The sequence below is a fragment of the Conger conger genome, chromosome 6 (genome assembly GCF_963514075.1).
Source record: "Conger conger chromosome 6, fConCon1.1, whole genome shotgun sequence".
Lineage (NCBI taxonomy): Eukaryota > Metazoa > Chordata > Actinopteri > Anguilliformes > Congridae > Conger > Conger conger.
In genome coordinates this window covers 11,050,801-11,194,979 of record NC_083765.1, presented here as the reverse complement: position 1 = coordinate 11,194,979, position 144,179 = coordinate 11,050,801, and the positions used below count along the sequence as shown (strand labels likewise).

Below are 144,179 nucleotides of genomic sequence, written 5' to 3'. Positions count from 1 at the left end.
GTTTACTCACTTTCCCTTTGTCTAATATTGCATTTTGTCTACATTACATTTACATTACAGGCATTTAGCAGATGCTCTTATCCAGAGCGACGTACAATGACGTCCAAAGATCTGAAACCATTAAAAAATGCTTTTTCACAGCAGTATATTTGCTTATTGTGCACATGCTTTGGCAACACATAACCAAGTTTTCCATGGCAACAAATCAAATTTAATGAATTCAGAGAGGGAAATGCAATTAGTGACATTTAAAAAGAAAATCATCATTATTTACTATCCCAGTTCACTGAGCACATCTTTAATTGAATCTGTCCATCATGTTCTGCCTGTTTTGTGGTGAGTGTAATAGAGGACTCAGGAAGGCTTGTGAGCTCCAGAAGAGCTCACATTTACTCTCATCACTGTTCTCTTCCCAGCTCCTTGGTGTATGAAGTGTTTTTAAAATGTGTGACCTGCTGCTTTCATGGGGCAGCCGGTCTGTTGGGATCTGAAAGCTAATCTGCGTTCATTATGTTATTTCACCACACTGAGGACCCTCTGCCATCCCACGCATCAGCATGTGATGCTGAGTAACTGCGCCAGCGGAGGGGGGTAGAGGGTAGAGGGTATTCTGGGAGAAAGGGTGGAAATTGAGCTGGCAGCTGAGTGCGAGAGTGCAAAAATAATTCTGCGTGTCAAAAGAGAAACAAGCAAACAAAAAAATAATTTAAAAAAACAAAACAAAAAAATGCTGTCCCAAAACAAGGGGAGAAGCACCTCTCAAAAATACATTCCCCCAGCCCTATGCCAAAAACACGGCAGTAAACCACACAAACAACCCCAGGGAGAAAACCTCCCTTTGTGACTCCACCAGATTCCTACGCTAGCTTACATCACATAGTGGTACGGCTGGAATCCGGATAGCCTTGTACTCTGTAGAAACTAAGAACACGTTGGAAGCAGATGGAGAGGTAGAGAAAGTAAACATGGCATCTGGAGATGACACGATGGAGAGTAATGTGTGCTGTGAGGAAAAGAGCTCCCCAGCACACTGCGTCAGGATGAGTAATCCCCACGATTGTGAGTTGGGAACCTGCACGCTAACGATACAATGCATGCTTTGTTTCCAAATGAATAATTATGAATTCATCGGCTTTAATTATTGCATTCATAATGGCTTTTAAAGATTAATATCCTCAGTGGAAATGGCCACATTTAATTTTAAGGGCCGATGTCATCATACTTATACATATGAATTGATATATTAATTGATGCCTATTAATTAAGTCAAATTGCCTACAGTTAACAGATATAGAGCAAGCAGTAAATATCACATTTAAGAAGTTAATTCATACACACATATATATATTAATGAATTATATTTTATTATATGGATATCTACAACAAGATTGTAATTTCCTGGCCAAGTGGTTCTTGGACCAACAATCACAATGCGAATCATGTTGCTTTTCATGTTTCTCACAGTATCTTATTTAATCCATTATCAGCACCTGATGGACTGGAAAAAATTGATGAAATAAGATATAGCTCTATTTACCGAAATGAAGTGAAATTCACCAATAGTTTAATCGGTTTAACATTAGCACACCAATAAATGGAAATTATTCCAATCCATAGTATGTGCAATATCTCAGGCCTGGATTGGTAATAGGCATTAATTGGCTGATATATAGCTGGCCATTATACATGGCCCAGGACTGCAATGTGAATAGGTTCTGGGTCGGTAATATTATGAGATAGAGGTTAGAGAGGAGTTTTAATCAATGGGTTTAATCTTTTCAACCTGGTCCCATGAGAGAAATAACATGAATATGTACACCCAGGCCAGTACGAATGGTGCTACAGCTCACAAATTGACACTGTCTTTGGAATAACACAACTACTATATTGACAATGATTGAACTATGACATTTTAACAGCTTCTAAATTTGGCTGAGGGTCAGAGTGGAGGGTAAGAGGGCAACAGTAAAGGGTCCTGCAGATAGTTTTTTGTGTTTAATTACTTATGAATCACGCCTTCAAAAGTCTACCCATTCGTATTGTGTATTGTATTCACAACATTCCCATCAGTCTTTACGCCCATCTATCTCCCTGGACCATTCATTATGTGTTCTGCTGCAGTTTCTAGGATATTGTCTGTGCTGACCATTATCAGAGGACACAACTGGGCAGACAAAACAAAAGGAATATCTACCAGCAAATTAATCCTGTGTGCGTGTCTGTATGTGATGTATGGGCTCATTAGCAGCCCAAAACACAACAACTTATTGTGAGTTGGAACACACATTATGAAACCAACTATCAACCTATCAGAAGTGGTTTTACTAGGAGGTGTTGTGCCCAGACATTTCAGGACCCATTTGTCTCTGTTCAAATTCAATCACAAAGTTCTAGCCACATTTATTAACATTAAGATAACATAATAACTAGAAGAGACTAGTCAGCCCAGCAATGCTCAACTTTTCCTTCCACTAAAGTGTACTTACTACTTATTTGCCTAAAAGCTCAATCATATCACCGTATCCAGCCTAGTCTTGTGGCCTAGTCTTGAAATACCCAGTGTTTCAACCTCCACATGTGAGAAAATACTTCCTAATATCCTCTGCCAACTTCCATTTATGCCCCCTCATTCTGCTAAACAAACGCACCCTGAAGAATTGGCTGTAGTTCACTTAACTTAGTGTTAATCCTTTTAATGAATTTAAAAGCCACATTCAAATCACCTCCTTTCAACTTTCCTTTTACTAAGCATAAAGAGATGGAACATCTTAAGTCTTTAACTTACATCTATAACTTTTCCCTTTTATATATGAGATCAATCTGGTTGCCCTTCTTTGAACCTTTTCCAGCACCTCTATATCTTTCTTGTAGTGCGGAACTGCACACATTATTGTACTGGTCTGACAAGGGTATTGTATAAGGTGAGTATAAGTTCCTTAGATTTATATTTTTATTTCTGTACTGTAACTGAAAAACGTGTCCAATACACATAACTCTTAACCAGTAATTAAGTGGCTGGCCCGCGTTTGGTAACATTAATTAGCTGCCACGTTATAAGCTAACTAAATTAAGTTTTGTATGTGAGCCGGCTAGCGTCCCACTGCACAGTACTGCTGCTTTTATTTTTGGGAGATTCTACTGTCTTATTTCCTCTCCTGGGCAGGGAGCTCCAAAAGACTCCAGGACTTTCAGAAGACTTGAGATGTCTGATAAAAAAAAATGCATTTGTGAGTGTGCATGCTTCCTTCCAGGCAGGCTAGAAAAGACTGACTATAGCTGCTAACTATAACTAAATACAAACATAAGTAACATCAGTTCAATAGCTAGCTAAATGGCTTTGGTAGATAGTGACCACTAAAGCAGATGTTTTACAAATCATATTAGTCTGCGGTTTCCTTAGCTCACCATGGCACACGGTAGTCTGCAACAGAGCTAGCTACAAAGCTACCAATGGCAAGCCAGAAAGAAGGGGAAGAATGATCTTGGTTGTGCAGGTGGGGTTGAGAACGAGGCTTTTTTTGTGTGTGCAAACACAGGAGTGAAGCAAGGAGAAAAGGAATCTTGTATAGTACGCCTTTAATTCAGTTTGGTTAGATAATTTTGGTGGTTGAAAAACACATCAAGCTGCGTTGGTGAAGACAAAAGGCAACGCTTTCAACGGGATTTCAACTGGAGTATCGACTCCAGATGCCAGATGGCTTAGCAATCTTAGCAAATCAGGCTCCTTTCTATAAAACCATTATGGATGGAGGGGGCTAAAAGTGACTTGGGTCTGGGATTGCCAAGCGCCTTGTGTCTGGGAAGGGAACTTGCTCAATGAAATGTTTTAGTATTTTCTTTGGGGAAGGGACAGTGGGAGCCTGAATAGACAGAACTCTGTGATGTGCACCCTGCCTAAACTTGTTCCCGCTGTTCCGCCCTCATGTGAAAGAATCTCTCTCGGCTAGCTGAGGCCATCATGAAACAGTCCCAGCATGCAGCAGGGGTTTGCATGTGGCTCAGCAAAGACTGTGTTTCAGAGTCCCCTGAAAGAACAAGAAGACCCAGCCTGAAAAAGACCAGTCCAAGGATCATTCCACCAATTCGCCATTACCATTGTAACTCTTCTTTATGGACCCAAGAACCCCAAGAGACTTCGTTACATGTGATTGGGCAGCATTAGTCAACTAAAACATCAATGTCTGCCCCGGTGTTGAGTATACACGAGACTCATTGCAGGCACATGGTGCAGGTGTATAAAAATGTGTACTTCTGTAACCTGGCTTCCTGTAATGCACAATAGATATAGGGAGACCATGGAGGTTCAACAGTATTGAGGGGTGAAATCACATCAGAGCGGCAAACAGCCCATAATCACACACACACACACACACACACACACACACACACACACACACACACACACACACACACACACACAGACAGCCTTGTATTCGACCACTTTCTCGCTTTTACTTCAAAGGAAAAGGATCCAGACTGTCCAGTTAATTTGCCGAATGCAATTTTATAGCCGTTTAATATATCATAAAGGCCAGGGAAAGCAAAGCAGAGTCTCCCACATCACTGAACAAATACTGGATTTCTCCTCCATGTGCAAAGGCTAGTGTCGAGCATTACATTATCAATGCCAAGAATGCATTTGGGATCTGTGCCATGAACACTTTGATTTGCTGCCTGCGCAAACACAGGTTGAGTGTGATTTCTGGGTCACAGTGTGTTTGTGTGCACTGTCCATTTGGCTTCAATACCAAAATTATACTTGCTTTTTTGTACCTTTGTGAATGTCTTCCTAATTTATGAAGTGTCTGTGTGTGTGCATATGCATGTAGATTTGTGTGCTCTTTATCTCTTGACGGTAATATTACCCTAGTGACTGGCATTACACTTAATGAAAATGTGGCTTTGTCCATGTAGCAACCGTGAATGCCATTATAAGCATGAGCGTTGAAAGAATGTTTGTGTGTGTGTGTGTGTGTGTGAGAGAGAGAGAGAGAGAGAGAGAGAGAGAGAAGCATCGCTTGATAAATGCCACTGCATGATTTTATCAAGAGAAAATGCCTTGATAAAAATCATCCAGTGACATTTAAATATTTTTCATCTGAACTAGATAAGTGACATAAAACAGGCTCTGTGTGTTTTCTTGTAATCAAACAGCCTTCTCGTCCTGTGAGATATCAGCAAGACTGGCGCCTCCTTGTGCTTTTAAAGGTTGTGATATTTACCGCAATTTGCTATTTCTACTTCATGTCAGCCTGTCTGCTGAATGACACCAGGGTGCAGTAATTAAATTGGATGACAGGCTGCTTTTGTCTGGGAAAGCAATGAGCTCTGATGACAGGCTATTACTAATGTTGCTGTTAAAAAACCCCCCCAGAAAAATAGTTTTAAGTGCTTCGGGAACAAATTGGGGTTTTAAGGAGCCCCCCATTATGTATGAGGTTTAATTCAGACAGGCGCTGTTTTAATCACACTGAACAGGGCTAATAACCTAACATGCTTGAGTAAGTAACTAGCTTTATAAATAGATGTTTTGCGCAACTTGAACTATCTACCTTGTCTTAGATGAGGAGTACAAATGAATTTTTAAATAACAAGATGAGATGAGATGTTTTAGGAGTTGATTTGTAATTAGTGTTCATGGTGTGAGTCATTGCACATTAAAACACCCCTGTAGACAGTGCATAAACGATGGCATGTGTTCAGCTGGAACCAGCTGATAAAAATCCTCATTGTAATATGCAGATATTTGTGACTTATGCAGCGTGCATTTCTACAAGGGTCTGCATCTGTCTGATAAAGTCTGCCTGTTCTTTCTTGTTTCTCGATGTAAAATTAAAATGTTCTGGGAGCATTGCAGTACCTCTGAATGGCCCTGCCCAGACTGCATGTAAGAAGGGTGCAGTGGGTATCATAAAAGCAAATACAATAACGGCAGCTTTTCATTAACAAGAACCATCCATCAGTCCTGTGATGGAAAATTGTGTTAAGGATTATTCTGGGAAACAATAGTTTTAAAGGGATCTGTATCTTCCCGGAATCTTTCACACTGAATATGACAATACAAAAACACTATTGAAAGAAATACTCACGATATATGGAAATACAGGAGCAGAAGAGTGAGGAAACCACCGTGCCTCATCTGCAAGTATAATAAGATTTAAAAAAACATTTATTGAACATAAAAACTGCTCTGATGTGCATGTAACATTAGATAGGCGCAGTGAGATTTCTTCCAGTGTTGAATTGGTCCACCTTGAGTTTATTCTTGCAGATGAAAGATTAAATTATCAGGAAAAATATAGTAGATTAACCAGTATTATCGCTCCCAATTCTCTATATTGACAGACAGAAACATGTACATGAGAGGTTTTTCCTGTTAACTCAGTTTGCCAACGCTGATAACAAACTGAGGGCCACATTTACGTAAAGGAAGCTTGCAGCGCCTGACCAGAGTGTACTCTTATATCCTGAGTCCATTATTCAGTTTGAACCACACTCAATGAACTCTCAAAGTGTCTCCCTGGAATGGTACATCATGAAAACATAGCATGAGCACAAGTCATGGGGCTCACTTTATTCCAGTGACACACTTCTACACTTGAGCAACACATAACCTGAATCGCTTCAGTGGAACATCCATCCACATAAAAGGATAGTATGTAAAAATACAATCTGTGAAAATCACTCTGGACAATGGCTCCTGCTAAACGCAATGTAATGCTGACCCCCCCCGGTCCCAAATTAAATCCTCATTTTAGCTATTACCAGAGTGCCAGTTAAACACTTAAATTAGTAGGAAGGGTGGTTTCGGATGATAGGATGCCCCCAACTGCATTGTACAAGAGCGCCTCCACCTGCGCCCTGCCTGTGCCCTGCCTACGCCCTGCCTGCACCCTGCCTGTGCCCTACCTGAGCCCTGCCTGTGCCCTACCTGTGCCCTGCCTGTGCCCTCCCTGTGCCCTGCCTGCGCCCTGCCTGTGCCCTACCTGAGCCCTGCCTGTGCCCTACCTGTGCCCTGCCTGTGCCCTCCCTGTGCCCTGCCTGCGCCCTGCCTGTGCCCTACCTGAGCCCTGCCTGTGCCCTCCCTGTGCCCTGCCTGCACCCTGCCTGTATTAGCTGTGCCCTGCCTGTGCCCTCCCTGTTCCCTGCCTGTGCCCTGCCTGCACCCTGCCTGTGTTAGCTGTGCCATGCCTGTGCCCTACCTGTGCCCTGCCTGCGTCCTACTTGTGCCCTACCTGTGCCCTGCCTGCTCCCTGCCTGTGCCCTGCCTGCACCCTGCCTGTGTTAGCTGTGCCCTGCCTGTGCCCTCCCTGTGCCCTGCCTGTGCCCTACCTGTGCCCTGCCTGCGTCCTACTTGTGCCCTACCTGTGCTCTGCCTGCTCCCTGCCTGTGCCCTGCCTGCGCCCTACTTGTGCCCTGCCTGCGCCCTGCCTGCGCCCTACTTGTGTCCTGCCTGCGCCCTACTTGTGCCCTGCCTGCGCCCTGCCTGTGCCCTCCCTGTGCCCTACCTGCGCCCTGCCTGTGCCCTGCCTGTGCCCTGCCTGTGCCCTCCCTGCATCCTGCCTGTGCCTTACCTGAGCCCTGCCTGTGCCCTACCTGTGCCCTGCCTGCATCCTACTTGTGCCCTACCTGCGCCCTGCCTGTGCCCTCCCTGTGCCCTGCCTGCATCCTACCTGTGCCCTGCCTGCGCCCTCCCTGTGCCCTACCTGTGCCCTGCCTGCGCTCTGCCTGTGTTAGCTGTGTAGGTGCAGCAGGACTCTTCAGCAGGCCACTCCAGAGGCATGTACTGCACTGACCTTCAGTGAGATGAGGTGAGGGCTGGATGTGACTGCCAGGCCAGGAGTCTACATATGCGCCTGGGCAATCAGAATAAAAATATGTTTCAGGAGAAAAAACATTCCTACAATACTTTCTTTTTGAAAGCGAGAGAGAGAGAGAGAGAGAGAGAGCAAAAGAGAGCGAGAGTAATTTAAATTAATTGCTATGTTAAATTATACTGTATTTCACTTCTTCGAAAGCTATACATCTTTGATGACTGTCCACGTGTCCCTATGGACTGTCAGACCGTTGCATTGGCATGTGGTGCTTTTTAAACTTTCCATATCCCTACTGACTGCATAAGCAGCTGAGGAGAAGTCTGTATAATTACTCTGTTCTGCACTCCATGCATTCAATGAAATCACCATCCAAATATATCAGAGTGTTACGAAACAGGCCATGAGCTCCCTCTCAAAAGCAACTCCACATTTCAACTCCCTCCACACCTACACGAAAACTCAGCGGTGCAGAAGCACGGATACATGGGACAATTATCACACACACACACACACACACACATATGCATGTGCATACTGCACGTACACACACACACACACACACACGTACACACAGTACTGATTATGAATGTACAATAAACACTGAACTGTGAAAGTGAGTTTGAGCCCTGCGCACTGAAGTGAGTAGCACCTCTTTCCATCCCAGAAGCGACACATTAACACTCAGCCGTGTGTCATGTAAAGGGCCTATATGTAGAAACCCTGCAGCCTTCAGAGCTGCATGTATTCCCGAAAGCACGGAGCAGGCGGTGTAAATGTGGGAAGGGACAGGGTGATGGCTATAATAGCTGTGTATTTACCGCAGGGATGAGCACTCCCCCAGACATCCGCTATCGAGGCGTGTGAATGCCGAGCCACATCAGGCGTCGTATAGCAGCGCGCTGTTACAGGGAAACGAGGCAGAGAGAAAGACAGATGAGACCAAAATCGCTGCCACTTTTCTTTGATGCTCCCTACATAAAATGAAGAACTACTTTCGCTCCTGCATTGCTGTATACGGGAACCATTGAGAGTGAGTGGCAGACACTGACAAGGTGAAAATTGCACCGCAGTCAAGGGCATTTTTCGCCGGGTCCCATTCATCTGTTGTCCTCTTCATAATCACAAAGTGATGTTCACCTCCTCTCTGATGCGCCAGCCCCCTGATACTCACACTTAAGTATTTTGTTCTTTTCATGAGATTGTCAGGAAGTCCTTGCAGTTATTTCTCTACCCTGTTATTTCTTTGTATTGCCCTGATGATGAGGTGGCTGTCCTTTGTTGTATGGCTGCTGTACACACACACACACACACACACACACACACACACACACTGCTGTAAATACTCTAACGTCAATGTGAATGACTGGGCAGAGTGTGGGTGTCTTTTTCTCGCATTGACATGCCCAGCAAAACTTTATAAGCATCATAAATATGTAGACACCAATCACCATCAAACAATCTAATGCAATACTGAATCAATCCTGCTTGAAGTCTTCCTTCTCCTAAGTGCACAAGGCATCCTGTTGGACTGGGTGAGGTACAGTGTTATGAATTAATTAATTAATTTGACAATTTCAAAAAACGAGATTCCATAAGACTGCCTCATCACAGCTGACAGCAATCCATTAAAAAATTGTCGAGGAAAAAGGACACAAGAAAGCCAACAGGCTCATTTCCATGTATTTATTTTCATTCTGGTCTAGTGCGGGAAAGTGCAATGCAGTTTGATCTTTTGAGCCTGCCAAAAGGAATAATTGATCTTCCTGGGCTCGTGGCACCCAGTGAGCTTTTACAAGCATTTTCTAAAATGATTACCTGATTTCCTTCACAATCAATATTTGCCACAGCATGCCAGAAGGAAGAATCAGTTGAGTCATTTCTGCCCTGCTACAAGATGTTCTAAACAAGTGAACTGTCAAACCAAACCCCACGATATGCGAAAAACACAAGGGATATTTGCTGAATATTTATAACCCTGCTCACTGCAATAAAGCATCGTTTACAATCCATTTAAATCCCCAGCAGTATCTGCATGAAAGGGAACAACTCCCGTGCTCAATGCGTTTTGTCTCGTGAACAGTAATCTTTGCGTTTTTCCTCGAATGTGACAATGCCATGCTTGACAGTCAGAAATGTGTTAAAGCATTCGCTGTTTTACACCAAGGACTCTTCATTATTCTGAATTATTGTTTCATTTTGAATGCGAGATTGGGAAGACATGTCTGCCTGTTCTTGTAAAAAATATTCTAAATGCAAATTAGTTCCAGGATTCTGTCGTCCCTGACAATAAAATGATCTGAAGAAAAGGGATGTCAGAAAGTGATAACTCTAACTCTGATTGTGTATACTCTTATTGGCCTCGGCTCCACTGCTAGTGTCTGCTTAAAAAAAAATAAAAAAAATAAAAACAGGAAGCAGGGAGAGGGAAAATGATAAAGGGAAGATAACCAGGCAGAAAATTTGATTTCCTTCTTCCAACCTGAAAAATGCAGGGAATAAATTGTCCATTTGAGGAATGAATCATGGGCTGTTGAGGTGATTGATGAAAGTTGGTTGGTTTTTCTAAAGGAACTCTATATTTCGCTTCAGCAGAAGATTTCATCTGTGATTTCCCATCGACTGTGAGGACACAGTAATTCTCTGCAGGTAAACTGCGGTGAACAGGGTCCTTTTTATCAGCCCTAACATCACTCCGGGGACGAAGATTAAAAGCTGTGGGGGCAGAAATGATGGAATTCTGCTTTTGATCTTCCTGCATGCTCTTTCTGATTCATCAGATAAATAGCGCACTAATGATGAACTGACATACAGTCATTGAGCATTAAGTGACATTAAGAGAACCATTCTAAACACCCCGCATTCTAAACACTTCATGTCTGTTTATTTAAAGTAGAATGTGTGTGTGTGTGTGTGAGTGTGTGTGTATGTGCATGTGTGAGCATGTGTGTGTGTGTGTGTGCATGTTTGTGCATGTGTGCACATGCATGTGTGTGTGCATGTGTGCGCATGCATGTGTGTGTGAGTGTGTGTGTGTTTGCATTGTGCATGAGGTCACCTTAACAGGAAAGGACGCACTCTTTGGGAGTGTCTGTTCCTATGGAGACTTCGCACTGTAACTGCCCTTCAGTCAAAAGCAACTTTCCAACAGAGACCCTGAATTACGGCAAAAATGGCAACTCATTTTCAGCTCCACTCTCTCACACAATGCCACACAAAGGCAGGGTGGGGGTTCAGGAATACGGAGGAGTCTTTTTGTTATATCTTTTATGCTTGTCATATGTGAACGTTTGGGGCTCATTAACTGCTTTTCCCCACCTCATTATCCCGCTCTATGAGCCCCTTCACAAGGCGCTGTTGGGGGAGGCGTTATAATTCACTCTTCCAACTGAATTTCAGGCAATTACCATCACATGTTAATTAAAACGGACTGTGAGTGGCCAATACTTCGTTTGGTCGCATGCTGGGAACACAGGGCCACCACACCTTAAGAGATTTGGAATGATCCCACAGTAGTCACACAAGTTATGTGTGAGACTCCTGGTGTACAACGCTGGGGGTTGTCAGCATGTCAGAAACATTGAGCAGGCTAAGCCTACCCCAAATCCATTGGTGACTGTAACCCAAACTTTCAATAAATCCTCTTATTCTTCTCAGCAATCACCCGGCTTGTTCAGACTAACAAAAGACTATTTTAACAAAACATTAACTAATATTTCCAAATGTTTATATAAGGTCAAGGAAGTAGTTTGCATACCTTCAGAAATATGACAGTTGTGCAATTCAATGTAGGATATGAACGGGCAACCATGGATTTACATAGTCAGTTCTGTAAAGATAACGCCACACTGCTGCTATGGTAGAAAAGTGGTGTGACACGTACATCCTCATGCATATCCAGATTAGTTTCTGATCCAGCAAACGCTCCGCTGCAGGGGTAAAGCAGGTACCTTTCTTTCTTGAGATAAGATGGAATGGGGATTCTATAATCCTGTCAGTTATGATATTGGTCTCTGATTAAGCAGCAGACCCACACTGTTTTTCCCTGCAGATTACATATTTTACATTATTCACACTATGTATTTGTTTAGACATGCTCAAAGTAATGAAACTTAAAAGGTTTACATATGTACATTAATGAAAATGTATTCACATCAGATAAACAATACAGATAATGTAGATTACCTTCCCCCATCAGGAAAAAAAGTCACCTTTTCAGACTACACCTAAATTAGTATTAAGTGGACAAAAAACAATCCTTCTCTCTCTCTTATTTCTCTGTTCGTGAGGCACTCATTGGATTGTAGCTTTGCTCTGGTCTCTAGCGCCAGTGGTGTTTGTTTACCATGTGAAATGTTCTTGTAAACTGCTTTGGCTAACAGTGTCTGCCAAAATAATACACTATACATTGTACTTGTAATCTGCTACCAGGTCAGCCTAAAAATTAAAGTAATTGTACTGGGCCTAAGTAAATAATAATTAAATTAGATGAATTGCAATTATGTTTTGGACATATGCCCTGGACCCCTGGGCTGATTGTTCATTGTAGCTTTCTCCTCACTCTTCGGAGAGGGATATGTTTCCTGTTTTCAATTAATCAACTTTCCTTTTTTTACAATGTGATGAGCGTCTTGGGAGTGTCATACATGAGAACATAAGATTTGTGCACCAGGATGAGCTTGTGAAAGGGGTTGTGTAGTCTAAAGGGCCAACAGGGGAACCCTAGAGTTCACCTTTCCCTCAATGCAAAAGGCTTAATAACTCCCTCTGAGAGTAACTGGCTTAATAACTCCCTCTGAGAGTAACAGGCTTAATAACTCCCTCTGAGAGTAACAGGCTTAATAACTCCATCTGAGAGTAACTGGCTTAATAACTGCACTCCTGCCACCACACCCTCAGCTTCATGTTCAGTGCCAAATGAACAGTGATGCAGTGTACTCAACTCTTACCGGGCACTTTCAATCTCTTTGACTCATAGACTAAGCACCAAGCAATTGATTGACTTAATTTAGGGGGGTGGGGGGTCATTGTATAGCTTCATATTGTTCATATTCAGAGATCAAGGTGTGATAAAATCCATTATTAAAGCATTATTATTTAGGAAAAACTGAAATAAGCCCTTGACAAAAATGAATAAATTAGAGGCACCTAAATGCCTAAAAATTAAATCTAATTTCCTCCACATGAGAAAGCATGTGATTAGATATACCAAGCATTTTTATGTCAGCCAAAGCACACCTGGCAATTATAACCAGCAACCTTTCCTGGAGCTCTACATCTGGCTTATTAAATTGTTCCGTTGAGCTTTTCAAAGCGTAATTTAAACTGTCACAATTCCTCAAGAGTTTTTGAATATGAATAGTTTCAGGTGCTAGTTGTACACTTCGGAAAACAACAACAGAAATCCATTTGATCCCAGCCTTACCCATGCTATATTTCAATACTACAGTTTGATACTATACTGTACCTCAGTCTTGACTTAAGCGTCCCGTGGAAGAAGACCATACGGCAGTCAGCTAAACTTGAGCAGGTATGATAAATAAATCTTTCCACTCCACAGCTTCCCTGCTGGATCAGGCAACAGAAACAATTCCCATCTAAATTACCGATGGAGTCATCACGAATAGGGGTCTATTTAGCTTTGGCCATGGGTGGGTAAACCACCTTTAAATATTTAATTTGGCGTAAGCTTTAGTACGATCTGACTTAAATATAAATAAATAAACAATAAAATAACAGCCGAAAGCTGTTGTTGTGTCCCTACATTAAAGACTTCACTTTGGCCTATTATGTTAATTAATCGATATTTGTGTGGGGGTGACATGGCTCAGGCAGTAAGAGCAGTCGTTTGGCAGTCGGAGGGTTGCCGGGTCGATCCCCTGCCCGGGCTGTGTCGAAGTGTCCCTGAGCAAGACACCTAACCCCCAAATGTTCTTGACGAGCTGGTCGGTACCTTGCATGGCAGCCTTGGGTAAACTCGCTATGTAAATGCCAACCATTTACCATTTGGTGTGGACAGCTAATTTGATTATTGAGCCATTGGTGGAAACAAAACCCTGCATATACTGACCACCCAGGAACATAGGTGCCTATCCCTGGGTTAGAAGCATGGGAGCAATCATGCTAAGGGTTTCCCCATCAACACATAATTTATTAATACAGCAACAGACATCACAACTCTCTCTGTGCCTACTCCACAGATATCGCAATCTCACCACCAGCACTTACATCGGGGCAACATTCTGCCATCTCTTATTGTCCTTAAGAATTAGTGCCCTTAAGGTGTAAATACATTACTCATTAAATTATGATACATGATATACTATAGTCCGATATCCTCAATATTTGCATTACACATGCCATCTTCCTGGATTCATCTGCTTTGACTTTCACTATCACTCCGGGGGCCAGAGCTTTATGCAACACCCTACATGAAGCATGGCATTCTCTGCCCTAAATAATACTCCTTTCCTGAACTTCTGCTTCCCAGCCTTGTAGGATGACTCACATCATTTCATGGAAATAAGTGGAAGGCAAAAACAAAAGAAAGCACGTCTACATCTGTGGTAGACACACATTTTGAATGAATTAACAATGGACCTTTCGCATGAGGGAGAGGCAGAAAAAGAAGAAAAAAATAGATGTCTTTCATAGTTGATATGATTAACAATATATATTTAAAAAACCCTGTGGGTAATCCAATTCAGACTGCGGAAGACAGGAAACAAACAGGGCTTTGTTAGTTCCTCTCCACCCACTGCTTCACAGTACAGGGCGGGGGGAAATGTATCAGTTCTGGCTCTCTTTTTGTCAGAGCAGTAGAGGTAAAAATCTAACAAGAATGTTTCCTGTGCAATTAATACACAATCTGAAGCTTTTATCCAAAGCAGACCTGGGTCAATAATGTAATTGTTTTCGATTCAAATACTTTTCTATGTTTCACTGAGCTTGTATGTTGTATTGAAAAGTACAGTTGGCCACTCTCAAAAATTCTCAAACTCCATCTTTTGCTCCACTGGGTTGCACCAGGTAAGATGAGTCGAGCACAGAAAAGTATTTGAATTCAAAACAATGGTGTATTTGACCATGGTCTGATCCATGAGTGATGCAGAAGTGGAGAACATACAGTGCATCCGGAAAGTATTCACAGCGCTTCACTTTTCCCACATTTTGTTATGTTACAGCCTTATTCCAAAATGGAATAAATTCTTTTTTTTCCTCAAAATTCTACACACAACACCCCATAATGACAACATGAAAGCAGTTTTTTTGAGATTTTTGCAAATTTATTAAAAATAAAACACTAAGAAATCACATGTACATAAGTATTCACAGCCTTTGCCATGAAGCTCAAAATTGAGCTCAGGTGCATCCTGTTTCCACTGATCAACCTTGAGATGTTTCTACAGCTTAATTGGAGTCCACCTGTGGTAAATTCAGTTGATTGGACATGATTTGGAAAGGCATGTCGGAGCACAAACCAAGCATGAAGTCAAAGGAATTGTCTGTAGACCTCCGAGACAGGATTGTCTCGAGGCACAAATCTGGGGAAGGGTACAGAAAAATTTCTGCTGCTTTGAAGGTCCCAATGAGCACAGTGGCCTCCATCATCCGTAAATCGAACTACCAGGACTCTTCCTAGAGCTGGCCGCCCATCTAAACTGTGCAATCGGGGGAGAAGGACCTTAGCCAGGGAGGTGACCAAGAACCCGATGGTCACGCTGTCAGAGCTCCAGCGTTCCTCTGTGGAGAGAGGAGAACCTTCCAGAAGGACAACCATCTCTGCAGCAATCCACCAATCAGGCCTGTATGGTAGAGTGGCCAGATGGAAGCGCTGTGAATACTTTCCGGATGCACTGTATCTATAAGCTTGTGCGTCACAATTTTTCCAGTTCAATCCCCTGTCCAGAGATTGTTAACCTATCCGAAACTGTCTCCCACCCAGACCCATCCATCCAAACATCCAGTTCCTCAGCCTCAAAAACATACAATAAACAAATAAAGAAATGATTGTACTGCTAACGAGACCACAAATGCATTAAATAAAAAGTCAATATTTCCAACTGCATTCATAGACTGGTTTTTAAGAGTGGAGCCGAGCTTATATAACCCCGGCACCACTCTTAGAGCTGTTTATTTTAATGTTGGAGAACACTGGTAGCCTGTGGGTACATCAGTGTCATGCTCTTCCACTTCATTCAATATCTATTGAGCATGCCAATGGCCTCATCATAAGAATATAAATGGCAGCTTGGCAGCATGGTACCCTACTTGACTGGAACAGAGAAAGGAACACAAAAACACCCACTAGCAGGCAAAAACAAACAGAAAACGATATATTTAAAAAGTAGTGGGTTTTTCTTGATGGATAGAATGGTCATCAGCAGAATGCTTGCTGGATTCCAGCTAGGATAACCAGGGTGACCAGGGATCCGCTACTGGTAGGGAGGTAAGCTCCTCTCTACCTGAGAGATGGTCCAGGAAACACACGGCTATAAGCGATTGACTTGGGACAACCATGGTACTCTCTCCTTCACCCTGGAATCAATCAACAAAATGTGTTATATTGACAGTGAGCCAATACCACTGTTTTTATCTTTAATAGGACGGTTTGAAATGTCTCGGCTAATTCAATGATTGTAAAGGTGAATGTGCTTGTGAATAAAATACTGCATTTAATTCATTCAAAGTTAAGAGAAATTAATACATTTTAAAAATCAACACACTGTGATTTGGCATTTTGGGGCAGTTAAACTTTTTAACATCCCCCAACTTAAAGAAACGGTACTGAGGGAGTATCTGCTCCAATACAATTTTGATTAGATTTTGACCTGAAAAAGTGGGAAATAAAAAATATATGTGCTACTGTTCCATAGTTGGGCGGCACGGATGGTGCAGCCCCCCTGCGACCCTGTTCAGGATAAGCGGGTTAGGATAATGAATGAATGAATGAATGAATGAATGAATGAATGTTCCATAGTTTAAGCACCAGGTAGTTTTTATGAAGTTTTTTTCATTTTGGTGCTCCTCCTACTCCTGACAAATCCCTCTCTCTGCCATTACAGCATTGTTGTTTGTCAGTAATAATGTATGTTAATTTAAAAATTAGGTTGTAACATTGATGGTCAATTATACAAATTACTACCACTTATGCACCTGTGCTGGCCTGCGCTAGCACCAATTATTATGTCATCCTCGCTGTAGCTGGTACCGGCACCACAGCTTACAATGTTCATCTCAAGACTTTAATGTGTTCTTCTGACTATATCCTCAATGCCCACAGCCATTTTACACATACATATATCAAAACACAGATAGACTGCTATCCACACTATAATTGCGGAATTAAAAAAACAATAAAAAATATGACTTAAAAAAGGTACATCTCCTTACTCTTAGGCTCAACAACTTCATACAAACAGTGAGGTGTTGGGAACCCCTGGTTTAAATATCTGTAACAATGAATCTGTACATGATCAAATGCATTACATTACATTATTGGCATTTGGCAGACGCTCTTATCCAGAGCAACATACAGTTGATTAGACTAAGCAGGAGACAATCCTCCCCTGGAGCAATGCAGGGTTAAGGGCCTTGCTCAAGGGCCCAACAGCTGTGTGGATCTTATTGTGGCTACACCGGGATTAGAACCACCAACCTTGTGTGTCCCAGTCATTTACCTTCACCACTACACTACAGGCCGCCCCTAAACTTGAACTAAACCTGAACTCGAAATGGTACAACATGATGGAGTTGGACATGAGACCTTTCTGCAAATTTTGAAGCAAGATTGCTTTTTATTTTCATTTTTTACTGTTTATAAATGATATAAAGGGCCCTGTGCAAAAGTTTGGGAACGACCAAGACCAGAATTTACCTGCCATACCCATTCACCTTTTTGAAGTGAAAATTAAAAATCTCTTTTACAAGAGAGACCTGGCCAAAAGCATAAAAGTAAACAAAAGTACAAAAACAAGTAGAATGTGCAAAACACGATGAAGCGCAAAAAACAATACATTTCCAGCTACAAACAATTGCAATTTCCAATAGATTCTATTCCCAAACTCTTGACAATGGCTTTTAAATTCACTAAGCGTGACCAAGTCCTGAAGTTTTAGCTCTTTCTGCAGGCTATTCCAGACAGAGGTTGCAGAATACATAGAGGCCTTCTTGCCAAACTCAGTGCGAGCTTTAGGAACAGCCACAGGCAGAAAAGCTTGAGACCGTAACATATTTTTATGACATATAACTACATAAATAGGAGGGTAGTTTTCCTAAAATTGCTTTGTAGATTAAAAAATATATAAATGACTACATTTACATTTTACATTTTAGTCATTTGGCAGACGCTTTTAATGCAAAATGACTTACAAGAGCGTAGGTTCTTCCACAGGTTAAAGCATCCAATCCATAACTAGTAAAATATACATGAAGGGCGGTTCTAAACACAAAGGCAGTCATCGTAAGTGCATTTAAAAAAAAGATTTTAAGGGTTAGGGTTAGACAAGAGGGATATCGGAAAGGGGGGGGGGGGGGGGGGGTCAGGAGGGAGGACTAAGGTATAGTTCTATAAAAGGTGTGTTGAAATATGGGGAGGGATTCTGCAGTCCTGACAGTGGTAGGTAAGTCATTCAACCACTGAGGAACCAGAACGGGAAACAGGCAAGAACGTGCAGCTCGACCGCCAGGTGCTCGTAGTGAGGGAACCACAAGGCGACCAGAGCTGGCAGACCGGAGTGGTCTTGCTGGGGTGTAGGGAGTAATTCAAGATTGTATGTAAAGTGGGGCAGTCCCCTTAGCACTAAGCCTTTGTATGGACGAAGATGGGCCAATTCAGTTTGGAATGTAATGTACAATGACAAGTGAATTTGTAATGAACGTCTAAGCCCCATGATAGACAGTACCCACATGTGAAGAGAATTCATTCATTCATTATCCTAACCCGCTTATCCTGAACAGGGTCGCAGGGGGGGGGGGGGCTGGAGCCTATCCCAGCATACATTGGGCGAAAGGCAGGAATACACCCTGGACAGGTCGCCAGTCCATCGCAGGGCACACACACCATTCACTCACACACTCATACCTACGGGCAATTTAGACTCCAATCAGCCTAACCAGCCTAACCAGCCTAACCTTGGGAGGAAACCCACACAGACACAGGGAGAACATGCAAACTATGCACAGAGAGGCCCCGGCTGACGGGGATTCGAACCCAGGACCTCCTGGCTGTGAGGCAGCAGTGCTACCCACTGCACCATCCGTGCCACCTGTGAAGAGAATGAGTTGAGGAATTCCATATTCCACTCCAGATCACCATAATCAAGAACAAACAGTCTCCGCCTGGCATCAAAAGAAAATCAAGACAAGTTGTTAAAATAAAACTTGAGCTTTTTCACCAGGTGCTGAATATGAGGCGTAAAAGAGATGCGATCATCAGTTAAAATCCCCAAATATTTGTAAGTGGTAACAGCTTCAATTTCTTTACCTTGAGAAGTTACAATACTATGATTTAATGACATCTTTCTGGAGTAAGAAAAGACCATGATTTCAGTTTACACTCTCAGTATACTGTCAACATCATAATAGTGTGGGTAGGGAGAGGAAACTATTTAATTTGTTGCTTACACATAATGCACATAAGTTGGCATGTGGGCACACATGTAATGTCCATGTTTCTGAGATAATATGTATATAATAATATCCTGTATACAACGCACCCTCCAGTGCACTGGCCAATTAAGATCTCTTTGCACTGTCAGCCTGAATGCTCTATATATGAATGAATTATTCATAGCAAAAAAAAACCTCTCAAATGGATTCATAGGCTAAAAGGCCATCAATAACACAGCTGCAATAAAATATAAGACCCTCCCCCCACCAACCACTCCAGCTACAAGCAAAATAAGATACTGCAGAAATAACAAACTCCCAATTTATCACACCAGAAAAGCAAAGCCAGGTCCCCTTCAGCAAATTCAGGCTACAATTCACATAGGGCATATCAGTCAATTCAATTGACTCAGTAATCCCAAATGATTTGCAATTTTCTCATGATTCATTTTCTTAAAATGGGTTATCTATAACACAAAATAGAAAGTTAGCATTCTCCCTTGAGCCAATCTGTCAGAACATCATTAATCTAAAAAAAATGCCCTTCAATTTTTCAATTTTGTAAAGCTATAGGCCTAATCAGAAAATATGTCCACAATTAGTTATACCGAGGCCAGTGGGGATCATTTCCAAATGAGGTAACAATCTTATAGTGACGTACAGAAAAAGAAAATTGGTTCTTGATACATCCGTGCAAAACAATTACGCTTTTTCATTGAATTTTCCCATTGAAATGTGTCCCATAGACATATATGCACCAAGGATAAAAAGGGCAAACAACGTAGCAGAGTCCAAAGTATGTGGCTGAGTATAATAACTATACTACATTGCACCTTAAAAACAAGCGAGAGAGATGTGTTTCCTTGGCTGGGACATTGTTTTCAGTCACAGCTGGGATACAAAAGGCACTTTTTTCATTCATGTGATGTTGTGAGGGAGCCAGCGGCAGAAGTAGGCGCGCTCTCCTGCAGAGCACTCCACAGGAGCCAGTGACTCCCTCATGCCCTGCTGGCCGCGCATACTGCACACCAGATCCGGCAGGACTCTGGAGAACAAGCCTGCAGCTTACCGACAACAAATGCTAGCCCGTGGGTGCATATTTTGGAAGGAAATAATGTAAATGTAGCGTATAGTAAGTAAATCATGTTGTGCATATATAAATCTGCAATGTCACTGGAACTCTGGCGTCCCGTTGCGCTAGACGACCAGACGTAGTCTTTTCCAGACATATTGGACGGGCGGCTGTAACTTGTGTGATTCATGCGGACTGCTTTTGGTCACACACACAGAGCCTGCAGTCATATTTTCCAGGCCCGATGTGAGCAATGTGAGTAATTTATAGCGTTTATTGTGTTATTGGGAGTCACAGGATCGCATGTTCTTTGATTAATTCAGGTCTACTGATTCTAATACATTCTGAATTCAAGACTGCGAATTACAGCATGATTGATTGTCTGTTGCCCTCCTTCTGATTTCTCTCCCTGATAACACCTTGCACAATTTCAAATTTTAACAACGTTATTTTTTTTGAAGTTCATTGAAATCATAAATCAAAGGTATTACTTTCTCTTCTCTCTCCCTACATTTTAAATACAAAATAAAACCTCATATGGTGGGGTTTTTTTTTTTACTAGAATTTCCCTTGAAAAGTTCCTTTCATTCAGGTAATTTGTCATTTGTATTTTGTAAAACACCGTATAGTCATATCATATTCACAGAAGGTGTTAGACTGTGTAGGCATTTTTAAAAATTATTACAACTTCAATGGTGTCACACTACACAGCCACTCTTTAAAAATACACTACCCTTTACGTCTATTCTCTGCCTTTACCGCAATGGGGGATATGCAGTGGTAATCCTGCAATGGCCTGTGTAATCCTGCAATGGCCACTGTAAATGTGGCCATTACACATGCCCTTAGAGACGTGTTGCTGCAGCTGCCATTTCCTTTCTCTCTGTGATCCACTGACTTCATTACTCTCGTGTTTTAACACTACTGAACCTCTCAGAAAATTAAAGACAGTGTAAACCGTACAGTATGAAACCATGGTAAGCAAAAAAGCACACAGACCATGACTTTATGAAAGAAATATGTTGACAATCAGGCGCCGGGTGCCTGGGGAGTAGATTGTGAGATTGTGATGGCAGTCCTTGTGGGGGGAGAGAATTGAAATCAAAAGGACAAGTGCTCTTTCCGATTTAAAAAAATGCTGCAGCCAAAAGGCTGGGGGGGGGGGGGCATGTTTCAGCATATGTTGATGACTATCTACACACAAGCCTGCCACAGAAGTACAGTGAAGTGTTTAAATAGACCAGGTGCTCATGCCCACATAGACCCACTAGCAGTGCAGTAGCCGCATGACCCTAGTAAACAAATCCAGAAAACAGGTCAAAGAAATGTAAGCGCCGAAGCCAACTCTTGCCATCAATCCTACAAGGAGGGTACTTGTCCGCAAACACAAAAACCGGGCTGGAAACACTGAGCAATGTGGCAGTGTCCACTCCTCCAAATCCGTGTTATGAGATGTGGAGTGCTTTTCAAATCGAAAGCGCAGCCCAGCTCGTTCTCGCTCCCCTCACACGATGAGACTTTGTATTAGTCACACCCCCCTCCCTCCCTCCTCCCGCTGCCTAAAGGACCATCACTCCTCGGTATGCGCGAAGAGTCGCTGTCCACTTCTGCCAAGCACAGAGAGGGAGGAGACTAATGTGCCGCAATCAATGTCAAGCTTTTTTACACTGCCGGAAATGTTCATGCATATACCACCCACCCACGGACACGTGCACCACCCACATAGAGTACACACAGCACTCAGATTCACAGACTTTACACACTCTGTCTGTTACTCCCTCCCTCTGACACACACTCTTTCACCACCCAAATACAGAACACACAGCGCTCAGATTTGACAGACTTTACACACTCTGTCTATTACTGAAACACACTCTTTCACCACCCACATAGAGTACACACAGCGCTCAGATTCACAGACTTTACACACTCTGTCTGTTACTCCCTCCCTCCGACACACACTCCTTCACCACCCACATACAGAACACACAGCGCTCGGATTCACAACCTTAACACACTCTGTCTATTACTGACACACACTCTTTCACCACACTCATACATGTACACACACAGGTGTACAAACACACACACACACACACACACACACACACACACAAGCATGCTGGAAAACTATAATAAATGACAAAAGAAATGTGCCCTGAGATTCTTTCCATATAAACCCTTTTTTTCTAATGCATTAATCTATTAATCTATGAAAAAAACAATACAAATCCATTGAATCTTACAACTGTTCTGACATAGCGTCCACTGGGATGTACAAAAACATAATAATTAAAGATTTTACAATGAAAAGGTTTTTTTGACTGAATCTCATTTCTGGATGCATAGTTGTATTTTTCCCATCCCTGGAACATAATTCAAGTCTGAAGGGGTTCATGATATTATGAGTGGCACACAGCCACAGAGAAAGGATCCATTTTAAATGGAAAGGTGTCTTTGTTCTTTGACTTCTAGGACTCACAGCAGAAGATGAGTGAAATAATAACACAATATGTTTTGAAAAAGCCTTGCTTCCACAAGATGTTTTAAAAGATGATTCAAGACATTGTATGTAAAGACAACTTCTAATTCTAACAGAAGTATAAGAATATTAATTCTGGAGGTTTTAGAAAGACATGTCAATATGGATATGTCATGAATTTCAGTTTGCAATTTCACATAACGATACATAAAAAATACCAGGATTAAACACTGCATGTTTGTAACTGAATGGTTTCTTCTTACAAACTGACAGCATGAATCCTATGCGCTGTAGTGAATTTAATTGTAGCAAATCTACCATAGGCACTGCAATAACTAGTGGGTGACATGTACTGAACAGGTCTGCTTTTCTAATGATCAGTCTGCTGGCAGGCTCACCCAGTTAAGGCAGTTCAAGTGTGTGGATTGGTCCCATCGTTTGCTGTCAGATATGTGCCAAAGCTAACTGTAGCTGGCAGCCCAGGAGGAATTGTATAATTGGATGTAGTGCTGCCCAGGGAGGAAGGGCGACATCAGCCAGGATGATCGTGATTTATGGCTCATCAGAGACCCCTGCTGGTTAACAGAGCACCCACAATCTGCTTGTCCAAGCTGTGTCTTCCTTTGACTAATGTCTGTGCAACCTCTACTTTCTGGATGGTGGTGTGACAATAAATAACTGCTTGAAACCATCATGTGTTTGGTAGGGGGCGGCGATGAGCATCCTGTCTTACAGGACAATTACACTCTCAGAAATAAAGGCACATCAGAGGTACACATTTGCCAAATGCACCATGAAAGTACAAAGATGTTCTATTTAGACAAATAAGTCACTTTTACAAGCAAAAAAGGTAAACATGAATTATGTAAAGATGAACAGGGGTACTTTCTTATGTACCTGTAGATTATCTTTATAGACCCTTTTTCCTGAGAGTGTATACACTCACTGATCATATTAGGAAGACCTGTACACCTACTAATTCATGGTATTATCTAGCCAATCGTGTGGTAGCAGCGCAATGCATATAATCAAGCAAATACAGGTCAGGAGCTTCAGTTAATGTTCATATCAACCATCAGAATGCGTGAAAAACGTGATGTAAGTGACTTTGCCCATGGAATGATTGTTGGTGCCAGACAGGGTGGTTTGAGTATCTCAGAAACTGCTGATCTCCTGGGATTTTCATGCTCATCTGTCTCTAGAGATTGTAGAGAATGGTGCAAAAAACTAAAAACATCCAGTGAGCAGCAGTTATGACTGCAGAAATGCCATGTTAATGAGAGAGGTCAGAGAAGGGCCAGACTGGTCAAAGCTGACAGGAAGGTGACAGTATCACAACAGTAATGAAACATTATGACTTGTTTACATTATCATTGTAGTACTAAACAGCATTTAAATCAAACTTCATCATTGTTCTAAAATAAAATATTTTGATCAAACTTCAACAAATCTCTGAACACACAACGCATCAAACCTCTAAGTGGACAGGCTACAGCAGCAGAAGTCTTATGTAACAAATAAGTCTAATAAATACCTAATAAAGTGCTCACTGAGTGTATATATCTGGATATTATACACTGCCAGTCAAACGTTTTCTCCTTGGATTTTTCTACTGATTCTGATTAATATTTTTGTAATCAAACAATTCACAGGAGGTAAAAGTGCAGATTATCGTGGCATTAGTATTCATATTGGTTTCACTAGGCAGTAAATAGAGCACACTTTATACATTTCAATAATTATGTTTCGTATTTGGTGGCACATGCTTTGATTGCCATTACTTCCTGAAGTCAGCATCATCAGTCATTATCAGAGTCTGGATATCTTATTTTCAGGTTGTCTGACAAGTGATACTAAAACTCCTTGCATTTGAATGGGAATTGGGGGTGGGACTTGTAAATTACTGTAAATTACACTGATAAAGTATGGAACACATCTAAATGGCTTTAAGTCATTAACGGTCCAATCCCTCCTCAAACCACCGTGTTAACACAGGAAATGCAGTCAACACTTCAAGGGTCGTTTCTCTTGAATTATTTTTCCAACATAAAACTTTGTGAGGAGAAACAATTATTGTAGTATCTCCTGCATATCTGGCAGCAGCACGATAGGTTAAAACTCATTTCATACCTTGGACCCTTGATCACTTAAAGCCATTTAGCCAACACATGTTTTGAATACTGGATCAGCGTAATTTACAGCCGAAACTATTCAACCCATAGAGATCCATTCAAATGCAAAGAGGTTTTAGTATCGCTTGTGACAGCCTGGCATTAAGATATCCAGACTCTGGTGAAAAAGCAGAAAAGGGCAACATTCCCCTGAAAACATAACCAGTGATGAATAAATAGGCCAAAAAAGCGTTTGGTGTTGAATGACAACGACATAATGGAAAACAACCAGTAACTCTCCTCGCCACACTTTTCTCTCCAAAGGCCTGTTTACGGTTTGGATCTGTCTTTTGTTTCACACAGAACTGGGCGTTGATTGGCCACATGTGAACATGAGGCATGATTTACAACAGGTGAGCTATTTAGTGCATCATATTGTATTCGCAGAAGGTTTGTCTGTCATGCTAATTTATCTTTGAAAGACACTTTGTATGTCCCTGGGTCTTGGGATTTCTGTTTTTTATTTTCTTCCTTTTTTCTTCCAGATAAGCACTGTTATCTTAAACATAGTGGCCCAACTTGGTCGACAAATGCGGACCTTTTTAAAAGGCAACTATGCTAAACGTCACGCTGTCAGGACAGGTTCCTTCCGATGGGAATTTGAATGTAAGCATTTTGGACAATCGACGGCTTTTGGAGTTGTCTCACCGACCCATAAAAATATGTATAATAACAGTGTTGGGGATTATGATCACGTTAGGAAACATGGCTGTCATATCGGTAATAGCTTCCTCGGTTGCCGGCTGGTCAAGAAACTCGCGGTACTTCCTGCTGTCCCTCACCGGGGCAGACGCCGCATTCGGACTGGTCGTCATGCCTCTGAATCTCTGTGTGAGTCTTGTGAAGGACTACAGCGAAGGGCCTGATCCATTCTGTCACATCGTGGCATTTTTCAACTCCGCGATTTATGCAACTTGCATGTACACCCTTGCCACAATAAGCTTGGAGAGATACGTGGCAGTGTTTAACCCGCTGAAATACTCAGCCATAATGACTAGAAAAAGGACGCTGATCATAATAGCGTTCGCCTGGCTGTTCCCACCTATGCTGCTATTACCAATCTCTTTACCCGACGGGATTATCAAAGTGCACTTCTCCACGGCCTCTCTGGTCTGCAACCCCTCTTATTCCAGCAACGTCATATATTCGTTAACTTTAACTGCCTTGATATTTTTCCCCTGTTCGACCATCATGACCTACGCAAATCTTCGACTTTGGTTTGCTGCAAAGAAACAGAGGTTAAAACTTCAAAAGCATAACATAAATGGCCGCAACAGACCTGACGTTGCCTCCCGTGTTCTCATTCCCGTTATGACCGTGTACTACACTTGCTGGACGCCTTGCATGGTGACCATCTTGTACAATGGTGAGTAGCCGAATGATGCAATAGTATTACTGAACTGAAGTGTTTTTGTTACCATGGTGATCTTTCTTAGAACTTAAGGTATATAGTGTATGTGTTGCATAATATGTTTTCCTGTATGTAACCTATCATTGGGTTCTCCCCAAAGTTGGCACCTGGATTTTAGTTTTAGTTGGTGAATTTTACTTTTTTGTGATCCAGTATTTGGTTATACTGTTGCAAATGCTTAACGTCCAACAGGCGACGACATGTATATCGATAAGCATTTAAACATATTTGACTGGATATTGTAACACTTCAAACGTCAGTTGACAACACTTATAGGCAAACTATTCAGTGCAAACCACCACCACTGTACACAGAAATATATTTAAAGGTGTGAGCAACTGAGTCAACTGTGCCTTTAAGTTTTTACCAATGGAACACATTTTAATTGATATTGAGTCACTTGGTAAATGTACTTAGTAAGCTTAGGATTTTGTAGTTTACCATGCCAATTGCGGAGGGTCTGCATTCGTGAATTATTGATGTAAAAGTTTTGTTGTTTTTGTTGTTAGTTTCAGTAAGATAGGGGGAAAAAGCCAAAATAATTGTCGACTGCAGTATTTTGTTGATGTACCAGAGGGGCTATGCTTTCCAAAAATAGCTAAGGGAGTTGCCAGTGATATTCGAAAAAGACCACAACAGGCTTTGTTTGTACAAACACACCGGTCCATTTGCCCCCCAGGAACGAGCCTGATCCTGTCTGCCTTCTCTAACTGCGGTTGTCATGTCTTGAATTTACCCCCCCCCCGACCCAGCCATCTCAGGTAACCGGGTCCCGGAGTGGGTGGAGTTTGTGGCCGTGTGGCTGCCCACGTCCAACGGCTTCCTCAACTGCATCTTCTACTTCTGGATCAACCGAAGCTTCCGCAGGAAGTTCCGGCTGCTGGTCCACCGGCTGTGCCTGGCGCTGTGTCCGGCGCTCGTCCGGAAGCTGGGCTGCCCGGCGCCGCTAGCCGTGCACGTGGTGGCGGGGGTCTGGGACAACAACAACTCCCTCCAGGAGCGATCCTCCAGCGTGTCGTCCACGTGCACCCTGCTCACCCTGGTCGCTGAGACCCACGTCTGAGCACCCGCTGTGGGACTAGACCATGCCCCCTGCCCGGCGGTGTCCCCCTCTTACGAGGCCCGGACGCTGAGGACGCAGAACAGAGCTGCGGTGAGGTCACTGTCCTGTCCGCTGGCTGGATGGATGAGATCTTCACAGGATGCTGCAGTGATCTGGACTTGGCTCTGTGTTCGAACTTCAGACATTTTGTTGTAATCAGGAAAGATGGGCAAAGTGTGCGCCCGTGTGTGTGTGTGCGCGCGCGTGTGTGCGCGTGTGTGCGCGTGTGTGGGTGTGTTTGTCTGTTTTTGGGAAGGAGGTATGGTGTGTTGTGAGGCTGTGCTGTCTTAAAGGCTGTGAAATCCTCTTCCCCCCCCCCCCCCCCCCCCCCACCCAACATACAAAATCATGGCTGCTTTTTTCATTTCCTTGTGCAATTTTTTAGTTGTTTTCATTTATTTTTTTCTTCATTTCTTTTAAGGGAATTGATCCTGTGTCCTGTTATCTCAGGGTAAACTACATCCAGTTCTAACTTGTGATCAAATTTCAGCATATATGCAGTGCAGGTATGATTATTTTATCCAATTTCAACCTCTGATTTGTGGTTCTGTGTATATGAATGGCCTTCATATGCCAGCAAAGAAGGCTTATTTATGTTACTTTTTACTTATTTTTTTATAGTTATTACAATCCAATCTGGTTCTGGTCATATTAATGGACCCAATATATCAGGGTCCATGAATATTTAGCCAACATGAAATGTATGTGCACTTTAAGGGATGTGGTCTTTATGCAGTTATAGGGCAGCTTGGGCCTGTAGAACAATCCCCATCCTAAGGCATTCTGCCCCCAAGTCTAAACATCAAACCTGCTTTGTAAAAATGTTTCGTCTTTGAACCTATATTTACACCAAATTACATGGGGGGCCCTTTGCAATGGTTTGCTATTCATCGCTGCATGCCATCTCCAGTCCTTTCTTTGTCTACCAAAGGGAACAGCGCTTGATCTGCAGGGTGTTGGATGGGAAAGCCTCTGTGAGCGGGTGTGTAGTTGGCCTGCTGCAGAATGGCAACAGTGGTACAGGGCTGGCCCAGCTTGCTGTACGGTCCACCTCTGCATGTAGCAGTTACGCTGTAGCTTATGCAGAGAGGAAAGGGGAACTGAGGCTTGGTATTGTGTGAAGGTCACTGCACCCCTTGTTTGGACAAGTGCATCATTTTAGAAATTACTGGCCCGGCAAATAAGCGGCAAGAGAACTAACATTCCTCCTTCTAGTTGCTTGCTGTTGTAGGGCTGGCAAGGCCTTTAACGTATGCACCCCTGCAGCATATTGCCAGTGAAAACAAATGCATCCATTGTTGTGCAGGCTTTCACTGCCTATTGTAAAGAAAAGTGTAAGTGGGTTAACTGAGAATTTGGTGGCGGATAGTGCTTTAAATGGAAACAAAATTGCCAGTAATGTTATTGAGCACGACTGTAGAATATAGCAGTTATTTCTGTCAGCTGAAGTCTGTATTATACCTGCTTATCAGAATTTTAACGTTTTTTAACCTTACAGTTGTCAGTTGCAGTGTATCAGCTATTATGGGATATAGGCAAATGAAGACTAGCATAATTCGAGCACCATCGGTACCTTGAAAGTTAACTGTCAGTATTAAAATGTGCCTCTTTTAACCAATTAATGAAGATGTGCATTTAATAAGTGCGGTTTCAAAGATAGTTGTGAAATATACTTTGTATATATTTAATAACTTTTATATTGTTTATAAAAAATATTGTCAAAACTTTTGAAAAAAATGCTGAAAATTCTTGTTTTGTTTTGATAGAAATGTAATATGCGAAAATAAAGCTTAATGCCATAGTTCATCACGTTGTGTCTTCCTTGGTGAAACCTTTGTTGTTCTAAAAGTAAGATTCTTATTCCTTCAGCACTGAATGTGTATGTACAAGTTGGCTCCCATAGTATGACAGTTTTATTTGAGAATTTGCAAATGCTTTTGTCAGACAAGGCTGAGAGGTACTACAAAAAAAGTATTTCCTTCAGATAAGTGGATACATTTTTTTATGGTGGTTTTGCCATGAACAATGTCTGCTGCAATTTGAATTAATTTAATTGTATAAAGCAATATCTTTTATTGCATGTTCACTTATATTTTGTAATGCTAGATCATGGATTGACCTATTTCTGTTGTTGACTCTTGAAAATTGTGTATGGTCAGGTCATTTGTGGCACCATGAACTTGGCAAGCAGATGAGCATAATGAAAAGGGAATGAGCAAAGTCTGTCTGATCAAAACGGTACTAGCTGCACACCACGCACCAAAGCCGTGCTGTTTTCATGATGAAACTACATGTTTTCATTGAGTCTGCCTGTTTTCAGCTTCTGAATGTCAGCCAGTGTTTTAATTAATCTGCTTAAAGGTGGAACGGGGTCTGCATAATCCACTGCTTTTAGTCTGAAAAACTCCACAAGGTAAGTTGCCTTTGCAAAGTTTATGAAAGCCTGTTAAAGCCCGGCACAGGACCCCACGTCTTTAAAAAGACACCCAGCAAACTGTTTCTCCCAAGCTTTTCATCCTGCGCCCTTTTCTCCCCCAAAGGGCTGGAGATGGTGATCTGTAACCCTGGGCCAAACTACCTCTGTCTAGCAAGAGATGTGGATTTCAAAGATCTAAAAGACCTGTCTTTTTTTCTTGGTTTTGGAATGAAGCATTTCTTTTGAATTCTTGGACGCAAGAATGTCTTTGAGTGCAAGGCAAATAAATCCTTGCTGTGTCACTCCAAGGAAGATTTTGTTTCTATTTAAGAGGATTTTGTGATGCATTGGCTACATATCATACATTCCTCCCAATAAACTGCCATACTGTGGCCCTGCCATGCCAATCATGATTGGTTTGACTGGTTAAGCCTTCGTGTCCTATGGAAATGTCCTTCTATTCTTCCGTATTTCATATAACCACAAACCAGCTCAATGCAGAAGGGAACTTGGATCTTGGTGGGGTTTTAAAAGGGGTTTTTGAAATTAATTTGTAATTAAAATGGGATTAAATGCAGGTGCTCAGTGTCTCACAGCTCTGAGCAATGGGTAATATCTGGAATGGGCTCATCTCAAAAAGAGAAATGGTCACCCGAAGCTGTGAAGCTGGGAAGCCATCAGAATGTTTATGATGACATTTGTCGTGTACTGTGCATGGCATGATCTGGACAGGGAGGGAAGAAACCCATGAGACTGTGAATTTCTCACTTTTTTGACTCATAATATCCTGACAAGTTGTGAGGTATCATAAAAATAGCTGAAGTATGTGAATTGAAGAGATCCTTAAATGCATTTTTAAACACCACTTGGAATCCTGGAAATTATCCAATGTTGAAAAATGTATTCTACTTTTACTTTTTACTCCACCATAAGCATTATGGAGCTCATGCAGTTCAGCACAAGGTTTGTAATCAATTCCACTGGGGCCATTTGTGAGAAGGAGAGTGCACTTTAGATTTGTGTACAATTTGAGTATGTCGAGGAATCTGTTCAAACATGAATCAGACAATTACCTTGTTTGGCAGTGTGGTGATTATTTACAGTAGGTTCCTCCTGCCTATGAGATTTTAGAGACTCTCAACATGCAATGTTTCTACAGTGTACAGTAGCAGCATAATAATATTGCTCCAATGTTGCATAAACATTGTGCAAATATTTTGAAATGTACAGGCTCAGTTAAAACCTATGAAAATGGATGCTTTATGTGGGGGTAAAACAGTTCAACCTTTAATTCATGACAGACAGATAGTTTTTTATCCTTAGAAATGTTGTTTAAAGGTCTTCCCTCTCTTTCCTAAATTCCCCAATCCCCCTTTGTTTCTTATTTTGAATACCCTGGAGTGCAGAGTGTGAAAAACAGAAGTTTCTAGTGTTTCTGAGCTGGAAGATTCCATCGATGTTCTATCTCTCAAAAGGTACTCTTTGGCAAAATGACATTTTGCAAAAGCCGGAGAAAGAATGCACCTCATCTGAACAACCATTCAATCTCTTTTCAGACATTTCCAAAAACAAAATGGCAAGTACAGGATTGGCAAACAGGCTTAAAGTTAATGATGGTCTCTGCTCAGCACTGCAGCATTGATCTGTTATAACAAGTCATGTTATTATTAACCTTTCTTTAAACAGGGTTAAAGTTGACTGAGCACGCATGCTGTCAATGCCCTCCAAAGTAACCTAACCTGCATGTCTTTGTACTTTGTCTTTATGTCTTCCAATGAATTAATGCGATTTCACTTTCTGTCCACACAAAATAATTTCCCTGACACAAGCATAGAATTGGCGGCACGGATGGTGCAGTGGGTAGCACAGCTGCCTCACAGCAAGGAGGTCCTGGGTTCGAATCCCCGTCGGCCGGGGCCTCTCTGTGCGGAGTTTGCATGTTCTCCCCGTGTCTGCGTGGGTTTCCTCCCACAGTCCAAAGACATGCATGTTAGGCTGATTGGAGAGTCTAAATTGCCCGTAGGTATGAGTGTATGAGTGTGTGAGTGAATGGTGTGTGTGCCCTGCGATGCACTGGCGACCTGTCCAGGGTGTATTCCTGCCTTTTGCCCAATGTATGCTGGGATAGGCTCCAGCCCCCCTGCGACCCTGATCAGGATAAGCGGGTTCAGATAATGGATGGATGGATGGATGGACAAGCGTAGAATTGCCCCTGCCATTAGCAGTGCTGGGACAGCCCATATCTGGTCACAAAAATGACTGCTGCACTAGCTGAAGCTTCTGGGGTTTGGGACGGGATGCTCCTGGTGTAGACCAGATGGTCTAATTCACTTCCTCTTCCAAAGGCTGAGCTCCAGGGGATTATCCCCAATGTCTGTGAAACACAGCCTCTCCATGCCAGTCTGCCCCTCCATTTTGAGTGCCGGGCAGGAGGGCAGGACAGGATGCCTTGAAAAGTAAATTGATTGGGGCTCTCCCCCTCTGCTAGGCCGCAGAGGGATAGGCAGTCATTATAAGCACAAACCTAAAGGGGCATGAAGTCATTTGCTGTGTCTCCGTACCTGGGAAGCAGAGTCAGGTTAACCACAGGTGACCTTCATTACTGGTGCTGCCATGTCTCTGACAGCTATTGACCGGAGAGAGAAAAATGCTAAGGTAAACAGTCAGATGCCGATGCAGGAACATCACCGTGACTTAATTGCTCAGCTATTGTTGGTTGATGAAATAAATTGGAGCTTATTACAGATTTTTGGTTTTGTGAGAGAATATGTTTTAGAGGATGTCTAATTTTATTTTATTTTTCCCTATGAAATCCAGATCTGGTTGTTTTTCTATAATGAATGTTCAAGTTTTGTTTTGTGCTATTTTAATCTTGTCTTTTCCAAGGCTGTGATTTTTAATGTGTTTACCTTGGTGCAGAACGCATTTAATTGTGAATGCTCACATCAAGTCTGATTCTCTTCGGCTGGGGGCACAGGGTAGATCATTTTGATTTATTCAATGCGATCATAGTCGTGACATTTATTTTTGATAATGTCTCAAATAAAGCTCCAAGTGTTCAATTCATGGTAATGTATGAGCTTTTCAAAGGGACAATTTCCAATTTCAACAGCATAATGAACATGTTTCGTGTCAGTCTAGAGGTCAAGATTGATTGTTCAAATGTGCAGTTGCCCATAATTTGTCTGTGCAGATGAATGTAATTTATGATTTAGGTAGTGCATTTGTGCTTTTTACCAAACAAGGAAAATTGAACGTGCTGCCTATTTCCTCTCTGTGCAATGGCCTCATTTCATTTCAGTTTTGCTTGGCCATCATTCTGAAAAGCTTCTCTTTTGACAGAAAGGAGTGATTTCTGTCTTCTACCCAGCTTTTCTGTCTATACTGTGTCATAAATAACATGCTGTTCCCAATCCTTATAATGATTTTATGTGATTCAGGACCAATAATAACAAGAATATCATTTTCAAATGGATAAACTACTAATAATGCTGTTCCTCATATACAGTACATCTTTTTCTGACTTTGTGTTGTCACATATTTCACTCAGAAATATGACTGACTCAGTTTGAAAAGGTTTTTCCCCTACAAACATGGCCTGATTTAGCTGGAACCTTTAAAGAGTAGAGCAAGAGTTATTTTTTTCTGGTGTGAGTTCACGCACTTCAACTTTTGCTGTACTACCACCACGCAATATTCCCAATGTTGGATGTATGCCTGTGGGAGATCCGTGTGGCTGATGAGCTCCACATGCAGAGCCAATCTGACATTACGAGAGTGCTGTGTTTTCAATAGTGTGTGACTGCCGACCAAACATTACCATTTCTACAATATGTATGGGTCTGCTGTGCTGCGGACACCCCTCTCTGTGTTTGGCCTCCTCCTAGACGTTCCTCCTAGACATGTATGTGTCCACAACACACCCTCCACTCCCTCTCCCCAAACACCTTGATTTTCATCTGACATTCCTAACTGCAATATTGCTACATTAGGGGAAGCCTTAACAATACACCAAGACAGCCAGATGACTCTGAGTTTTCCAAACCAATACAAATTTAGATAACTGAAATCTTTGTATTTAGGAATTAAGGCATGAGATGAGCAATGTTGTAAATGGTGCCTGTGGAGATGGGACTGTGTAAATTTGAGGATGTGATTGTAGATGTTTTAGATCTGTAGAATGGTTAGAATGATATATTTTCCCTTTTTAAAGTTTTTATTTGTTAAAATAAAGTAAAGTGCACATTTTAGCCTCTCAGATAAAAACCTTTCTGGCGTCCTCTTCCATGGGAATATTATTATCAGTATAATGATTAAGCATAGGTCACTGAATATCCACATCTTAAAGATTCATAACATGAAAGTAAAAATACAAACTTCCCAGTGCTGTGTGTTCTCCCTTCTGAATGCAATGCTCCCAATTTCCTGTGGAACCGCAACTGCCTTTTGGTCCTTGATAACCATCTTCTTCATATGGTGTATCAGTTGCATCTACAGCAAGGTCTCTTTTCATAAAGAGAGGCCTCTGAAGCCTCTGTGAAAAAGCACAGGAACAGACATACAGCTGGATGTATTTATACAATTTACCTGTTTTAAATATTTTATTTATTTATTTACTTGGGGCAGTGCACATTAATCAACATTCCACTCAGACACAGGGAGAACATGCAAACTCCACACAGAAAGGCTGGTGCTCAAGACCAGGACCTTTTAATTGATGTTGAAGCTGATTGGCAGCAAGAAAGTCACAATCATTTTTAAGTTATTGGTTTGTTTGTTTACTCCTTGGCTAATTCTCAAGACAATAGTAGGTTCACAATATCAAGTACCTGTCTGGAGATGTACCATGATTGTACAAAATTGAAATAATCATTGAGAATCAGGGAAATGGTCCTCAAACCTGACTTATTCTAATGGAATAATCTTGTTTTCTTCATGTTTTATGGAGCCACAAATAGCCACAATTTATTAATTAGTATGTTACATTTAGATAAACTTAGTCACAATCACATCTTTACATTAGTGCCATCTAGTGGTGAAAAGTATTGCTGGAAAAACGAATACTAAGCAGTCAGTGGAGTGATTAAGGGGGAGGAAGTCTCCTGTACTTCACACTAAGTAGAGCTTCTCCATCACTATGATGAAGAGCAAAGTCAGTAGAAACTCTGGACTAAATCAATCTGCAATGATTTTCCCCTTCCAATAACTAGGTTGTATGTTTTACTTTATTTATTTAGTGCTTATTGAACTTGTGCAAGCAAATAAGACTGGCAATGTTTAGATAAGGCACACTCCTGTTGGAATTGGAAATGTACCTTTGCCTCACTTAAAAAATGAAATTCAAACAAACACAAACTTGACTTTTTGTGGTTGTGTGGGTATGTGTGTGTGTGTGTGTCTGTGTGGATGTGTGTGCATCTGTGTGTGTGCTGTTGATTCTTAGAAATCTCTTAATCATGACCAGTATGTTGAATTTCAAGTGTTACAATCATAAGTGTAATTCATAATTGACCTCAGCAAAGTTGCTTCAGGAGTCATCAGTGGGATTGCTGTCTTTCCACCAGCCACTGGTGCTAGACCAACACCCTTTTGTGTTACTTAAATAAATGTGCGTGTTCTGCATCAAGGTGCAGACCTAAAGCTAAAAGTACTATTAATGTTCAAACTGTTTGCCACTTCTTCATTCATCAGCTCCGTCTTCATGGCCAAACTCACCTGCCTCTGACAACACCAGTTAAAAATACACTCCTATTCATTTATTAATCACATTTATTTATCCTTGTATTCTTAATATCTCATTTATTTCCCATACGCAGTGGCTGAGACTAATTGCCCCAGGACTAAATATATGCACTCTGAAATATCTATGGTATTGCTGCCGATTCGGTACTGGTGCTTGTGACGGCTCTTATTATTCGCCTTCGGTGCTGTTTGTCACAAGGACAAAAGCATCTGCCAGATGAATTGTAATGTAACCATAATGAGAACATTTCTGCCTTTCAGTGCTGTAGGAGGGGACAGATCTGTGGCGCGTGCATTCATTTCCCAGCATGTAGTTACTGGCTCAAAGCGCCCGGCTCCACTCCCATCTGCCCAGCCTGTTTGTCTGATTCCCGCCTGTTCTGTTGTCATGGCTTTTAAACTTTTTTTTATTTTTTATTGACTGAATACAGGATTGAACTATCCTGTTGTGCTGACTACCATGAGTCAGTGCCTTTTGATCAGAGCCCTGCATTGCATGCTGTGAGGCGCTGTGTTTTATATCTGTCATTACCCGATAGCAGGGGGGTGGGAGGTGGGCTTAGGTGTCAAGAGTCATTGTGTCACTCCATGTTTGTTTGTGCGTCGAACAGTTGTGCCATCGTGCATCAGTGCTGGAATTCATTAGCACCTTACCCAGCTGGCTCCCACAGAAAGAACAAATTGCTTTGGAAAGAGGAATTTCTTGCACATCTTATGTCAATGTGCTGCAGTGATTTGACTGAAAGCTGCCTTTTCAAATTATAAATGGGCTGTTGAGAAGGGTAATTTACCTGAACTGCTTCAATATAAAATCTCCAATTATAAAATTATTATAATAATATATTATTATAATTGTTATTAATGTACTTGTTCTTGCAAATTATGTTCACAGCCAAACAAACAAAAGCAAATGCACAGAGATGGCCTCTACTCCATCTAGTGGGGGAAGATATGAATGCAGGTGTACAGTACAATAATACAGTACTATTATAGACAAATGTCACATTGCACATAATAGCTAAATAGTTAGGTCTTTACTTCCAATTTTGTTACTTGATAAATGTAAGTTAACTATAATCTGTCAAATTGAATTTACATTTGAACTTCATGTAAACATTGCCCTGTGGTTTTACAAAGCCATCAATCATTTTGAAATAAAATGAACTAAAAGACACAGGCATGCACAAGACACAAAAGGAATCAAATGCCTTACTTTGCTAACGTTATTTAAAAATGACCCAGTCACAAGGACATGATTTCCATAGCATGGTTCCCCTGTTAGGATTATGAAGAAGGGGTGCTGATGATGGTAATGCAGCCTTGATTTCCTCTGTCACAGGTCCACACTGGCTGAGATAGTGTGGAAAAGTGCTGCTCTGAGCACAGCTGTGTTGTGCCATATTGTGAATACTCCTCTTGCCTTTGTGGGTTAACCTTTCTGTCACCTATTCCATTTTCCCACATATTTTCTTGCTGTTTGAAAACATTTTTTTTTGTGTTCCTCCAGGGTTGGCTCTTGATGCAGTTAATTAGGAGTGATTTAAAATCTATGTGGAATGTGTTTTCCTGCTGAAGATGATCATTTTAAAAGGCGACAACGTGCAATTGTGAATAATGGGAAATACTTTAGGATGCAATTAGTCACACACACACTTACAAAGAAAGGGTAATGAATGGGGCAATGTTCAGATTGTGTGTTGGAATGCACATTTTGGCTGTTCTCTCTGATTAATGGTGAATAGCTATCCCACAGTACAAAACAATAATATGAAAATGCAAAATTTTCTGCTCACGGTTATTGAATAAAGAGCTTCCAAGTACTATATAGATCTAAGGTGCTGCAGTTATGGTGGGATAATTCAAATACTTCTCAGTATGGTTAGGGTGTAGTTGTAGGCATCACGACCAGACTCATAGCTGGATTCTTTGATGTGATATACAAAACTGTATGTACAGCTTAAGCTTACAACTCAAAGAAGCAAAACCCAAATGCTTCAACCATATTTCAGATGTAATATTGTTACCTGTGAATAATTACTGTAGAAACAACAGAAGATATACCAGTTTCCCTCTAACACTCCTGTAATCAGCTTTCAGGAAACTGGTCAATCGGCATATGAGCTCTGGGCTACATGCTCACCGCGGCACTGGTTGGAAGCCTCATTGCACAGGTGATGGCCTTTGTTGCACAGTGATCTCTGGCTTCCCCAATGGGATCAATTAGTGGAGGCAAAGGGGTTACAAGTAATTTTAATGAATGCGTCTGTGCTTCACTCAATGTCCCATAAGCCATCTGTTTGTGTGTGTGTGTGTGACTCTGGATTTGGATGGTTGTAATTCAAATCCCCAGTGTGATGCCGGCTTTGTATAAGGCACTTGATGTTGAATAAGGCACTTACCTGGGATTGCGTCACGGAAATAGCCAGCTGCAAACATAAGCTGTGAAAGTGGTTCAGGATAAATGGGGGCCAGCTGAACAAGTTAATCTTAATGGTGCCGATATATGGCCAGGTACAGCATGTGAATCAGCACAATCCCTAAGTGCTTTAGGTGGTTTGAATTAATCAGAGCCACTGTTATAAATCTGGAAGAAGCAGTAAAATTAATCCTCAGCACTCAGAAAGGAATTAGCAGGCATGTGCAAGCCTCACCAGAGGAGAGTCCTGCAGTGCTCAATGGCCTGACTACCACACATGAGCCTACGATTAAACTTTAAGCTGGAGGGAGTTCAGTGGAAAGGCTGCATAGAATCTCACTTGCTAAAGGTGGGTAGAGTTTGTTGTTTTTGGAAGCCTCTGATTAATTCCTGTGAGATATCATCTGCCTTCTGATCACCTCTCAGCTATTTTATAGAGTCTTTTCAGTCTGAACCATACTATTCTATAGGCTAGAGATCATCAAATCAGTCCTCGAGAACTGCTGGCTTTCCACCCTCCCATTACCTGGGAGTCTGGTGTGAAGACAGTCTGGCCAATCATTCAATTCAATTTTATTTGTGTAGTGCTTTTCACAGCAGACTGTCCCAAAGGCGTTTTAGATAGTAACAGAAAGGAAGAAAAATGGGAAATATCACACCAAAGTCCCCAAATAGCATATGAGGTAAACTATTCCTAGTAGGAGAAAAACCCTCAAACAGTGGTGAGAAACAACTCATTAGCACTAATTGTTCAGCCAATTACCTTGGAAAAGAAACCCCCTACAGATCGCAGTCCCCCATTACCAGAAGGCGAGTAACTACAAGAAAGAGACTGAGAGCAAGCACATGGAGTAAACATGCATTTGTGCAGCTTGTTATTAAGTCCACCATTATGATTATGCAAGTTAGCTTACAAGGTTACATTCCAACACCACTGTGACACTTTGTTCATTGTGCACCTCAGAGTATTCAGAGCAAATGCATTTGTTTCCATGGCACTCAGCAAAAGAAGAGGCTGTATGAAAAGATGCCCACAGAGTTTTTCTAGCTCCCAAAAGTCTGTTCTTTACTGTTCTTTTTTTCTTTTCTTTTTTTTATACAACCTTAAGAAAACGCTTATAAGCACAAGAAAACGAGCATAAAAACCCACAGGAGCCTTGGAACCCACACAAGGCTGTAGTTAGGGTTTCTTGCATGTATTCAATTCTCAGGGCTTCCAACTGTTCAAATTCACACACACACACACACACACACACACACACACACACACACACACACACACACACACACACACACACACACTGTGTGTATCTGATTATGTGATTCCATTAATAATATACAATACTTGATCAGGCACAGAAACTGTTTCAGAATATAAAAACTAACAATAACAGTCCTGCTAATACCTAAACATGAAATATTACTGAAGCTCAAGCTCAACGAAGAACCCCCATGATCACTGCATAATATTTTTACTGCTTTAACAAATGGTAAATGGTTGGAATTTATATAGCACCTTTATCCAAAGCACTGTACAATTGATGCTTCTCATTCACCCATTCATACACACACTCACACACTCACACACTCACACACCAATGGTGACTGGCTGCCATGCAAGGCACCAACCAGCTTGTCAGGAGCATTTGGGGGTTATGTGTCTTGCTCAGGGACACTTCGACACGCCCAAGGTGGGAATTGAACCAGCAACCCGCCAACTGCCAGACAACTGCTCTTACCACCTGAGCCAATGTCACCCCCAAGTTTAGGCAATAGCAGGCCCACCTTTACCCTGGATCACAGCTTCTGAAACAAAATGCCATTTCATAAAGGCACACATGCACAAGCACATCATTCTGTAAATAAAGCATGACTGAAACGTTAGGAGCAATGTGGGGTTATGGGCCTTGCGAAATGGCCCAACTGCTGTGCAGATCTTATTGTGGCGACACCAGGGCTTGAGTCACCAACCTTCAAGTCATGTACCTTGGCCACTAGGCTACAGGAATATCATCTTCAAAACTATATGCACTTACTGCCACCAAGTGTTCAAATATTATATTAGCCTAAAGTACTAATGTACAAAATGACCTGTCACCCTTGGAAATGCACCCCCACAAAAGAGCAATTAATTCAAAATAAAATGAATACTCAATGCATAGATACATTTTTTGGTTATAAAATTATAAAATGATATACGTCATAACCATACTTTACTTTGGTAATCAAATTAGCAAGCAATCGAAGATAAACTTGATTAAACAACTCATCAAACACAAAGGCCATAATCTCCATAATTTAAGTAACAATATGAATACATTATATTTCATAAGCCCTGTAGATTCAATCACTGTAAGCACATAACTATGATTTTATTATTTATAAAACATAATGCACATTATGAAACCAGCAGTGAACTTTCTATTATAGTAACTGATATCACTGCCAGACAATAAAATGATTAAAAGGCTTAAGTAAGCATTTCAATGGAATAAGCTCAAGTGTGTGAAACAGACTTGATTTGTTTTCCACTTCATTCACAAAGAGGTTTGCCATTATATATTAGGCATACCACTCTTCTTTTAGTAGAAATACACTTTTAGAGATTCGTATTGCATGCATTACCACAAACACATGAATTGCATAATCTTTCCTGAATCTCACAAGAGTCATACACCATACAATAAAATTATGCTAACAAACTGCTACACAATTGGTAATATTATTTAAAAATATATACATATATATATATATATATTTTTTTTAAAAGCATTTAGGTTGTTGAATGGGAATAGATTGGAGAAAACGATGGTAGGACCATAACTACTAGACTATTTAACAAAATCCACCATTACGCCATGTGTAATCCATTAATGTTCAGAGGTGAAATCACCCTGAACTTTCGACAAATACGTGTTGAACTCAGGGTTGGGTTGAACTCTGGTGATCATCAACGAACGGTTACGATTGGTTATAACTTTGGACATTTGTTGCTTATTGGATTATATTAAACGCCCCTAAACGTTTATTGGTAGACCATAATACTGTGTTTTTATTTTTTTTCTTTCCTCCCCCTCACCTCTACATGTCAGCTGATGACGGCGGGCCGGGTGTGCGGAAAGGTGTGCATGTGCGGCAGCAAGAAACGCAAGCCTAGTGTGTGACTAGTATTTGAATGAATATCCACCAGTTCAGCTGAAAAGTTTGCCTGTCGGTTATTTAAACCACACACTTGGGGAAGTCTGACGAATAGCCACAGATATTCTTGGGATATCAAAATGGGAGAGGAAAACCACACACAGACTGCTAGTAACGGGGAGGTTGTTTCGGAAAGCAATGTGAAGTACTACACAATTGAAGAAATAAAATTGCACAACATGAGTAAGGACACTTGGCTTATTATCCACGATAAAGTTTACGACATCACAAGTTTCCTGGAGGAGGTAAGCAGACTAGAGATGGCTACAATATCTTGCTCAAATTAATGTTAGCTTACTAGTTGGTTAGCTTGCGTTGTCTAGTTAGCTTGGCTAACTAGTTTTCGCCACTTTAAGTGTAACCATAGAGTTACTTAGCCAGTTAACGATTAGCTAACGTTTGCGATCTTGGCTGGTTCTGGATAGAGACGTTTTACTACACCACAATGCTAATTGGCGTGCACCAGTCGAAGGTTTGGAATATAGCCTATAGCTAGCTAGCTAGCGCTTGCTCGCCTCAGTTTGGTTTTACAAATTCCAATATAAGGAAGTGACTTAATAAAATATAGAAAACGGGGTAACTGAACGTTAAGTACAAGACACCAAGCTTTCTTAAGTCATTATACGGATAGTATAGATAATACTAATCTTAGCTAACATTAATTAAATTGGGTAGCATCGTTCCATTGCCCCTCGTTTTTTTTTTTTTTTTTTTTTTTTGTGAGAACAAGTGGCTCTTTGGCTGTGTCATTGCACGGGCATTGTAACGCGGCTAACGTTAGACTCTAAACGATGATGATGCAAAAGTTAGGTACTGTGTCTTTCCCATTTCAACGTTAATTTCAACTAATTTGAGTAATTTCCCCACACTGTAGCTAACGTAGACTCACTGGTTTACAAAATGTTAAACTTTCTTGACGAATAAATAAGGAATTACTACCAGATCCGCTTTGGTTTTTGTGTATGTGTACAGTCAAATTCTTTCAGTTTTCATGAACTTGGTACAAGCCAAGTACGCGATCCGTTTCAGCGTACAGTGACAAGGTAATGGCGTGACAGTGTGCTGAACCTACGAACGAGAGACTACAAACCTGGCAGGCTTATACGGCTAGGTTTATACTTAGCCAGTTAGAAACCATAATCATAAACCACATTCCCCTGAAGAAAAACTATCATTGAACTGACGTTAAATTCTGGTGGAAGCGACCGCTTCCCCGTGTTCTGTTCGGAACACAGTGAGTCTACTATAAAATTAAATTGAGACGAGTCGAAATTGAATAATTTCACTTGCCTGTTTTTTAACCCATTTCGGATATTAAAAGTTAGCCTAGCTAGCTAGTTAGTTATCGGGTTACTTGGCATATATATGATGGACTGGCTAGGAAATTGAAAAATCTGTCAAACTTTCATTACATTACACTCTTGGCATTTGGTAGACGCTCAACTAGATGCATACCCATAACCACTTTCCCACCAAACCTCTAAACGTATAGGCTAACTTGTATGAACTATATGGAAATATTGTTTAGTTATAATGGCATGAATCTGAAGTCTAGGAGGTATGTCCGAGTATGTATGTATATTCATTCATTCATACAGGTCAAGGGTATTACAAAGCAGTAAATGAAAGTGCTTAAAGATACAAAGATTTTTTTATATTTTTCTTTTCTTTTCCTAAAGAAACTAGGCACGGGAGTTGGAAACTAGCAATAGCTATAAACTCTGTATGCAGAACATCAGGTACATGAACCTGGTGTAAACTGGCAGTAATGATTCTATGTCTCAAATAAACATTAAATAAATGAAGTGCAGCACAAATGTTTAATTCATAATAGTGATGGGGTCTATGTATTTTGCCAGTCTTACTAAGGAGCATGCCGTGTGAAGTTGGTCTGAGTGCGTAATGCTTAGTGAACATCCACCATCCCTTTGTACACACAGTCAACACAAAATGTGTTTTTGTTCAATTATTTGCACAATTCTCATGCGTGCCAATGAGTCTCCTGCTGCATCTCACAATTCATTCTGAATTCTCAAATATTTGAGAAGGAAATGCAGGGGAGAGTGTGTGTCTTGCCTCACCAGAAGCTTCCCCTGGTTTTAATCCCTGGATAACACATTCCTGATGTCTCCAGCACCCAGGTGGAGAGGAGGTCTTGCTGGAGCAAGCGGGTGCGGATGCCACAGAAAGCTTTGAAGATGTCGGCCATTCCACAGATGCCAGGGAGATGCTGGAGCAGTACCTGATCGGCGAGCTGCACATGGTACCTGCCCGTCTCTGCACTGTCTGTGCTGATCTGTCCAGAACAGGTCACAGGCAGCCTTTATGAGCCAAAATGGGAACTGCTGTACTTAAGGGTTTTCAGTTATTTATTTATTTATTTTTTACCAACAGTGGTTTTCTACTGAAGAGATCAAAGTGTTTTGATTAGTCCTTCAAAGATTGCAAGCCAAATGTTTTAGTCAGATATGCTGACGTATAACTGATCTTCAAAGATCAGTTTTTGTGTAGTAATTTTGCTCGTTGCTCTAGATAAGAACGTCTCCTAGGTAAATGAATGTAATGATATGAGTTTCCATCAGTTGACCGTTGGATCCTTTTTCTTTTTAGGATGATCGCAAACAGGAATGTAAAACGGTAAGGCTTAATTATTATTCATGTTTTTTTTTTTGCTGTTATGGAGTCAGCCAGATTATGTATGTTAACACTTTTTTTCCTCCTTCAGGATGTATTCAATTCAACTTCAGGAGGAGAGTCCAGGTATGTTTCGAAATGTACAATCTTTAGACGCCATCATATGACAAATGAATGGAGTGGTGTAATCACCCTAATCCCCATTTACGAATCTATTGCTTTAACACACAAAGAATGTCTGGGGGGGAGGGACAGATTCGACTTTCTTGCTTGTTTCACAGCCTGTGTTATTTACTGATAACCAGTGGCTGGCCTTCCCTCCCCCTCTGTTTGTAGCGTGTGGACCGCGTGGTTGGTGCCTGCCCTGGCCGCTGTCGTTGTAGGCCTGATGTACCGTTACTACACCCTGGAGCACCAGTCTTCCTAAAGGCTCCAAGGGCCTTAACATGACTGAAATCAACCGCAATGCTAACATCATCAGACCGCAGAGCTGCTGATCTTCTGATCCCTCACCGTGCTGGTGAGGGCTGGGGACAAGGACAAACTGGACATCCACCCACATCCCCCTCCCCCTTCCCCGCCCACCATGGGGGAGGTAGTGCGACCCGTCTCCTCTTCCTGCTTGGCCTGTTTGTTTCCATGGTGACCACCGTACTGAATCACATCGGGTGCGGTTGGTCCGGAAGCAGTCTCCGTGGGTATCCTGTTCCTAACGACCATTAGCATCTGCTGTGTTTCTGGAACTGGTTCATCAACTCAGGGCTGGAGTTGACAGACTTGTTGGTCTTCATTTCTGGAACTGGTTCAGCAAAACTCAGGGCTGGAGTTGTCAGACTTGTTGGTCTTAATTTCTGGATGGCCAGGAGGAGGACTAAATCTGGAATCGCAAGTTGTGTGCATAAAGGAAAATGCATATTTGTCAATGTGTTGATCTTTGTATTGTGAGGTGCATCATATATATTTTATTTCCACTCCCTCTTAATATAGCCCTTCATTGCAAGTTTTCAGTCTGCTAAGCACTTGGGCCTTGCATACAGCTGCTAGTGTGTTTCATGTTAAAATAATGACCTTGTTTTGCAATTAGAAATAAGGTGTGATAAAGTAAAAACTCTGCCATTCAGTCAAAATCTCGTTCCTGCCTTGGAATTTCAGCCAATCCAATACAACTTCTGATGTCTTGTTGAAATCATGTTTCACATTCCACAGACATGTATTATGTCTTGCATGTGTGTTGGAGGAGTCCTTTAAGTTTGTTTCTTGTATTGTTCAGGATGTTATGGTCTAAATGTTTAATTATGACAGTTTCCCCATTTCACTGTTGCGTATGCATTTTAACTTGACTTACAGAAAACATTACATTTGTACAGAGTCCCTGAGAGAACATACTGTTGCCTTGGGTTTGTATATTTCAGTGTGTGTGGGGTTAAAGGTGCATTAAAAGTATGTTTTACTTAACACTACAGAGTAAAGTTTGTAATCGAACAAAGCTAAAACTTTCCCTATTAGAAAAACAAATTTGATACCTTCTCACAATGGTGTGTCTGTGGCAGTAATGATTGAATGTGTTTGTAAATTTCTCATGCCTTTTTAAACTAGTCCAGGTTGGGTGCAACATTCCTGCCACATTCAGATTTGATGTGTAACAAGCAAGAGTAGTAGTGGCCCAGGGATGATGCACAACCAGAACGTTGCATTACGAATGTGGAAGAGCAAGCAGAAAATCCTAAAAGTGTCTTAAAAATTTGCCTTGATATGTTTGTAGTATATATTGCCATGTCATTGTTGTAGGACATTGTAGCTTGTCTCTAGGCCGTCTTTCTCCAAATATGCTACCCCTGGATTATCCTCTAATATGCTCCTACATGCATTAAATTAACTGCCTTTGAATGGAATTTTGAGTATGAAATCAAACTTTTGTGAAGGGCAGCGTCCAGAGATTTGGCTAAATCCCCCAAAAGTGAAAGAATACAGAGAGACTTTAAACTCCTTTAAGGCTCACTTTCTTGGTCATTGGACCTCATTTATCAAACGTGAGCTGAACAAAATTGACAGTAAATCCTTTGGAAATGCATTTGCACTTCACGAGTGGTCTCCGCTGTTCATATTGTGCATGTCAATGAAAGCGCACTGTTGTAACGCTTGTTTTGGGCTTTCATTAATCTATTAATTTTCATTTTGATTTAAAGTTATTAAGCCAATTGAATATTATAATTATATCATAAAAACGCATTCAACATTAAAATAGGTGATGCTTCATTCTGGTAATCCTGATTAAGCTTAAGTTTGAGTTTAATATTGATTCCATAAAACATGTAAACAAAGTTTGCTATAAATAGGGTGTACAAGTCATAGCTTAGACATCCGTTGTTGTGGTTGACCTCGCTTTACATTTGCATTTATTGCTTTACTCAAAGATTTAAGCAGGGCTTATTTTGGAGAGAGCGCATATTCAAAGACCGAGCAGATTTCTTTGAGGCTCACAAGTCGGCTCTGACGGCCCGGACCCTTCTCAGTTTGTGCGGCACACTGGAGCCAGAACTCAAGATCCCCACGCCAGAACATGGTCTGGTGCTTTCCTTCCTCCGCTTCTTGGGGGCTGGCACAGGACAGTGAAAATATATCGCTGTCGTCCTCCTTGCTAATTCCAGACAGAAACATCTCTCCTATAACATTTATGCACGTTTTTAGTGTACGATTTATTGGTATTTGATAAATGCCAAATCTGGCAGAATTTGTTAGTTTGCTTCCAGTCACACATAGATTTGTACACGGAGCTACAAACATTTTGATAGTTGAGGCCCATTGAGTGGCTGGGTGTGTGTGGTGGGTCTGGTAGCTGGCAGTGCAGTAACAGTGCAGCGCTGCTCTGATGGTTGATTAATAGAATCAGGTGTGTAACTGCTTGGCTGGAATAAAAGCCTGCACCCATAACGGCCCTTTCTGGGAAAGATAGAGTATCACTGATGTATGGTAACATGGGTCTATACCTTGACTCTTAGGGGTATTCCTTGGCAAAAAACACAATTTGAGGTTCAATGGCTTTCTGAAATCCTTCTCTTTAGGCTGAAAAAGGATCACCTGTTCCCGTTTTTCCTAAAACTAATGTGTTGTAGCTTATATTTTGTACTTTTGACTCAGATTAATGCAATGGATTTATTTTTTAATGTCTTTGGGTTGGAGGAACTATGTTCCCTAAAGGTAAAGCGGCACCAAACTGCAAAAAATGACATTGTTTTCTCAATAAATTATTTAATTAGTTACATTTGAATCAAATAACTTTTATTTGGATATTACATCTTTTACGATTACTTCTGAAAAGCTATCTGCAGAGAAAATATTTTTTCCTTCAAAAACGGAACTTTTTTTTTTTTTAACAAGTAAGGCAAAAATCTGAAAGACACCTGTGTATTAGCATTAACCTAAAGGTAATTGTAGCACTAATTCCTGGTTGTTTATCACTTAGTGTCAATATAGCACAAATTCCGATTTGTGCTTAAAGTGATTGAGAAGTTCACAGTAAAGCATGATACATATTTTGTTCCCTAGACCAGGTTGTGAAATTACTGCAGTGATAAATGTATATTCTCTGGAGGAGGGAGAGTGTCTAATTCACTTTGAAAGACAAAGACTCATTTTGTAAACTGGATGAATACCATCTAGAGGATTTCAGTGGAATCTGACACAAGCCTGGAGTAAACATTTCGAGGCACATCTTCCCTGCTTTCCTGTCTTACTCATCACTTGCATTGACAGTTAAAGCAGTTGAGTACACAGTTGACTTGTTTCACCTGAGTTATGGGCTCTGAACTGGGTGCTGGTGTGTGAAGAAAGGTCCAGGACAGCCCTGTGGTTCTTTGAGATCAGGGTTCATAACCCCTACGCTAATCTCAATGACCTCGGCCTGTGTGTTGTAAGACAAAAATAATATTACTTCTAGAATAAAAGCTAAAGATTGCACTTGTGCAGGAAGGAAGACTGTTGAAATATTCTTACTGTCGCTGTACGGATGAAGGCTACTGTGTTTTGAATGATTTCCTTTGTTGAATGAACGACTGTTCAGTTGCATTTTTATAGGAACTTAATGTAGTAATTTATGCAAAAACTATTTGGAATACATGTGTGCAGAGTATGTTGAATTGTTTCTTCTCCGAATAGAAATGAAATGGGTACCAGGTTGCTTCAATCAAATTAGTTTCAGTTTCCATGTCCCTGTGAATTCATATTTCTATTGAGAGCGAATTGTTCATTATCCATCTTTCTGTGATCAGCTGTGGCATTTAAACATAGCCTCACACTCCACTTTGTCTGTTTCCGATTCCGGTGTGTGCGTGCATGAATGTGGTAGATTTTAAACCATGGTATGCGCTTCTGTTTTTGACAGATATGATTCTGTTTTTGCAAAGTCAATATTTGTTAGTGCTATTTGCATATCACCACTTTTCTGTTATAACATTGTCACTTATGTTGATTTTGTAAAATGTTTGAGGTGACTGATGTAGTAAATTATATGAAAATAGTTTTTAGCTAATGTTACGTAAATTCTATCAATTATTTTCACCAAAATAATAAGGAATATCCTGCTTATCTACACACATTTTATTACACGCACGCACACACGCGCACACACACACACACACACACACACACACACAAAATGTGCATTTTAAGTCAGTAAAAACAAGACACGTCAACACTTAAGCAAAACACATGTATTTTTATTTTTTTGGTTGAGTATTAAACAAATGTTTACTCAAATACAAAAACTGAATCATTTAGTAATATTTACAAACTGTTTTTCTCTTGGCAAAGTACATGTGTACCAGAGACATGACAATAAAAACAATAAAGGTAGTGCACATTATTGAAGATGTACCTGTCATTGCAATTCTTTATGCACCATTTGTTTTTTTTCCCCCCGAAGGCAAAACATATAAAAATAAGATCACAACTTAACGGCAGTGGTGCAATTATACAGTATAATGTATCACATTAAAAACAATAATTTGAGTATTAGTCTGCATAGGTAAGATCATTTGCTTCGCATTGTAAAGCATTATTCTGTAACAGTACATACTTTTATATGAGGATAATGTTATTGAACACAAAATAAAACATTGTTCTACAATAAAAAGAACATTCCACTCGCACAACTATATACTGTACCTATTCTAAAACAGCAGAACAACTAAATTAGCTGAAAACTATATAGTCCTATAATTTACACTAGTAGCTTTTTGCAAATGGCGAGACATCAGATGCATCTTACAAACATGCTGCATGACTTTCATCAGTCATCGTAACCGAAGTACTGCGTAGTACATGCTACTTTTAAGCGAGTACTCAAAGTCTGAGGCATATGCGTTTTATTTTTCCTTGTTTTCTGTTTCAGTGACTTATGAATTGGATATGGATTTGTGCCATTATTAGCGCACTAAGGCTTAAAAAAAAAGTGCGCTGAATCACAGGTGGACCGTTAATGTCCATATCCAGAGGCACTCGGAAGGCTAGCTCAGGTGGTCAGGTGGACAGGAGGCATTCAGTAGTTATAGAAGCGCTGGCAGGGCTGTTTGAAGTAGCCGTAGCGTTTGACGGAGGGGCAGTAGCGTGTTTTGGCGAGGCTCTGCCTGCAGAGGGCGGTGCGGGTCAGCGTCCGGCGCTCCACGTGCGCCCTGGCCCTCTGGACTGCGCGGAAGTGGCGGCCCTGCTGCAGAACTCCGGCCCTGCAGGGGGCAGAATGCCTGACGGGCACGGGCCTGTGTGGGGGACAGAACGCCAGCACGCCATCAGACTCTTCCTCCGACTGCACTTCCCCCCTCAATAGCTCCTCGGTTTGGTCATGTGACGCAATCGGCACACTAAAAATCTCAAACCTCCGGCCGTTTACAAAAAGGCTGAGGTTGTTCAATCACATATGATATCAAATATCAAATATAGTGCCCGCTCACCTGGCAGAGTCCTCATCTTCCTCTTCCTCTTGGTCAGACCCGAGGTCGTCATCCTCGCCCCTCTGGTGTGTCAGTTGGTACACGGACATACTGGGATGCTCGATGAGGAGATTCTCCAGGGGGTCCACCTCGGGCAAGGACACGGCATTCCCCTCTGTGTACAGTGCATGCCCAGAGCAATGGTTACTACCTTGGTTTACCTTGATCCCACTACTCCGGCCCTTAATTATTTCCAGAAAAATATATTTTGGACTTAGAAAATTTGAATACTTTGCCCTCTCACCATGAACATTGATTATAACCCAGTCTCCGTCTTCATATTCGATCAGGTCTTCGCAGCTTTCGTTGTCCTCAACATCATTGACATTTATGTCATCCTCGTCGCCGGCTCCAAAAAGGGCAAGCACTTTTCTGATCATTGTCACAGCGGGTTTCTCCCACTACCTGTCACAGTAACAGCTCTATAGGCAGAGAACAGAGGAAACAGGTCGCCCCCTTGTGGTACATTATGGAAAAGTACATCACATAGCGTTCATATTTGTAAGGTACCCTATTATACATTATTATTATACACCGTACGTATGTAGAATTACACAAATGATATGTAAAATACTGAATAATGTGTAATTCATAGACATTAAAATGTAGGAGAAGTGGAGAAGGATCTAAAATGCTTCTCCACCACTGAAACTGGATCCAGCAGCAGCTTGTATAATACCCCTTGCAGCAGAATGTAACATGCTGTACTTTATTTTTGACCTGCTAGCCAACACTGGTCAAGAATAACATGACTTTTGGCACCCCTCAATACTTGGTCTCATTTTTCTCCCTGGAGTTATTTTTAAACATTAGGAATTCCTATCCTAATTTAGTCTTGTTAAAATGAATTAATAAGTAAATAAGTTCAAACATTACATCTCTCTCTCACGCACACAATCTCTCATGTTCTCTCTCTCTCTCTCTCCCTCCCTCCCCCCTGTGTGTGTGTGTGTGTGTGTGTGTGTGTGTGTGTGTGTGTGTATTTCTGTCTGTCTGTATGGGCTTGTGTGTCTGTCCAGTTGTAGTCTATATTTACAACAAATTGAAATTTGGCCACCCATTCAATATTTTGTGTTCATCCTGTTTTCAAGTGCAATTCGATTTTATATTTATCATGCATATTGCTATGACAAGTATGACCTTAAATGCATGAATGTTCACTATTGACATATGTCAAACAATAGAAAAAGATGCTTCTGGTTTTTATATTTGTTTTGCTCCCCTTTTAAAAGAATTATGAAAGAAGATGAATTGAGAAGTTGTCACTTTTTATTAGACATCAGTTTACTGGTGGCTTTCTATTTAATGACTGTGGCAGAATTATCATAATCAGGTCGACGTAAAATAAATAAATAAATAAATAAAATAAATAAATAAAACACCATCGCACCATGACCTTTCTGCAAAGGCCATGTCTATTACTTCATTGTCTGTTTTCCCAGACCTTCCGGATGTCTTAGCACTTGGGACTGTCAGAATGTTTAGTCAACAGCTGATAACCATATGATGTAGCATAACGGCGAGCCATTTTCAGGGAGGTAAATATTTCAAACGAACAACGACAATTATATGTCCAAGTTCATAAATACATAAAAAGAAAATATAGTTATAGAATAACCTCATAATATATAACCTCATCTCATAATGGAGAATCGGCAGTCTGTTTTGAAGACATTCACTCGCGTTTAAATCACAATTTAGCGGTTGGTAAAAATGTAGGCTAATATCCTGGTTCAACGTAATACATTTAGTTCAGAAAGCTAAATTAATCTTATATCGAATTTTATGAAATAAATATGTTTAAAAAACGTATTAACAATAATGGGATGTTCCAGTGCTGGCCCGGGCATGCACAGGGTACTTGGCACCTGTCCCATAATGGAAGAAAACAGAGTAGACGAAGGCTGTGACTGGCTCCGAACTTGGACAGGAAAGCGCGATCAGCTGTTGCATCGATGACCTTTCATAAAGTGATCTGTGGGCGCCCGAAAGAAGGATAACATCGGCGATAAGTAGACTATGTAGGCTTATGTTTTTGGATTCTCTGCATTGTGTCTACTATCATTTATAGTACCACTCGATGCGTATAATCAATATGCAGTTGCCACCAACAACATAATAAACTGACTGTCTTAAACAAACGTTTTCATGTTCGATATTTATGAAAAACTCAACTGTTGAAGACCCGGAAATTTGTTCTGGTCGTTTACATGAAGCTGAACGAAACAAAGAAAACAAGCACCGATACAACTGCTTTGATCATGTAGCTTACATACGGATACAGACAATAATGTGCACACTCCCAAACGTATGAAATGTAACGAATCAGTTACCTGAAAAGAACAAAGTCGATATTTTGTTGAGACGTTTTATCCGAACACTTACATTTCAGTTCTTTTTTTCCCATCGACAGTATTGAGCTTCAGGACTTGTTTGTGAACAGTGTTTTTATCGATGCTGTCGTCACTGGATTTTAAACATCGTCACTTAATCCCTCCTCTTTAGGCGGAGCATGTTCAGGAATTAAACTGCGGGGATGTCCCCAACTCCCTTCTCTTGCCCGCTCAGCTGATCTAGGATCAGAACAAAAATGGGGACGTTAAATTGCCAAGCAGTGGGTAAACTGATCTTAGATCCATGTTAAATGCTTAAAGTAGGCATGCTCGAAACAATTTCGTTGCGTCTGGACCTGCCCGTCCGTTAATTTCATGGAGTTTCCAACAGGCGAAAGTGCTTCGGTGTGGATAGTTTGGGAACCTTTTTGGTTGTTTACGTGAGCTGCAGTTATGTTTCCATACGGGTAATCAAATTCACCAGTCTATCTAGTGCTAGGAACACAACGTAATTTAAAAGGGCAAATTGGGCAATGCTCTGTAGTGGAATGGTTGGCCTTCTAGGTTATGGGGACTTAGGCCTTTTTATTTATTGTTTATTGACCTTTATTTAAACAGAGTTGAGAACCAAGTTCTCTTTTACATGTCTGCCCTGTGAGGCTGTTAACATAACAAAGCAGTAATTCATACAATGTATAATAGAAAAGAAGTGCAGTTCTTTATTTTTATTTTTTTAAATATAAAATGCATTTATGAAAAATAAAAATACAGAAAACTACAAGCAATAAATTAATACTGATTAAATAACACTTCTGACAAGTGTAAGACACAAATATAGGCTCTAGGGCTTTATTAAAGTTCTGACTATTAAAGTATCCAAACTGTTCAGTTTAAGATCTTGCTGCAATTTGTTTTAATATAATTGGTGCACAGCATGTTTTTACTTCATTCAGAATCAAAAGGACGAACCTCTGAGGTGAGGTATTCTTGGGATCTTGTATGGCAGTCTCTCACTCTGAACTGTATTAGTGATGAAAGATAAATGGAAATTTCCCTATCAAGGCCTTGTAAATGAAAAGCAATCTGAATGACATTTTTATAATCCTCCCAAAAACCAAGGTATGATACCCATACAACCTGAGATCCACATGAGGATCTTAATACCTGAGTCTATTGGATTCATACTTCTAGTGAATAGCATGTACTTTGTCTTGTCTGCTTTTAGTAAAAAAATTAAGATCTGTGAGAGCCAAATGTAAGACCTGGAAATCATGCATAAATGCATAAAACTGGGAGTTTGAGTGCTTTACCATTGAGCAAATATTATTTATATAAATAGCAGATATAAGTGGCCCCAGTACTGACCCTTGTGTCCTTTTTAGACATTAAGGTAATCTCATGGTCAGCCATCTGCTGCCACCACCTGTATTCTTTCAGAGAGATACTGTAGTTCCTAAACCATGTCAAAGCAGAGCAATCAAGACCAACATTACATTACATTACATTACATTATTGGCATTTGGCAGACGCTCTTATCCAGAGCGACGCACATCAAAGTGCATACCCATAACCAGGGAAAAGTTCGCTGAAAGACCCTAGAGGGAAGTACAATTTCAATTGCTACCTGTACAACAAAGATAAGGACGAGGGCCCTAAGGTTCACAGGGAGGTAGGGAGGGATGGGGAGAGGTGCTGCTTGAAGAGGTGTGTCTTCAGCTTGCGCTTGAAGGTGGGGAGAGATTCTACAGTTCTGACCTCAACGGGGAGTTCGTTCCACCACCGTGGAGCCAGAACAGACAGTAGTCGTGAGCGTGATGTGGAGGTTCGGAGAGGGGGAGGTGCCAAGCGGCCTGTGGAGGCTGAACGAAGAGGTCTGGCAGGGATGTAGGGTCTGATGATTTTTTGTAGATAAGCTGGGGAAGACCCTTTAACTGCTTGGAAGGCTAGCACCAATGTTTTGAATTTGATGCGAGCCATGACAGGCAGCCAGTGGGGGGGTGACGTGTGAGTATTTGGGAAGGTTGAAGACCAGACGAGCTGCTGCATTCTGGATGAGTTGGAGGGGTCTGATGGCAGACGCTGGGAGGCCAGCCAAGAGGGAATTGCAGTAGTCCAGGCGGGACAGAACCATCACTTGGACCAGGAGCTGGGTCGAGTAGGGGGTGAGAAAGGGGCGGATTCTCCGTATGTTGTATAGGAAGAACCTGCATGACCCGGTCACCGCCACAATGTTCTCGGAGAGGGACAGTCTGCTGTCCATCACCACGCCGAGGTTCCTTGCACTGGGTGACGGCGTGAGTGTGGTATCCCTGAGGGAAATGGAGAGATCCAGATGGGGAGAGGTTTTAGCAGGGATGAATATCATTTCAGTCTTGCCTGGGTTGAGCTTTAGATGGTGGTTGTCCATCCAGCTCTGGATGTCCCTCAGGCAAGCAGAGATACGGGCTGAAACCTGCGTATCAGACGGCGGGAACGAGATGAAGAGTTGGGTATCGTCCGCGTAGCAGTGGTAGGATAGCCCATGTGCAGTGATCACAGGGCCAAGGGAGCGAGTGTAAAGAGAAAAAAGAAGCGGGCCTAGGACTGAGCCCTGGGGAACTCCTGTGGCGAGGGGCCGAGGTGTCGATACCGAACCAGCCCAGGCAACCTGGAAGGAGCGACCAGAGAGGTAGGACTCAATCCAGTCCAGGGCTGTGCCACAGATGCCCGTTGCTGACAGGGCAGACAGGAGGATGGAGTGATCCACAGTGTTGAAGGCAGCAGAGAGATCTAGAAGAATGAGGACAGAGGAGAGGGAGGCTGCTCGTGCGGCATGGAGTGACTCACTGACGGAGAGGAGCGCAGTCTCTGTCGAGTGGCCCGATCTGAAGCCAGACTGATGGGGGTCTAGCAGGTTGTTGTTAGAAAAGAAAGAAGAAAGTTGAGTAGAAGCGGCTCGTTCTATAGTTTTAGACATCAAACTGTCAAGGAGGAGTGTACTGTATGATCAATTGTATCAAAGGCTTTACATATGTCAACCAATAAAGCTGCACAATGCTGTCTGCTGTCAAGAGACGTGATAATGTTATTTAAAACTAATGTTGCAGCAGAAACTGTGCTACAGTCGAGATTTGCCTGTGAACTGTTACTGAAAGTGTAATAGTTACCATGTAATTTGGCACAGACGGTCTATGAAGTGGAGTTGAGCTTTCATTGACTCTAAAGAGGTAGGTGAGGAGAAATAGCCCCACAGTTAGATAAGAGTGAAGTCTGAATCTGGACAGACTACAGTTGTGTCCAAATAAATGGCAGTGCAAAGTGCAAATATTTTGTAATAGCTTTTAGTTCCAGCATTAACACATTCTATCAAGTCTGCTTTATTCTTTTACAGGAAGCGAAGAAAATGAATATTAATCTGTTAAAGACATTTTTCAAGATTTAACTTCACTTTAAATGACTGAACTAATACTTAGGTGCATAACCATTGTTTTTGATAACTGCTGCGCATCTGTGTTGCATCAAATCAAGCAACTTCTGGCACCTAGAGACAACAGATATTTCAGCCCAGGATGAACAAACTGCATTCCACAATTTTTTATGTCACCCCACAAGTTTTTAATGGGGTTGAGGTTGGGGGATTGAGCGGGCCACTCCATTACCTCAATCCTTTTTGTCTGGAACCACTTGTTGTCTTGTTGAAACACCCATTTCCGGGGCATTTCCTCTTCGGGATAAGGCAACATAATCACTTCAAGTATTTTGATGTATTCAAACTGATCCATGATCCCTGGTATACGAACAATTTTACTCTCATCAGTCCACAGAATGTTACACCATTTCTCTTTGGGTCAATCAATGTGTTCCTTGGCATATTTTAACTGATTCTGAACATTTTTCTGCCATTTTTTTCAACAATGGTGGTTTATGGGGGCTTCTTACTGATAGCTTAGCTTCGATCAAATGTCTTCTGACTGTAACAGCACTTACAGGTAATTGTAGATCATCTTTGATCTTTCTGGAGCTGATGAATGGCTGAATCTTTGCCATTCTGACTATTCTTCTATCCGTTTTAGCAGTACTTGCTCATTTTCTTCTGCATGTTTTGGGTATTTGTTGCCATTTTAGTGCATTTGAGATCATTTTAGCTGAGCATCCTATAATTTGCTGCACTTATTTATACATTTTCCGCTTTCCAATCAACCTTTTAATGAAATGACGTTGTTCCTCCAAACAATATTTGGAACAGCCCATTTTACTTAGCAATTCAGAAGGAAATATATTTTATAGCAATGTGTGAAACTTGTGAAATTTGCTTCCCTTCCTCCTTAATAAAGGACAATTAATGACACATGTTTTTTTCACAGAATGAATTAATTCTCTGATTAAACTCCACACTACTATTATTTTTAACACGCCCCTTTCAATGAATGAGTCAATTACTCACAACAAGCAGCGTGCATGTCATGTAAGTTGGGTCTGTTGTTTTTCTATTACACTGCTAAATCTACAAGTAAATTATTTGCCATGCAGAAGAATTACTACTACCAATAACAGTGGTTCATCAGGTGTACTGCTATTTATTTGAACATAACTGTAAGTACTGCAGTAGAAACAAATTGTCTACAGAATAAAAAAGGGCATCTTGAGCTGCAATTAAAAAATGCCACTGAAATGGGGGTCCATTGATCTGTATCCGGACAAGGACAACACTACAACAGTATTTCGCAACAGGATACCAAGGTCCATCTGGATAGTACATTACATTACATTACATTATTGGCATTTGGCAGACGCTCTTATCCAGAGCAACGTACAACAAAGTGCATACCCATAAATAACCAGGGATAAGTTCGCTGAAAGACCCTAGAGGTAAGTACAATTTCAACTGCTACCTGTACAACAAAGATAAGAACAAGGGCCATTTTTTTTTTTTTTTTTTTTTTTTGAACAAACAAGCAAACAGAGCAAAAGTCACCAAAGTTAACTATCCAAACACTGCTTACCTAGCCAACTAAAATACCGATACACAAAGCAAGTCACAGAGACAACAATTAAGGTTCACAGGGAGGTAGGGAGGGATGGGGAGAGGTGCTGTTTGAAGAGGTGTGTCTTCAGCTTGCGCTTGAAGGTGGGGAGAGATTCTATAGTTCTGACCTCAACGGGGAGTTCGTTCCACCACCGTGGAGCCAGAACAGACAGTAGTCGTGAGCGTGAGGTGGAGGTTCTGAGAGGGGGAGGTGCCAAGCGGCCTGTGGAGGCTGAACGAAGAGGTCTGGCAGGGGTGTAGGGTCTGATGATTTTTTGCAGATAAGCTGGGGAAGACCCTTTAACTGCTTGGAAGGCTAGCACCAATGTTTTGAATTTGATGCGAGCCATGACAGGCAGCCAGTGGAGGGAAGTAAGCAGGGGGGTGACGTGTGAGTATTTGGGAAGGTTGAAGACCAGATGAGCTGCTGCATTCTGGATGAGTTGGAGGGGTCTGATGGTGGACGCTGGGAGGCCAGCCAAGAGGGAATTGCAGTAGTCCAGGCGGGACAGAACCATCGCTTGGACCAGGAGCTGGGTCGAGTAGGGGGTGAGAAAGGGGCGGATTCTCCGTATGTTGTATAGGAAGAACCTGCAAGACCGGGTCACCGCCGCAATGTTCTCGGAAAGGGACAGTCTGCTGTCCATCACCACGCCGAGGTTCCTTGCACTGGGTGACGGCGTGAGTGTGGTATCCCCGAGGGAAATGGAGAGATCCAGATGGGGAGAGGCATTAGCAGGGATGAATATCATTTCAGTTTTACCTGGGTTGAGCTTTAGATGGTGGTTGTCCATCCAGCTCTGGATGTCCCTCAGGCAAGCAGAGATACGGGCTGAAACCTGCGTATCAGACGGCGGGAACGAGACGAAGAGTTGGGTATCGTCCGCATAGCAGTGGTAGGATAGCCCATGTGCAGTGATCACAGGGCCAAGGGAGCGAGTGTAGAGAGAAAAAAGAAGCGGGCCAAGGACTGAGCCCTGGGGAACTCCTGTGGCGAGGGGCCGAGGTGCCGATACCGAACCAGCCCAGGCAACCTGGAAGGAGCGACCATAGAGGTAGGACTCAATCCAGTCCAGGGCTGTGCCACAGATGCCCGTTGCTGACAGGGCAGACAGGAGGATGGAGTGATCCACAGTGTCGAAGGCAGCAGAGAGATCTAGAAGAATGAGGACAGAGGAGAGGGAGGCTGCTCGTGCGGCATGAAGTGACTCACTGACGGAGAGGAGTGCAGTCTCTGTCGAGTGGCCCGATCTGAAGCCAGACTGATGGGGGTCTAGCAGGTTGTTGTTAGAAAAGAAGGAAGAAAGTTGAGTAGAAGCGGCTCGTTCTATAGTTTTAGAAAGGAAAGGAAGAAGAGATACCGGGCGGTAGTTCTGGATGATGGAGGGATCCAGGGTAGGCTTTTTTAGCAGCGGAGTGATGTGGGCCCTCTTGGAGGATGCCGGAAAACAGCCGGAAGACAGGGAGGAGTTGACAAGGGAGGTGATAAATGGGAGAATGTCAGGTGTGATAGTTTGGAGAAGAGAAGAGGGGATAGGGTCAAGGGCACAGGTTGTAGGGCGGTGGCAGAGCAGGAGTTGAGAAACATCAGAGTCTGTAAGGGGGGAGAAAGTGGAAAAGGAAGGGATGGGCCTAGAGGGGGGGAAGGGCACAGTGAGGGGGGCGGTGGTTGTAAAGGATCTGCGGATGACTGCGACCTTCTCATCGAAGAAATCAGCAAAGTCATCAGCAGCGAAGGAGGACTGAGGAGGAGGAGGCGGTGCGTTGAGGAGAGAGGAAAAAATGGAGAAAAGTTTCCGGGGGTTAGAAGCAGAGTTCTGAATTTGCGTTTCATAGTATTTTGCTTTGGCGGCAGTGACATCGGAAGAGAATGCCGCCAGGAGAGACTGGTAAGTCATGAGGTCGGAAGCGTCTCTGGATTTCCCCCACTTCCTCTCCGCTGCGCGGAGGCTGGCCCTGGAGGTACGGAGGGTGTCAGATATCCAAGGACTGGGAGGGGATGTGCGAGGTGGCTTTGAGACAGGGGGACAAAGAGAGTCAAAGGCGGAGGAGAGAGATGAAAGGAGGGTGGCAGATGCAGAGTCAGCGGGGAGTTTGGAGAAGGATTCGATCTACTGATAAATTCCACAGCTATTTAAGTTACTTAAGACAAATGTTCAATCACTCTACAGGTATGCAACCAGTAGAAGTGATTAACAGGTAATAGACATATATAGACATATAATAGTATATTATGATTTATGGTACAGTATGCAGGTAATGTATACCCTCTGCATTGCAGGCCGTTGGAAGTCATGACAACAAGCCAGAAGTGAAGAAGTATTGCACAATGAAGATCCAGAAGACTGAACCAGAGCACAAGAAGTCAGCTTACTAGCGGCAGCCTGTAGCCTAGTGCCTAGGACCCAGGAGGTCAGTGGTTCAAGCCCTGGTGTCGCCACGATATGCCCCGCACAGGATTATCGTCCCCTGCTTAGTCTAATCACTAAACTGTAAGTTGCTTTGGACAAAGTAAAAATTTGTCAGCTAAATAACAAATTTAAAAAAATAAAAAGTTTGGAGAAGGATTCGAGAGGGGGGAGTGAGGCGGTGACGGTGCTGGCAAAGGAAGAGGGTGAGAGGGAGCGGAGGTTACGGCGGCTGAGGAAGTGTGGGTGGGAGGAGGGGGAGGAGGATGGGGAGGAAGAGGGAGGGAGAATGAGATGAAGTGGTGATCAGATGTATGCAGAGGGGTAACCGTGAAATTGGAGCATGAGCAGTTCCTTACAAAGACAAGGTCTAGGACATTGCCCGCCTTGTGGGTTGGAGGAGAGTGTTGCAGGGAGAGGCCGAAGGAGTGGATTAGCGGTAGGAAGGCAGCAGACTGGGAGGCTTCTAGGTGGATGTTGAAGTCTCCAAGGAGAATCAGTGGGGTGCCATCCTCAGGGAAGGAGCTGAGAAGGGTGTCTAGCTCATCAAGGAAGTTTCCCAGGGGCCCGGGAGGACGGTAGATAACTGCAATGAAAAGGTTAGTAGGGTAGGATACTGCAACAGAATGGAATTCAAAAGTGGATATGGACAGGTCAGAGAGGGGGAGAACAGAGAATTTCCACGAGGGGGAAATTAAAAGACCAGTACCACCGCCACGGCCGGAAGGCCGGGGAGTGTGCGAGAAGGAGAAGGAGGATGAGAGGGCAGCGGGAGTGGCGGTGTTGTCAGGTGTGATCCAGGTCTCAGTTAGGGCAAGGAATTGTAGGGACTGGAGGGAGGCATACGCAGGGATGAAGTCAGCCTTCCGAGTGGCAGACTGGCAGTTCCATAGTCCCCCTGTGACAGCAAAGTCCTCACAGGGGGTCAGCGGGGGATAGCTGAGGTTTGAGGGGTTCCGACGCCGTGGAGGCCCACGTCGCAGGGGGGGTCTTCGAGGGAGAGAGCAGACTGGGATGGGGTGAAACATAACATCACAAACTGGGACGGAGCGACGCTAGCGTCGCTCTGACACGCCTATTTAAATGGCCTACAATTGCTCACAAGCAATACCAAATCAAAGCTAATCTACTGATAAATTCCACAGCTATTTAAGTTACTTAAGACAAATGTTCAATCACTCTACAGGTATGCAACCAGTAGAAGTGATTAACAGGTAATAGACATATATAGACATATAGTAGTATATTATGATTTATGGTACAGTATGCAGGTAATGTATACCCTCTGCATTGCAGGCCGTTGGAAGTCATGACAACAAGCCAGAAGTGAAGAAGTATTGCACAATGAAGATCCAGAAGACTGAACCAGAGCACAAGAAGTCAGCTTACTAGCGGCAGCCTGTAGCCTAGTGCCTAGGACCCAGGAGGTCAGTGGTTCAAGCCCTGGTGTCGCCACGATATGCCCCGCACAGGATTATCGTCCCCTGCTTAGTCTAATCACTAAACTGTAAGTTGCTTTGGACAAAGTAAAAATTTGTCAGCTAAATAACAAATTAAAAAAAATAAAAATACTTGGGTAAAAAAAACCTCTGACTCACACATATCACGCATATCTTGAAAAGCAGATGGAGGAAAATTAGGTAAGGACATGATCATAATTCACGGTAGGATGTTTTGTGAACTGATGTTTGGACAGGGTAATTTATCATCTCTTCCTGTGGTCTCCAGATAAGCGCTCATCTTGCTGAGCACACGCTGGCAGCTAAGAGGAAGGAGACTGCAAGCCTGAGGCAGAAGTGAGTTCATTTGCCAGTGTAGGCTCCTGGGGTTACTGATGAGCACTGGTTCAGACCATGCTATCTGATGTGAAGCCTTTCTTACCATTGGTTGAGGTCATAAAGTACATCCATTTTCACCAGTCTACCTGTTTAAATGCAGAATAAAACAGTGGTGTGGTTATTAGCACCCAATTGGCAGAAATAAATAATCATATCTTTGCACCACCTCTTGAGAAAGGTGAGTCCCTGCCCATTGGTGCTTTTACACTCTTGTCTAAGTCACATGCCAAGAAAAGCTGGCTGTGTGATGACAGGCTGTCTGGTTGGTGGTTGGTGGGGTTTGTCAGTGTTTCTGTGAATGTTGGAAAACATGGCTACTCCCACAAGCAAAGATTCTCAGTGATAAATGGAACTTAAACCAGATAAATGAAATCAGCGTGCCGTGGTTAAGCTCTATTCTAAAATAAATTGCCCTGGCTTTTCACAGCAAGATGTAAAAAATACCACAGTATCTTGCTTCAGTATGGAGCTAATTTACATTAGATTATTGGCATTTGGCAGACGCTCTTATCCAGAGCAACGTACAGTTGAATAGACTAAGCAGGAGACAATCCTCCCCTGGAGCAATGCGGGGTTAAGGGCCTTGCTCAAGGGCCCAACGGCTGTGCAGATCTTATTGTGGCTACACCAGGATTAGAACCACTGACCTTTGCGTGTCCCAATCATGTACCATAACCACTACACTACAGGCCACACTTTTATTCATATACTTTTATTTAATTTGACTTTATGCCGATGTCTTGTTGTGCACTGTTGAGTTTGCACTACTAACAGCTATAAAATTAACTTGGTTCAAATGGGTGGTGGAATGGCTGTAAATATTGGTAGAAGAAAGAATAATGCAAGTGGTATTGGAATAAATCACTTTTATTAACTTAAAATACAACCACAAGTTGACAAAACAATAAACAAGTTCTTTAACTGCCAAATATGTCATTACACATGATTAGTAAGACACTTTTAATTCAAGCTCTTTTTCTGACTGTGTGTGTGGTCTCTCTACCAGAATGCAGTGGTTCAGGGACATTGGTAATTTAGTACATCAGTAAATAGGCAGAGAAATTTTAGTGTGAAACAGATCTGAATTGATTCAATTTGGCCGGTCATTGTAATAAGATCAACTGCAGAGGGTCCTTCACAGTTCAAGTATTATAGACTGTAAGTAAACAGTTTGTTGTGTTTTATGACACTCTTGAAGAGGAAGGAAAGCTGTGCATGGAACAATTCCAGGAAGATAAAATTAAATTGAAGACAATTGGATGAAATCATAGACTGTACAAGGTGGCCCCTTTGTCTCATGAAAAATCTGGTATATACATGTGTTTATATATGTATGTTGTCCACGATCTATTTTTCTATATTAATAATGGCACAGTACCTACATAATGAATATAATGAATGAATAGTCTGTGCTTCCCTGTGCTATACAATGGAAAAGGGGAAAAAACCGCACGCTCAACCTTTGTTGCGGAACACAATTTCCCATAATGCATAGAGGCGACGACGCTTCTGCAAATGACTGGAGAGCAGTCAGATGGTTTCGCTTGGTTCTGATAGCACATGAATTCTGTGTTTGGTAAGTTAGCTAGCTAGATGTAGGCTATTCGAATTACACCATAGTAGTATAAAGCGGTACAAGCGGATTAATCAAAACGTGTGCGCTGCTAAGGTAGGCTACGCGTAATGTAAAATGTCATGCCTTTTATATATTCCAGTACTTTTTTTTGCTAAGTTTCTTTAAGTTAAGGGACGAGTCGTTTGGTATATGAGTGTAAAGGCCTTGCCCTTAGTGTTTTCATTGTATATATAGCCATAGCTGCATTTGCTGATCGAAATCTGATGGAACTAGCTTAACGTTACTGTAATAGGCTATTGGATAGCAGGTTACTGTTATGACTTGTAACGCGCGTTCTTAAAGTAAATTAAACCGGTTTATGTAAGCTAACGTTATAGGTATCAGTGGGTTGCTTTCGATTTTAGCTTTGTCACGTAGTGATATTATAAATTATAGATATGACTTTATTTCATCTCATAAAAAGTCATAATTCTTTTGATATTTTATAGGATACTTTTTATAGGCATATATTGTTTGAGGAATTGTTTGTTTCTCTATATAAACACTCCAATCATGAGTCATTCAATCAAATGTTAGTGTGATAGTGTAACCTCTTCACTGATTTTAAATTATTATAATTTTCTTATCGTACTAATGCGATATCAGATAAGTTATTATACAGTTTAATCACTAGCCTTGTCTTGTGTAACTAGCAGAAAGGTTGCTGGGAACGTGTTTGATTGCGTTATCGCTCGAGGGAGAAGTTCAAACAGCAAAGATGCCTCCAAGAATGGATGACGTCATGAGACTATGTTGCGAGCTGTCTACTAACCAGCAGATGAAGGCAGCTGTGAAGAATTCTGGGAAGGGTGCTATGCTGGCTGGGGCAGTAGCATTCGCAGGAGGACTGATGGGAGGTCCTCCGGGAATTGCAGTAGGTAAGCTGTTATTGGGTTAAAGGGTTAGTTGACTTTCTGGGTATTTTTGAATATGTAACAGCAGCTGAGCTGAAAAGTTAGGAGGAAGGAAAAAAATAAAAAAAAAGAATAATCATTTTCCTTGTTTGTCAAGAGGATTTATTTGCAAAGTACTCAATACTATCAAGTTGCCAGATCTCAATTAGGTAAGATGCAAAATAAAATTTTATTTGTGCACAAACTTGTGCACATTTCAATTAACATCATTGAGCATTTTTGATCCAAATAGCAACTCTTGGTTTTCCGAAGTAACACCCCTAAATGTAGTCATTTAAGCAATCTTGAAGTGCATGGTAGTTATCTTTTTTGTGTATACTGTAAATACAACGTTGTCCTGTACTTGAATTTTATTACATTTGGCTGATTTGAGGTGTTTTGAGGTGTTTATCTACCAATGGATTGTTCAGATCATTGGCAAACTTTTTAAGCAAAGAAAATGATTTGAAACCATTCAAGACCAATAATCAGTTTAAGGGGATATTTTCTGCCTCCTAAATTTTCAGCTCAGCAGCTGCAACTTTTCTGTCTTATGGGGCGACATGGCTCAGGCAGTAAGAGCAGTCGTCTGGTAGTCAGAAGGTTGCCGGTTCAATCCCCCACTCGGGCTGTGTCGAAGTGTCCCTGAGCAAGACACCTAACCCCCAAATGCTCCTGACGAACTGGTCGGTGCCTTGCATGGCAGCCAATCGCCGTTGGTGTGTGAATGTGTGTATGAATGGGTGAATGAGAAGCATCAATTGTACAGTGCTTTGTATAAAGGCGCTATATAAATGCCAACCATTAACCATTTACTGTGTATTTTCAGTTGTGCTTTTGACCATAAATGCTCCTATACGTGTCTTAACTATCTTTCATTGCACGTAAAATTAATCAATCCAAAACAAACTTACACAGAAATAATATTACATGGAGCTGTACAAAATTTGTAATAATAACATAAATACCTTTCTTTGTAACCTGTGTTGACAACAAAATGGAGCAATTTGCTAATGAAAATAAGGTTTGTTCAGTACTTTGCATGAGGGTGAAGAGTTCAACTGTGAGACATGTAACTGGCCTCCAGCTATTTTTCTGCTCCTGTTGAATGAAAGTAAGGCTTCTTAAAGGAACAGTTCACCCTCAAATTATTCACTCACTTTTTTTACCATGAGAATAGTTTTTTGATTCAACAATGACGGCTGTCTGCAATGTGTGTGCATATTTCATATGTCCGTCTCAAAGGCTTCTGCGTTAGTTCATAATTCACTGTGTGAAAGTGCGATTCACCTGTTAAAGATACAGCAAATTGTAAAGGAAGGCTGCGGAGTAATCAATTACTCTATGTAGTACCTTTTATAGTGAAATGGCTAATATGGAAGCGACCAATCCACTGCTGTACTTTTTTTTTTTTTTCTCATTCCCCAACCAAGTGTGACTGCTTAGCCCTTTAACCTGTTAGAAAGTTTCCAATAAAAAAGTTGTTTAAGAAGTTACATGTATCTGATTGTAACTGCAACTACAGCTTCCAAATGACTAAGCCATGGGATTTATTTATTTTGGATTTTCATCGCTAGATATCTAATTTTTAAAACGGGCTTTGTGGAACTCAGATGTTTGAATAAAATATTTTGAATATTGACAAATCACTAACAGAAGTGCGTGTGTGCGTGTGTGTGTGTGTGTCTATCTATGTCTATGTTGATTTACAAGCTCCTTGTTCTCCTCTAGTATTGTGAACATAGACTATTAAAAGCAGTGTCAGGTCTGTAATCCTTTGTCTAGGAAACATTCATTGGTAATGGGAGGTTCTGGCACAGTCTACTTGGCTAGATATGGATGTTTTCTTTAGCCGTGACCCCTTCAATGAACACGTTTCACTTTGACATCAGGAGAACCAAGAATTTTTGGAGGTAAATAATCTAGCGATTAAGTACAATATCTGTGACGTGGCTTGGCGTTTTATTCCTATTTCTTTTGGTGCAGGTGGTGCTGTGGGGGGGCTGCTGGGATGTTGGATGACCAGCGGGCAGTTCCGACCCCTCCCTCAGATCATCCTGGAGCTGCCGCCCCAGCAACAGCAGAAGCTGTACAACGACATTACGGGGGTGCTGGGCTCGCTCGACTGGACCGACGTGGCCCAGCTGGTCGCCCTGGTGATGGGGAACGCTACACTCAAGCAGCAAGTGACCGCGGCTCTCCTGAACTACGTCACCCGTGAGCTGAGGGCGGAGGTGCAGTACGGCGACTGATTCCACACCCTCCATCCACAGCTCCATAGTTTATCAAACTGTTCTGAAAGGGAGAACACATCCATATGATATACAGGAGGTCTGGCTTTTCCCCTCGATTGGGAAGAGTACTCCACCCAATAGGAAGAAGAACAGGAAAAAAAACTCATCAAAATCGAAAGCATGTCAGTTTGAGGAAAGCCTTATTCGTTTTGACTTGAATTTAAGAGTGGATGCATTATACCTGGACACTGGACAAGATGCCTCTGGTTTACTGTGGTACAATGTTTGCTTGTTACTTAAGTGACAAGGATGACTGTTATGAATGTGTTTTACTGCTGTGAAATTCGGGTGGGTTAAAATGAAGAAATGTATAGGTTGCTCTATGTGCATTCATAATAGCAATATTTCTTTCATGTGCTTCAAATGAATCTCGAGTGGGTCTTCTCCACAAGAAAATTATATTTTTAGATTTGTTTTATTTTTTGAATTGGAGAAAATCAATAAAATTTTGAAACTAGGCATATACTGTCCACCATAAAGGCTTAGCTTAAAATGGTTGAATAAATGTGCACTGCACATAACCATGCATTGATCAGTAATCGGATGCCTATAGGTACAGTAGCACCACTTGGACAACTGAATACTGATAAATCAGTGGCTTTTAAATTTTTATATGTGCCAAACAATTCCAATAGGCCATCGAATGGATTCAACATTCAGCGCAAGGGAATACTTTTTCCTATGCACAAACCAGCCAGATGTCAAGACACTACTTTTTATATTCACTCCTATTCATTTATGAGTTGTTGGCCTTGTACACTCGAGTGCCAGGAGTCTGTTTTCAGTCTCCATCTGATGATGATTATTATTATTGTTTGTTATAGTAGTATTATATCATATAATATAAACAATAAACAATGCAATTTATGTCTGTCAGCTGTTTCTTTGCATACGTTTTCTGCATGGACGTCTCAAGTGGTACCAAAATTGAGATGAGCTAACTTGATCCTGGGAATGACCAATCCTGCCTGTCCTTCAAGCAAGGCACATCATCATTTCATGGATAACTGATTACTGAACACTTATTAGAGGTAATGTGCTGTGTGTCAGTAAAAAAATCTGTAATATAATGCATCTCAAATGATGCATGAATGCACCCCCCCCCCAACCTAGTTTCCATATACATTGGGGAAGTGGGGAAGTACAGATGTCAATTCATGAAGGAAGCGAAACACATTTCTAAACACTTTCAACTTTCTTACTTTGAGAGCAGAGAGCATGGGGCTAAACCGCCACTGGGTTTGTAAGAGTTCAGCTTTTAAAATTGAATGGGTGTTATTTTAGCTTATCAGTATCAGCAAGTAATAGGCTATTGGTGTCAGCCATTGCTGATATGACCCAGAAATTACCAGTTCATTATTTAGTATTTGCGAATACATGCACAAAATTATTTTAAGACCAGACTGCTACATTATGCATATTGTAAAATAATAATTGAATAAACAAAGACTTGGAACTTGAATTGGATGCTTAAGCTAAATAAAATTAGATTAATTTATTAGCTGGTAAGTTGGCTGCTCATCTAGCTGGTCCTGTAGACTGTGACATTCTCCATAGTCTGAAATGGACTCCATTGACTGCCAACATGTAATTAGCCATTAAGGGTCAACATATGGTGGATGATAAAGCATTGCTTTTCAGTGGCTGAAGAGTTAACCTTTCTGGACTGCTCCTTCCTACTGATGTATGCCACAGGCTGCCGTGCCTCTTTTTCACCCTGCAACAAAGCTTCACATCGCCCCATATTTGTGGTGACTTTTCATACAATAAAGTGGTTTCTGAAAGGTTTTGAAGTGGTTAAGCCCTCCGCTGTCCACTGAGACTTTTGTCTTTTTCCACTTAGGTGTTTGTTAGGCAAGAGCTTGTACCACCCCAGTGAAGCCCTGCTTCATGGCATTCAGGTTTACAGGCCAGGTGCTTGTACAGTGGCTTTATTGCATCTTGTTAACATGGTGCTTCAGCAGACCATTTCCTGATGCATGTCAAGTTCACTCCTGCCATTGCCCTCGACCAAGGCACTTGCCTCGTACTGGAGTTGGTTGCCCATGGCTCCTAAGTAACTAGGATGGGTCAAATGAGGGGGAAAAATTAATGAAGTACATTTCACATAGAATAGCCCATCTATAGATCCCTCTGCACATGGATAAATATCTGCTAGACACTTTCCATTACTGTCTGGTAGGTGGCTAGGATCCAACTTTAGTACTAAGGGCAAAACACAGAACTGGTGAAGTCCAAACAAACTGCAGAATTGTATCCACGGACTTCAAGCTAGCAGCTGAGGAGTTTACTAATATAATTTAAGACTAGTGAGTTAGACTGCCTTCCCTAAACCTACAAATACTGCATAGATGGAGTTTGTGGAAAAACAGTTATTGCATCAATTTAGAAGATGCCAGAACAACTTATAATATACAGTGATGGGAAAAAAGCCTTTTACAATTAAGTGAACAGAAATGGTACAACCTCTAAATGGAACATTAAACACATTTCTTCAAATTTTGAAGCAAGATTACTTTTTATTTGATTTATTTACAGTTTCAAAATAATAAAAAAGGGAAAAAGGCCCTGTGCAAAGGTTTGGGAACCCTGTCAGTTAGTACTTTGTAACTCCTCCTCAGGCAAATATAATGGCCTCCTTGCATGTACAGCATGTTTGGGATCTCTCCACAGATTTGAAAGTCTAAGGGCTGTGGTGGCTATTCCAAAACCTTCATCCATAAAAAGCAATCTTGTTTAAAATTTGCGTAAAGGTCTCATGTTTAACTCTGTATTCAGGTTTGCTTTTGATCACGTTCAGATTAATTGTAAGAGACATTTAAACCAGGGGGGCCAAGATTTTTGCACCCAACTACAGGTGAATTTGACTGATTAAAATGAGCATTAGTGCCCGACTATTCCTGTAAGCATTTGGTAATGATGTGAACTACGTGATATTTGAACGTTAACATTATTCATATGAAGCTTTTCGCCAAAGCTTAAAAAAGGTATATCCAAAAAGGTATATTCAACTTTACTAATTTTGGTATTTACTGATTTTCCAAATGGGGGAAAGGGTATATTCAATATACAGTATGTATGGACCAGTTTCTGGATTACTCTTGAAGGAATATAATACCCCATCTCCCATGAGAAAATGAATTAACTCTTACAAACTGCCTGCTGATTTCTCTCACTGTGAATTCTCTAAATAAGTCTTCCCTCTTGGCACCATTAGAGGGCAGCATCAGGCAATACAATGTTCATTATGCATAAATACCTGAAAATACCTTAATGCTTCAACAGTTTTTTCTTGCTGGTATGTTTTATTTTATATGTTTTACTGTATATGTATATGTATATGTAAAATGGGAGAGGGGGATAAATAGACATTTCCATGGCTTTCATGAACCTTTACGGAGAGCTACTTTTATAACCAAAGGAGGAGACAGTTGTTTAATTTTGTACTAGGTCAGGAATATATGGCTTTCCACAAACCGGATAAAGCAGGATTGAAAACCCTAGAAGTCAGGATGTGTTGTTGGTGTTTGATATTTGATGAAGAACAGGAAGAGTTAATTTCTGTTTCTATTCCATATGGATCCAGTAGGTCTTGTTGCTGAAAACATGCCTGTCTTCGACAGCAAAATTACTCTGTGTTAACTCAATTTGGGTGTACGAGTGTGGTTTAAATGTAATTGCAGAAAGTATACTTTTTACCCTTACACTAGTAACCACACACGTAAATGGGAATGTGATTTGTGTATAGGTAATTTCACTTTCCTCAAACATGAATTTAGGAAATGGGCATAATAGTTAACTACACACCATTTTTTACTACTGATTTTTTTAAAGAGCCCTGCCATTTTGAATGCCTTATCTGTACTTATAAGCTTGGGAAAAATCAGACCCCTTGTGGCACACTGCACCCTAGTCAGTTTAATAACAGATTTTGTTTTTGGAAAATGCCAGCTCCCCTGGCCTTCCATGCCAGAGTGAGTGAGTGTGATTTGGCTAGGGTCTGTGTCCCAAGTGGCCAGACTGTGCGTCCATGTGGCCATGTCAGGAATGTGTGTGCGCTCACCAAGGGATGCCAAACCCCCATCTGTTTTTCCACCCGGAGATAAACTCCTTTTTCTCTGGCATCTGCCTTGACACCAAGCAGACTGTCCTCCAAAAAGTAGGCTAAAATTGATTTCCCAATGAAAGATTCTTGCTTATGTAGTCCCTTCTGGGTCAGTAAGGACTCATGCTATATGGGCATCTCCTATACAGATGGGTAGAGCTAATGCAGTATTAGCCTGACGAATCCTGATTTCTGACCTCATCAGTGGCTACTGTTGTTACTGTTGTTGAATAAATTCAAGCAGTATCCTGACATCATTCTGAGATTTTATTAGTCAAACATAATATTTGTTTAATCAGTGAAACTGACTCTCATTGAAGTATGACTTGGTGATAAATCTGCTCAGTGAAAAAGAGGGAGGGAGCGAGTTGGAGAAGGTTTGGAAGAAAGAAAGTTTCCTCTTGCATATTTACATGCACAAAGTGAATGGGACTGGGAGGAGGGTGTTCGTACCATTTTCAACTATTCGGTGATGCACTTGTAGTGAAGTGGCTGTGAAATGATTTGGTCTGGTAGGACAGCAACTATTTCCAATCCCTTTTCTACACAGTCTCACTTCACCATGTGATGTTGTGAAAGGGCAGCATCCTGAAGGCTGGGAGCTGACACTGGACACATTAATAACAGTAGTTCTCTCAGTAATATTCTCTTCATTTTTCAGTAGGTCCAAATCAAGGAGTATGTTTCCTATCGCAGAAATCAATTTTCTTTAAAAGGTCATGTTCCAATACAGACACACGCCAGTCCCTTTATCGAACGCACATGAGTAATGGCTTCATAAAGTCCCAGGAGGAACTGTCAACTTTCTCCATATGAATGTTTATTGGTTTCAGTGAGTCATGCAATAAAAAGTGCTGTGCATGTGCTAGTCCTGAAATATCAAACATCATTCAGTTTACAGACATAAAGTGTCTTAGTACAAACAGTTTCATCCTCATGATTATTGTCATAATCAGCGTCACCATCATCAGAGACATCTGTGTGTGTCACTGCTGACGCAGGGCTCATTCACAATGCCAACGGTCTATGGGAGTTGTGTGAAGTAAACTCACAGGCATGCGCCCTCTTGTACGTCCTCCTAGTCACCAGCCCCTGTCGACAGCACACCCAAAATACCCCGCAGCCCTGAAGCCAAAACAAAAACTTCATGCCCCCTGTATAAACATGGACACAATCCTGGAAACTGCCGGTGTTTTATTCTCTGTCTAGTAGGGAATACCTAGCTTGGGCCAAAAACATACTGTAGATGTAGCCCCATGGATCTACTGTAAAAATACTGATTCTGATTGAGGATCAGTTGCTGAAACATCTGCCAAGCAAACAGACATCCACCTTCCTTCCCCGTCAAAAACCACGTTTGAATTCATGGCCGGTGTCATAGCTAATTGTTTAATTGTCATGGTTGACCGTCGTACACTCACGTTGTTTGCTTGTTGAGTTGATAGCAGCCCTAACTGGTGGTTTCACCATGCTGATCGCAAATGTTACAGAAGGGGAGTACAACTCTGGTCCTGGAGGGCTGGTCTGCATGCTGGTTTTCTTTCCAACTGTACTTTTCTAGCAGCTCTGTACACTATGCTGGTTCACTCCTGTACTTGCACAGGACAATCTTTATTATCCACTTGCAATCTGTGGCTGTGGCTTGTGCATATACGACCATCATATGAAGATATTATTGAGCTGTGTTATAGGGTCAATCTCAATTTTGATAATCCCCCTCAAACAAGTGCAGGGTAAAAAAGGCACAGGGGAGGCCCCTGGAATCCCCAGCACTACCCATAACAGCACCATGGTAACAGCTGCAGCTGCACTGGGGGACACTACAGAAACAAGTGATGCATCAGCAGTGGCCAGATTCAAAGTTAACCTCCCACCCTCCCCAACGCCCTCAGACTCAAATAAAGCCGTGACCCATTTAATCTACAACCAGCTCCAGTCTTCCTCAGAGAGGCTATCATGGGGGGAGAGGGGATTGGCATAAGCTTCACTCAAATGATAATTGGGCAGCTGCCTATCTGGAGGGAGTGGGGTGGGGTGGGGGGGGCTTGTCTTGTGAACGGACCGAACACAAAACAGCAAATCTCCGTCCTATTAATAACCAGGACTCATATTTCCTGGCATACTTGGTATAATCTGAAACAGCTGTTATCTCTCCACAGGAAGTGGCCTGGCCACCCAGCTGGGCAGGCAGGACGACGTGGTGGCGGCGGGGGGGGGGGGGGCTGCAGTGATATCGCATCGACGAGGGTGGCGCAAAACATCCAGCGGATAGGCCGATAAGAGAGCCCCAGAGGTCCTGCAGTCCTTTCCAGAATGCTTCCCTTCTCCCAGGGCCTGGCGCCTCCTCCCTCTCCAGTCGTACCCTGGTGCATTCCAGGATGAAGGGCCTGAAGTCCTAGCACCGCGGGATAAGTGATGGGGACGTCTCTCTACAGGTCCCTTCTGCTCCGCACCGGGGGGTTCTCCGTGTCCGACTACGTCCAGAAGTTTACGGTAAGAGAACCCTGTCACATCCGCCAGCACAGTTCAGCTAGGAGGACCGTGTGCTCCTTTCATGTCCGCTTATAAATGCCCTCACATAAATGGGATATCCTGACAATATTGCGATAAAATGTATTATAAATAATTTGGCTCACTTCACAAATAAGGGCAGTCATATAGATTATTGCAAGTTTTCAGATAACAATATACTGTAGTAAAATGTATTACAGTATGTATGTAAAAAGACATTTTCTTATGTTTGCACCTGTATGTTGTTTGTGGGTCTGTATCTGTCAGTTATTATGTATGGATGTATGTCTGTCTGTGTACGCATGTCTATGTATATGAGCATGTACAGTATATGTTTATTTTTCTGTGTTTTCCCTATATGTGTATTTGTCCATGCCTGGGTTCATGCATTTGAGAGGTTAAAGGCTAAAGAGCCTAGTTTCACACAATATCATCTTTCATTGAGGATCAAAGAACAACAGTGGCATCTGGATTAACACCAGCTCTGAATATACTCCCCCTCAGTTCCATGTTGCTTACATTCTTTGCAGTCACATCTCCTCTTGAAACAGCTCAGAGTTCAAATGCATTCTCTCTTATTGTAGATTCTGATTATTTCCTTTTTAACAGAACAATTGTTTGAATATGATTTTTGCTTTTAGCGCTCTTCTATTCTTATCATTACTATTTGTAGTGTACTGGTCGCTCGGGGGGGCAGCACGGATGGTGCAGTGGGTAGCACTGCCGCCTCACAGCAAGGAGGTCCTGGGTTCGAATCCCCGTCGGCCGGGGCCTCTCTGTGCGGAGTTTGCATGTTCTCCCCGTGTCTGCGTGGGTTTCCTCCGGGTACTCCGGTTTCCTCCCACAGTCCAAAGACATGCAGGTTAGGCTGATTGGAGAGTCTAAATTGCCCGTAGGTATGAGTGTATGAGTGTATGAGTGTGTGAGTGAATGGTGTGTGTGCCCTGCGATGGACTGGCGACCTGTCCAGGGTGTATTCCTGCCTTTCGCCCAATGTATGCTGGGATAGGCTCCAGCCCCCCTGCGACCCTGTTGAGGATAAGCGGGTTCAGATAATGGATGGATGGATGGATGGTCGCTCGGGTGGCTGCACTGTAAAATGGCACAGTTCAGCTCCAGTTGAAAAGACATCTGAAATGTTAACTCACCTGCAGCTATAGAAAAGAACATTTGTCTGGAACACAAAGCATTTACTTTCCATTTAGCGGTTTCATAAGCCGGCCCTATTGACTCACTCCTCACCCCTTCCCCTTTACAGAATGCCAGTTACATATTCACTGCAAGATCTGCTGACCATATTGTTCAAGGCAAACTGAACAAAATGAATTGTTGCAGTAAAACAAAATAAAATGTAATACGTCCATAGGCGGCACGGATGGTGCAGTGGGTAGCACTGCCACCTCACAGCAAGGAGGTCCTGGGTTCGAATCCCGGTCGGTCGGGCCTCTCTGTGTGGAGTTTGCATGTTCTCCCCCAAGCACGGGAGGGCAGATAACAAGCCGAGGTGTTCATTTAAGTGGCCTCTGTCACATACAGTCCACAGGGGATAATACTGTCACCAATGAGGCCCATGTGAGAGGACGGTTTAGGAAATGGGCAAAGATTTATAGGGAGGAGGCCATTCCCTGGAGTCCACGAGCAAGCAAGCTTCTACTCTGGCCAGTGGACACCTATATCTCCAAGACATGAGGGGGCCAAACTGGACAATGCAGGACCATCATGGACGGGGTGTTTGGCCAGGAAGCCCAGCAACACTGTCCTCAAGAGGCTGAGCACTCCAGAGGCCAGGCTGGACCCTGCTGGAGACCACTGTGGGCCAGCAGCCAGGCGGAGGTGCTGAGAAGGTTGAAGGATGTCCTGTTATCAGTGCACAGGGGCTTTGGAGGTGGGTGTGGCCAGGTGAGGCAGGTGTGAGACCCGCAGGAAGAGGAAGGGGAAGGGGAGAAGATGTTCTGGAAGGTGCATGCTCTGTGCAGCGAACTGCTGGAGCTGGTGGATGGCATCAGGTACCGCAACGAGTGCCCCATGGCGCCATGGTGATGGAGCTCTGAGACTTTGTCATGAGCTCTGGACTCCACTCCCAAATGGCACATTTGGAACTTGGGCAATTAAATGTAGCACAGATGTTAGGTGCCCCTCCTGTAACAAATCATTATCCCATTACACTGTTCAAAAGGTCAGGCACTATTCCTCTCTGGTGAACACATGTGAAGGGTAAATGGTAGGTGGTTGGCAGCCTGGGCGGGGGATCAAACCGGCAACCCTCCGACTGCCAGACGACTGCTCTTACTGCCTGAGCCATGTCACCCCCTGTGTGTTCCCTTTCACTGTTAATTTGTTCTGAACAAGAGCATTTGCTTAATAAACAGAATGCATTGTAACACAGTAGGGGTGGTACATTTGTACCAGATACATTTGCTAATTAACATATGTTCTTGGTTTTATGGAATTTACTGATGCAATTTGCTAATTTGCTAATTTAACTGGTCCACTATGATACCACAATACTGATCCAGATTATTATGAAAATGTAACACAGATGCTTTTTACTGTATGTTTTCTGCGCATTCAAATGACTATTTACGTGTGAAGCCTCAAAACCCATCTATGTATTCCAAAGAAATGACTTTAAATTTGAATTCACCCAGCTGTCTATGCATAATATGTCAGTCCAGCTGCATATAAATCTATGTTTTCACATTGATTTGTGTAATAATGGTAATATCCCACCTGCTTTGGACCATAGGAGCAGGTGGCTATTTTAGTTTTGTACTTCGATTTTATGAACAGTACAATACAAAAAAAAAAAACACCTTCCCCGTCACTTTTATTAATCAGCCAGTTGGTGTTTTCATAGCAGGGACAGAACGTGAAGTTTGTTTGGAATGCCAAATGGTCAGATTGTTGCAACCAGTCCTCCCAGAGAAGCTTGTGCATTTAGATTTTACAGCTGAACCCTTCTCTCTCAGGGTGATTCTCAGGCCATATATCACTCTGCGAGACTCCTGGCCACAGGAGACATTGACATGGTCCGGATTAGATTCTGGGGCACTGAACAAGTAGCTGCACTCAGACTGAGTATTATAGCTGAAAGAAGCATCTGCAAACCCCAGGCAGAACTAACTTTCAGTGTAAAGCCTGATTTATACTTTGTTGCATGACATTTTCGACCAGTCGTTTTCTGATGTTTTGCATTTACACTTTGGCAAAAAGGTCAGTGATGAGGAGGGTTCTGTTGTTTCTATGGTAACAACATGCCCAACATCTGAAAACATAGCGGCCCCTGGCATAGCCTATCCAATGAATTTCAGTGTTCCATCTGGCTGTCCAATCAAAACTGCGCAACAAAGTGTGACTGTGTCACAACATAACAAGATTCTATAGGTGTGTGACACTGAAAATGTGTCATGTTTGTTATATGTCACCTGTACAAGGGTTATGCGATATATATCAGGCTTGAGAGAGCTCTGGCAGCGAATCTAAACAGGGGTGCCACCAAAGATTTTGGACCCCATAAAAAGATCTCTAATTGAGCCCCACCACTGCAGAAAATCTTGTGCTCTAATATTTTTTGAGGGCCCCAGTCAGTCAGGGCCCTTGAATCATCCTAACATTTCTCCCCCATATGGCACCCCTGCTCTACCAATACAATTACCTGGAGCTCAGGAACCAAACTGAGGATGTCTTAAAATAGGAATGGGCATGTGGACCATTTCACACATGCAATTAACATGTGGAGGAGTCATTAGCGAGGGCTGCTGTCATGTTAATGTCAGTCACATCAATTATGTTCTTTGCCACATGGTAGTAATTACAATTCTATTTAAGTACATTTCAAACAACATAAAATACTCATTATGACTTAAAAAAAATAGCACAAAAACAACAGGTGAAAGGGTGGAGGATGGAGGGATTTCAAAGACCCTGTCACATGAAAATGTTTTAATATATATATATAATGTTTGTATTAATGTAATAAATATGACCATGGTATACAGTACAGTAAAACAGTTGCTATTCTATAAAATATTTTTTTTGTCCTGAAAAAAGGGGGCAGAAAACGTTATTTTTCTTGCCACTGCTGGAAGATTGGCATTAAACCTTTTAGATGTGATCAACGAGATAACTTTCATAGAATCTTTTTTTTTTTCTTCACCAATCAGTCTTGATGAAAGTGTGCTAATGTGCCCGCTTATCACTTTGCCTACACTGATTATACCACTGGGACTGTGCAGGGATGGCTGCATAAGTAACTGCATGGGTATGCCAAACTGGAAGAATAATGGAAATGAAAAATATTCTTTGTTACTTTTTAAAAATATTATTACTAAGGCCCAGGTTATTTAGGGCCTCAATGAGTCAGGTGAGTATAATTCCAGGGCTGAACATTTTTGTAATCTTTCTTTATCATTTTAAGAAATGTGTCATGTTTAATGTTGTACTAGTCAGGTTCGCTTCTTTATTTGCACACTACTGTGGGACCCGAATAGCAATTTGAACAAAAGACACAGCAGTAGTGAAATATTGTCACCAAGGTAAAAAATGTGGACTTTATTACTGATAGTGGAAATAAAATGAACTAGCAATCTATCTAACTTGGTCAAATAGCGAGGAAATTAAATGAACTAACAAGCTATCAAACATGTTAAATAGCAAGGAAATTAAATTAACTTGCAAGATATCTAACTTGGGGCGGCATGGATGGTGCAGTGAGTAGCGCTGCCGCCTCACAGCAAGGAGGTCCTGGGTTCGAATCCTAGTCAGCTGGGGCCTCTCTGTGAGTTTGCATGTTCTCCCCGTGTCTGCGTGGGTTTCCTCCGGGTACTCTGGTTTCCTCCCACAGCCCAAAGACATGCAGGTTAGGCTGATTGGAGAGTCTAAATTGCCCATAGGTATGAGTGTGTGAGTGAATGGTGCGTGTGCCCTGCGATGGACTGGCGACCTGTCCAGGGTGTATTCCTGCCTTTCGCCCAATGTATGCTGGGATAGGCTCCAGCCCCCCTGCAACCCTGTTCAGGATAAGCGGTTTAGGATAATGAATGAATGAATGAATGAATGAATGATATCTAACTTGGTTAAATAGCAAGCTACCCAGATCCTCCCCATTTTGATTTGCCAAACTGACAGTTTCAGAACCCGCTCCAGAGGCACTGACATGTGGTGATGTTCTTCTGGCTGGGATTAACTAATGTAAGCTTGTGCATGTGCTGCTGAATTCCTGTTTTCGCAGATAACTGACAACTCGGATGATAAAACTGTGAGGCCTAAAGTGTCTGTACGACACCGAGGCGACCAAATCAGTCAGTCAGGTACTGCTAAAGGTAAGCTGGGATGTTATGGTATTTGGGGAGACTGTGTGTGGTTACAAATTGGATTTTGGTTGTGGAATTCACATTTCCCTGTCTGTGTCACCCTAGATATCAGCCTACAATTTTAGTCAGGACCGCAGTTGGAACACACGGATTGACTATATATCATGTAACACTGCGGCCCCCAGGTCCCAGTAGATCCGATGCTGGCCCTCCGGCCCCGGGCCCCGGCTACGTTCAGGTGGGCCGGCGGCCCTCCTGCCACGGATCCGGCGGAGACAGGGGAAACGGCGCCCCCCGGAGGCCCAGAGGGGTCACGCTCAGGAGCAGGGAGCCCACGCAAACCCAAACTTTTGACAGAGACGATGGGCTGGATGCCGGGGCCCCGGAGGAGGCGCCATCGGAGCCATTTCGGGAGGGAGGAGACCGCAGGGGCGTGGCCACTGGGAGGGCGGAGGGTGCTGTCCGGGTAACAGAGCCAGAGAGGTACGAAGGGGGCTGAGACGGAGGAGGGCAAACTGCCTGCGCTTGACATGGCACTGCGGCAGAGAGCCGGGCAGGCATATAATGTTCTTTTGCAGTAACCAATGAATCATCTCCAACTATTTTAAACGTCAACACGAGAGGCTTGTTTGTGCAATTTTGCAAAGCTGTGATGGTATAGTTTTGAATCACCGGCCATGATTACAGTGTTTTCCATGAAAAACTATTCTTGCTGTTCTAAAAAAAAAAAAAGGGAGTCTTTTCATATTTTAGATTGTACATATTATTATAATTACATATAAAGGATATAGGAATTACAGAGCCAGGCAATGAGAAGTGTCATTATTGCTATTAAAAAAAGAAGTAGAAACAGCAAAGGCCATGTGTGATCACATCCAGTTATTGGTAGCCAGCTTGGTTGCCTAAAACATGCAAGAATAGACGAGTATTTACACCAATCATACACTTTTGGTAAAGATAAACCAGACACATACTGTTACATGCTAAATAATGTGCTTTAACTGGATGAGCCAACCATCAGTGCCTGCTGGGGGTCTTGTGTTTATTTGGTCTGCACATGGTTGATTGGTTCTCAAGTCTCAATTCTCAACGTGGAGTTCTCTGGAACACACATGCTCGCTGTCTTTAGCCATGGGGATGTGGCTGTGCAGTGTGATTAGTGCAGTTTAATTGTGTGTTTAAATACGGTATTTTATCATTGATAATAATCTCAATGTAATAACAATTCCACATCTTTAGTGTTTCTGACAGGATTGAGATTGTACCATCCGACCGAAATCTTGTCACCAAGGAAACTCGACCAGGCACGTGTGGAGAGTTGCAGACGAAGGGAGAAGGACAAGTATCCCTTGCAAAGGATGAAGAGACCGGCTCTCGTGAGGACGTTGTCACAGCAACAGAGCAGAATAAGAACAGGGCCATGGAGGCTGGCTCTCTGGACTGTGACCCAAAACAGGAGGCCAAACTTGTTCCGGGTCTCTCTCAGAGTGAGCCGGTCCCATCCAGGCCTCTGGAGATGATCCAGTCCAAACCGGGAGGGCTTGGGGAAGTCTGTGAGGCAAGCAGAAGTATCGAAAGACAAACAGGCACTGCAAGGGGCACCTCAGCTGGCAGGAAGGCCTTAACCACAGGTGGCCTAGGGGGAAATCCAGAGGCACAGCTGCAGGTCATTGGTGAGTTTCTTATAACAATCCATGAACCTCTTGCTATTTGCCAGTACAATAAATCAATTAAATCAATAAATAAATAAAACAGTCAAGAGAAGCCATCCACAATTAGAGTTGTTTTATTAGCCTGGGTAGTTACCATGGCAATCAAACCATTCTGCACTATGCTCGCACTGGGGGTGCCCTGGTAACAGCTGCTGGGCTCCAGGGATCTACAGCACTGCCATTTCTTCTTCCTTGGTCATACGTCATTTGGCAATCAACAAATTCAATTTTTGTTTTCTTGGTTATTTTCTTCCCCTAGATGACTGTCCCCCTTTGCCTGCTCCCTTTGAGCACCGAATCGTTAGCGCAAAGCTGGTGCCCATGAGCACTTATTACACCATCAAGCCTGATGAAGTGCTGGGAGGGTAAGTGAGGCCAGCCGCACTAATGACACGCAGGCTCTCCACAGTTTCTCCTGCAACAGAGACACGCAGTGTCACCTGCTACTTTTAACTGTCCATCCGTTTAACACTGTTAATGAAGAGAGCAGTCAGGGCCAAGCGTTCTGACTTTATGGGGACTTTTATGACCTCTCGGATTGGCGGAATGGATATGAGGTAGGAATAGGTCTATACAGTATTTGGTGAGATTTCAGCAGTGAGATCAGCCACTTTGAAAAGCTATTTGAATATGGTGGGTGAGAACATAGCCTTCCAACAAGTGTGGCTATAAATGCAAGTATAAATAACATAATTTAAACAATCAATCAAAGATAATAGACACTGTGATATCAAACACATTTTCTTCTGTTGAGAGTTTCCCATTTACATCCATAAACCAGAAATGTTCTTGTACTGGCCAATACTGGGGGATTGGGTATTGGGCTCTGAAGATCTTGCTTATGATTTCCTCAACAAGGCTATTTACATAAAATGTTTTCTATTCCTTCACCACTCAGCAGAGATGAAAAATCAACTCATTGTATGAATGTGTTAATGTGCCTGCTTGTCACCAACACTGACAGTACATTAAGGCCGTGGGGGTATCATGGCTTGTTGGACAGGAGCTGCGTGGTCATGTCAAATTTTATATAAATATAGTCAAATCTAGCTGTGCAGGCAGGAACACTTTGTTGCATCATATAGATATAATAACTAGCTAAGATATTTGGCTAAAGCTACGCTGTAAAAGAGGAGCACTGAGCATTACCAAGTTTAAAACAAATGGCATGGTATGACCTCCTCGTTAGAGCTTTTAATGAGCTATCTAGCAACCTAGCAAATTCAATTTTTGAAATTGGAAACTTGGTGGGTTTGGCTTGATGGCAAACTGGCTGTTTAGCAACTAATGACCAATTTTCCAGATACCCTTAGCTTTTTCTTCTTGGTAGATAGCTACCCAGACAGCAAATTATGTTACATGATGATTTTTTTGACTGACTGTTCCAATTCTGGAAGGTGGCAGCACTGGCTATATTCTAATCATAGAGATTGACTAGCATTGTCTCATACATGTACTGCCAAATCTCTGCAATAAAATGTATTCAGTTAGTTTTGGTGTTAGAGCTGTAACTAGCTAATGGTTACTGTGAGTGTTTAGGCAGCTCTCTGTATCAAAATAATATATATATATATATATATAAATATGCATTACAGAAGAACACACCCATCTGTCCTGTTCAGAAATATTTTACTTTCCATCAAAGTGATAAAAAACTCAGAAAAGGCAAGTATACCCTATAGCTTAATGAACACTGATGAAGTTAATGAACTATCGTGACCCTCTTAAAAGCTATTTATATTTCTAATCCATGGAAATTAAAGAAAGTACACATGGATTGAAAGTCAAACAAGAATATTATTTAAGTGACTGAGTGCACCTGGTACATTGTTGCACAGTGTGTAATGTATCCATACACACAAAACAACCATAAATGAATAATTTCAGTAAACTCAACTAAGGATGGAGACCAACAATAAATGGGAATCATGTGTCAGTAGGGTGCAAGAATGCTTAAACAGCAAATAAATTTGATCCATGCGTTTTCCATACAAAAACTGTGTAAAGGCAAATTGTGCGCATTTCAATGGTGGGGCAAGTCCTTCTTCAGCCTAGACAGAATGGGCTGTGGGATCTGAGGCACATACAGATTTGTTTTTTTAAGTATCATTGTGTTTATATTCCCTCCATGTGGCAGATTGAGGCGACACTGCCTGCTGAACTCGTTAGTTATTAATGAGGACCCTGAGGCTCCTGAATCTATTACAGTAGTACTGTAGCTGTGAGATGTTGTGTTTTGTGCTTTGTTCTCTCCCTATTATATTTATGTGTGTGTGTGTGTGTGTGTGTGTATGCATATGTGCATAAACGTGTGTGTCTGAATGTGTGTGCGCGCCTGTACGTGTGTATGCACATGTGCGTGGGTATGCGCGTGTGCGTGTGTACGTGTATATGCGCGTGTGCGTGGGTATGTGTGCGTGTGCGCGTGTGCGTGTATATGCGCGTGTGCGCATGTACGTGTATATGCGCGTGTGTGTGTGTGCATGTGTATGCGCGTGTGCACATTTCTGCGTGTTTCCTCAGTGGGCGCTTTGGCCATGTCCACAAGTGTACTGAGCGAACGTCGGGGCTGACTCTGGCAGCAAAGGTGATTAAAGTGAAGGGGATGAAGGACAGGGTGAGTGCAGCTGGGCCTGCCTGTGCCCCTCTTTGCCTTTTCTGTCAACATTATTTATGAATGAGCATTTTCCACAACACCTCCCTGCCCCATTAGTCCCGCCCACAAGGCTGGTATGTTTCCCATTCCACTTCTTCCAGCACACATTCACAAAACTTGGTGAATGGCCCATACTCTAGGCCCATACTCCTCCCACATGGTAAAAGCAAAGGCTCTGGCAATGGTAAATGTTTCAATGGTAAATGGTTGGCATTTATATAGCGCCTTAATCCAAAGCGCGGTACAATTGATGCTTCATATTCACCCATTCATACACACACTCACACACCAACGGCGATTGGCTGCCATGCAAGGCACCAACCAGCTCATCAGGAGCATTTAGGGGTTAGGTGTCTTGCTCAGGGACACTTCAACACACCCAGTGCAGAATCGAACCGGCAACCCTCCAACTGCCAGACGACTGCTCTTACCGCCTGAGCCAATGTCCCCCTGATTCTGAGAAATAAACTGAAACTACAGTGTGATACATTGAAGGGCTAAACTCAATTTAGAATGTCCATTTCTGTGGCTTTCTTTCAAAAGATAACTCTAGGTCTTCCACTCATCACTATTCATCTAATCTCTGACAACATCAGTCTCTGTTTCAATAAAAGACCTTAAAAAAGGGTAATCACATTTGGGTAATAGGCTTTAGATTTTTTCTGCTCATGTTGTTCTTTGCCTCTTCTCTTTAATGCAGGATGAAGTCAAGAACGAGATCTGCGTCATGAACCAATTAGACCACGTCAACCTGATCCAGCTCTATGATGCCTTTGAGTCACGTACTAATCTGACACTTGTTATGGAGTAGTAAGTCCAAAGTTTTATTATTTACACTGGGAAAAAAAGTACAGTTGGGTGCAGAAATTTGGGCACCCCTTGTTACATTGAATCTGTATGTGATTGAAAGCAAACCTGAGACCCTCAAGATAGAAAATTTTGATTGAAAATGTATTTGGTGAAGATAAATATGAATATTTAACAAATATGTCACAAGACGGATATCCCCACTTGCTGGTTAATACCTTGGCAATGCATTGTACATAAGTTTGATGAAGAAAGGTTAGTTCTGGTAAAAAAAAGCAACATATGTATGTCCTTTGTCTTGGCTTGCTTTGCTGTGACACTGCTGCAGGGGATCTATATAGAGCACTCGAGTATGGCGTGTACAGTTTGAGACTGTACTATTTACTCCAACACCCCTATACACTGAAACCGATTTGACAACAAATCTTACAACACTGTTTTCTGTCCTGCAATGCTTGCATCTACATCTGCTTGCATCTGTAACTCTGCTTGTCCCAGCAACCATTGTTTTCATGTTCATTTTGGAAACTAGCAGGATTTGCTTGAGCGGTATAATTATGGCAAAATAGGGCTTGCAAAGAAAATTTCTTCAAGAAAATGGTCTACTTCAGCATCAGTTATTGTGACATGCAGCGTACAAACCCTTTCCCTCAGGACACATTACAAAGGAATGCTTCTCAGGGGAAGCCAATTAACATCTGAAAATTGAGCAAATTGCTCTGTCAAATGGCCTTTTCCGACAGATCACATTTGCATTCCCTTGGATCTTTCCTGTTTTCTGCTTATGACTCAGTGTAGTGTGATTGATCCCAACATTCCTACTTTGCAGTGTGGAAGGCGGTGAGCTGTTTGACCGGATTGTTGATGAGAATTACCAGCTGACAGAACTGGACACCATTGTGTTCATGCAACAGATCTGTGAGGGCATGTATTACCTCCACCAGCAGTACATTCTCCACCTAGACCTCAAGGTATGTCTCCACTGCCAGTATACAGTATTCTCTGCCTGCAGCTAAAAGTGGAGGAGAAACTCCCAATTTAATCTCCAAGGTTTACTTGCATGTGTTTCTTAAGAAAAACAGACTTAATCCTTGCCAATACCTCATCCGGCCGATTTAATATTTACAACAGGAAATTGCCCATGGCTTTAGCTCAAGAGATACCATTGGCTTTTTGGTTGTTCCATCGATCATTGTTTCGATTTCATTTTAGCAATTGTAAGAAATGCTCTTCATTCTACCCCTACCGCCTAGTCTGCCCTCCAAAATCACACCACCTGATAAAGATGAGCAAGAAAGGAAAAACAACACAATTAATAGGCTGTATTGTGTGTGGTAATTGTGTATTCTTCTGTGCTAATACAATTGCTCAGAGATTTTGTTTAGAGAGTAACTATAGATGTGCTGTATTGATTCACAGCCCTTTGCATCCCTTAGTGAGGGTAACGCTAGTCATATTTTATACTGCTTTATGAGATGAGGGAGTACACTGAGAGGGATCTTTAGCAATTCCTCCATAAGGAATCTTTCCACATACTATAGACTAAACATGTGGACTGCCTACTTTAATTCAAACCACACATTTTAAATTAGGTTCATGTCTGGCGACTGAGATGGCCATTGCATTTATAGTAAATTAACTATTTATTGATTGATTTTGAAGTATGCTTGATGTATGAAGATTCTTCAGGATCCATCTCTGGCCAAGTTTGAGCTTTTGGGTAGGGGAATGCCAGGTTTTCGGTTAAAAATCATCATACCTTCTGGGGGTCATGGTACTATTAACTTAAAAAAGAACCCCAGAACTATTAGATGCAAAACAAATCCATAACGTCAAAGAGCTTCCACCAAATGTATCCTTTGGTGTGATGTCCTTTAGTTCTGTACACGGCCAAAAAGTTCAAGTTTTGTCCAATCTGACCAATTTTCAATTACTGTAACATACCTTTTTTAATTAAACAAAATATCTTGAGCAATAGTATTTGTAAAAAAAAAAATCAAATAGCTCCCAATTTTTTAGCAGACAAGATACCTTATATTTATCCATTTATTGTTTTCCCAGCCAGAAAATATCCTGTGTGTAAGCACTACTGGCAACCAGATCAAGATAATTGACTTTGGACTGGCTAGAAAGTAAGTTTACTCTAAGCTCTGCCCCTCTCTGACCTCTGATTTCTGAACTGCTGTAACTGTGGCATCAGATGTAAAGGATCTGAAATGTTGCATAGTTTACTCTGCAACACGGTGCTTACACGGTGACTATTTGTGAAAAGTAAATTTAAGAGCACAGTATTTAATAACATGCTTCATAGGTTGAACATGACAAAGATCAGTTTGTCTTTTTGTGAGGTACCGGCCACGAGAGAAGCTGAAAGTGAACTTTGGGACCCCAGAATTTCTGGCTCCTGAAGTGGTCAACTATGAGTTTGTTTCATTCCCGACAGACATGTGGAGTGTAGGAGTTATTACATACATGCTGTGAGTATCATTTGCCTGGAATGCACATTAGCAGCTTTTGCCAAAATTACATGAAAGAAGCAATGATTTTGACTGATGATCTAACTATCAGACTGTACACTCACTGGGCACTTTATTTGGAACATTTTTACTTTATTACACCTACTTATTAATGTGATTATCTATTCAGCCAAGTGTGGGGCAGCAGTGCAATGCATGCAATCATGCAGATACAGGTCAGGAGCTTCAGTTAATGTTCTCATCAACCATCAGAATGGGGAAGAAATGTGATCTAAGTGACTTTGACCATGGAATGATTGTTGGTGGCAGACAGGGTGGTATGAGTATCTCAGAAACTGATCCCCTGGTATTTTCACGCACAAAAAAAATAATCCAGTGAGCAACAGTTTGTTCTACAGACACAAACGCCTTGTTAATGAGAGACGTCAGAGGAGAATGGCCAGACTGGTCAGAGCTGACAGGAAGGTGACAGTAACACAAATAAGCACACATTGCAACAGTGGTATGCAGAAGAGCATCTCTGAACACACAACGCATCATAACTCTAAGTGGATAGGCTACAGCAGTAGAAGTCTAAAAAATAAGTATAATAAATACCCAATAAAATTCTCACTGGTCACACAATTGCAATCTTGTGGAGGGAAGTGGAAAAATAAAATTGCGGATCAGAACATAACAAGTGGGCATCTGTCGTGTCAGCCGCGTTCTTTCTCAGAGCCACTGTGATTCAATTAAACTTAATCTAACAGCTGTTGCAGGAGATTTAAGACTCACAAAGAGGCACATATCTCATTCCATACCTAGTCAGTTGACCTGAATTGCTGGTGCTAGCCCACCATGCTCATTACAGCAATTATTATTATTTGTTTGTGTTCAGTTTACAACAGATGTGCACTTTCTTTAACACCTTAATTATCACCCCTTTTCTTAACAAAAGCTTGAAAATGACATGCCCAAAATAAAATGCCTACTATTCTTGAAAACCTCTTTGGGGTTTGTGCTCCAAGAGTCAGACTTACTCTCAGTATTACTCTAAGTTACAGAAGCTCAAAAACAGTGGAAGTGGAGGATTTCTTTCTCACTGAACAGGTTTTCTGTTTTTGAGTGGACAGATTATTGTGGTGGTGTCTGGCACACACCAGCCACAGCCAAAACACTGGATACATCCCCTTTAAAATTTGATGATAATATCACCAAAAATGAGTATTCTGCATGCATATTGAAAATACTACAGTTTCGTTAAGCAGGCAAAAAAGTACTGCGTTGTTTTATGCAATGATACATCGTTGGATACATAATGTAATTTGCTAAAATGCTTTGTAGTCCTCACTTCAATAACATGCCCATAGCCTGTTCTTTGATGAGCTGAAGTTATACTGAATTTTCTATCACGTGGATGTGGGTAACGTATTTTCTCTACAACTACATTACACATACTGGTCAGAGACAGTCTTACTTGGGCTCATCATGTCGGGAGAGAGCCTATACGTAGATAATATAAATTCTATATACAAGAACTTGTAGTATGTGGTTTTCCAAGATTCAAAGAAGGTGAGGCCCCCCACAATTGTTTTACCACCCACGTTACAAAATATGGAACAGTTGTCGCTAAAGCAATGGCATCTTTAAATAGGTTATAGATAGAACTGTGACGCTTTCAAACGGTATATCCAGTTTTTAACGCTTTTCAAAAGGTATGTCCTGTTACCATAGTGATTGAAAATCCCTAACAAAAGGAATGAATGCTGGGCCAGTAAGTCGTAACTAGATAGTTTCCCTTTCTTGTTCAGAAATAATGCTAGCTTAAAGCACTGACAACAATCATCTATATAAATCATGAGGGTGAAGATGGGCACTGAAAGATATTTTGCTAGTTGTGACTCACAAATCTCTCCCAGTCTTAGCGGTTTGTCCCCTTTCCTTGGGGACAATGATACTGAAACGATGAATAATATCCTGCACTCCAACTGGGACTTTGATGCAGAAGCCTTTGAGAATGTCTCTGAGGAAGCCAAAGACTTTGTCTCCAGGCTATTGATCCCTGAGAAATGGTATTTATCCTTTTACCTCCTCTTTTCTTCTCCACTTTCCAACACCACACAATTTCCTCTCTCAATGTTGTAGAAGGTTACAGCTCCTAACATCATCAGAGCATCTAAGCAATACCCCATATTCTTTCTTAAGTACTTCTCCAAAGACAGGCCATTAACACTTAGCTTTCACTTGATGTTTACAAGGCACTAGGTCTAGGTGTGTGATAGGGAGAACATTATAGGTGAGGTTCCAGCACTGATATTTGTTCCAAGATTAATACGGGCCTTTTCTGTACGTTGAGGCCCAAACTCATACTTGCACATCAAGGTCTAAAATCTCTGCTTCAGGAATGGAGAATGTAGAGTTTAAAAACTTACATGTTTTTGACACTGACATCTAATCGGATAACATTAGACAAAGCTCTTCCCTAATCTTGGGGTGCATTCATGGTTTAGTTGGTTTCAACTATTGTTCAAGCGGGACAAAGACACCAATTGTTATACAGCAGATACTGAGAGCACAATAAATATTGAAGCTTCTATAGGCTGTTTAGTCTTCTAGGTGAGCTGCATGCCAGTTGAATTTTAATTGGCACAGGCATACCCCAGATGCAGAGATGACAGATGGACCAGATCAATTTGGGAATGTAAAACTTGAGAAATCATTGAAATCACTGAAAAATTAGTTTTAAATGAAAAGATTAAGGTCAATACAGCACATCTTGAATTTGAACATGGGTGTTTGACATGGGTGAATTTGAACATGGGTGTTTGACGTGTGAATTTGCTCATGGGCGTTTGAGTTTGTTGCTCCAGCTGTTATCTTTGTCCTCCAATAATTGCTAAAGGGATTCTAAAAGTTGTTTTTTTGGTCACGTTGGATTTATGATATCAACAGTACTATTTGTGTTGTATTAATTATTTGCCTGATCTGAGGTTAGGTAAACAGAAACGGCCCGAGACCTGAGAATTATTATTACTACTCATTTACTTTTTTTGGGACTAATTTCCCAAGCTTAAATCTTGCAACCCCCCGCCACCCCCACCCCCACCCTCACCCTCACCCTCACCCCATCCCCCAAAACAGCAGCCGCCTCAGTGCATGGGGCTGCCTGAAGCACCGCTGGCTCAGTCACCTGGAAGAGAGGGCCAAGATGCTGCGGGTCCAGCTGAAGTCTCAGCTCCGTCTGCAGCGCTATCTGGCCGCTCACAGGCAGTGGAAGGTGAGGAGGCGCTCCAGTAAGGGTCACACTTCACCATGAGGGTACATGAATCGCCATTAACTAATGTAATGCTGGGGTGTCTCGGTGGCGCAGCCTGTAGAGCACTGACCGCATGCTCATTGCGAGCCGCGACGTCGCCGGTTCGAATCCGACGGTCCGACATTTGTCGCATGTCTTCCCCTCTCTCTCGCTCCCATTCTTCCTGTCTCTCTATACTATATACTGTCCAATAAAGCTGAAAAAGGCCTAAAAAATATCTTTTAAAAAAAACTAATGTAATGCTTAGCTTCATTGCTTAGATACATTCATTAAGCGTTCAATTGATGCAATTAGTTATTGTATTTGTTAAATACTAATGTATCAGTTACATGAACATTTATACATTAGCAAACCCCAGGATAAACGTATAATTAGTTAACCATTAACAGATACATTAACCATCGACGGATACATTTTCCCGGAACAAATCTTTCCACAGAAACACTTTCACGCAGTCGCTGCGGCAAACCGGCTGAGGAGGCTCTGGGAGAGGCGTTCGACTACCCAGGCAGACCAAGGAGGAGAGCCGGGAGAGAACGGAAACAGATAACTGCGACGCTAATGGCACCCCCGCAGTGTCACTATGGCAACGCATACCTTTTCTAGAGACCGTGCTTAAAATTCACATCAGCATTGAAGAATAAAATAATGTATACATAGCACTTTACTGCCCTACACAGTATCATGCCGTTTTGTTATGCAGATTTGTTACAGGTGTTGTGTAGAATGCTGGCGTATAGGCTTTGGTGCTTAATTTATTTTTTCAAGAGATTCTAAATATATACTAAATCTTAATTGTGCATACATTAGTATTTTAATGGGGACACGTGAACACACGTTGTCTACAGTGAAGTACCTGCATCAAGTACTCATATTTTTCTCCAGGAGAAGGAATACATCAGCTCTTTAGATACATTAAGTTTGTTACAACTTATAACTGAATGAATACAACAAAAAAAAACTTAATTGGAGACATTGTACCACAATATCAGGTATCCTCTCTCTCCTTCTGTGAAGGCTGATTTAACTTAGCTGCAGCATACTTTGGAACTGCACGTCATTTAAAAATGTTTAGCAATTGTAAAACTCCATACTCTTAAAAAATAATAATAATAAAGCGCACATTATGGCCAAAACCATTCTGAAGAAATATGTGTGCTTTTGCTGGAGCACAGTTCAGCTTGACAAAATGTCTCACGTGTCACTGTATTCTTTACCTCACCTCATGGAATCCCCTGTTACAAATCTCTTGTATTTCTGTATTTATCTACATCCATGCCTCCAATGCAAAGTGCACAATGCAGTCAACATGGTATAGCTACAATTATGCAAATGGATCTACGATATATATATATATATATATATATGTATGTATGTATATATATATATATATATGTATATATATATATATATATATATACATATATATATATACATATATATATACATATAGATACATTATATACATATATATACATATATATACAAACACACACATCACAAGTCAGGCCATTTTCCACTGACAGCTGGCATTAACAAAACATTTGTCTGCAGAACTGCTGCTCACTGGATTTATTTCTGTTTTTTGCACCATTCTTTGCAAACTCTAGACTAGAGTGCATGAAAATCCCAGGAGATCAGCAGTTTCTGAGATACTCAAACCACCCTGTCATTCTAACCATCATTCCATGGTCAAAGTTACTCAGATCACATTTTTTCCCCATTCTGATGGTTCATGTGAACATTAACTGACCTTAGCTCCTGACCTGTATCTACATGATTGTATGCATTGCACTGCTGCCACACAATTGGCTGATTAGATAATCGCATGAATAAGTAGGTGTAAAAGTAAAAATGTTCCTACTAAAGTGCTATGCATACACGCAATTTAGTTATACCGTGTTGATGGGTATTTGCTTTGTCATGAAAACACTAAGGTTTCTACTGTAACCTGTGCTGAAACCATGTGCATGACAACAATGTATCAAAATAAAAACAGTTAATGAGAAACTGAATATTTTCAATTATTGCATCAAGTGTAAACCATCCACAGCTTGCACTTCATTTTCATCTTCAGTAGAACACATTGCACCTGCACAAAAACGACATGTTACGTTATGTTCATGCTGTGTTCATGAAGTAAACACAACGTGCTAATGGAAAGCGGATTTGTACGAAGTTATCCACATAGGAAAGGTTTAGAACAGCTCCTTTTACACACGTCAAGACACAAGAAAATCTGGTGACTCATTCTTTCAACTTAAAATTGTTTAATTCAACAACTATAAAGGACACCAAATGTTTCCCTGAATTCAATGAACAGGCAAATGGCTTTCCCAAGATGTACTCTAACTACCTCAAACCATCGTGAAAGATGGCATTAGCCCAAATGCTGAATGGAAAGGAAACCGCTTGAGATCTAGCACATCAATTTTAATGCTGGATGCAAGCACTTATAAAATAAAATTACAATTAAAAAAATACAAAATATATGTACATCACAATTGCAATTTCCGATAAAAAGGATTGAATAATTCACCACTGTGCAATTCCGATCATGAATTCCATTACTATAATGAAACCACAATTAGCTTTGACCTTAGCTACACTTTAGGTCAAACTTGGCACATCACCCTTCAAACACAAAAAATGAATAAACTAGACATTTAAAGGTAAAATAGGTAAGATTTTTGTGTTAAAGCATTGTTACAAGACCATTGTAAATCGCTTCCTATCTTTGAAAAAGGCTCTCTGACATGTTGACTCACCCTCTGCCTGCCTGTGTTTATAATCCATAAATTTGGGTTTGAAAAGATGCAGTTGACAGGCCGGCACTCTGTACTGAAACATCATATAGCTGTACAATAATTCAAACTCATTGGTTGAAAATTGGTTCTAATTGCCACAACCAATGGCGTTTCAATGTCAGCGCATTCACAGAGAAGGGAAGAGATTGTTGCTGCTATTCCTCTCTTGACCATTAGAAGTCCGAAATTACCTATTGTACCTTTAACTTAAAAAGCACAAATTAAAATTATGGAAAGTTATGCGTCCATTTTCCTGGCCTTCAATGCGTTTTCCAGAATTCTCCTCTTCCATTCTTCATAGTCTTCTTTTTCACATGTTTCTTGGTCACATTTCTGTTGCTTCGGGGAAGTTAATGGCTCGTCCTCTGGGAGTACAAAAATAAATAAATAAAAATTGAATTGTCTAATTTAAACCATTATACAATAAAAGGAATGGAAAATGCTGCCATCAGTTACTCTCTATGTTTAAAAGGATTAACCTTACCTTGTTCTTCCTGCTCAAAGAGCTCTCGCAGTGCTTTTGGCCTTTTCTGAAGCGTCCTGGATGACTCCTTATGTGGACTTGTCTCACCTACATCAGGGAAAACCAGCAGTGAGGCTTTTAATCATGTCAGCATGGAGAACACAACAGCACCTCAGGCATTTAAAAGCAGCCCCTTCTCTGCACACACGCTCAAGCACAATTTTCAAAGGAACATTAAGTTTACAACTAAAAAAAAATGCAAGCAAGGCATCATCACTTTTCAATAAATTACCATTTTTTTGCATAGAATTTTGCCAATAAGCATAGAATCATTTCTGTTGTAAGTAGGTGCAGTACAAGTGGAATAAACAACTCCAACCTGAGCAGATGTATGAAAACAATTTAATTAAAACATTAGAAACCACTTCAAGATGGGGGGGAAACAGCCCCTTGCCTGTCTTCAGGATTGCATAACCACCATCTTCATCATTTCATTTCATTTCATGTGCAGCACCAATCTCAGGCATGGGGCAGACAGAGCGACACAGTTCCATGAACCATCCATGTTAACCCAGTATCAGCTGACTTACTGCAGGCATCCTGCCCCAGCTTCTGCAGCTGGGCACACAGCCGGTCGAAGATCCCCCTTTTGGCTCCCGACGAGGCTGCCATTTTCTTGTCCACTTTGATTTTCATGCATCTGCAGGCAAATATATTGAACGTTTCAAGGATCACTGTACACACTAGGGGTGTCAAACTCCAGTCCTGGAGGGCCGCAGTGTCTGCTAGTGTTTGTGGTTTCCTTTCAATCTGCAGCCAATTAAGGCCTTGAGAACAAGGTGTGTGGACTTTAGCCAATGAAAGACTTAGAAATGTATCTCTCGTGCTGAAACACACCAAAAAGCAGCAGACACTGCAGCCGTCCAGGACTGGAGTTTGACACCACTGCTGTACACCCTCAATTCTGAATCCCCAATGCCCCTTGACACACTATCAATAGCTCAGCAATGTTCTTACAACGTTTATCATTACATTCAAGCGCTAGTGTAAGATGAATACAATATTTCTCCCGCATTAAACCCAACGATTAACCTTGATAGTAACCGTGATTAGCTCCCCGTGGGACGGCATGGCACTCACTTGCAGGCAGCGAATAAGGCTGCTGTTGTGAACAGGGGTTTTGACAGGTCGATGTCCTGCTTCTGTGCTTCCGGGAGACTGTATTCATATCTAAAAAAAAAAAAAAAAAAAAAAAAATTTAAATTATTTATTCATTTAAAAACATGCACCGCTACCGAAGTGAATTTCCATAGGATTTGTGGCTTAGGAATTTAAGCCAGTCCCAGTGCATGCTGGAGACAGCCTGCTGTTCTAAACTGATATGACATCCCATATTGACAGTTGAGGACTTTTAAGTGTCCAGATCAAGACCGTGAATAGCACCAGTCAACATTATCAGGCTAGGCTACAGGAAATAGCTCACCTTTTCAACATCGTTGCGGCCGCCTTTACAGCCCCGGTGCATCCATACTGCACGGCCAGGTCCCGGAGTCCCAGACGTGATTCCAAGCCCAGCATACACTCCATAGACTTTAAATTGCTCTGATAACTTTTCTTATTTAACCCTGACAGTTTGACGACATATTCCTGTTGGACACGAAAAGGAGGACAACAAATAATCACAGATCAAGTTTATTTGTTTGACGGGACAGCTAGAGCTAGCGAGCCAGCCGGCCTCGGCCAGCTGAAACCGCGTAATGAAAGTTACAGTAACGTTATATCGACTTTGAAACAATCTTACTTTGTCCAGGGGAAATCTCATGGCCGTCGCGGCCAGGTCGAGGCATATGACAGCCTTACTTGTCACTGTTAAGTTTCTGAGTCCGGTGCATTTGACTTGGCACATCCTCACGTATTCCTCTGCTTGGCTGAAAACCACATTACAAAAGTGACACTTCGATAAGACCGTAAGTAAGCGATGTTCTTGATAAATTAAATCATCAACGCCTTCTCGCACCATCGTGCATTAGATCAATGGTAAAAACATCTGCAGACTTATTCACGTCGCGACCATCTTTTCCCACTCGCAACAGTTTAGCAACTTATTTCAAACGTTGATCAAAATCGGTATAATTAAATAATCCGCTACTCACCTCAATATTTTTGTCGACGTAATACCCATCTTTGCCGCAATTTTAATAAACATTCCCTTTTCCATTTTCAATCCTTGGTATGACTGCAACTACAACCGTTGTCTCGCTAACTTTTCCCGGAAAAAGAAATCTCGCGCCAAATGTAATAAATACCACCCCTACTTATACGTTGATTGGTCAGCTAAGTTGTTTTGTGCCTAACCATCACTTTTTTGTTTGGTTAAAAAAGACAGTTCCCGCGGAATACTGTTTCACGATTGGACAAAGGTGTCAGAAGGGGAGTGGATAAAGGGTCGCAGGCAGACGTAAATATCTAGAAATGGTAACGTTACATGCACAATTTTAACTGGAGAAAGATCTGCCCTCGATCAAATGAAATGTAGCAGCCATTAATGAAATACAAAAATACAATTGTATTGTTAATCACGGATTTTGGCGAGTGCTGTTTTTTTAAATGAAATATACAATCATATTGTTTCATACACATAAATGCACAACTATGAGTCACCTCGTTGAGTGAAAGTCAGTGACGTTTATCATTTCCAACCAATGGGCGAAGCATTTCCATGTGTTTATTTCTTTGCTTGGCCAATGATCGCGGGACCTGTGGAAAGTAAACTGGCAATGATCATATGATTAGGAACGCTTGAAGTGTTGTGCAGTATTTCCTGAGGTAGACTTGAAAACATGGTAAGTACCAAGTATAAGAATAATCAGTTCAGTTAATATATGCAAAATAACTTGAGTAGGCAAAGGTCGCTCTCCTGTCTTCAGTGTCGAGCAATACATATTTAACGTTACTGTAAACTGCAATGTCTTCAACTATGGTGGACACTAGTACAGGGCCTAGATAGTTAGCGTAACTATCAGAGTTGTCTAGCTGGATAGCCACATACTGATTGGCATGTCTTTCCCTCCTATTACTGCTTTTATTTTAAGGTTTGGTAGCAAACCTTTATTCCTTCTGTTTGGGCAGTGATTTTTCACGCATGTAGTCTGGGGAGAATTAGTGGGTTTAAAAAAAAAAAAATTTTTTACTTCCTGATACCATGCGTCCTCAAACGAGTGCATTCAATGTTGGCTTTCCAGAGCTCTATCCAGCATTAACTCTTAGATACCCAATTCAAATGAAAGAACATATTTCAGGAAATACTTTCCCTACAACATGTTTTTGTCGTTCAAGACACTTGTATTATGTCGCTAAAAAGTAAAATACTCAAGCTTTTTTCTCCTGGGTCTCAGGAGGTTAAATGTTTAAATGCATTGTAGTGTGAATATCTCTCCGTTAAAAGAAAGAAGAAACGATAACAACACTGCTCAATGAGTCATGATCTTCATGTAGTTTGGTGAAGAGTAGCTTGTCAGGCACATAACTATGAGATTAAATGTATTAAATGTGCCCTGAAATGGGTGGACAGTGTTTAAATACTGCTCTAATTTCTACACGGTGAACCCAAAATGTATAAAAATGCCCTTTATTCAAATCTAAAATGTGCACTTTGGCCACGTGATTTTTCATTATAAATCTCATATTGTGGAGTACAGAGGCAAATAAATAAATTATGGGCCTTTGTCCCAAACATTATGGTGGAAACTAGGTACTTACTTTTAGGCACTGGATTTGTTGACCGCATCCTGCTATTTTCTGATAATTCTCATAGGCTATTCTATTCTGTTACTGCTGTAATAGCTCTGTAGTTCATATACAGTAATGTATATACTGAACTGTATCTATTTTACTATTTTGATCCCCGGTGTAGCGACAATAAGATCCGCATAGCCGTTGGGCCCTTGAGCAAGGCCCTTAACCCTGCATTGCTCCAGGGGAGGATTGTCTCCTGCTTAGTCTAATCAACTGTATGTTGCTCTGGATAAGAGCGTCTGCCAAATGCCAATAATGTAATGTAATGTAAAGACCTCACTAATGATGCGTACAGATTTTAAGCAGAGGTCACATGAAAACATGAATCTTTCTTTATGCGTTCTCTCAGCCAAGCACACAGCAGTCACCCCAAGATGAGCAGGAGAAGCTCCTGGAAGAGGCTGTCCAGGCTGTCAAGGTCCAATCATTTCAGATGAAGCGCTGCCTGGTAACACCATCCTCTGGATCGTTATTCTAACTGTGATCCATGCTCTTCACCACTGGAATTTAACATCATTTAATTAATCCGCTTAAGTTGGTCATCATTCTGAGTTTGTTTGTGTTAGTGTTTCCTCTGTCTTGACGGCATGGCTCCCCTTTGCAGGACAAGAGCATGCTGATGGATGCATTAAAGCATGCCTCGAACATGCTGGGGGAGCTACGGACCTCCATGCTGTCTCCCAAGAATTACTACGAGCTCTGTATCCTCATGCAGTTGGTGCATATTGTGGCCAGCGCTTTATAACCAAAAGAAAATCACATTTTGCCTTCCTCTGCCTCAGTCACCTGGAAACCTGGTAATTTCCCCTCAAGGACTATACCTGGTATAGTTCTACCACAGATCGACATTATTCATCTACTCTGTAGACTTCTACATCAGTTTAAGTAATTTTAAATATTTCATATTGAGATATTATATTAATAATTTACTAATTTGGATATTTATATTGAGGTATTTTGCCTATGTTTTGCAGGGCTTACATTACATTTATACAGCTGTATATAAAATAATTAAGATTAAGTGCCTTGCTAATGATTGTGCCCACTCAGAACTGAACATAGGAACCATGGAGTTTACAGGCCCGGTTCCCTAATCATTATGCTCCACTGCTGCAATGTCAAGTCAAGTTTCATAACCACGATGAGTTTTTCCTTGCTGTAAACGGAAAACTGAAAGGAATACAATTAGAATAAAAAAGTCTTTAATTCCTTAACTTCTGGTGCAGACATGGCCATCTCTGATGAGCTGCACTACCTTGAGATCTTCCTGACAGATGAATTTGCCAAGGGCAGGAAAGTGGCCGATCTGTACGAGCTGGTCCAGTATGCCGGAAACATCATCCCCAGACTGTGAGCACTGTGCGTTCTGGGAGCAAAAAGATCAGAGCCTCAGCCCTCCTCCATGCCACCATCAGATTTTCTAATCAATCACATTTGAATGCTCAGTAACAACCTGAAACCCACTCTGATTGGTGGCTATATTCAAATTCTAAATGGGGGAGAAAAAACCAGAGGGAAAATAAACCCAAAGGCGACTCTAAATATAAACTGAATGTGCACAAAAATGATCTTTGTGGAATTATCAGGAAAATGGCCAAGCTTCACACAATGGGCACAATTACATGATGTTGGTTTGGTTAGTTGGTCTTTGTGGGGTGTTTATACCTTCCTCGGGTCTGGTCTCCCTACGGTCTTTCAGCTACCTTCTGATCACGGTGGGTGTGGTGTACGTACGGTCGTTCCCCCAGTCCAGGAAGGATATCCTGAAGGACTTGGTGGAGATGTGTCGTGGCATCCAGCATCCCTTGAGGGGTCTGTTTCTCAGGAACTACCTGCTGCAGTGCACCCGGAACATTCTTCCAGACAACGGAGAGCAGCTTAAGTAAGATTCTGCCCTCCCCTGAGACTCTTATAGCACTTACGGCTACCCAGATAGAGTATAAATAGCCATCACCGACCCTTCATGAGATTCATCTCACAATCACCCTCTATATGGCAGTACTCCAGCACTGAGACACTGTATAGCACTACTCCACCTGGACACTATGTTTATTATGACAGGTGCTGGGTGCCTTTACTGTGGCAGAGAAAAGGTGACGTGCTTGCATGCTTATAATATGAAAGAGACAGGACGGCCTGCTCTATGCATATACTGTGACAGAGCAGTGGCCGTGCTTTGCGCTTATATCGTGACAGTGTGAGGATGACATGCCGGAGGCGGTTTTCTCTGTTCTTACTGTGCCAGAGAGGAGGCGCCGTGCTGTGCGCTAAAGCCGTACCGTAACTGAGAGAGTGGCGTGTGCTCTGTGCTTGTTCCTGGTTGCAGCGAGGAGAGGACGGGGGACATCGGCGACTCGGTGGACTTTGTGCTGCTGAACTTTGTGGAGATGAACAAGCTGTGGGTGCGCATGCAGCACCAGGGCCACAGCCGGGACCGGGAGAAGAGGGAGCGCGAGCGACAGGAGCTGCGCATCCTGGTGGGGACCAACCTGGTGCGGCTCAGCCAGCTGGAGGGCGTCGACATGGACAAGTACAAGCAGGTGTTTGCAAACGGTCGGCGTTTATATCGCGCCTTTATCCGAAGCGCTGTGCAATCGATGCTTCTCATTCACCCATTCATACACGCACACTCGCACACCGACGGCGATTGGCTGCCGTGCAAGGCGCCGACCAGCTCGTCAGGAGCATTTGGGGGTTAGGTGTCTTGCTCAGGGACAATTCGATATAGCCCGGGCGGGGGATCGAACCGAAATGCAAAATGCAGATGGTAGCGTCCGAATTTGTGTGAAAACAGCATGAATCCTTGGATCCATCCTGCTATGTGTCAATGGTGCAGGCTGGTGGTGGTGGTGTGCTGGTGTGGGGAATGATTCTTTGGCACACATTAGGCCGTTAATGCCAGTTCAGCATCCTGTGAATGCCACAGCATGCCTGCAATGTTGCTGACCATGTGCATCGCTTTACAGTCTGAGTCTACCGTTATCCAAATGGATACTCCCAGCAGGATAATGTGCCTATCCAGAGTGACATACAGTTGATTAGACTAAGCAGGAGACAATCCTCCCCTGGAGCAATGCAGGGTAAAGGGCTTTGCTCAAGGACCCAACGGCTGTGCGGATCTTATTGTCGCTACACCGGGGATCGAACCACTGACCTTGCGTGTCCCAGTCATTTACCTTAACCACTATGCTACAGGCTGCATCATCACAAGCTGGTTCCAAGGACATGACAATGACTTCAGTTTACACCAATGGACTGCACAGGCCCAGATCTCAAACCAGTAGAGCACATTGAGGATGAGGTGGAATGGGAGGTTCACAGCATCAATTTGTGGCAGAAAAATCAGCAGGAACTGCGTGATGCTACTGTCTGGTACTATATTGGTTGAACTAAAGTGGCCGGGCGGCAAGTGTATGGGCAAGTCTATGTACTTGTGTTCTAACTGTGTATATGTGTGTGATACAGAGAATAGAGAGAATGGAGAAATTTATGTAAACATGTAAGTTGAGTACAGATTGTACAGAAGTACAGATTTTCAATTGCCATTATGTCAGTGTCTTTTTCTTTTTTCCTTTCCAGGTGGTGCTGTCAGGAATCCTAGAACAAGTGGTCAACTGCTGTGATTCCCTGGCCCAGGAGTACCTCATGGAGTGTATTATACAGGTATCAATTCACTCTGATGTGACTGCAGCTAGTGTCCTAGCTTTGTTTGCATTGTAGTTCAGATCATTAGTATGTAAGATTGGCAGCAACTGAGCAGTAGCAAACCCGGGTTTATAGTTATATGTATAAGCTGATTGGCCCTTGTTGTGCACTCCTGCTGTAGACCCATCTTGATAGCTCTTCTTCTGATTATTCTTCTTTCCAGGTATCAACTTAGTAATTAGGCCTGATTCATTCCTAACATTACCTTGCAACATTCTAATAGTTTTTGCCAGTATGTGTCTGTGTGTGTGTGTGTGTGTGTGCGATGTGTACACTTGTGTGTGCCTGTGAGTGTTGAATGGCAAGTGTGTGTTTGGGTTAGTCTGAACACTTGACAGGAGTAAGCTCTGATTTGCAACCAACATTCAGTGTAAAGGGCACACACTGATGAATTTTACAAACTAATGTAATGTACATTCTGTATACACCAATAAATATGAAAATAATTTTTTTTTAGGCAAACTAAAATGTCATGTCGGGTTTGTGTCTGTATGATCGTAGGCAACCTCCTCTTCATCTCTTCATTTTTTCTCTGGCCAGGTGTTCCCAGACGAGTTCCACCTCCAGACCCTCAGTCTATTCCTGTGTTCCTGTGCAGAGCTACACCAGAATGTCAATGTTAAAAACATTATCATCGCTCTTATTGATAGGTTCGGCATCACTGCAAAACACTTAAAACATTGCATTTTTGTTTAAGCAGACAACAGAAAACTTCTATGTATAACTAAATACATAATACATCTGGATAGTACACTCACAGAACACTGTATCACTGTCATTGTCAACTGGCACTTATCCAGGGAAACACAAGTCCACAGAAAAATTATTATTTGATTATTTATTTGACAGGGACATTTTACTGTTTCCTAGTCAAATAACGGAGTTTGCTACGTTGCTATTAGCACAAACACTCGTAACACTGTTATCATTAAACCATACTGTGAAACCCTTTCACATAATGGCACATTCTTCCCCAGACTGGCGTTGTTTGCCCACAGAGAAGATGGCCCAGGCATCCCGTCAGATCTCAAATTGTTTGACATTTTCTCCCAGCAAGTAGCTACAATCATACAGGTGAGAGGATGCTGTTGAATTGGAGTGCTTAATAGAATTGATTAAACTTCCGAGGAGCTCCGTTCTAAAATGTCTTGTTAGCTGACTTTGTCGTAATGTGACCTTTTTGCCCATTCCCCAGTCCCGACAGGACATGCCCACAGAGGATGTGGTGTCTCTGCATGTTTCCCTCATTAACTTGTCCATGAAGTGTTACCCGGACCGCGTGGACTATGTCGACAAAGTCCTGGAGAGCACGGTGGAGGTTTTCAACAAGCTCAACCTTGAACAGTAAGCACAGGCTGTAACCATTTGCTATGGATTGCAGTTTCCTGGAACAGAGGATTGTGAAGAGCCTTGTGTGTTACAGGATGTGCAGCGCTCAGTGTTGTTTGTTACAGGGAGTGTAGGGATCAGCTTGTCGTGTCACAGGAAGTACACGTTTCAGCGGGTGTTATTGGACGTGTGGGGTCCCACAGTAGGAAATGAGTGCTGTATTGAGTGTTATAGGAAGACCTTGTGCACTAGGGATGTGACAAAATCATCAGTTTTTGTAAATGGTTTTGAAAAAGGTAAACCGTATAACTGATACTGCGTATGTCGGCTCGGGGGCGTATATAATTTTTTTATAGAATTATTATTATTATTATTTTTATTTGATTTTTTTTCTCCCAATTTGGTTGCCAATTGTACCCTATCTATTCCAATGACCCATGTTGTCTGGGATACACCGCATTCGACCCCGTCCCCCGGCAGCACGAATGGATCTCATGATCCGGAGAGCGATACGCCTTCTCCAAGCCACATCGTCTCCAACCGCACTGTGCCCCCGAGGCGATCGGGACGCTGCTGCAGGCGGTGATCCTTTTATCCGCTGCCCAGTCCCTTCCCCCTGCCTCAGAGCGGCGGGCCAATCAGCTGGCCAAACTGGGCTTTTGGCAGGACCGTGACGCCAACCCCGGCCTGCACCTCCGTGGCTCTCTGTATCTCATTTACGAAAGAAAACATCAAATGGAGAAATATTGAATTGCATTTTCAAACTAACCATAACATTATTTTGGGCCATCTTAAAATAGTTTCATTTAAATCATGTCCGCAGGGAATCTGACAGAGACAGTGTAAATTTACAGATGACATAGTTGACTGGTCGAATGATTTTACTTTTATGCCAATGGTTTCTATACAATTTGGCTTATACACTCACTGAGCTCTTTATTGGGAACAGCTACCTACTTATTTATGTGGTCATCTAATCAGCCAATTGTGTGGCAGCAGTGCAATGCATTAAATCATGTAGATACGAGTCAGGAGCTTCAGTTAATGAGTGTGAAAATATGATCTCTGTGTCTTACTGTGGGTTTGTGTTACTGTGGAATGATTGTTGGTGGTAGACAGGGTGGTTTGAATATATCAGAAACTGCTGATCTCCAGGGATTTACAACAGTCTGCAGAGTTTGGGGAGAATGGTGCGAGAAACAGAAAACTGCAGTTCTGTAGGCAGAAACATCTTCTTAATGAGAGAGGTCTGAGGAGAATGGCCAGACTGGTCAAAGTGAAGTTAACTGTGTCAATGCATTTGATTTTATACGGCGCAGGGCAATCTTTGTGGTGACAGGATTAATGTGGTCCTTTTAAAGCAAGGAATTTTCAATTTATCAGATGGATGTGACAGGCTACTGGTTTAAGGATTTTTCTTTTATGCCAACAATTCTACTTGATTTTAGAAATAGTTAAATGACACAGTCCTGTAAAATGTAGGTAAGCTTGCTCTGGCCAACATTAGATGTATTTTCAACTTGCCTACTTGCAATACTCCAATGCTATATAGCCTTATTTCTTTTTATATAGTCCGCATAGTGTTAAGCTACTTTCAGTTTGTCCGTAGTTTGAATTTGCATGTAAACGAATAAGTCCTCTGTGAACTTTAAGAAATGCCATACAATACGTCATAAGTAAACCAACAGCTACAGACTTAAAACACGCAGAAATTCTTTCATAAAAATAATACTGCAGCATTCAATTCCCTGTGGCGTTTGCATTCTTAACCTCCTTAAATAGCCAAAGACTGCTTGCTAGGACTAGTCTGATGGAAGTTATTAGGCAGCCAGAATCTTTCTTTTCTTGTCTGACCAATTTTGTCACTGGTGGTGAAAGTACATTTATTTAATTATACCAAGCTTACCATTTCAGCTTAAAAAAAAAAAAGAATCAGTTATCGGTTTTCAATTTTTAGTAAATGTGTACACATCAGTGTCAGTTAACCGTTTAAACGTTTACTCGTTCACACCCCTATTGTGCGCAAGATGCAAGGTGCAGCATTGTGTTTTACAAAAAGCTAACATTTTGTCCCACTGTGGTGGCTTGATTATGCTCCTCTGGTATCTGAAATTCAAGAGCTCTGGGCTGGATTCACATTCAAGACTGTTATGGATCCATTTTGAAGGGCCATGAGACAGGTCAACATTTGTAATGCATCTTTGCAAGTTTCATTCATTTATGATGTTGATGAAGAAAGTAAATATTTTCCATTTCAAAAAAGTTTTTTTTCTGGTTTATAAATAAATAAGTGGTCTTTTTATGGAACCTTCCTTAAATAGCCTTCTAGTTTTCCTTTTATATACAGGAGAATTGGAAACTGGCATTAATTAGCCCTTTCCATTCATCATGTTTGATAGAAGCTGAACGACCTTTGTACGGCTTACTGCTAATGTTCTTTTACTTTTGTAGGCAGTAAAATGAAAGCAGATGGAGCAGCCAATCTGGCTATGCAGTGAGGAGCCATGACTACCATTAATATTGAGCAGTCAGGCTGACTCCCTATAGTATTTTTGCTCAAGTATTACCACATGTGGTTAAGTACGTATGTGTATATTGGCTGTATGAGGAAAAAGTCACTTACATGGCTTCTGACATTTTTTTTCAGCAGAAGCGAAATGAGCACATCAGGGTTTGCAGCAATATACTTTATCTTTAAGTTAAGCCACGGGAAATCCAAGCTATTTCCGTGTAGTCTCGTTGATGTGTATTGAGATGAAAATAGCCCTTTCAAGCAGAATTCTGTGTTCTAAGGACCGGAATATAGTCATGTCTCAGAGTGCCCTTAAGCTGAAAACGCATTAACAAACACTCAAGCAATGTGGGAAAAAAAGAACATGATACACTGGACACTCATAGGTGTTCTTGCTGGCTGTTTTTTCTTTCTTCCCCAGAAGCCATTAATTGTTCATTTCCCTTTAAGCGTTGCAACCAACAGTGCAGTATCCAAAGAGCTGATGAGACTGCTAAAGATCCCAGTGGACACCTACAACAACATCCTGACCATTCTGCAGCTCAGCCATTTCCACGCACTCTTCCAGCACTTTGACTATGAGTCTCGCAAGAGCATGAGTTGCTACATACTGAGCAACACCCTGGACCATGGCACAGAGATCGTGGGCCAGGATCAGGTGAGTGGGTAAACAAAGACCTTTTTCGATATGCTAAGTGCCATGCTTAGGTCTAATTTTGGCTTGGGTAGTAGCACTACACATGTGTGCTATGTGCTGTACCCTTAAGGTATAAAATGATACGTTGTCTTGTGTGTTGAACATCCAGTTACGTTATCTCACCGATCCTTTACTTTCAATGTGGTGCAGCAGTTTGCCTCGTAAGTATGAATTCATTGTTTCATAGTTTTTTGCAAAGCTGTACTGCATGCTCTGAGTGACAGGGTGTAGAAGGCAGTCAATCATGCTATTCACAGAACCGCACGGACACTGGGACTTCGGTTTTATTTCTCTAGCTTGCTGCCAAAGGTCAGCCAAAATACCTCATGTGCCTGGCCCATTTCACAGCTTCCGATTTAAAACAAGGAATCATTATCCACCTTTTTTTAATGGTGCGACTAGGACAGGAAGGTGAAAAATTCTGTTCGATGCAGAGGTATATGTACAGCAGCTCAACTTTCCAGGCCAAAAGGCAGTACATTATGTCCAGTGGCAGGAATGAACTATAAATAAGCTGTGAATATATCAAGAATATACACACTTAAAAGAAAAAAAGAACAAAAAAACATTAAAATGTGCCTCCTTGCTCTCACTGAATTTTGCTGTCCTTTCCCTTGATTTTTCTCTAATTCTCTGTTCTATGGTTTTCAGTGCAGTCCATTTTCTATAGCAGAGACTTTCTCAAAGACACATTGCCAAAACAGGAAATGGGAAATATTTGTCAAGGTTGAGCCTGAAACACAAAAATACGGCAAGTTGGGTAAAAAAACTAAACCAAAAAATTATCCCCTGTGGGAAGAAAAAACACAAACAGTGGAGAGAAAAAAAAAAAACTCCCCAATGGGATAAAAGCTTGGGGGAAAGATGGTGCAGAGGGGGACCTGATTCTGGTCAGTCTGCTGTCAACAGTTTTCTTTTGGGTTTCATTTTTATTCTTTCCTTTACATGCCACTTCTGACAGATTTTAAAGCTGGTATAGCCTTGAATGCCCTATGCTGAAGGTCAGGCTTAAATGCAGAACACAGTGACTCTGTAGTGGTCCTTTTCGTTTCTCCCCACAAGGATATTTCAGTAATACAAATGAGAAGGACACTAGTTTTGAGGAGTAATGCCAAACTTAACTCTAGGGCGGCCTGTAGCGTAGAGGTTAAGGCAAATGACTGGGACACGCAAGGTTGGTGGTTCTAATCCCAGTGTAGCCACAATGAGATCCGCACAGACATTGGGCCCTTGAGCAAGGCCCTTAACCCTGCATTGCTCCAGGGGAGGATTGTCTCCTGCTGAGTCTAATAAACTGTATGTTCGCTCTGGATAAGAGTGTCTGCTAAAATGCCAATAATGTAATAATGTAAAAGGTCTACTACCTTCCAATCTTCTCTGCACAAAGAAGTGAAACATACATGACTTCCCAGAAAATTTCAGGTGTCTGGCCATCACTCACAAATTACTCACAAACAGGTATTTTGCCTGTCCACTTGCTTATTGGTAGCGGTAGTGTCTTGACGTGTGACACCAAATGACCACCTACCTTTTCCACGGTAGTCTCAGTCACAGTACCAAGGTAAATGTATTTACTTTGGACATTGACCCCACGAGTCTACCACGATATTTATTTTTATTACATGAATGCACTGCAAAACCACTACCTGGTTCGGCATAGTATGGACCGAGTGCAAGTGATTTCTCTCTCCATCTCAAGGTTGAGACCATCTTGAACCTGATATCAACACTGGTCCAGGATCAGCCCGACCAACCGGCAGAGGACCCTGACCCTGAAGATTTTGCCGAAGAGCAGAGCCTGGTTGCCCGCTTCATTCACCTCCTGTGTTCTGATGACCTGGACCAGCAGTATCTGGTAAAGAAAGCCTAAAAATGCTCTGATTGACGGATAGAATTAATTAAAGTAGGCTCATGAGGCAATTTAATTTCTGACATACGCTTGTGAGAAACTTGGATTTGAAAACTTGCTGCAGGTTCCTCTTGATTATAAAGTGAGCTGAGCATTGAGATGGCGTGACCACACAGGTTTGCTTGATGAGCAAACTGTTTGTAAACTGTTCCAAGTTCGATCGACGGTAACCGGTGCAAAATCGCTTCAGTTGATTTCGGCCTTGGCATTTTCTATTGTGCCAATGAGAGACCCTAATATGAGGAGTTAGCCCCTGCGCTGTAGCCTAAAGTAGTTTCATTTTGTCTGACCTTTTAATGGCCCACCTCCCCCTTCAGATTTTGAATACAGCCAGAAAGCACTTTGGTGCGGGCGGGAACCTGAGAATTCGGCACACACTCCCACCACTGGTGTTTGCAGCGTACCAGCTGGGTTTCCGCTACAAGGAAAAGTCTGCAATGGTATGTGTCCCGTTCCTCTTCACCTCTGTCCTCTGTCCATTCCTTTGAAATTTCTCTATTAAGCTTGTAAGCCACTTATAGTAGTGTGAAAAATGGTCAAAAAGCCTTTTGCAATTAATATCTAAGTGAACAGAAGTGAACCTGACCTCTCAATGGTACAATCATGACAATTTTCAAGATTACTTTTTATTTAAATTTTTTACAGTTTCAAAATATTAAAAAAGGGAAAAGGCCCAGTGCAAAAGTCAGTTAGTACTTTGTAACTCCTGGAGCAACAATAACAGCTTGTCAATGCTTCCTGTAGCCAACTAAGAGTCTTTCAATTCTCGCTTTTGGAATTTTTCCTCATTGTTCCTGCCAGAACATATTCTTTGGCCTCCTGGCATGTACGGCATGTTTAAGATCTCTCCACAGATTTTCCGGTATTTTCTGGAGGTACTTCCTGGTTAATTTCGAGGTATGCTTTGGATCATTGTCTTGCTGGAAAACCTAACCACTTCAACTTTAATGTCTGAACTGACTGATTAGAGGAATCCATGGTTCAACACCAGACATGATACTTTAGATGGCATGGAGTTACTTAAGAATAAAAAGATCAGCCCTGGAATTATACTCACCTGGGTCTGGGCCTTAGTAATCATCTCTTTAAAAAGTAACAAAGAATAATCAAAAAGGGTTTCCAGACTTTTGCACGAGGCCCTTTTCCTTTTTTTAATAATTTATAAACCGTAAAAAATTTAAATAAACAGCAATGTTTAATTCATTGTAGTGATTTAAACCAGGGGTGCCCAACTTTTTGCACCCCACTGTAAGCCAGTCCCTTTTGGAAGAGAGGGGTGCAGCTGTTACCACACAATTCAGCATTGCTCTACTTTCTGTTGTCTCAAGATTGGACTAGTAATTTACAAAGAAGGAAATCTTTCTTCATCATCTTAAAAAGGAAACAACTTATTTAATTTGTGGAAATATTGCGAAAACATTTTCCATAATGTAGTTGAGCATGGCCACTTCACTTGCAAAAGTGAAAAAGTGCAAAAGCCTGTCCTTGCCTGATACCTCAACAAATACTGCTAGACTGTAAATGGATTATGGAAAGTTTAAGCAACATGAAAAAAATATGGCAGCACTAGAAGCTACTTTATTTTGATCGGGAATGTTGTGTGTGCCTGTTAGTGTTCTGATCTTCTTTTCCTCGAAATTGTCCACCCTCCTTTTTTTGCTTTCTTCAAACCGGTAGAAAGCAGAGAGGGTAACGTATAGAGAAGGGAGCACAGCTGAGAAAGTGACTTAGCTGAGTGCAATCCCCTACCTGCACACAATCCTTCCTTAAGCAAAAAGATGTCATGAGCATGCAATTATCTGAAGCTAGAAAATGAAGACTAACACAATGCACTGTGTGAAGTCATGCAAGAAAAGTGCTGTGTACTACATTGCTTTCAACTGCTGGAGCCATTTCACTCAAGGCAGGTATGCTTAGTATAATAGTGATTTTTATCCATGTGAGTTGCTGAGGGACAAATTTCCTTGACAAATGCACACATATCAAGTGTACATTTAGATCGTTTGAATAACCTGTGAAATTATACCTGGCTTGGAGGGCAGCAGTCTTATCACAGGTGACTCACTCAGCCAAAATGCATCTCTTAATACTGAACTCAGGGAAGGACGGTTGTCTAGCCATGTTTCTCATAGAATACAGAAGAAGTGTACAGAAGATAAAGAGGTGGGGCTGGGGGTGGGGGTGGTGGTTAGCATAGCATTCGAAGTTCCGGTAAAATAGGGGGCAATTACAATTATCCTGCGCTTGTCCATAAATAGCACGACAGCGAAGGCCACATATATTGTATGTATGTTGTTGTTGTTTAGTTTTTTTTTTTTTTGCATTCTTCAGGATGACAACTGGGAGAAGAAATGCCAGAAGATCTTCTCCTTTGTCCTCCAGACCATCAACGCGCTCATCAAAGCCGAGCTGGCTGAGCTCCCGCTGCGCCTCTTCCTCCAGGGGGCGCTGGCGGCCGGCGGTATTGGGTTTGAGAACCACGAGGTGGTGGCCTACGAGTTCATGTCACAGGTAACGGGGTCCGCGCCCGCTCCCCTGCTGCCTTCCATGCGTATTATGCGGAAGCATAAACACATCTGAGTTTAAAAGTGCAGGTCGAGGAGTACAGATTTCGGAAAATTGGGCCCAATGTGCAAATGTACAGAAATAGCCAGCGCATCATAGATATGACTGAGCGTGGTTATATTATAATATTTTCAAAGTAAAATCCTGTCTAGTATGCATTTGAAAACATAACATAATATAAGGTAATGGCGAGAACAGACCATTCAGCCCAGCAGTGCTTGCTTGCCTTTTCCTACCCTTTTCCTAAGTGTACCTACTGCCTAATTTGCCTAAAAGCTATATAGAATCGAACACCGTATTAAGCCTGGTCTTGAAAACCCCCAGTGTTTCTGCCTCCACTACATGCACTGGCAAGCTATTCCACACATTGACCACTTGCTGTGTGAAAAATACTTCCTAATATTCCTAAAACACAGTTAATCATTCAAATTGTCATTGTTGTCCACTTAAAAAAACAAAAACCATAAAAAACATTACAAATCTGGAATCTTGTTTTGAATCTTCGAATTGAATGGGACCACTTTGCACTCCAGGCCGAATGCATATCCATCACATCCCGCTTCAGCCACCCAAGCCAGGATGCACATGGTGAAAAATGTTTAACTTGCGTGGATATTCCACTGAGGTATATGTACCGTATCTCAAGCCAAGGTTGGACCGTATGTACATTTGGCTGAATCTGGCCGACCGTGACGTCGCCTCCCGTTCGGCCCTCTCCCAGGCCTTCTCCCTGTACGAGGACGAGATCAGCGACTCCAAGGCCCAGCTGGCAGCCATCACGCTGATCATCGGCACCTTTGAGAAGACCAGGTGCTTCAGCGAGGAGAACCACGAGCCCCTCCGGACCCAGTGTGCGCTGGCCGCCTCCAAGCTGCTGAAGAAGCCCGATCAGTCCCGGGCAGTCGGCACCTGCGCGCACCTCTTCTGGTCCGGGCGCAACACTGACAACGACAGAGAGGAAGTATGGTTCCACATTGCAGCCAGCCCTAGGAATGCTCCTGCTTATCATATAGTATCGTAATAATCTACAAAGCTTGTTTTCAAAGGTTTCCGAGCAACAGTACAGACGATAAAATGCTATCATTCTACTTTTTTTTTTAATGCATTGCAGATTATTGTTACCATGAAAAAGACTTTGAAAAAGTAAAATACTAAGCGACACATTGTATTAACAGGTCATTTAAAGCCAAGGTAGAAAATCATTTGTGTAATATGGTCTTGCAGAAGGATGAGAGCCACATTCTGCTTGCAGGAGGCATCTAACATTTTCAGTCATTCACAGCCTATTATTTTGTAGACAACATATCCTTGACCATGACAAATATGGGCAGCTGTTTCCAATTTCCATATTGTTCATACATGCATTTTGCATAAATATAGTAAAATAGCAGAAATAATAGGGACGGGTAATTACCATTCAGCTGAGATTGCGGGTGATAGAGTATGCGTCCTGATTATCAAGCTTCCTGAGACATCTCCCCTGTTTTTCTTTATTCCTGTGATTGACATGAGCTGTGTGTGCGCACACTGTGCATGCATATGTATGTCTGCATATTGTGAGTATGCACATATTATGTTTTTCATCTTGCCTTGACGTGCTCAGATTGTGTACTTGAACCGGAACTGTTGAGGCTGTATCTAAACTGCGTGGGTTTGCAGATCCACGATGGGAAGCGGGTTATGGAGTGTATGAAGAAAGCTCTCAAAATCGCCAACCAGTGCATGGACCCCTCCCTGCAGGTCCAGCTCTTTACTGAGGTCCTGAATAGATATGTTTACTTCTACCAGAAAGGGAACGATGCGGTAAGGGCATTGCTTGTTTTTTTGTTCTTTTTTTTCCCCCCATTTTAAATTAATTTCGTGTTTTGACTGAGCGTGGTGACTGCGCACCGTTGTGAGCGTATGTCGTCGGCTCGCCCAGGCCTGTGAGGGTGGACAGGTTCTGTTCCTGATGAACTGGGGGGGGGGGGTTTTCTGGCCCATTAACCTCTCTCTCCACTGGGTTCTGTGTTCAGAACTCCCTGTACCAGCGCCTGCCTTTGTTACTGGCAAGTTATTTTTAGCTACAGTGCTGGGAGGGATCTGAAATAATGAGGGGGCCTCCAGGTGTAATGATAACAGATACCACACGTTGACCCATACATGCTATAGCCTTGCAGGGCTCTTTCAACAGTAGGACTTGGGACTCTCTGCTTGTTACTTGTTTATGCATTTTTCTATATATTCTAAATTTTTGCAAGGACTAGTGCATATGTAAAATCCATAAAATTATTTTTCCCATCCCCCCCAAATCCCATTCAATCTGACATGTTGTTTATAAAAATATATATATATATTTTTTTGATTCCATAAATACATTCATTTAAGAATATACACTCAGTGAGCACTTTATTAGGTATTTATTCCACTTGTTTTTTAGACTTAAGCCTTCTGCTGCTGTAGCCTATCCACTTAGAGTTATGATGCATTGTGTGTTCAGAGATGCTCTTCTGCATACCACTGTTGTAATGCGTGGTTATTTGCATTACTGTCACCTTCCTGTCAACTGTAGAGACTTTTGTGCATGAAAAAACAGTTTCTGAGATACTCAAACCGCCGTCTGCCAGCAACAATCATTCTACAGTCAAAGTTACTTAGATCACATTTCTTCCCCATTCTGACATTTGGTCTGAAAAACAGCTGAACCTCTTGACCACGTCTACATGCTTTTATGCATTTAGTTTAAATATTTGCATTAAGAAGCTGATATACAGGTGTACCTAATAAAGTGATCACTGAGTGTTTATACTTTTTCAAGTGCCTGCCCCATGCATACGGGCCATTTCACACCAACTCCAGGAGGTTGCACCACAGCACCTGTTGGATTTTTCTTTTTCTGTCTTGGTATGAGATGTAGAATTCCTGAAAACTTGAACTTCATTTTTTCACCGGGGACCAATTTTTTGGTGCTCATATCTCCAAAAGTAAATATAATTGTCATAGGGGCTATACTTGTAACTGCCATTGGACTCTTCCATTCTTCCAAAAATTGTATTTTTACACCCAAATATTTCCAAAAAAAGCATAGATGCATGTTTGCTGAGATGTGAATTCTACATACTAAAATATCTCTACATTCTAATTTACAAAGGTTTTGGGCTTTTCTTTGCAAAGTTATGGACCTCTAAATATCACACTTCATGCCACATGTTTTTCATTGCGACACTCGGCAGAATTTAAATGGCTCTACCGTGAAATGTATGAAGTATGAAGCTCAACTTTTCAGGAATTCTATATCTCAAAACACAGAACAAATTACAATTTCAAGACGTGCTGCAGTGCAGCATCCTGGAGTTAACATGGAATGGTACATACACTTGATTTTTGTTCTTTTGATAATCGTATACCATTTTGTCCCCTGAAAATTATTTACTAATGGTATGTGAAACAGAACCTCATGATGGGTGAAGCCATTGTTTCATTCAGTTAATTCTCAGGCTTGTATTCACCAATAAGTATAATTTCTTCTGCCGTACATAAACAAAGCTCTGTGATTAGGTCACGTCACTAAATCACTGATAGCACATGGCAACTCATCACTTGTTTTCAAACACATTTCCACTGGAAGAAGGTAACTGCAACAGTAATGATTCTCACAAAGTTACGTATATGGTCCAATGAGGTCTGGTACGGTATCTTTTTTAGTATCTCTAATATTAAATTACTGTATGTCTGAACTGACGGAGCTGTGTACATCCCATGAAGCATTTTTAAGTGTGCACACAAGCAAAAGTTTTATAGTCAATTTTTATAGCTCCTGTCATCGTCCCCTTTGAAAACAGCCCTTCTTCCCTACAGGTGACAGTCCAGGTGCTTAACCAGCTCATTCAGAAGATCCGGGAGGACCTCCCGAATCTGGAGGCCAGTGAGGAGACAGAGCAGATTAACAAGCACTTCTGCAACACCCTGGAACACCTGCGACTGCAGCAGGAGGTGGCGGGGGCTGACGGGCCAGCCTACGAGGGGCTGGCCCTCTAGAAATTGCCAATCACGCAACTGTCCCCTCCAGAAGAAATACTGCACTCTTCCCATACCTTGTTCTGATATTTCTCCTGTTCATGTGACAAAAAAAAGCCTTCCCCGTGGTGGTGATTTCTGTTCTAAGATTATCTTTTTTTTTTTTTACCTTCCTTATCCAGATTTACCTCGTCTGATAGGGAAAATAATGCCGGTGTTGCAGTGTAAATGCAGTCACTTGCACCTCATTCCTTACTTCCCAAACCTGCCCCGTTTTCATTGCCAAACGAAGTTCTCGCTCCTGCAGTCAAACTGGACGTTGCTGGACATGTACAGGTGTATTGGCAGCCTCCATTTCCTGCCCCAGAGACAGACAGTGTTGGCTGGTTTTATGCACATCCTGCTGCATGGCTGTGTGGTGGGAGGACAAGGTGACAGATACATGACACACACGCCTTCAGAAAAGAACATGTACTTGCTGATTTCTCCCTTGGGTACGTAGGTGTTTTACTAACTATCTGGTTTTAATATAGTGTGAATATATATATTCACTTATATATTTTTTATACATTTCTATATCACAGCAGCATTAAAGGCAAGTTTTTAGTCCAGAGACAGAGCGTCACTCTACTGAAATCGCAGAACGTTCATTTGTCTATTTGTATATCTGTTCTATTATCACCCAACGAGACTGTTGCCGCTGTCCTAGCAAAAAGTATAAACGCACTCCAGTCGGCCAGAGTATAAACCAAAAGTTACTGCGATCAGTGCCATCCATTGCATGGTCACAGGGACGATCTGTCGCTGGACTCTAAACTGGTCTTAATGGTGTTTTTTAAAAATGCATTTGGTGCCAAACGTGGGCCTGAGCTTGTCAAATTCGCACCATAATTTGGAATGGCCAGCTAATGTATCTGCAACCACAGCATCATTCATATGCGAACCACAGCACCTATTCAAGCGAATATAGACATCCACGCTTATCCTCCAAAACGCGTGGTGTTGCCAGCCTGCGTCTTTTCACACCACAGACTGCAGCTAAACTCGTATACAGTGGAGTTGGAGGAAGAGCTTTCATATGAGATTAACATGTAGTCCACAGTCCGCATTCAGCCTGATCGACTGGCAGGAGTCGCTAGATAGCAATGAAACTCAGACCCTAACCAACCAACCCTAACCGTCCCCTGACCGTACGTTAAGTGATGCAATCACCGATTGTGCATCACCCTATAGAGCTTCCAGCCTGGCATAGACCAGATTCAAAGCCAGTCTGGGGCTCTTCCATGCACCACAGCGTGTTGGCCTAACAGAATAAACCAACCAGCAGGGGCGCTTTTATGCTATATGGAATGTTTATTTTTGTGTGAAATATGAGCAAGTTCATCCTGAGCGATCAAATTTTGGATGTACTTCAAAAGTGGGCAGACATAAGAGGACTTTCAATGCCTGTCAGAATATGTCCCTGCTATGACTGACACATTGTTACCCTCCATAGCTTTGTGAAGTGCCCTTTGTAAAAGCAGTGACTCAAATAATACCTTTGTCATCTGTTGCCCGGTAACCATGCAACCGGGCTGGTTCTCTTTAATGGCCTTTAAAAACCTGAAAAATCTCACACCTCCTCTTACTTTCTCCTCGGTGTCCCTTATTTTATTTTTTTCCCACAACAAAGTGTTACTGATTGCAAAAATCTGAATTCATGAATCAATATCAGTATGTAATGTACAGCTTTATTCACCAATCATACATCATGTACAAGCTCCAGATGAGTGTCAGCATCTGCCTGGTCACCTTCCTTCAGGATTACAGAGGGAAAAATCAAGGTAACATTACATCATGTAGTTTTCTAATATGCACATGCAATATTACACAACACAATTTATTTGCTATTTATGATTTTTCTTTGCTGTTGCACTGCTGGATCTGTATTGCTATTCCTAAAGATGTTACCATGTTGTAGCACTGTAAGCACTGATGTTACCAAGGTCAACTCTGTGATTCTTTGAGCAGAACTCTCTGTGAAAGGCACATGCACCACACACTGGCTTTATAATTCAAAACTCAGTGCCAAATTGATGTGCACTTGACATGCGTTAATGCTGCTGATCATAGTATGTTTTCTTATTGTGTTGCAGAAATAAATTTCAATAATGTAAACTATCAGAGTAAAAGTATTATTTTACATCAGTATTTTTATTCATTTACACCCATTCAAACTTTCATGACACTGAAGAAATTCAGTTATTTCGTTATAAGCCTTTATGTCTGGATAAATAGTTTTTCTTTTAGTTTAAATGATTATTTACAGCAATGAAGGAACAATGGCAGGCCCTCGCCCTAGCATTTCTGTTCCACATACTGGGGCTGAATCTTGATCTTGGAGGGGCAGAGCAGCTTGGTGAAGGCCCGTCTGAAGCTGGTGTGGCACAGTGGGTACAGGATGGGATTAATGGAAGAGTTGATCCACAGCAGCCAGAAGGAGATCTCGTACAGATAGTGCTGCACGCACTGGCCTTGGCAGGCGGCCCTGATGATCATCAGCATGGTGTAGGGGGCCCAGCACAGCCCGAACACGCACACGATCACCGCCAGGGACTTGGCCACCTTCTTGTCGCGCGCGAGCCGGAGACGCACTGGGTCCAGGGCCGCGTCGGGGCGGGTCTGCGGGGCCCCGCAGGGCCCGTCCCCCGACCCCGGGGCCAGGTCCTCCAGCTGCAGGGGCGGAAGGTCCAGCAGGTCGCTCTCCCGCCGCGTCCCCTCGCCGGCCCTCACGGGCACCTTGGTGCCCAGGCTTCCTCGGGCCTGATTGGCTCCCGCCGCAGCACCGCCCCTTTCCTCGCCGGCACACCTCCGGGCCGCAGCCCTGACGAAAAAAACCTGCTTCCCGCACTGCGTCTCCCAGTGCACCGTGCCCCGCCCCGCCCCCGCCCTCACCGCCACTGACTGCCCCACCCTCATCAGGTTGCGCCTCCTGATGTTGCTGCAGATGCTGAGGTTAAAGTAGGTGACGCTGATGAAGGGGGTGAAGAACTCCACGGTGGAGGCTGTCATCAGGAAGTACCAGTTGAAGTAGAACTCGGCGTGGCACTGCCCGCGGGGGACCACGCTCCCGCCCGCGATGTGCTCCCAGCTGATGATGGCGGGACCGTACAGCAGGAATGCCGCCAGCCACACGCTCGCCATCTTCAGCACTGCCTCCCTGGTCACGCCCTTCTGGCACCTGTAACTCACCTGGCGCAGAGGACCCGGCAGGTTAAAGTCATTACCTGGTTACATTATGCGATGATTCAGGACCACAACTACTAATGTTCACAAAAGAGGTGCCTAAGCCCCATGCCTTTTACACTGACCTCATTAATTCTTCTTTTTTTAAATGGAACAAAATAATATATCTGTTCAACACTTCTGCTAAACTGCCTGGTGTTGCTTTATTTATTTGCTTGCCAATGCCCTTCAAAATGCAAAGTGTAAAACAATCTCACGGCTTAAAGAGGTGCGTTCTCTTACCGCTCTAGTGACACACAGAAAGCGGTCGAAGCTGATCAGAACGATGTTGTACACGGAGGCGGTGCACAGCATGTAGTCCACCACTAGCCACAGTTTGCACAGACCTCGTCCGAGTTTCCACTCTCCTGTTAGGACGTAGGGGATGTAGACTGGAATGCAAAACCCTCCTAATGAGATAATATGCAAAACATTGTATCAGTCACGACAATGTCAAAATAGCGTGCATTTGTTTTTGGACATCCTAAACATGGTTCCAAAATGATTCTTTAGCTGAACCCTATGGAAGAACCCTAAATGGTTATTTGTCTGTGAGGTTTCACACTTTTTAAGCCAAACTGCCCTTTTGTAAAGAGTATAATAGCCGAATTCAATAATAATGCTACAGTATGTGAAGCATTTAACGTTGCTAAAAGCACAAAACATGACATGCATAATGTCTCATTTCTTCACAATTAAATATTTGTAAACTGATCAAAACGGCGACCGTCAAGAAGAGGCGACGTATATATTATTTAATTCCAACATTGCTCTCTTAAAAGGCGGAAAGGTTGTTTAGCATATTATTGTTGGTATTGTCTTTGTATTGTTCTTTTAGAAACCCTGTGCGTGTTGCTACACGTGCGCATTTTCTTGTCTGTGCTTTTTGCTTCAGTGCATTAAATGGCATATTAAACGCTTCAGAAGCTTAACCTTGCATTTCCTGGACTCCTCGCTGTTCCTGCAATCGAATTTCTGCCGTAAATTAATATTCAGTCAAGTTTAGTTCTAAACATGTAGCGCCGAACAGCTGAACACCAGTGGCGAACAACTAAATACAGCGCACAAGTCAGGATAAAAAGGATACAGAGCATACACTGCTTATACATAAACATGGCATTTTTAATGCGTACTATTCAATAAAATCATTTAAAAAATGACACTTACCAACAAGAAAGTCGGCTATCGCTAAATTCAAAAAGAAAAAGTTGCCTTGGGTGCGCAAACTTTTCTCTACGACAAATGCCAAAATTACAAGTGCATTACCCAGGACTGTGGCAAAGACCAGCAGCGTCATGAGCATTGCCAGTATCACGGATGTGGACGACGAGAACGGTTTATTTTGAGGAGCGTTCTCCGTATCCAGGTGCGAGATGTTTCCCTGCAGTGTTAAAGACCAGTTCGCCGTAAGCACACTGTCCAGCTCCTCGACTTGCGGAGCGAGGGTGGAGTATCCGAAACTCTGTGGGGCGGCATTGAATGCGGATTGCATGTCTGCAGTCGTTTTCTAAATGTCATTCTAAAGTGTTGATCGTGAAGCCCCCAAGACGCAAGGGTGGTCGATGTTAGAGCCACCGGGGGAAGAGCACGAGTGAATCTTTTATAGCACGGGAACGCCTGTGCGCCGTGGTCATTTTGAGGTGGATAGTGATGCGCTCGAATCGGCGAAATGCTTGCTCGAGCGTGAGCAACTTTTGTGTCGTAAATGTTAAAGTTAAGTGAAAATGCTAAATGTAGATGGAGGTGTACTATGCCTATGGTTTATGTTTGATTATTTTAAGATACAATGACACTTACATGCTATAAAACAATGTGGGTACAGATCTTTGTTTTAGCCCAGCACTACATCTTCTCAACAAATTAACGAATCTTAGTCTCCGATCAAGGCTGTCACAAGTTGAATCAGGTGTCTTAGTACTGCATGGACTAAAATAAAAAAAAACCTGGAGCCAAATCAGCCCTTTTTGAATAAAACTGTACACCCAAGCTTTAGATCTAACAAACAGAAAATCCGAAACAAAATGAAAGCACATAGAGGCCCGGGTAATGACACCTTTACAATAATGTGAATAAAGCCCACACCAGGACAGAAATAGCCTTGGCTATGAAAATAAATGTGAAATATAATCTCCTACCCAGCTCAAAAGGCATTAAAAACAGTCACCTCTTCAATGTTAACACCCAAGTGTGACTCTGTTTGCATCTCTTATATTTCAAGTCTGTACCCTATTGCCTGCAGGGATTAATTCTGAGAACACGAGAAAAAAGCCTGGGAGGGGGCTGAATCCAGAATTGTGCTCAAGAGAACAGCGGTTGATTGTGACATGCTGTAAATTATTTCTTGCTAAATCAAATGGTGGGGGACCTTCTCATCAGTTTCAAAACCTGGTGGATCAGGCTTCTGGTTTAGCCAATACCAGCAATGAGGAGCTCCCTTGCATATTCTGACACTTTTGGGTGCTCTCCCATATGGATTTGTCAAGGGCTACATTAACTACATAATGTCCACAATTTCTGTTTTCATGTGCTTATGATAATTGTGTAGTTTTATAGAATATAGTACAGCAGGATAAACAAATCTGACTATTTCGATCTTGAGATTTGAAGCAGTGATCCTGTCAGTGATTCTGTGTTACAATCACGGAAAAGAACATGAGTAGAACGAATCACCAATCAACAGTGCATGTCTTAACTTGTGCTGATTGTCTGGCTTGATGCATAATCACCGGCTACACGCATAATATCACACAAAGTAAATTAACTAGAGACATGTTGCTCAGAGCACCCATCTTTTCCCATTGTATTAATCTCAACACTGGAAGCCTTGTGTGTCCAAGCAATTGCATTTGTTGTGTGGTCACCACTGAGAATTTTGATCACGTGATGACTGATTTATCACCTGGTTAACAGTTATCACACCGACAAGGATATGTAAGAAAGACCCTGTAAACTAGACTATCTAAAAGTGTGAATTAAACATTAAGTGTGATTTCAAGGCAATTCCCGGATTGCAGAGAACTCTTTCATCGTCAAAGACCCTGTCAAGTTTGAGGATGGTGCAAAAAATATCTCTGTGACAATAACATTATACCACAACCTTGCTGAAACATTGCTGAACATTATTTAAAGAACTGAGTAGGCACAGGGTCACCTGCCTGTCAGGATTGTGTAGGTTAATTATTAGACAGTCAGACACTAGGGAAACAGAGGGATTGAATAGCTATAATGTACCGACTTATAGCTGCATAACACTTATAGATTTCTGGAGTATGAGAGTTTAAATTGACCTGCTGTGAAGTAGATTTGTCTGACTAAAGGGTATGAGGATAATGTGTAACTAATTTTTGACATACACTATAGCAGGTGCAAGCCAACAAAATCCAAAATTGTGCAGGAAATGGGATGGAAAATGGTACCGGTGTGAATGTTTGGAGGACTCCATTTAGCATGACCCAGAACCGATTTGTAAACACATCGCATTACAGGATAATTTGGGCAGAGAATCAGTTCAGACCAGCCTCAATTCTGGATCCTCGTTTCTGGGAAGAACGTGTGTACCAGGCTTTAAGCAACACAAGAAGACACACCAAGGCAAACACAGACCAACTGACAAGACATGAGACACTCAGGGTTGAAATACAAGGAAAACAGGTGAACAGAACAACACTAATGAAACAAACACGTACAGCAACCAAAATTCTCTAATGCAATAATCTGAACAAATCAGAAAACACACAATGAGATGCTAGGCAAGTGTAGTAGGTGACCAGTGGTGGTCTTTTGTCCACTGTGACAGGTGTCAAAATATTACAGGAATTTAATAACCATTATCTGAACTTATTATCATCTTTATACTTTATAACACATACTAGTCTTATTTTGCAATAGATGAGTAATGGTGACCAACTCTGAGAGAGCAGGAAGAAGTGAATACATTTTAAATAATAATAATAATATATAATAATAATATTCAGTATAATGAGATAAATACACATTACATTACATTACATTATTGGCATTTGGCAGACGCTCTTATCCAGAGCGATGTACAACAAAGTGCATATCCATAACCAGGGATAAGTTCGCTGAAAGACCCTAGAGGGAAGTACAATTTCAACTTTCAAATGCAATACAATACACTTTCAAATGGAGGCTCCACAAGTATACAACTGCAATGTAGACACTTGCTTACTACAAAATTTTGCGACGGGTGTTTTGAGAAACTAATCAGATACAAATGCAATAAAATAAATTACATTACAGCAGTCCCCAAATTTGTTTCATATTGACAATGAGCTGTTACAATTAGGCTGTACAAATACTGCAGGATCAAACCATGTTCATGACTGCCTGAGCAAGTACTGGTCACAAACTGCTTTCCCAACAGCCTGCACAAATACTAGAGCCCCAGAAAACCATGAACCCCAAAGCAAAACTGAGACACCGGAACCTCTCACAGTATGGGTTCATTCAGGCCTGTACTGTTATCTTGGTGTATGCCACATATCTGAATATGAAGATGACTATCAATTTTTCCCATGCAGCCCAGGGCCTGGTTTTTGCACCACTGAACTCTCAAATATGCATTAATCTTTGTAACGAGAGGCTTATGCACCGCAATCCTCCTATATTGTCCCTCTCTGAGTAGTTGTCAACACTGTTCTTGCCGACACAGTCTGATCGTGTCCTGCGTTGACATTGTCAGTCACCCGAGGAAGAGTTGCTCTTCTGTTTTTCCTTACACATCGCACTAATGCACAAGCATCGCAGCCATCTAATGTGCACTTTCGACACAATTTCCGACCCTATTTAAAGATGTCCATCCCACAGAGCTTAATGCAGATGTCAGTTTAATCACCGTTCCCATTGAAACACTAGCCGGGACACAAGCAGACTTTGTGACTCCTGCCATCGATGGCCCAATAATGAGTCACAGATCTTTTCCTCTTGCCACCTTGATCCAAAATCGAGCTCAACTGGGCCTGTTCACCATTTTTATACATGCCACAGAGCATGATAGGATGTTAATTGCTTAATTGTATCATGCATTACTGCATGTGGTGAAACTTCTGTAGGGTTGTGTGAGCATATTACATTTCTCCTTTCCAGCGTGCCATAGCAACATTGCCCAAGGTAAAAAAAACAAGGATAAAAACAAGAAAGTCCTATTTTCATTGTGATCAAGGGTCTGTTGTTTTTTAATTTACTTATGATTAAGGTTAGGATTTGGGGAGGGAAATCTGATCCTAGATCGTATGGGGCAACTTCACCCCAGAGTGCAAAAGAAAAAAAAAAACATGACAGCTCCATCACAAGATCATTTTAATAGCTGCTGACTGGACAGGTTAGCTAAATATTTGTTTGCTAGCTAGCTATGTGACCAACCATTCATAGGAGACAAAGTTTGGCAAACTTTGCTGTTCAAACTAGCTAATGTTTCAGCATGATCAAAGCCAGTTACTAGCTAGCTTTGCCTATCTTGCTAGCTATGATAGCTATCCATATAATTAATGTAGCAGCGGTCAGTGAAAGAGAATGAACAGAGAAGATGTCATGCCTCATGCCAGGATGTGCTAGCTGTTGATGTATATGCAGTTTAATGTATATGCTTTACAGGTGATAAAAAAAAAAATGAAAATGCTGATATTTTCACTCATCTTTCTAATAAAAACTACCAAACTGATTTCAATAGTGCATTTGCCTTACCAATTTTCATGCATATTGGTCACAGAACAGCGGAACGAAGAGGCTGGCAATTTTCATGTTTTGAATGCAAGTGGTTCGGACATTATCTCTGTTAATGTAGGGGCTAGAACAGCTGTTCTGCATCATTTGCATAGGGGAGGGGGGAAATACACAAACAAATCTGAAAGGCAGTTAAAATGTGCCCAGTTCCTTTTCTTTTGATTATTCCACTAATTATGTAGTGAGAGAAACTTGAATAACCTCCCATTTCCTGTAGAACAGTCATTTGCAGCTGCATAATATTACAGATATGGAATTATTAATGTTTTTCATTTCTAAATAAAGGCTGTGCTGAAAAAACCTTTTGCTTTAAAGAAGATATGTTTTGAAAAATCGGTAGTTGTAAAAATGTAAAAACATCTGTTACAGTTAAAACAACTGACAATTGAACATTCAGTACAATTACATAACATTAAATGAGGATAATAGCTCATAGAATAACAAATGCAATGCATCGATCACAACATTTGTTGATGAGTTGTTCTCCATGAGCAACAGATGGGAAGAGTCAGCTCATATCTTGCCTGCCTTAAGCACTGAGGAAACTGTTGCCAAGCAGTCAGGGTTCGCTGAAAAGGACACTGTTCTAAAGCAGTAAACACAGCAGGATACGATGATCAAAACTGGGAACAAATAATGAGTATCCAGAATAAGGGCTACAACTTCAAATGCCATGCCAGAATACTCCATTTGTTTAGGAAACTAGGACCTAGGAGCTAGTGACAGTGGGAGGCTCATATCAGCTCATATCAGCTTGCCATAAAATGTTATTCTCGGTATCCAGCCTGGTGGGTCTTGCCCGGTTCTATTCTGTAAGTCAAGACATTGCAGATACTTGAGTGGTAATTGAGTGGTGTTGGGGAATTTCTTTTCCTCTTCCGCATGTTCGTTTAGGTGAGGATGAAGACAGGACACTTGAGACCAAATTAAATGATAAACTATTTAATGAGAGAGTAAGCAAGGAATACAGATAACAACTGTGCAGACTCTCAACCAATTTGCTCAGCTGACATCCAGGAGCGCGCACACTTCTTCCAACTTCTTCTCTCCTCCAATCAGAAGGCATCCTTATCCTTAATTCCAAGAAGCCACAGTATTTTCTTGTGACTTCAAGACAGTTATTTTCGACTGTTAAGAGCGATTTGAGTGACCTAGGTCACCCGCCTAGAAGTTCCTGTTTCCCCTAACAGTTCTCTATTTTAAAGGTCACAGATTCATATAATAAATGTCAAAATACACATTTCCTGTATTGCTTTACCTGGATTCTTTCAAGAGGTAAAGGGGTAGTTGTGTAGGTGGAGGAGACTAGATTTAACAATATGTACATGAGCCGTTGATGGCTCATCTATCATTGACTGTTATGTATACCATGGCTAGGTGTGTGTATGTGTATGTACACTCACTGAGCACTATATTAGGAACACCTGTACACTAATTTATTCATGCAATTATCTAATCAGCCGATCTTGTGGCAGCAGGGCAATGCATGAAAACATGCAGATATAGGTCAGGAGCTTTAGTTAATGTTCACATCAACTAGAATGGGGAACACATGTGATCTCAGTGATTTCGACTGCGGCATGATTGTTGGTGTCAGTTGAGTATTTCTGTAACTGCAGATCTTTTGGGATTTTCACGCACAACAGTATCTAGAGTTTACTCAGAAAAACAAAAAGCATCCCAGTTCTGTGGATGGAAATGCCTTGTTGACGAGAGAGGTCAGCAGAGAAGGGTCAGACTGGTCAAAGCTGACAGCGAGGTGACAGTAATGCAAATAACCACTCATTACAACAGTGGTACGCCGAAGAGCATCTTTGAACACACAACGTGTCAAACCTCTGAGTGGATAGGCTACAGCAGCAGAAGACAAAAAAATAAGTCTAATAAATACCTAATAAAGTGCTCACTAAGTATATATGTGAATGTATGTACAATAAATACTGTATGTATCTGGAAATATTTGCACATATGTATGGAAATATGTACACATGTATGCATTTTTGCATTCATGTATGTTTTCCTAACTTAATTTCCTTGTAAATATGTAAAGGATTATTGGCTTTGATGTTGTTTTGTTTTGTTTTTAAGGAGTGTTTTCAGCTGCCTCAGATGTGTGGTATTTTGCATGCTTGCAGGGATTTCTGACAGCCGACATTGCAGTGGCAGGTGTGGGGACTACATATAAATGTGCAAACAGCCTAACGCTATTATCGTTCTGTTCTTTGTCCTATGGGAAATGTAGTTTCAACATACATTGGGGGGGGGGGGGGGGGGCTGGCTCTCTTGCTATGTGTAAATTTCAAAACTGAACAGAAGGAGACAGTGATATGGGAGAGCATGTCATGGCAGGTTGTCTGTGACGAGACACCCCAGCCGTTGCGGCCTGTGTGATGTGTGTTCCTCATGGCTAGAGCTTCCCACACAAAATGCAGATTGGATGTGAAAAAGGGAAGAGGGACTGCTTTTTTTTTTTTCATCAAGACTCATACCCCTGCGGCCCTGCGTTTTTATTTTTATTTTATTATTTTTTTCAATCTGGAGAATTTCAGGCTGTGTCGCCAACTTTGAATTCAGATTTTTGCTGCCACTTTGGGCTGAGTTTCATCATATTTAGTGACATTATTGAGCAGTATATAATGGTAAATGGTAAGTGACACAAGAAGAAAAGTAAAAGGCAGGTACTCACCCTAGTCTACAGCCGGGGTGGGTAATTTGGAGAACCTTGTAGATTCCCTGTGGGCCTTCTGTTGCTGGGCTAGTGACGACATAATTTATATGAATAAAAAATCTGTGTCAGCTAATGGTTCATGTAGTGAAATGTATTGTATTAGCATGTTTTCAAATGTGTGTTCCAATTGATGTATTCTGATTCTAACATTGTAATGGACACCATGATCTGTGTCGTACGATAGCATACGTTTTGATGGTTGCACTCACAGGACTGTTTTTGCACTGATTTGGCTATATGCAAACATGAAGCTAACAATACAGTGTCATCTGGCGCCAAATCAAAGATGATAATTTGAATAAGATTACAGAAGGCCTGATTGGATTTGATAGGGGTTATGTTGTGAGCAAGTGGAGCACCGTTGTAGATTACAAACTTGCAGGTCCTTTGCTGTTGTTCTGCGAATTATTTGCACTTTTCGCACCGAAGCATGTTCATCTCTAGGAGAGAGAACGTGTCTCCTTCCTGAGCGGTATGATGGCTGCTTGGTCCCATGGTGTTTATACTCGTTTACTATTGTTTTTACAGATGAACGTGGTACCTTCATGCATTTGCTCCCAAGGATGAAGCAGACTTGGGGAGGTCCACAATTTCTTTTCTGAGGTGTTGCCAGATTTATTTTGATTTTCCCATGATGTCAAGCAAAGAGGCACTGAGTTACCTTAAAATACATCCACAGGTACACCTCTAATTTACTCAAATAATGTAAATTAGCCTATCAGAAGTTTCTAAAGCCATGACATCATTTCCAGGAATTTTCCAAGCTGTTTAAAGGCATAGTCAACTTTGTGTATGTAAATATCTGACCCACTGGAATTAAATATAGTGAATTAAAAGTGAAATAATCTGTCTGTAAACAATTACTTGTGTCATGTGCAAAGTAGATTAACCTACACTATTGCTTGCTAACATGAAATCTGTGGAGTGATTAAAAGGTTTGTTTTAATGGCTTCAACCAAATTGTATGTAACTTCCGACTCCAACTGTAAGTAAATAAATAAGTAAACAAGTAAGGAAGTATGTAAGTAGATGAATAAGCAAGTAAGTATGTAAATAAGTATGTAAATAAATAAAGTTAAACACAAAATAAATAAAGTTAAACAAAGTTAAAAATTAGTCTAACATTCATTAGAATAATTGTACATGACAATTGCTGTGGTTATGGCTTCATTACAGTACTTTTGTCCGACTGTTGTTCATAAGCAGCGTTGATTTAGAAATGAAAGGGAAAGAGAAAAGGCAAATGCACCAATGCTGCTTGCCTGAATTATTTTCCATTTACTTTTCATTCCAGAGGTCTATTCTTTCTGGCTTTCTAACACAATACGTTATTTTTAAAAACAAGCAAGAGGAATGGAAATGAGGCTGACAACCATCCTGAAATACAGTATAAGGAAGCTTTGAACATGGTGGTTGCTATGACTACAAGACTGTATTTTTTTAATCTGCAAATGTGTGAAAGTGTGTAAAAAACTGAGCAATCTTCATCAGCAAATAATTGCTTGTCAATATACATGGGAAAAGGCTGTAAGTACAAAAAAAAAGAATAATAATAATAATTCTGTCCATTAAAACCCCAAATATTAATTCTGTTCATTCTTAGCCACTGTGGTGCCAAAATTAAGTTAAGTTGATATCCAAGTAGCCTCACAATCCTGTTTTTCAGTTCACAAAGCCGTCTAAATGCAAAACTAGTCTTGTCCACATGGCCTGTGGAGGTAATAAAAGAGCACCACAGTGGTCATTGCTGTGCCATAAATCCCAGCAGGCTTTCGCACGCTTGCTTTGTAAGTACTGTATTTGCAGTAACCCTTTTGTATGACTCACTCCCCATGCACTTCTGACAAATGGTAGTTTTGTGAGCTGAATTGGTGCTGCCACCATGGAGATGTCCTGTAACTCCCAGAATCTTGCAGCCTGCAAGGGTCTCCGATGCTCGATACGCAGTGTGGCACCCCTGCTCCTGAATGTTGTGCCACGTGGGTGGAGAACCCTGGAGGGGCCCGTGCCGGTCAACCGCGCAGACGTCACGCATTGGGAGAGGTGTGCGAAGGGGTATATCTGCCTAGAGATGTGATGGGGAGACCAGCACCTTGGAGAGAGATCCCTCTACCTGCGGTCCAGGACCCCGGCCAGCGCACGTGAGTGAGCAGAGTGGAAAATCACTGACTCAGCTGCAGCCTCTTTTCCTAATGAGCAGGGAATGGGATTTAAGGCGCGGTCGAGGCTGCAGCCAGGCTCAGTTGGTGCCATTCCTGAGCGTGTGAGAGTGTGGAAGGCAGGGAGAGGAAGGACCTGCAACGCCCAGCCATACTGAACCTGAGGAAGACCCCACCTTCACGGACGGCAACACCGAAGACCTGGAAACGGACGCCGGTCACGTGAGCCAGATAAATTACCTCCCTATTCACCCCCTGTCTTTGTGTTTCCCGCCAGCCCTGACGCGGCCGAAGAGGGGAGGAGGGAGGAAGCCCTGGAAAATACCCCGGTCTGGGAAGAATCTTCGTTTATTTTTTGCCTAAACGGCCCCTTTGATTTCTCCAGTTTTCCCCTACCCTTGCCCTGAGGGGGGGCGCTATCACCGATACCCCGGAAAAAAAAAACACAGAAAAAATAAAAAGAAGTATTTTTTCTGACATCTGCTATCTCCTGTGTTGGTTCCTAGCTGTGCCCACTCTCTGCACCTCAGGATTCACCCCGAGGCACCACAGCAGGTTCAGGGAAGATAGTTAAACAGGGGCATGCCCTGAACCTGTGAATAGTGTTGAAAAAAACAAAAACAAAAAAAAAAACAACCGAAGAGAAACACAATATAATTTTAGCATGCATGTCCTCTGTTCTGGTACTCAATATTTATATATTTAAAGTTAATACGAATAGGGAACATTTTTACATCTGGAGGAAGTGTGCTGGTGTATTTCTTCATGGATATCATAAACAAGTTTTGCTTTTATTATTCATGGTGGTACATTTTACTCATCTTAAATATTTAAGCTGCCTCAGAGAGCAAGAGAGAGATGATAAAAATGAGAGCTGAGCAAATGAGAAAAGAGACAAGATAGCGAGGAACAGAAAATGCATTAGTTGCAAGGCCAGAAGTTTCTTCCACTCAATTTCCCCACAGAGTACCAAATGAAAGAAAATTGCACTTCAACATCACATGTTCCTTGACAATTCATAATTTTCTCTAGCATTCTTCACTTTCTTTTAAACTATCCATTGTGAACAAATTTCAGTTCATGCTACCAAAGCATTGCACTCAGCATGTCCTCTCAGGAAATCCCTGGCTCATATAATAAACTTTTCACTATTCACAAATCATCAAATGGAATGGAATGGAATGCTCTTCTCTGCCATCTCCTGGGAAAAGAAAGAGCTACATTATGTATTAATCTCAGGACCTGGCACAATAATAAATTATGTTATCTCTACCTGCACTATTCAATATGTAGCCATAAGCATACTCTTGGTCCTTCATCAATCATTGATTTAAAAAAATTAGGGTTCTACAGAGTACTACACTTACATAACATTTAGGTATTCAGGATACACTCTTATCCAGAGCAACTTATATTAAGTGCATACATAAGCAAAGAACAATGCACATGCTAAATCATCAAAAGTCAAAATCTAGACTGGTAATCAATACATCACTTTACAAAAGATAGCAGGTCAGGGGAGAGGATACCCCCCTGAGTGGATAGACAAGCTGAAAACAGGGAAAATCTATTTTATTTATTTCACTGGACCGGGGAGGAGAGAGAGAGCGAGAGAGCACATACAAAAAATCATCTTCCTTCACCCTCACAGGATCGGGGTAAAAATAGTAAACTAAGATAATAAAGCAAAATTAAAACAAAGCTTTTTAGCTTCCCTTACAGCTCTCAGAAATGCAGTTATCTCCGAATGGCTGTTCCCTGGTCACAGCGGAAAGAGCGAACATTTAAAAGCCTGCACTAACGTAGTCCAGGTGTGGACCTTGCATTTCCCTGCTTCCTTCCCGCAAACTGCGCGCTTGCCGGAAGTTTCACAGCTTTACCCAGCATAGGTAGGGGCAGCAGACCTATGTGAAATGTTCAGCATTAGTTGGGCAAAGGCACAGTTGAAATATATGCGTTTTCAGTCTGTGAATAGCAGATGGGATGTGACTCTTTAGCCCGACTGAGATGAGGAGTTTATCGCACCGCTGGGTGGGTGTGGGGCGGGGTTAAGAACAGAAGTGAATGAGAGGGGGGCCCCTTTCGGGGAGGGACAGTCAGGTAACCAGTGGATGAGGAGCAGACCGGATTATTATTATCAAGCCTTACAGAGTGTAGTCTGATAACAGATTCCAGGCAAGTGGTTCATATCCTTCTTGCTACAGTAGGTTATAGCATGGGCCAAGCGTGTGTTATTCGGGCTGAAATTGGTGACCGGCGGAGGGAGATGAGGAGAGGCATGACATTCACACACTTTGGTTGATTGTAGACGACATGAGCAGCGGCAGTCTGAATGAGCGGTGCCGGGAGATAATGGTACCTGTGGGGCAGTCCAGCTCGGAGTCACAGTGGTCCAGCAAGGGCTTTAATAATGAGCTGGGTAGCATGTGTTGTAAGGAAAAAGACGTTTTCACAGAAATCGTAGAGAAGAAATTGGTAGCTCCGAGAGCTATCTCTGTTGAGTGGTTATATACCTGAAGCCAGACTGCTAGAGGTCGAAAAAGGTTGTTGTGGAAAAGTGGTGACATGTTTGTTAGTTTCCAATTTTATTATATCTGTGTGGGGGGATAGTGCGGATAGCTGACTTATTGGACCAAGAACCCCCCCCCCCCACCACAACCACCACCAAAAAAAGGTGTCTCAACTTCCCTGGATGTCCCGGATTATAGAGGAAAGAGTAACATGAAGAATCAGAGAAGAATAACTACGCAATTGTCACTTTTCAGTCCAGGGTGCCTGTCTGATTCATCTTCAGGTTAGGTGTGCCAATACTCTAAGCTAGATAGTGTGATAGTGTTAATTAGGATATTAGTGGCTTTAAATTACAGATCAATCCATTATTTTGCATGGTACCATTTGCAAACAGGTTGTCAGGCAACACTTCTCAATTCTTATTTTCCAGAGGGCATTGCAAAACAAAAATCATTTCAGATGATTCCCCGGCCTTTTAACAGCCAATCCAGCTGAACTCTTGGGAAACAGTGTGCCGCTGTGGAAAAAAAGCACATTTAAACAGAAAACAATTATTCCACCAATTTGGATGCTGACAGCTTGAGAGGAGTGAATCAGGTCCCACAGCACACAAACGTGACTCATTTTTTAAAATGGTTATGAATGCCAGTGTGAATTGGGGCTTGCAAAACAGACAAACTCAATTTTATCAACCTCCAAAAAGATGGCATGAATCAGATCCTGTAACAGATCCCACAGGGTGCATTTACCATATTTAAGACATGGAGTGACATCATACCTTCACAACCACGTACAATATATGTCCATTTTGCAATGTTTTGCAATTTTAATCATTACATTTCTGTCTGAATAATTCCATGTGCCTCCAAGTAACTACTACTGCTGTTGTCTCTTTACCCTGAAGCTACAGTAGGGTGCAAAAAGCACCCCTGGTCTAAAAGCCTATCTAAGTGAATAGAAGCGAATGTTAAACATGTCACATTTCTTCTCATTTTAACACAAGATTGCTTTTTATTAAAAATGTTTTGGTTTTGTCAGTCCAAGCACATTGTTCCAAAAGGCTTCAGGCTTCTCAGTGTTTTCTTTTGCATACTTCAGACGCTTAATTTTGTGTGGAGGTCGTTTTTTCTGGCAACTCTGTAGGTCTTTGCTGTTTAAAGTATGTTGCATTGCTATCCTGTGAACAGCTAGACCTGTGTTTGCCTCTCTTCTTTGCAGCTCTTTTGCAGTGACGTGTGGGTTGTTCTGTGCATTTCTCACCAGGCCTCGGCCCATTCTATCTGAAATCTTTCTTGGTCTTCCAGACCTTGCCTCCTGCTGTTCCATTTATCTTCCATTTTCTAATAATGTTTCTGACAGTGGAAATAGGTAGTTTGAAATATTGAAATAGTTTTTGTAGTGGAAATGAACTATCGTTATTCTGAAATCCTTGGACAATGTTTTGAGGAACACCAGGCAGTACAGCCACTGCAGTTGGATAGTTTAGAAGGCATGCAGTTACTTCTAAAAAAGGACTCTGCTTCTACTAAAGTTTGGCCCTGGAGTTATGCTCACCTGACTCATTGAAGCCCTAACGAGTAAATCACCTGTGTCGGTGCCTTAGTAATATATATACTTTATACTATATATACTTTTTTAAATAAACTTTTCCTTTATTATAATTTATATAAAAAATAAAAATCAATCTTGCATTCAAATTTAGTGTTCAGATGAATTAAACAGATATTAAACCAGGGGTGCCCATATTTTTGCACTGCACTCTACAACCTTCATATCAACCAGCATTCACACTGTCACATTCCTCTGACAACCAAGAGCCTGCACTCACATGGCTGAGGTTTTATTTAATGTCTTTCTTTTTGTCACAGACATTTGAAGTACCTAAAGCATTTTTTTAGAGTGTAAGGGCATGGGAAAAGGGCATTTCCTCTGTAGTTAACCTGTAGTCAAATATTTCCATCAACATGTCATGTCAGCCGACAATAAGTAGGTTTACTAATAAAGTGCTCAGTGAGTGTATGTGCATTTTGTACTAGCATGTCAATGCTAGTTCTGCCAGTAGAACAAGACAGCATACAGTATGCAGGTTAATTCCACAGACATTTTAGGGAGTATTTACACAGAGCTGTAACTGCTTCCCAGGCAGTAGAGTACAGGCTGAGAACCACAGTTCAAGTTCAGGCCTGATGTGCAGTGCTGGAGGGTGAGCCTACTGTAGATGGGCTGATTGGCATGTATTCAGCATTATATTCTCATGTTCTCATGTGTGTACTGTGGCCATTCATGTGTGCTTCATGTGTGCTTATGTATATATGCCCCCCCCCCCCCCACACACACACACACAGCATGCACACACGCCCGCACATTCATATGCGTTCTTCCAGTCAAAATAAATTATTTGCCACATTCTGTTAATTTGCAGATCTACTGCTGCCATCTACTGGACAATAAATAAATAAATAAATAAATAAAAAAGCATGAGAGCCTGAATGAGGGTGATTGTTTTTGTATAAAAAAAGGCTATTCCTACAGGGATCACCTGATATGGATGTAAATACCACTCAAATTACCACTGAGCTAACAGTCTGCACTTTAACCTAATTTTCTTTCCCCCCCTAATATTTCATTTCAAATCCAATGTGCTGGAGTATGGATCCAAAGCAGCAAAAGTGCCACTGTCCAAATACTTACACACTGCACTGTATATTCATCTAAATTGTCTGACACCTGATTTCATCCTGGCACCAGGTATTTACATTTGTTCATTCACTACCACTTCATTTAAAAAGAAGGCCAATTAAGAACTAATTCATAATTTACAGTGAAGATGAATAAACATTGCAGATACAAATTGTGCTTTATGCTGCAATAAGTGTTCAATAGTTAAAGACTATATTAACATAGCATAGCAAAAATAAATATGAGATGGACTTGATTGGGGGGCATGGGGGCGGGAGTCTCATTATGCCCACACAGGACCTACAAAGTCAGATAGTCAGCACTTGGAAAATTGGGAAAGCTTTGATGTGCCTTCCCACATGGCCTCCTACAGTGTAGAGAAAAAGCATGTCCACTGCTGTTGCATAATGTGGTCAGTGAGCAGTCCAATTAAAATGTAGCTGAATTACCCTAACAGAATCTGCTCCTGAAAAAAATGGCCCTTTGATATAGCAAGGACAGGCCTGCTTTGGTGTATATACCAGGGAAATTTACACCCTCATTAAATGCTCCTGGTGAATCAATGGCCTGCTGAATTACTTACTGAAATGAGGTTAATTTACACTAGAAGCAGAGGGGCAGTGAATTTTCTTGCGTTAATTGTACGTTTGTAATTGCTATTGATAATTGTGGGGGGTTCGATGACAACCTTATGATCCGCAGGTCAAGCTTCTCTCCTCTGAGAGTGAAGCAACATGCCAAGCTAAGCTGGGTGCAGATGGACAGTTCCTAAGTGCATTGTCATTAGAAGCTCTGTCCTGAACTTATGTACGTGTGAGAGTGTTGCTGTGTGTTGGGACTGTATCTGCATAATTTAAAAAGGCTTGCTGTGATATTACTGTACTTTGGCAGACTTAAAGAAAGCATTAACATGCACTAAGACATTTGCAATTATACAAGGGTTACAAGTAAAGATATTACATTTCAAGTCTAAGCACCACCCTCTTTTGATAGAAGGCCATACTGCACTTGCCTCTCCAGAGACTGAAGGCTTTGAATGAACAAATACATGATTTTTCCCCATTCCTACATTATTTAATTTATGTTACAGTGGGTTTATCAGGTTTAATTTTTCTCAGCCAGTTGAACTGCTGCAATAAAATGGTGGTATTGAACAACACATGAAGATGCAAGCAGACACCTGGTATCAAAAGACTTAACTATTCTAATCAGCATTAAGGACATCCAGGTATTTTATTTATTATTATTATTATTATTATTATTATTATTATTATTATTATTATTATTATTATTATTATTATTATTTACAGGTCAATATTACTTTTACAGTGTCAACATTTAATGGCAGTCTCTTATTGCAAAGGTTTCATCAAGTGAAAAATAAATGAGTGATCTAGATCTAGTGACAAAGCACTGATTACTTTTCCATGGTCAGGGTTGTGGGGTGGCTGGAGCCTATCCCAGCATGCATTGCTCAGAGGCAGGAACACACACAGGGCAAGTCTCCAATCCATTGCAGGGCACACACACCATTGACACTCATACTCATACCTACAGGCAATTTTGATTCACCAATTATCCTCCTGCATGTCTTTGGACTGTGGGAATGCCTGGAGGACCCACACGGACACAGGAACCTTGCTGTGAGGCAAAAGAGCTACGCCACTGTGCCACCACCTAATCCCTTTTGTAGAAGAAATGGCCATGGTCATGTCTTTCAAGTGAGAAGTAGAGTGTATGAAAGCGATGGACGTTTATTCTACTGGAGTAATGTTGGAACAGAAAGGCAGGAATATTGTCAGATAATTATTTCATTAGTTCGTTTGAGGCTGGTTTGAATCCTCAGTAACGCACTTCTTCCTGCCTTCTGAGTAGTGAGCAAATGAAGTGAAATGAAGTCACACATCACAGTAATCTACCTATTTGTACAGCTGGGCTTGATAGACTTTAACCCCTTGTGTCGCACCAGATATACCATTTGAAAGTGCTGAAACTCTATCTGTATAAATATTTGAAGATGCCATTGCTTTAGTGACGACAGTTCCTTATTTTGTAACGTGGGAGGCAAAACAAGCGTGGGGGGACCTCGCATATTTTTGAATCCATGTATAAAACGAAACAAGGTAATGTCAGTGTCCTTTTCATGGCAAGGGTCCAGCAAACCAAATGCAAAATAATGCAATTCAAAAAATGTGCTAACTTGGGAAAACGTCAATAAAATGTCCATTGTTTTTTTCTACAAAAGTACTTGTACGTAGGAATGCTATTATCTACGTTCGGAAATGGCTCTCTGGAACAAGAAGAGCCCACGCACAAGCTTCTCTGACCATTATCGGTATTCTAGTTGCACAGCAAAGGCATGATACAGAAATACAATATAACTCCAGCTGAGTATAGAACGGGCTAGTGATATGGCATTGAAGTAAGAAAAGAGAATGACATTACATTTCCAACAGTGTAAAGTTTCTTAGGCTTTCATAAAACAACACAGTTTTTTTGCCAGTGTAACCGAACTAGCATTTACAATATGCATTCTGAAACTATTATGCTTCAGCAAAAACTGTTCTTTAGATTTTACGGCCAAAAAGGCTGACGTTTTACGTCAAATTTGCAATGCCTACGTCTAAATAGAGGACTTCCTTTGGGGGACTTCCAAGGAATCTCTCGTCTCTCAAGCCTCTGAAGTATTCTCGAGTAAATATTTACGAGGAAGACAGTGAAAACACCTTTGGCTCAACAATAGATATAGAACACAATAAAATTTTGTGTCCATATGTCCTTTTGGAGTCTCCAAATCTCCTTTTTGGAAAACTGCCTATTATTTCAAAGCATGCCAGGCACTGCTACAATAATAGAGTGCTTCTGACCCCAAAGGGTTACCTTCCAGGATCATGCCTATAGTCAAAAGGGTTCAAGAATAGTAGCCATTTTCTTTTTGGTATGTCATTTTCAAGCTTGTGTTAAGAAAAGGGGTGGGGTATTTAAGGGGTTAAGAGGAATGTTTTTTTCATCATTGCAACCTACATATACTTATAACTTACAGCATTCCATTAGATGGTTTTATAGGTGCAGTTGCAGACTACAGTTGTTTTCTGATCCTTGCCAAGTTACATACAGTATAGTGGTGACCTATTCAGATAACTAGGTACGTCAACTCAGATGGTCAACCTTGTAAAATAATGATTAAATGGAAAAAGAAGTGACATGTATTGCAGATCCTGCAGAACCGTGCAGATTTTCCAGTGCATGACTACAAAATAATACTCAAGTGAATTAAAATGTTACAAACGCCTCCTCCCAAGCAGTGAAGCACCAGTCAGTAATAATGTTGTCCAGCCCCTTTCATTCTCTTGAACTGACATTCATTTTTTTATTAAAAGTAAAAAAAAATGGTGCGACCTTCAGCAGAGGACATTGGAAACTCGTCATTTCCACAGGCTTGGCTTATAATAGCCAAAGAGGGCCCTCTCCCTCCGCTAATGGAATCCTGGGTCATTGCAAGTAAATAGTAGAATATGATGTAAGTGTGATCTGGACTTCAAAAGGAGGAGGTTAAAAGCACTCCCGCATCCAAACGCTCACCATCCTGTCTTACTTCGTAAAACAATATGACCGCATAACGAGTCTGGGCTTTAATTCCTCTGGTGCTTGTCATTATAGTTTAAAGACTATTGAAGCAAAGCCATTACTATGTTATGGAGTGGAATATTGGATGGTTGCGAAAAATCGCCTGTAACTGCACAAAAGCAATGCTACAAACAAACAAGAAGAAGAAGAAGAAGAGGGTCATGCACTATCTGAGCTAAGCGCCTTGATTAATTGAGAATGGCAGTTACGTTAAACTGTTTAAAATTGACCACTCTTTGCTTTCACAGAATCATTTTATTTTTTGCAATAACTGCAGTTTGCCCAGGATCCAGGGGAGTGTGGTATAGCGATTGGTTTGACTGGCTTAAGGCTCTCTAATCCATCCAATATTAGTCACGTACAAGTTTTGCTTAATTCCAATTGATTACATTGCAGAGGATTTAACGTCAGGCAAAACCTCATTACCCAGCCTGCAGTTTGATTAATTCGGTAATTGATAATGTCTCACTGAAAGGCGCTATGTTTCGTAACTTCATTTGAGGTGGTTAAATCTGACCTGCATTAAGAAGAGTTACGGAGCAAAAAATCCAGGTGGAATTAAATGGTTTGGGAAGTAATTATTTGAATGGAACTAGCGCTGACTATTAGTTCTACAGTATTATCTTGGAATTGAACAGACAGAATTTAATTTATAATTTGGATTTGCTTCCGTCGTGCTGCTTGCTTTGAAAGTTTCCAGAATTAAAGATAACTATAGGCTTTGTTCTCAATGTCTGTGACTCTGCAGGTAATTCTTCTGTACTGGGCACCAAGGCCGCAGATTGGGGTTAACAATTGGGACACTTTTTCCCGGGCCCAGGATACAAGGTGTTACTGTTTTTAATTTGTTACAAAGGGGTTGGCTCCTAATATAATGTATTTTGTCTCTGGGTCTGAGAATTCACAGTTGCAGCCCTGCCTAGCTCTTTAATTCAGTCATTATCTTTGAGATCCTTTGGTCACTTCCTGCGGTAACTTCCTACGGTGTTTTATTATTAATTTACACATGCATTTTGTTTTATTTAATTCAATTTCATTATGAAAACATCCAGTGGGCGGCAGTTCTGCGGATGGAAACACCTTGTTGATGAGAGGTCAACGGCGATTGCCCAGTTCCATGTCACAACGCAAAAGTCATCTCAAACTGGTTTCATGAACATTACAATGAGTTCAATATTCTTCAGTGTCCTTCCCAGTCACCGGATCTGAATCCAATAGCTCACCTTAGGGATGTGGTAGAACGGGAGATTCGCAGCATATACAGCTGACAAATCTGCAGAACTTGTGTGATGTAATCATGTCAACATGGAACAGAATCTAATAGAGAATCTCAAATAATGTATTATCATTTGTCATAAATAATGCTTGAGTAATAATTGATTACTTAATGCTGAAGAGACCTCGGTGGCTTGTACTGTACACTGCATAAACCTTCCATAACATCATTAAATTTCCCCCCATTATCTCTGTTCATTATAATTTTTTGTAGGATTGACTATTTGACCTGCATGATGTTGATATGGTTCTAATAAAAGCCTGTCAAGCCAGATAAGTACTGCATTGTTAATCAAACAACGCAAGTGCTATACACATTACGGACATGAAGCACATTATTTCTGCTGAATGATGGTGGAAAAATGCACTTCAATAGTACTTTTATTACTGCGATTTGGCAAATATGCACCTCTGTGAAATGGCCATTAAGGCAGTCATAGTAAAGACAGATGTGAAGGATATATTAATTTGCTATTGGATAACTAACACAATTTACACTTGTTGCTGCCTGTAATGATTTGAATAGCTTTTCACACTACACTTTAACTAATCTGATTGCCTCATATTTGAAAGGCTAATCGACTTAAGCAATTGTCATTTGCTTCCCAGTCAAGCTTTCCTCATAAGCCTTCACCAGTGAAAATAACGAATCTTCTAATACAATGTACCGTTTTGTCATTCCAGCTGCTTCCTTTATTTCAGTGTGCTCTCCACTGCTGGTCTTAAACTTGACAAGTCCTTAGACCCGTTCATTTATCATAACCAAGACAATATACTACATATAGACCCCTCTTTCATATTGACTATGATGTGAGTTATTGATTTGTTCTAATGCGTCAGGAGGACATTATAGATTTTGAATAGAGAGGACATGTATAATATTGAGATGGAAAAAAACTGAAGGTGGTCTGTGAAAATATTTTTTTCTTCATTACCGATGTAAGTTTCAGGAGAGACCAAATAGAAAACTCCTGGCAGTGGAGGGGGTATCAAAATGGGGACTGTGGCATTCCCTGTGTGAAGAGAACTACTCTGAGGCCCTGAGGATTGTCACAACTAAGCACTTTTCATTAAAAGTAACTAGTAGTGCAAGAGTTGGAAACATGAAATGCCTTAAGCCTAGGGATTCATTGAGCATTCTTCAATGTAATTTTTTTTTGTTTTACAAAATATTTTCAAAGGGACAATGCATGTGGATTTTGCATGTCCCCGTGGGTTTCCTTTGGCAGTCCAAAACCAGGTTTGTGCATGTGTGAATAGTGTGTGGTCCCTGTGAGTCCAGGGTGATATCACTCAATTTCAAATATTTTAGCTGTTTCTCATTTACTGTCATAAGCTGCAAATCATCTTACTTGTTAATCAGATGGAAGACTACACTCTACAATTCCACTTATTTGTAGCTGTTATTATTTAGAATGCATGAGAAATTGTCATGCTTGTCAAACTTGGGGTAAATTGACAAATTGGGTAAATGGCAAATTGACTGCTCAGTGTCTGACACATTTGAGCTTTTTTCATTAAGAAAAAAAATAGCCGTAAAAGAGCAAGTAAACGTTCTATAAACTGACTGTGAAATCGTATATTTAGAATGATTGCTTTGAAAAAGAAACCGCCAGAAAATATCACACGGCATATCGATAAAATACTTATTTTGTGAGCCAGCCATCAAACATTACGGTATCATACTGTACAGCTGGATAAGATGCATAATGCATTGTGACCATGTGAGAGGCAGGAATTACAATTTATTTCTCTCAGAATAGTTTGTGTTTCCACAAAGAAAGAGTGAATGGGAAGAATGGCTTTTGACCAACACTACCTCAAAGCACTCGGGAAGGTCACAGAGCTCCTCCGGAAAACCAATACAAAAAGAAAAGGATTGAAGACGCTTTTTCCATAGTCAGGCTGAGTTCCCTGTGAACGGAGAACACACAAACAGACTTTGATCTTCAGATTCTTTGTTTTAAATAGAGAGGTCACAATTCCCATGCTCTCCCCGCTCACTCAAAGTTGGATTGGGTGTTCTGCTCATTTCCTGTCTGTCTGCAGCGTTTGTATACAACTTTCTCTAAAGCCCAGGTGTGACTTATGAGGAAATTAGTTCAGTTTTTCAACTGTGGCTTTTTGATTCATAGAAAAGTGTTACCCTTTGATGTACAATACATCCTGCACATGATTACAAAGTGATAGTTATGCCTGTGATATCAGGGGGAACATGTATAACTGCAAGTGTGCAGAAACCACATAAAACTGATGGGGCAAATTTTCTTTGAGCAAACAGAAACGGCTTCAACCATTAAAATAATTTGAAAGGAATGAAAGGTAAAATTCTTGCACTTTGTCAAAACAGCAGAGTGGAGCAACCAGTAATCCCAAAAAAGTGTCATGCGTAGAACCTTTCTTTTACATTTTTTTCTATCATGATATAGCCAAATAATAAAGGCTTTTTGTTATTTTTTTCCAGTGGAGTGCCTTGAAGTTTCTTGTATTTTCTTCTATATGGAAATATTGCTTTTGATAAAATACATAGCCAACTCACTCAAAAAGAAATCATTGTATGAAAAGTGTTTTCCTTCCTTCTGGTTTTGATGATTTATGTCATTCATATTGTGAGAAAATGAGAAAGCATCATCGTCTTCTGTCCATTAGAAATTGCCCTCCCCTAACTCAAAGCCCAATATGTTAAACATACAGTGGAATGTCTCACCTCGATCGAGGCTCCCCTTCTGTGGCTGACAGGCGGCGGTGGGTGGAATTGGGCCCTGCCATCAGACGACGCGCTGTTATGGGTCGCCGGGGCATGGCAATTTGGCGAGGCCACACTCGGAGCGTGCCCAACCTGTTCCCACTGCGGAACAAGGCGGTGAACTCTGAAAACGTCTGGCATGGCCTTTCACAGCGGGTTTTCTGGTTTAATAGCCGCGGTATCTGGTGCCATCTGTCACACTCCACAGGCGAGGAGAGGGCCCTGCCTCGTGCAACGCTGGGTAAGAAAATGGGCAGTATCCATAGCCCTCTCTGCTGTCAGTCAGGCAGCCAGCTCCCAGCGAACTGATAGATGTGCTCTCACTTGGACTGCAGCCTCAAGACTTCAGCTCTTTTTAATTACTCTGAAAACTGATGCTTTGGAAAAGCTGTGAGCTGGTTTGTGAATAATTGGAAATAGCGTTTGTGATGCATTTCCACATTTGATTTTGCATCATTTATCACATTATGATTAATCTCAGTAAAGTGGTGCATTAGTACACGCACACACAGACACACACACACACACACAACTGCAGTGCATTATATCCAAATAAAGCATTAATATACAGTAATCAAGGACAAGGCTAGGGCAACAGCTCCTCCTCTGGCCAGCTCAGGGTGAAGGTTCTAATGACCAACACGGTCAATCAGTCAACGTTCACATTAATGAAATTGCTAGGTGACAGTCCTGAAGTGGTGGCTCAGACAATGGATGGGGCCAGTTGGCAACGGTGAGGAGCAACCAGTGCCACCAGGAGGGAGGAGCGGGAGCAGGCAGAGACATAGGGAGACAAAGGCGGTCTGAACAGCAGGGTTGGGGGAGTCCAGAAGACAGCATTTGTGGGGTGTACACTCGGTGAGCACTTATTGGTCTTCTGCTGCTGTAGCCTATCCACTTGGAGGTTTGATGCGTTGTGTGTTTTAATGCGTCAGCTTCGACCAGTCTGGCCCCTCTCCTCTCACCTCTCTCGTTAACTACGCGTTTCTGTCCGCAGAACTGCTGCTCACAGAAAGTTTTTTGCACCATTCTCTGGAAACTCTAGAGACTGTTGTGCGTGAAAGTAAAAGAGATCAGCGGTTTCTGAGATATTCAAACCACCCTGTCTGGCATCAACAATCATTCCACAGTCAAAGTCACTTAGATTACATTTCTTCCTCATTCTGACATTTGGTCTGAAAAACAGCTGAACCTCTTGACTGTGTCTGTATGCATTCAGTTGCTGCCACATGATTGGCTGTTTAAATATTTGTATTAACAAGCTGGTGTACGGGTCTACCTAATGAAGTATGTTGATGTATGAAAAATTGTCAATCTACTTTTTACATGTGAAAACACAAGGCTTAGGGAAACTAACATGGTGATAAAGGATATCTGGAGGAGAATGATGAGATGGCAGTAACAAGACAAAGCATAATGCCTGGAAGTCTTCTTAAAAGGGTTAAACTACTTCTGCTGTTAAGATTTTATTCACGTTCTTTCAGCTATATAAGTGGTCTGAAATTCTGAATTCTTTGGAATAACTCTGACCTCTCTGTGTGTGTGGGGTAGACTCTCTTCTTGATTGATAAATGTTTTACAGAGTGACTGATTTTTTTGTGTGTTGAGAGATATACTCTCCAATTATTAATTAAAAAGGCGTAATTCTGTGAGAGAATGTTGTCTCTTCTCAGTTTTGCTAAAGCCACTGATAATAGCGCTGCAATTAATGTATGTATTGCAGACTGTTTCAGGGGTTGGTCTGTGGTGAATGCAATTTCTTTCAACAAAAAAAGTTATTTGTGTGATGGTTTCTGAGGAAAGAGGGTCCATGCACTCATATGCACATTCTGTTTGGCGTGTGTAATGTTCCCGAGTTAAAAGATGGCATCTTGTCCTACTCCAATATGGCATCTCTGCTTCCCTCTGTGGAACTCCTGTGCTAACATAGTGTTCTTTCCCTGAAAATGCATATTTGGATGTATGCCCATGGGAGAGTTACTGTTCAATGAGGCACCTGTTGGTTGGATCACGGTGCGTTAGAGGCCCCTACTAGAAGATAAGTATGTCGTTTTTTTTCTTTTTTTCTTTTTTTTTGATGCAGCTCATTTGATTTTGGTGTTCAGCAAGCATTGGAATTTGAAATTATATACTGTAGTTCTGGTCACTACATGCTAAGAATCGCTTGTTCTCACAGGAATTTCCCAACATAAGTTCCATCATCATATGATTATTGACCAGGGGGCACAAAAAGTTATTTCTGTCCCCACAAGCAGGGGAGACACTGGGGATTTTGGGCCCCATGAAAAGATCTCATATTGGGCTCCACCACCTCAGACAATTCTATGTTTTAATACTGTATGTTTTGAGGCTGGTGGCATGGATGGTGTAGTGGGTAGCACTGCCGCCTCACAGCAAGGAGGTCCTGGGGTCCTGTGGAGTTTGCATATTCACGTGGGTTTCCCCGGTACCCTAGTTTCCTCCCACAGTCCAAAGACATGCAGGTTAGGCTGATTGGAGAGTCTAAATTGGCTGTGGGTATGAGTGTGACTGAATGGTGCGTGTGCCCTGTGATGGACTGGTGACCTGTCCAGGGTGTATTCTTGCCTTTCGCCTAATGTATGCTGGGATAGGCTCCAGCCCTCCTGCGACCCTGTTCAGGATCAGCGGGTTAAGATAATGGATGGATGGATGGATGGATGTTTTGAAGCCCCTGTTGGCCAAGGCCCTTGGGATTGTCCTAACCGTTGACTACTTACAATAAAACTGTACAGCCTTTGATTTAACAGTGAATATTTTATTATGTATAAGCTGAGATCCATATCAGCTGTCCCATAAGTGTAGTGGTGTCCCATATTTAATTCAGTCTCCTTTTTTTCTGTCAAGCACATGGAACAACATCACAGCTTAGCCTTGTCATCCTGGGCAATTATTTCCATATTTCCACAGGTAGAATCACTGTGCTCTACTCCTTCTGCTGTTCCCTACACTCACAAATGAAAACCAGTCTCTTAGTGGAGACTGTTATGCTATTCAAACTAAATACATATGACTAGCTGGTACTATACAAGTACCATTGTGACATTTTTTTTTTTTTACTCTTTAGTAGAAAACGGCATTGGGCATGATTTGGCCCTATAGAGAAAAAACATTTCTGTGCAGATTTTTCAAGATGCATGATGCATTTAAAAGCTTGTGTATTGTCTGTATCATCCTGTGAGGTGAGAATCAATTTAGATGGTGTGATCTTTTACTTTTTCATACATGTGCATCCTGCAAAAACGTAATTATCCAAGCATACAATAATCCAGGGTTCTCACAGTTTTAGCATCTCAATGGCAAAGTACCCAATGTTGTGCACCTCTGCTTTCCAAGTAATTACCAAAACAGGCTATTCATTGTGCCTGACAGACTGGGTCACTAATGGTTCCAGCTGAAATGCTATTGAGGGCTTTGGCAACATACTTTCTCTCTCTCTCTCTCTCTCTCTCTCTCTCTCTCTCTCTCTCTCTCTCTCTCTCTCTCTCTCTCTCTCTCTCTCTCGCATGCATAGACTAGCATAGACTATACTGATAAAAAGTCAGAAATGGAACTACCTTCTGATCAGTCAACGGGAATCGAAACACAGAATCTGCTAGCGAGGCCTCTCACACCTGAGGAATTCAAGCCAACTGTAGCGACATTTTCTTTTGACATGTCGGTAGCCCATAAGCCAGATGGATGGGCTTGGAATGGTATCTCACACCTAGCGAATTGAGATGTTAAGAGCCAAATATTTTCTTACGATTTGGTCCTGATCTGAAAATAACAATCTGGAGCCCGCAAGTCGTATAGTGTACGTCCGCGTTTAAGGGAATGTAGAGCGTGAAGATTGGATTAGTCCATGATTAGAGTGGTTAGAGATTAGAATACGGATCTACCATGCCTTTGATCAAGTGTACTTACACATGCTTAATAATGCAAACTAATGATTAACAACAATTTAACAACAGAAATAAAAGGTAATTCAAAGAGCTGGGTAAAAGCACTATTTTTAAATAAAGTACTTTTCTACCATAACTGTTTTTTTCTGTCTGCCATACCTTTGTTATTTGTTGTTGTTTATTTAGCTGTAGAAATAACATATTGGTTTAAAGAGAACGCATTACGACACAAACGACAGTATTTCAACATTGGCAGTGTATCACCAGAGGGTCAAGAAAAAGAAGTCAGAATTTAATAAATTTAAAAAAATATCATTTTCGGCATTTTTCTTCAGATAGGTATTTTGAATGGATGACTCTGGAGCGCCGTCCAATTTTCTTTGGGAATGGAAAATATTTCATCTCTGGTGATTGGACAGCTGAACAGATTTGAGACAAAAACTTTCCAGGTC

General features: G+C 41.7%; 9 protein-coding genes across 14 annotated transcripts; 6 read left to right on the top strand and 3 right to left on the bottom strand.

The window, feature by feature from the left end:
• Positions 1-6,819: 6,819 nt before the first annotated feature.
• LOC133130562 (keratin-associated protein 10-8-like) lies at positions 6,820-7,745 on the top strand. The gene is made up of 2 exons (XM_061245225.1): positions 6,820-6,977; positions 7,181-7,745. Exons 1-2 carry the CDS (start codon positions 6,820-6,822, stop codon positions 7,743-7,745), a joined length of 723 nt encoding a protein of 240 aa, XP_061101209.1.
• A 17,823-nt stretch (positions 7,746-25,568) lies between these two features.
• Positions 25,569-27,932, top strand: zgc:162592 (uncharacterized protein LOC561993 homolog). Its single transcript, XM_061247091.1, has 2 exons — positions 25,569-26,515; positions 27,313-27,932. Exons 1-2 carry the CDS (start codon positions 25,705-25,707, stop codon positions 27,621-27,623), a joined length of 1,122 nt encoding a protein of 373 aa, XP_061103075.1. The 5' UTR covers positions 25,569-25,704; the 3' UTR covers positions 27,624-27,932.
• A 13,382-nt stretch (positions 27,933-41,314) lies between these two features.
• On the top strand, positions 41,315-45,523 carry LOC133130491 (cytochrome b5-like). The gene is made up of 5 exons (XM_061245112.1): positions 41,315-41,679; positions 43,569-43,697; positions 44,045-44,071; positions 44,160-44,194; positions 44,405-45,523. The coding sequence occupies exons 1-5, from the start codon at positions 41,515-41,517 to the stop codon at positions 44,493-44,495; spliced, it is 447 nt and encodes a 148-aa protein (XP_061101096.1). The 5' UTR covers positions 41,315-41,514; the 3' UTR covers positions 44,496-45,523.
• A 3,239-nt stretch (positions 45,524-48,762) lies between these two features.
• Positions 48,763-52,570, bottom strand: si:ch211-260e23.9 (uncharacterized protein LOC555795 homolog). Of its 2 annotated transcripts, none has more exons than XM_061245111.1 (4): positions 52,438-52,570; positions 50,297-50,474; positions 50,014-50,167; positions 48,763-49,821 (listed from the first exon to the last, which is right to left on the bottom strand). In XM_061245111.1, the coding sequence occupies exons 2-4, from the start codon at positions 50,430-50,432 to the stop codon at positions 49,605-49,607; spliced, it is 507 nt and encodes a 168-aa protein (XP_061101095.1). In that variant the 5' UTR covers positions 50,433-50,474; positions 52,438-52,570; the 3' UTR covers positions 48,763-49,604. The 2 variants fall into 2 exon arrangements, with proteins under 2 accessions (XP_061101095.1, XP_061101094.1); XM_061245110.1 differs by having other exon boundaries at positions 52,386-52,515.
• Positions 52,571-63,111: 10,541 nt separating this feature from the next.
• LOC133130805 (protein C19orf12 homolog) lies at positions 63,112-67,305 on the top strand. 5 transcript variants are annotated; one of them, XM_061245659.1, is made up of 3 exons: positions 63,112-63,212; positions 63,908-64,125; positions 66,131-67,305. In XM_061245659.1, the coding sequence occupies exon 3, from the start codon at positions 66,163-66,165 to the stop codon at positions 66,394-66,396; it is 234 nt and encodes a 77-aa protein (XP_061101643.1). In that variant the 5' UTR covers positions 63,112-63,212; positions 63,908-64,125; positions 66,131-66,162; the 3' UTR covers positions 66,397-67,305. The 5 variants fall into 5 exon arrangements, with proteins under 5 accessions (XP_061101643.1, XP_061101640.1, XP_061101641.1 ...); XM_061245656.1 differs by having other exon boundaries at positions 63,908-64,129; XM_061245657.1 differs by having other exon boundaries at positions 63,146-63,305; positions 63,908-64,129.
• A 10,103-nt stretch (positions 67,306-77,408) lies between these two features.
• Positions 77,409-90,308, top strand: mylk3 (myosin light chain kinase 3). Its single transcript, XM_061245224.1, has 13 exons — positions 77,409-77,417; positions 78,285-78,363; positions 78,552-78,849; positions 79,618-80,039; positions 80,338-80,443; positions 82,602-82,695; positions 83,435-83,544; positions 84,371-84,512; positions 85,603-85,673; positions 85,890-86,018; positions 87,917-88,069; positions 89,139-89,274; positions 89,753-90,308. The coding sequence occupies exons 1-13, from the start codon at positions 77,409-77,411 to the stop codon at positions 89,861-89,863; spliced, it is 1,860 nt and encodes a 619-aa protein (XP_061101208.1). The 3' UTR covers positions 89,864-90,308.
• Positions 90,309-91,563: 1,255 nt separating this feature from the next.
• Positions 91,564-94,865, bottom strand: orc6 (origin recognition complex, subunit 6). Its single transcript, XM_061246743.1, has 7 exons — positions 94,737-94,865; positions 94,385-94,511; positions 94,067-94,230; positions 93,724-93,813; positions 93,174-93,283; positions 92,605-92,691; positions 91,564-92,485 (listed from the first exon to the last, which is right to left on the bottom strand). Exons 1-7 carry the CDS (start codon positions 94,799-94,801, stop codon positions 92,358-92,360), a joined length of 771 nt encoding a protein of 256 aa, XP_061102727.1. The 5' UTR covers positions 94,802-94,865; the 3' UTR covers positions 91,564-92,357.
• Positions 94,866-95,330: 465 nt separating this feature from the next.
• Positions 95,331-115,248, top strand: LOC133131136 (vacuolar protein sorting-associated protein 35-like). Its single transcript, XM_061246302.1, has 17 exons — positions 95,331-95,426; positions 96,728-96,826; positions 96,983-97,079; positions 97,605-97,728; positions 98,078-98,260; positions 98,705-98,918; positions 99,958-100,041; positions 100,624-100,733; positions 101,061-101,157; positions 101,279-101,427; positions 104,375-104,582; positions 106,321-106,476; positions 106,848-106,970; positions 108,862-109,041; positions 109,817-110,056; positions 110,755-110,898; positions 112,933-115,248. Exons 1-17 carry the CDS (start codon positions 95,424-95,426, stop codon positions 113,110-113,112), a joined length of 2,391 nt encoding a protein of 796 aa, XP_061102286.1. The 5' UTR covers positions 95,331-95,423; the 3' UTR covers positions 113,113-115,248.
• LOC133131137 (histamine H3 receptor-like) lies at positions 114,825-117,911 on the bottom strand. Its single transcript, XM_061246303.1, has 3 exons — positions 117,523-117,911; positions 116,599-116,765; positions 114,825-116,322 (listed from the first exon to the last, which is right to left on the bottom strand). The coding sequence occupies exons 1-3, from the start codon at positions 117,845-117,847 to the stop codon at positions 115,429-115,431; spliced, it is 1,386 nt and encodes a 461-aa protein (XP_061102287.1). The 5' UTR covers positions 117,848-117,911; the 3' UTR covers positions 114,825-115,428.
• Positions 117,912-144,179: the final 26,268 nt, after the last annotated feature.

Bases quoted from the DNA above. Each gene is read 5' to 3' on its own strand.
- LOC133130562 (XM_061245225.1), top strand. From the start codon at position 6,820: ATGCCCCCAACTGCATTGTACAAGAGCGCCTCCACCTGCGCCCTGCCT. The intron at 6,978-7,180 runs GTGCCCTACCTG...TGCCTGTGTTAG, and splicing joins GCCCTGCCTGCGCCCTGCCT to CTGTGCCATGCCTGTGCCCT.
- zgc:162592 (XM_061247091.1), top strand. From the start codon at position 25,705: ATGCTAAACGTCACGCTGTCAGGACAGGTTCCTTCCGATGGGAATTTG. The intron at 26,516-27,312 runs GTGAGTAGCCGA...CCCCCGACCCAG, and splicing joins GGTGACCATCTTGTACAATG to CCATCTCAGGTAACCGGGTC.
- LOC133130491 (XM_061245112.1), top strand. From the start codon at position 41,515: ATGGGAGAGGAAAACCACACACAGACTGCTAGTAACGGGGAGGTTGTT. The intron at 44,072-44,159 runs GTAAGGCTTAAT...TTCCTCCTTCAG, and splicing joins GCAAACAGGAATGTAAAACG to GATGTATTCAATTCAACTTC. The intron at 44,195-44,404 runs GTATGTTTCGAA...CTCTGTTTGTAG, and splicing joins ACTTCAGGAGGAGAGTCCAG to CGTGTGGACCGCGTGGTTGG.
- si:ch211-260e23.9 (XM_061245111.1), bottom strand. From the start codon at position 50,432: ATGATCAGAAAAGTGCTTGCCCTTTTTGGAGCCGGCGACGAGGATGAC. The intron at 50,168-50,296 runs GTGAGAGGGCAA...CACTGTACACAG, and splicing joins GGTTATAATCAATGTTCATG to AGGGGAATGCCGTGTCCTTG. The intron at 49,822-50,013 runs GTGAGCGGGCAC...TCCCCCACACAG, and splicing joins GAAGATGAGGACTCTGCCAG to GCCCGTGCCCGTCAGGCATT.
- LOC133130805 (XM_061245655.1), top strand. The intron at 64,130-66,130 runs GTAAGCTGTTAT...CTTTTGGTGCAG, and splicing joins TCCTCCGGGAATTGCAGTAG to GTGGTGCTGTGGGGGGGCTG.
- mylk3 (XM_061245224.1), top strand. The intron at 82,696-83,434 runs GTGAGTGCAGCT...TCTTTAATGCAG, and splicing joins TGAAGGGGATGAAGGACAGG to GATGAAGTCAAGAACGAGAT. The intron at 85,674-85,889 runs GTAAGTTTACTC...TCTTTTTGTGAG, and splicing joins GACTTTGGACTGGCTAGAAA to GTACCGGCCACGAGAGAAGC.
- orc6 (XM_061246743.1), bottom strand. From the start codon at position 94,801: ATGGAAAAGGGAATGTTTATTAAAATTGCGGCAAAGATGGGTATTACG. The intron at 94,231-94,384 runs GTAAGATTGTTT...CGTGTCCAACAG, and splicing joins TGAGATTTCCCCTGGACAAA to GAATATGTCGTCAAACTGTC. The intron at 92,692-93,173 runs GTAAGTCAGCTG...TCCCTGATGTAG, and splicing joins GCTGGGGCAGGATGCCTGCA to GTGAGACAAGTCCACATAAG.
- LOC133131136 (XM_061246302.1), top strand. The intron at 100,042-100,623 runs GTATCAATTCAC...TTCTCTGGCCAG, and splicing joins TCATGGAGTGTATTATACAG to GTGTTCCCAGACGAGTTCCA. The intron at 110,899-112,932 runs GTAAGGGCATTG...TCTTCCCTACAG, and splicing joins ACCAGAAAGGGAACGATGCG to GTGACAGTCCAGGTGCTTAA.
- LOC133131137 (XM_061246303.1), bottom strand. From the start codon at position 117,847: ATGCAATCCGCATTCAATGCCGCCCCACAGAGTTTCGGATACTCCACC. The intron at 116,766-117,522 runs GTAAGTGTCATT...TTATCTCATTAG, and splicing joins GATAGCCGACTTTCTTGTTG to GAGGGTTTTGCATTCCAGTC. The intron at 116,323-116,598 runs GTAAGAGAACGC...CCTCTGCGCCAG, and splicing joins TTCTGTGTGTCACTAGAGCG to GTGAGTTACAGGTGCCAGAA.